Genomic DNA, 144,179 nt, shown 5'->3' on the forward strand with positions numbered 1-144,179 from the left:
ATGGTGAACATGCTTTCTTCGCAAGAGCTTGAGGATGTTAGTTGGCAGATGGTCACTGTTGTTAAGCAGATTCTTTTCTTCTCTTCCTCTTTTCAGTTCATTAGGTTCATGTATATTCCTCGTGAATGGAATAGAACTGCTGATTGTTTAGCCAAATGGGCTTCTAGTCATGATCCGGGTTGGAATATTAGGGATAGGGGGCAACTGTCCTTTGAGATGGTGCAAGAATTTGATGATCTTGTTGCTCAAGATCGAGCTCCTTGTTGAGCTCTCCTTGTTGTATTCCTTTCTGTCTTAATAAATTTTTACCCCTCTTTTTGCAAAAAAAAAAAACCTTGATAAATACACTAACTAACATCATAAAGAACCATATATATATATGGTCAAAATACCATTAACAACATGATCAAACACATGGGTCAACACTACTATGGAAACCAAATCAGATATAGTAGTCCAAAGCATCACACATTACAACCATTATTCATATCTTAATGGTCCTCACATAATTACATACCAATCCAATTAACTATTGGAACATACCTCAATGAAACCATCAAATACATCACAAGTCTCATAAATATAGCATAAAATATAACCAGTCTATTGATACATCATCATAAATAAAATCACCCCAAGGGTGTAGACCACTCATCAGTCACAACATGATCACTCAAAAAGAAAGAACATCAAGGGCACATGTATCAAGATGACATACAAAAATCAAATGGAAGAAGCACTATAAATTGTGAATTAGTTGGAACACCTATGGTTGTAGGATGTAAGTTAACTACTATAGATTATCTCATTAGCACTATTTAGACAAGATATAGATCTATAATTGGTGGATTGCAATATTTAACTCATGCTAGACCTGACATAGAAAGTGTGGTTGGTATTGTGGCAAGATATTAAGAACCTAAAGAATCACACTTAGCAATAATAAAAGAATATTTTTAGATATTTGAAAGGAACTTTGGACTTTGGTTTATGGTATTATAGATCTAATGATTTCACATTATATGATTATATTGATGTAGATTTCAAAAGAAATATTGATGGCAATAAGAGTACTAGTTGAGGTGCATTTTTCCTTGGAGGAAGACTAGTTTCATGGTTAAGCAAGAAGAAAGATTGCATGTCACAACCTGATGTGGAAGTAGAATATGTAGTAGTAGCAATTAATTGTAATCACTTGATGTAGATGAAATAGAGATTGAAAGATATTGGTATAAAAAGAATTGAACCTATCATCATGCATTGTGATAATACAAGTACACTTAATATGTCAAAATGTCCACTATTGCATTCAAAACATATTGCTATAAAGTATCATTTTCTAAGAGTGAAAGTCATTGAGGTAAAGACCGTATTGGAATATGTAAGCACTAAAGAGTGGGTAGAAAATATCTTTACTAAACCTTTGGCTAAGGAAACCTTTGAGAATTTCATAGGTGTTCTTGTGGTGATGGCCCCACTTTATGAAGATTAATTGATGTAGGAGTCCAGTATATTTAGAGCACATTCAATAACCTAGATGTGATTCTTGGTGTTGCTTCTTAGGGGAAGTTTTTTCAAGGTGCAATGATAACTATAGATCTCTTATGTGATGATTTTTATATAATGGTGTTTGTTAGCACTTGGCATTATTTTTTGGTTGTAGATTGGCTTGATCTGATACAAGTACTTTGAAGAGTTTACTAGCAAAGGGGCATATTACTTCTTAAGAGGAAGATATATATATATATATATATATATATATATATATATATATATAATAATGATAGAATGATGTACAACCATGAAGTTTATACTGAGAACACAGAGAAGAAACCTTCCTTACTAAGATTGTACTTGCAAATACCATGACCATAGAGTCAGAATGGTATGGCAAGACTCAAGAGCCAATACCCTCAAACAATAGACTACCATATATGAGAAAGGACAATGATATATTGCAAAGAATATAAAACATTAACAATATTAACACAACGGGCCCAAAAATTGGAATCATAAACAACCTCTACTTAAATGTAATAAACTGTAGGAACCCAAAATACTAAACACCCGATGAGGGAAACCAGGTCGGATGTTGTCACCATGTCCATGTCTGCAACAACCAGAATGATTTCAATGGCCAGAAGTAGAGTGTCCATGATGAAAAGCTCGCTAATGAGAGGTAGTTGGGAGGTCCACTTCATTTGAGTGTCAACAAGCCTTGGTCGAAGAAGCCTTAGAATGCTCATGCTTCAAAAGAAGAAATTAGGCACTCACAATAGCATGAATCTTCTTAAAAAACTCCTATCCAATCTTGTATGCATATTCACACAACACATTATTAATGAATCTTAAATCCATATTTTAAAGTGTCTCTTTGACTAAATCATAGATAAGGTCATGAGGCTAACTAGAGCATCACCAGTCTACAAACTATAATTCTCCAACCTTGTTTGAAGTACACAATCCAAGAGAACACCATGTCATAAAAATTTCAAAGCCAATATGATGAGATTATCCTCCAACTGTAACAAATGAAAAGCATTTGAGAGAAAAATAGAAACAACTTGGTTGGCATAGATAAGTCATCAATTCAGAGGAGACAAGGTGTGTTCACCAAGAACAACGTGAATGTTTATGCTACACACGGCACAATCCATGCAAAATCTAGCATTTAGGGCATCATTGGAAAGCTTTCCATAGATTTTGTATTGGGTGAACAAAGAACTTGAAGTTTGAAGATGTATAATCCATGGTTTTTTGCATATAGCGAGAATAAGTGTGGGCAATGTTGTAGGCATAAAAAAGAATGTGGAGCATGCAAAATTGGAATGAGAGATAATGAGATGAAGTGGGTGAAATGATATATTCAAATAAAAGAGGGGTGAAAATTTATTCAAACAAAATGAAATACAGAGAAAGGGCATCAAATAGCCCTATCAAGATCCACCAAATGTTCTAATTGATGGGACAAACTCAGACGAAGATGAGTCTTATCAATAATGCTCCAATTCTGCATATGATCAGAAGCCCACTTTGCCAAATAATTTACAACACTATTAATGAAAAATGAGCGGACACATACAATGAAGAGAAAATTGTGTCATTTCCAAAATAAAATTAATGTACAACAAAATGTGGAAAGGTCAATTAAATAAAATCTCACTTGTGAAGGACAAGCAAAGACATCAAATCTCCTAGTTAAATAGAAAAAGATTGTGGGAATGGTGGAAAGAGATTATATTTGGCAGAAGGAAATTAAACGGAGGCAGGAGTATGAAATTTGAATTAGAGAGAAATTAAAGGAATGTATGATTCGGTACATGTAAAATTGAAGGTGGACGAATCAAAATCCAACATGCAAGAAATGCTTATAAGATACACTTCAAAGTGGCAGATATGACATGTAATTAGTATAGGAAGCACATGCATTTAAATGTTTCATATGTAATAAACTATAGGAAAGGTGTGATTGACATGTGGGAAACAACGAGGGGTCTTATTTTTCACTCATTGAGAAGCTATGAAATGAATGTGACCCACATCCCCCTCAAATATTAAGTGATCAATAAATTTCCAAAATGGCAAGATGTGGTAAATACTAGTGATATTTTTTCCTCAAATTACATACTCATGAAAAAATAATAGTGAATATTGATAGCCTATGAACCCAACAACAATTATGAAGTGCATAAACATTGATAAGAGTAAATAATTTAAGTAAAGAGGGGGTGATTAGACTTTAGGAAATTTATGATATCATGATACTCTGCAAATTCAGGTGATGAATTCATGAACTTCTAAGTTTATCACATCTGCTTCTATGTTAGAAAACACATTTGCTAGAAAGTTACCATCATGATAAACATGAGTGATTGTCACTTGATCAAAATTTTGAAGTGATTGTCAATCCCAATGCATTATGTAACTAATTTTCCAATTAGGGTATCTCAATACTTTGGCAACATGGATAATTACGACAAAGTCCCCTTCAATTTTGAGGTATGAATAACCTTTGTGAAATGTCACACAAAGACCAAATAACAATGCCAATGCTTCTTCCTAATTCTTTGTGGTGTTTGGGATAGGAGTGGAGGACAAGAGCAAATATCCCCTACTATCTTGAATGGAAACATCAACAAATGAAGTCCTTGGATTACCACATGAAGCTCCATTAAAGTTTAATTTGACAAATGGAGTATTTGGAGGATTCCAATGCATTTTTTTTCATTCAAGAGATGGAGGAACTATGGATGGATTTGCATCCAATTTAATCATATCAATGCATCCCAAGATTAAAAAATTTACTATTTTTTAATAGCTCTGGAAAACATGCATATTCATTATTCCCACAATAGAATGTTCCAAATTAATAATGAATGTATCATATGAAGTTGCCTCTTGTCTACAAATCTTGCGATTATGTTCCCATCAGACGACACAAATAGTATTAGCCAAAATAATCTCCCATAAAGGTGCAAAGAATGTTGAATGAAATAACATTGGCCAAGAGTCAAATAGATACCACATGGTGTTTGGAAGTGAAAATGAAACATTTAGTTTTATGGGAAAATGAGACCAACATTGGCTTGCAAATGGGCATTGAAGGAAGATGTGATCAACATACTCAATGTGAGATTTACAAAAGACACATAAGAAAGAATTAGCAATGTTAAATCTTGACAACTTATCACTTGTAACCATATATTTCTTTAAATCTATCCATGTAAAACTTCCATAATTTGGGAGTTAAATGGACTCCAATAGAATTTGAAAGGTTTTTGCATAGAGCTATTATTTTGAATGTGAATTGTCACTTCATATCCACCCTTCACTAAAAAATCACTTGTGTTTGAAGGAGCCCATTTGATAACATCTTTGTTACCTAACAGAAATAGATATTGTTGAGACAAAACTTCTACAAGAAATGTTTGATGAGAAAATATAATTGGAAGAGCAGTAAAATCGTTCCAAATCACCCTATTGCTTGTAAGTTCAACCACATCTTTGCATACTTTTCTAACCCAAATCCTAGATAGTATATCAGAAATAATATTAAGGACCTAATATGAAGACAACAAGGGGTATCCAACCCAAGAATTTGTCCAAAAGTTTGCATCTTCACCATAATTAGTTTCCCATGTGTAATAGTCTATAAGGATGTCTCATGATTGAGAAATGAAATTCCACATAGTTGAACCTGAAGGTAGGTTTGCAATTGCAAAAATTTAATTACTATTTTGGGAGTCTAAATATTTTGTCTACATAATACAGACCCATAAGGAGTTAGGGAAAGTGTACATTCGTCAAGCTAGCTTTGCACCAAAAGCAATATTTCTCAAGTGAAGATCATGTAGGTCTACACAACCATCCATTTTATCAATATCATGACTACTAACCTTAAGGGAAACTAATGAAATATTTTTCCTATTAGACATGTTATCTCTCCATATGAATCTTGAGATAATTATCTCCTTTTCCTTGATGATTTTGGTTGGTGCCTTGAGGACCTAGGTGAAGAAATTGAGAATTGTAGCCACACATGTCTTAACTAGTAACAACCTCCTAGCAAGTGACAACCATCTAGCATTCCAAGTACATGTCTTTTTCTTAAGCCTGTCAATAAATAAAAGCTAGTAGCTACATTTATTTACACCCATAAAAACAAGAATTCCAAGGTAAGAGTTGGGTAATGATTCTTCCTTGAAGCTAAAAATAGAGATAAGTGTGGTCTTCAATGCATGCTTTGTGTTGAAGACAAAAATAGTTGACTTTTTCTGATTAATATTTTTACTAGAAGTGACTTCATATTTGTGTAGGAGATTTTACTTTGTTGGATTTCAAGGACTACAGACAAACCAAAAAGAAGCATATCATCTACAAAGAGTGAATGAGTGACATAGATATTTGAATTTAGGATATGAATACCTTGTCAAGTGCCATTATCATAGGTTGTTGATATGGATCTGCTAAGATCCTCAACCAAAATGATGAAGATAAATGGGGACAAACGGTCCCCTTGATGGATTCCTTGTATACTATTAAACATACCCACTAAATTACCATTTAATGTTCACTTAGAAAATAATACCTTAAATGCATGTTAGGAGCCATTCACACCATTTATGTTAAGAACAAAATGCCAATAAGACCTTATGTAAGAAATCCCATTGAACTCTAGCATATCCAACTTAATGACACATGTTTGAATATAATTGCGCTTAATAATATGTAGAACTGCATGGGCTACAATGGTACCTTACACAGTCTCTCTTCCAAGCACAAAGCCACTTCTTTAGGAAGCGACAATCCTGGGGATTGAACATTGGAGTCTAAAGTAGATTTCCTTAGTGAAGATTTTAGAAATATTGTTACAAAGAGAAATTGGTCGGAAGTCCACAAATGTATGTGGTTGATTAGCCTTTGGAAAAATAGCTTAGCATAACCTCATTCTTCCTTGATTCTTGAAATAGAGAGTAGAAGATCAAACCCCATGACATCCCAAGCTTCTTGAAAGAAAACAATTGTGAAACCATCTAGGCCAGGTGCATTATTCAGATGGATGGAAAAGATCACATCTCTAAGTCCAGGAAGGGTGAAAGGTTTGAGAAAATAGCAATTATTTGCTTGACTGACAAGGGGCAGTAGAGATTTTAGAATGTCATCAATTACTTTGTTATGGGTAGCTTGAGGTGGATGGGAGTGGAGCCAATAAGTCCATGTAAAACCTAAGACCTTCTTGAGAGATATCATGAGTATTATGAATATGTTCATTATAAATGGTATGATGGATAGATAACATTTTATTATCAAACTTTTTGATCTTTGCTACACTATGGAAGAAAGTTGTTTTCTTATCTTCATCTTTGAGCTAGGTTTCTTGTAATTTTTTATTGCTAATATATTTCCCCATGACTCTACAATTATTTCCATTCACTTTGAAGTAGTTTTTCTTTAGCAACTAACTTTGCTGAAAGCCCTTGTAGGATCACTAGCTCATGCAAATCCTTCGATTATTTCTCAATCACTTCATTTTGCTAAAAAATATTCTTTTAGGATTTTTTGTTCCATTTCACAATATGCATCTTGAGATGTTTTAGTTTCATATGTAGTTGATACATGTATGTGCCTTGTACAAAAGGTGTTATGATCCACCATTGTTTGGTGTGCTATAAAAAGTTGGGATGCCTAAACCACATTTTTTCAAACTTGAAAACTGAATTCTTTAATGGTGGATGTAACGGATCATGGACTAAAAGGGAGATTGCATAATGGTTTGAATATAACAAAGGAAATATCTTAGATCATAATTTATAGTTTGGATCAAACAATGGCCTAGTTTGGATCAAACAATGACCCAAGACAAGAAATCTATCTAGTCTCTCGGTGATTTCATAAAATCATTTTCTTTTGTTTGTCCATGCAAACTTCCTTTTTTGATGGATGAACATCAATTAATGCATTATCTTGGATGAAGTCAAAAAAATCATCCATGATTGCTTGTGGAGGGCATATTCCTTCATGCTTTTCATAACCAGTTAAATGCCATTATAATCCCCACCCAGAATATAACTCTGAGGGGGGAGATAAAAGATAGAGTTTGCGAGAGCCTCCGAAATTTTGGATTTTTTGAATGTAGATAAAGGTATGTGGATATTGTAAAGCATGAATTGAAAAAATTTATATCTACTTTGAGTAATTGCCAATTAAAATGTGAAGAAATCCTAATAGCTCATACCCCTTTAGGTTTCCATAAAACACTTAAGCGTCCTCAGTTTCCTTGACTTGATTAAATTTTTTTTTAAACTCCATTTTTTCCATTTGGATAATATCTCAGTAGCACCAAAATCTGACAATTTGGTTTCTTTAAGGATGACTATATTCGCTCCATTGCATCAAATTATCTTTTGATACAAGCCCTTTTGTTAGAGGCAATAATGCCTCTAATGTTTCGAAAAACAAACCTCATGCTTCTTGAAGAGAACACATGGCACTCCTCATTCTTTTGCATATGGACATTTCTAATAGATCTAAATTGTTGATGGCAGGTGTCAATTGATTTTTCCTATAATTTTGTTTTCTCTTCTTTTTTTCCTGGCTAGCCAAAATGTCTATTATAGAGTTGGATGTAAGTTGAGAAACTTATTTCTTTCTCCCTCTCTTTTTTTGGGGATCAAAGTAAGGTGATTGTTGCATAGACAATATTGTTGAGAAATTAAATCAATTATGAAGGGTAGAAGTTGTAGTTGATGATTTTTTTTGGATAACTGAAGCAATATATGATGATGGAGATGATGGAGGCAACACCCATAGATGAGATACAACATTATTTTGGTCTGAATGCAGTGACTTAGATGACTCGTGAAAGTACTCTTCAAGCCTATTAGAAGGTTGTGGTAAAAGAAAAACCAGAGGAGGATCTATTTGAGGTTGAAGCACATATTCTGGAGCAAGTTCCATGCCAGTTTGAATAAGAAAAGCCCCATGAGTTCTTTTAACGCTTGCAAGATGAAATAACCTACTAGAAGTAATGCCCATAGTTTGAGGCCAATCAATGTCCACATATTTAAAAATTTTCCAATTTGTAACTTCAATCAAAATGTTGATATTCTCAACCAAATGTCCAGGCATAGAAGATGGTTCCTTTATTATGATCGAATCAGTGTGATTACTTGGAACAAGGGCATTTTGCACTATCAGATTTTATTTCCTTAATGATCCTAGAGGCTCCTACTTGATCCAAAGAAGCTTGGAACACTCATATAAAAGGGGTAAATAGCAAACATGACATATATTGATTGGGGGTTTAGCATAAACTTCTCACTCCCAAGTGCCCACTGGGGAAGTGAGTTAAATCATTGAAGGTAGGGTTTTAGAAGTATTGATGAGAGCACATATCTTAGGAGCCCTATTGAGGTTAGGAAATTATTGAGGATCATTCTTGATGAATATCCCCAATTTATTTTCCATGCATTGCAATATTTCATGTTCCTTATAATCAAGTGACAATTTGGGAAATTGGAGCTAGAATGTAACAAGTGTGATTCAAATTGCCAGGAATCAAAATAGGTGTCCATGCTTGCATAAAGAGACCAAAACCCTCAAGTACCCAAGCCTTGTTTCTAAAAACCAAATTTATAAATTTAGAAGTAGGAAAGGATACCAAGAAGATGTCATTGTTGTCATCTATATAAGATACATTGGAAACCCCTTCCCAATCAGAAAAAATAGATCTTGTAGATGATCTAAACAAAATATTTTGTTCCAAAACTTACATAAAAGGCCTTGTTATCGCAAATCTTGGATTGAGGAAGAGATTTGTATTTGTGAGAATGTGATGTTGGTCATTCAACCACGAAGAAGAATTGATTCTTCCTATAGGGTAGTATTATGCTCATGACATGATAGGTTTCTCTTTTTACCCAAATGTGTTTTTCCTTCAATGTTTCTAATGGAAATGGCTTTTGATTTGGATTAAAGGAAGCTCCTTTCGAGACATGATGTTTTTCTTTCTTGGAATATTCTCCATGTTCAAATATGGGAATAACATCTTTTCAAGGGAGATCATTGGAATAGAGAAAGGATCTACCTTGGGATGGTGAAGGCCCTAAAATATCTTTCCATTGCCTTGACACAACAGGAACAGATTTCCTCATAATTACCCTCTGAACAATGGGTTCAAAGAAAAAAATTAATGAAAGGATATGTTTATTGAAAAAACTATCCGATCTGAATTATGTATTCTTGTACAATTTGGTGCTTGCGGTATTATTTGAATCCTCTCCACAAATGTCAAAAACTAGTCGAGAGGTAGGGTAACGTTTTGTGATTTTCCTTATTGGTTGTATATGGGGTTTCGTGCAAAGACCTTTGCAAATAATAATTATTGATGAACCAAAGAACGTGTTATAGAGCCTCCATACCCCCTAGGAGCAATATTTTCAAAAAAAAATCCCGCCCAAGGTTGCTCATGCGATCCAAAGCTCCTCATCTTTCTAAAACAATTGTATCTTATAAGCAAAGGTAACTAATCATTTGTCAAGGGTATAAAGGAAATATATTTGGAATATAATGAAATATATGCATCACATGTGTAGTGTGTCTAGACACATATGATGTGAGCCTTGATGTTGGATTATCAAATAGAGAAGAGGAGGTGGTTGGATGATTAAGCGGACTTCAAAGGAATTATTTTGACAAGTAAGTTGCAGACCATTTAGTTCATGTTTATTTGATATCGGTGGGTCTACTTTCTAAGGATTGTTGTACTAAATGAATTGTATTTGACTCCTAATGAGGTCACATCCTTCACAAGGAGCTTATATTAGTACACAATCTTGTGGGTATCACCCCCACTAGAGTTTTCCCTCTGATCCAATACTTCCCTAGTCAACAAAATCATTGTGCTATGGTGTGTGGTTTTTTAATGTTGTACATAACTTTTCTAACTATTTGAAATTAGTTTAATAAGTTTGGATTTAATTGTATATTCTCACAACTGATTCACCTCCCCCCACCACATAAAAGAACTTGTATACATTGTGTATTCTTGAATCATCCTATGGTGTTTCTTCTATCTGCAAATTCCTTTCCAAATAGTTCCTTTGAAGTCCACTAAAATCATCCAAATAAATTCTCTTCTCTACACTGATAATTTAGCATCTAGGCACACATCATATGTATCTAGACATATTGTACATATCATTCATTACATCCCAAATAAAGATAACATATTTCCTTTATAACTTTTATAAATAATTAATTAGGTCAGTCTAAGAAATTACATAGAACTATGCTAAGGCATACATGTCTTCATAAGGATCTATTCAATCATTACATTTTGTTTGTCATGCAATACAATAAGAGTATAACATTTGCCAATGATAAACCACATACTACAACAACACAACCAACTTCTAGTAAAATACATTGCACATTACACACAAATGACCTTACCAATAATTCCAATGAATCACAAATCTAAGCATGCACATGCAAACAAGTGTTCTACTATCTTACATGCTCGCCAGCATTGATTCCAACTCACCATTAAGATATAGCAAAAACTATGCAAATGGCTCTATCATATTTTTCTACACATGGGTCTACTAATAGTCTTCATAACACAATCCATTACTCATCTAGAATATCACATAGAGTACAACAAACATAGACATGATGTCTACACTCATTTTTCTGCATAAATGTAAGTTTGCATATCCAAATTTGTCAATCATTATTTGCATTTATCTGTTAAGTAGCCCACAATTTACAAAAATTGAGTTTGTCAAGAACCAAAGAACATGTGTTGACATCAATGACAAAACTTTCCATTAATACACCATCTCTACAACACTTCCAAATGCCAAGAGCATTCTTGATTTCTAAAAATCTCACATTCTGGAATTAATGACAACATATGGTGAAAACCTATCAATCCAAAGGTAAACAATATATAAATTTGTCAAACTCTATATGCATATACCTTCCCAAATTAAAGGTTTTAGACTATTTTTCTCCCCCTTTGGCATCAATGGAAAAGGATCCAACATGTCAAACATCAAACTCTTCTAGAAATATTTATTTTAACAAGTTCTCTTCCCCTTTAAAGAAGTTTTCTTCCCCGTCGATAATAAACTCTTCAATCTACAACCAAAAATAATGTGAAGTGCCAACAAACACTATTATATAAAGATCATCACATAAGAGCTCAAGAGTTTTCTCTACACTATGCGACCGCTCCCCCTAATGAGTAGTACAAGCATCACATCCAGGGTATTGAATATGCTTTGAATATACTGGATTGATGCATTCCTACATCTATTAGTCTTTAGATGGTGGGGCTATCACCCTTAGTATATTACTAAGATACTCAAATGTATCCTTAGACAAAGGTCTAGCAAATATATGTTCCCTATTCTTTTGTACATACATAATCCAATCTGATTTCCATCTCATAGACTCTCTCTTAGAAAATGATACATTATAGCAATATATTTAGTTTTTGAATGCAATATTTAATTTTTTTACATTTTAATCGTACTTCTATTATCACAATGCATAATGATAGGTTTACAGAATGTTATACCAATATATTTCAGCATCTATTTATTAAATGCATGCTTGGGGATGGGAGCTTTGGGAGCTTTGTGCTAGAGGGTAACCATTTATCTCTTGAAGTGTAACAAAGAGTTAATATCAAATGTTTGATTGGTTTTTATGCATTCAAAATGGAGAAGCAAAGAGGAAGCACACGATGCTTAACAAAGTTGTTTCTATAACTATTTGATTATGTGATCTCGTGTTTGAGGCAAAACTATTTGATCATATGGCTAGAATATTTCAAGAGGACACACCCACAGAGAAAAAGCACCCACAAATCCTAGAACTATGAAATAACTGATATGAGGAATAATGAAACATGATGGTTTATGCACTCACGACAGTATATCTGTTACCTTAATGGATAAGCTCCTAATGGTTCTACAAATAGCCAAGTTGCTTCTAAAGATTTTTCTATGAGAGGTCTTTTAAATGAAAGCTTCTCACATGAATCATTTTCGCTTCTTTGATATGAATTTCAAATGTCACTTCTAGAAAAATGATTGGCTACCTAACCTTGTAGGAACTCTATACATTTCACCTCTTTGTAATGAATACACTCCAAAATTAAATAGTGATGATAAAAAATCTAGTTTTTTCAACGAGATCACTTAAATGCACCACTGGTAGTAGATGACAAGCAAAAAACAATAGTTTATTTTGTTTATATTCTTCATTCATAAATATTATTTGCTCATGTATACAATAAAAATAAATAAATCAATTAGAAAATATTCCATGCACTACAAAAGAATCAAATTAATAAAATATTACCCTCTCCTCAAAGCATTGATCAAGCTTTCAGAATCCACTCAACTCAGAGTGATCATGATATTTAAACACAAACATATGGTACTATGATAGTGCTTAGACAAAAGAAGGCAACTAAAATAGAATTTATCTATTTGTGATTGCGACTCCATCCTCCACAATCATAAGATAACTATACATTGTTTTTTAATTTTTTTTTAAAATGAAGATATTGCTATCCCAAAATGTCTAATGCATGACTGTTACATCTTACCATCTTCTTTCACAACGTGAATGCATCTCTAGTTTTGGTTTCTCATGGTCATGCATTTGTAACTCCGCTTTCTATTGATTTTATATTAAATATTTTCAATCATTGGCCAGTTCTTCCATTATCAAGCCAACTCAATACAAAACCTAAATGACCTTCAATTTTTTTTTAAGTAGAAAAAGTTTACATTGAACTATTATGCCACTGTAGAAAGCCACTTGACTTAATAATGATGAGAAGAAAGTACACACTTGAATCTAAGAGCTTTAAATCTACAACGGCAAGTTATTGGTGCATAGAAATAGATAAGATATTGTACAACATAAAAAATGAAAACATTAAGCTTGCATAGTTTAGAATTCTCTCTTACTTATTACTAATTATTGTTGAATAGCATACAAGTTCAAAAGACCAGAAGACCCCAAAAAATGTCCTTTAAATCTTTTAGTTGAAATTATATTTCAAGTATTTATGATTTATGTGTTCAACATATCTTGAAATGAGAAAAAGAGGCATGAAGACTTAAAATCAAAGGTGATCAAATCTACAAGTTTACCATATGTAAGAACTATGACCTACACAAAAGTGTCACATCAACAATTTCCATAAGATGCAAAAAAAAATCTACAAGAGTCAAGGTCAATATGCACATTGACCAGTCAACAAAAGAAGACAAACCAACAATATCTTAATTTACAAATGCCACTTTTAATAAAACTCATCGACTAAGAAACATAAATATCAATCCAAAATACCATTAGGTCAGTTAAAAAGAATACCATAATGTTTTGACTTGAGGACCTTCTTAACAGGAGCTTTAAATGCCTACTCAAACAAAGACAAAAGGACAATAATATTGTAAAGTGTTTTTCCACCTTATCTCGAAGCGGTTAAGCTTCCCCAAAATCTTTTGTGACATGAAAGATATCCAACCCAACGTCAAGAAAATCTAAACAATCAAAACTAAGAAGATCACTGGAATTGTGTAGCTTATGATGCACATACCTCCAAAATATGAATACATTGAAAATATATTTGAAATAAATATGAAAGATTCTCTATTTCTAACAGCTCGTATTAGAAGTATATTCTACTCTCTATTTCCAATGTTGATGATAGAAGCATCCTCTAATGTCATTGCCATGAATATATGGCAATAGGATTCACATGCTAGTTTGACAATAAATACATCAAAGCCAACAAAAATAACTCCAACAACATTTAACTAATAGAAATTCATCCATATCTTTGAACTAGAGTATGCTTGATAGAAATTATTTCTGCCTCTACTGCTAAGATAGTAAATAGAACACACCAATTTAAATCATCTCACTAACAGAAAAACAATTTAAAGAATATCTGGGCTGTGAGATGCCCCCTCAAGAAGGCGACAGGGAGAGAAAGTGAGGCTCGACAACTTCTTAAAAGTACAAGAATCCAAGATGAGCAAGGAGACTCAGATTGGCTTAAGAGAAGAGGTTTAGTTAGCTCAAACTCTCACTACAAGAGAATGATAAAGGGAGAATCAGAGGCACAAGAGGAAGCAAGCTTAAGATCTCAGGGATTGTAGAGGATGAAGGAGCATAGCGCTATAAAAAGGAATCCAGGATAGGGAAATGGATGATGGGATGATAAAGCTGATGCAATAGGATTTTAAAGAGTCAGATTGGTAGAAGATGGGTTTCGAAGATCCCTAGGACTAGGATTTTGGAGCTCGAAAGATGAGGCTTGGTGGATTGATTGGATTGGTGGATCCCTAAGACTAGGATTGTGGATCCCTAAAGCTAAAAGTGAAGATTGATTCAAAGAGATACTAATGCATAAGCTGGGGTAGGAGAGACAGATGCTGGATATGGATGGGGGATAATGGAGATGAAGGGAAACCATTGAAGCTTTTTTGAGTAGGCGGATACTTCAAAGAGAAGTACCACCATGTAGTTGAGCACTAGATTTTCTATAGGACTGTTGGTTAATTGCCAAGGTTACCAAGAACATCAAGGCCTTTTCACCAACTATTTAGAGGACTGACGGACTGACTCAAAAAAAACACGCAAGGATTGCCCCAGCATCACACATGATTCTCGAAGGAAGCAGCATGGAACCAACACTGGGTAACCCACAAGCAGAAAAGAAAAACAAATAAAAGACCTGATCAAAACCTTATGCTTAGATTGCCCCATTCATAGTATACCATGATATGGAAGATCGTGGCAACCTTGAGGAGGGAACAAGGAGATTGCTTGGAAAAGATACTTCAAGACCCAAAAGGGAAGATTCCAAAACAAAAGAAAGTGAAAATCCAAAAGAGAACCGTTTGCCAATGAGATGGGTAGGACGAGGTACTAACGGACCAAGATCAGACATGAGAAAAGCTATATCCTACAAGGATCTATCGGAGAGCACCTACATTGATGGATCTGGATGAGGAATGCATCTGGCAAGCTGAACTAAGAAGGAGAACACTTTGGTGATAGGAGATCTAGCTAAAGGATGCATTGGAATAGCTAACCAAGGGTTGTGCGATGTGTGCAAGATGCTAATCAAAGAGAAACTAACATGAAGTTGGATAGATACAATGGTACTAAGCTAAAGAGGATGTACAAGCTGACAGACCAAGATATGTTACAAATGTACAAGGTTGTTCATGTTGTGATTTTTGTGAGATGGAAATGTTTGTGAAGGGTGGGATGTCTATAATAGTTGATAGGTGGATAGGTAGATGGTTTGCGAAAAGCTTAAGTGAAAATGGGATTCTTTGTGTGCATGTGATAGGATACAAGCTAGGATACAAGATTTGGCATATAATACAAGTTGGAATATGGTACAAGCTTTGGACAAGATTACAAGCTTTGGACAAGATTTGGATATACAAGCTATGATACAAGAGATGATACAAGATTTACAAGGTATAATACAAGCTCTGATACAAGATTTACAAGTTGAGGTACAAGATTTACAAGCTGTACAAGGAAGTATTTACAAGCTTCATTGGATTTTGGATATTTGGTTGGAACACCAAGGGAACAAGCAGGTGTTTTATGGGATGGTGGGTGGATGGGTGAGGGATAGGATAGTGATAGATAATGGATTAGTCTTAGTACACAAGGTGCCTGAATTACCAAGTTTTCACCAAGGTACCTATCCAAGGCGCTTGAATTGCCAAGTTTTCACCATTGAACGCTTATTTCTCTTTACTATTTTTTTTGTATTTTTCAAAAGCTGGGTATACCAAGAATCTTCAAGCATAGAACTTCTTGAGATGAATGACGTTAGTAGGATCATTCAAGAGTTCTCCTTCCAGTGTAGATAGCTGATAGGCTCCGGAGCCAAAGGATGCAGTGACAACATAAGGACCAAGCCATGTAGGTTCAAACTTGCCTTTCTTTTCTCGATCGGCTTGGACTTCCATATTCTCTTTGAGGACCATGTTGCCTGGCTGAAAGTGTCATGGGAGCACCTTCTTGTTGAAATTCCTTTTGAGACGAGTTTGATAGACTGTGAGATGATCATAGGCTTGTTGTCACTTCTCGTCTAAGAGATCTACTTGGGTGAGTCTGGCTACTCTGTATTCTTCATCTGATATTTTCCCTTGCAAAGATATGCGCAAGGAGGGAAGTTCAACCTCTATGGGTAGTACCGCTTCGGCACCATAGACTAAGGAGTATGGAGTTGTCCCTGTGGATGTACAAAAGGAAGTTTGATAGGCCCATAGGGTTGGATTTATTTGTAGGTGCCAATCATGGCCGAAATCATTGACAACTTTCTTTAGGATTTTGAGGAGGATTTTGTTAGTTGCCTCTGCCTGGTCGTTACCTTGTGGGAAATATGGGCTAGAAAAGTGGTGATGGATGCGAAGGGAAGTGCATAATTCTTCCATGTTGAGATTTTCAAAGTTACCTCCGTGGTCGGTGAAGATGGTGGATGGGATGCCGAAGCGGCAAACAATGTGGTACAAGATGAACTTGGAGACCTGAACTCTTGTAGCTAAGACTAGGGGGACTGCTTCCACCCACTTAGTGAAATAGTCTGTAACTGTTATTATCCATTTATGTCCATCAGATGAGAGGTGTGATAGTTCCAACTAGATCAAGGCCCCAACAAGTGAAAGGCCAAGGTGGTGCAGTAGGTTGTAGATCCTGTGCTGGAGCGTGCACGAGATTTGCGTGCTGCTGACATGGGAGACACTTTCTGACAAAGTCATAGGAGTCTTCTTCAATGGTAGGCCAATAGTAGCCTACTATAAGGATTTGTCGTACTAGGACAATACCACTTGTGTGAGCACCACAAAGTTCAGAGTGTACTTCTTTTAACGCCATCGCGGCCTCATTTTTATCTAAACATCAAGAGAGTATCGTGATAACCCCGACGATATAGGGTATTGGCTATGATAACATAGCGGGATGATTTTTAGATGAGTTTTTGGCGTTGGGTACGTGTGAGGTGAGGGGATATGATACCATCGTTAAGGTAAACATGAATCTCATGGTACTAAGGGGATTGGGGACCAACCAAGATACAAACACGGTTTGAATCCTCATTCGCATAGGTGGGTGTGAGGAGCTGCTTGACTAAAAACTCATACTGTGTAGCTGCTTGGGAAATTTTCAAGAGTGAGCCGATAATAGCCATAGCATCTGCTGCTTTGTTTTGCATTCAAGGTACTTGTGCAAACTGAAGCTTTGTAAAATGCTGGGTTAGCTGATCAACTAGCTCTTTGTAGGGTAATAGCTTTTCATCTTTGGTTTGATATTCATTTAGGGCTTGCTTGATGATGAGCTAAGAATCGTCAAAGATTTGTAACTCAGTGATGTTCCATTCTGCAACTATCTTTAATCCTGCTATGAGAGCCTCATATTCAGCTATATTGTTGGTGCTAGGGAATTGTAGCTTGAAGGCTTTTGGAATGTAATCTCCTTGAGGTGTGACCAACAATATTCCTGCCCCTGATCCATGAGATGTGTATGAGCCATCAAAATAAAGCTTCCATGGGGGTTGTTCTTCAATTAGATAGATATGCTCATTTGGAAATTCTGTGATTAAAGGATATGTATCTACTAGAGGCGCATCAGTTAGGTGATCTGTTATAGCTTGCCCTTTGATTACCTTTCTGTCCACATAATGGATGTCAAATTCACTAAGGAGCATAACCCATTTGGCCAAACGGCCTGTAAGTGCTGTTCTGGAGAGCATATACTTGAGAGGGTCAATCTTGGAGACTAGTTGGATGGTATGACTTAGCATGTAATGACAAAGTTTTTGAGTTGAGAAAACAACTGCCAAACAAGCTTTTTCCATAGGAGTATAATTGAGTTCATAACCAACTAGGGTTCTACTGATGTAGTAGATGGCTCTTTCTCTGTTGTAGTCATTGAGTTGTGCTAGAAGTGCCCCTAGAGCAGTAGGCGTTGCTGATATGTACAAGATCAAGGGACGACCAAGAACTAGTGGAACCAAGATAGGGGGATTGGTGAGATATTGCTTGAGCTGATCAAAGCTACGTTGACATAAAGGATCCCACTTGAAGTTTTCATCCTTCTTTAGTAAATGTGCAAATGGCGTACACTTATCTGCAAACTAGGAGATGAAGCGCCGGACGGATTGAAGCTTTCCTTGAAGAGAGCGAAGCTGCCGCAGTGTCTGGGGAGGAGGCATGTCTAAGATAGCCTTGACCTTCTTGGCGTCGATCTCTATACCTCATTTAGAAATTATAAAGCCTAGAAGCTTGCCAAATGTGACCCCAAAGACACACTTCTTGGGATTCAGCATGAGATGATATTTGGCTAACCTATCAAAGACTTTCTCCAGGTCAACAAGATGATCCATGAAGGTGTGAGATTTAACCAAGATATCATCCACATAATCCTCCAAAATGCTATGGATGAGATCATGAAAAATGGCTGTCATAGCTCTTTGATAGGTAGCCCCCTCATTCTTTAGGCCAAAAGGCATCATGTTGTAGCAAAAGGTTCCCCAAGGGGTAGTGAATGATGTCTTCTGTTGATCCTCTTCTACAATCTTGATTTGATTATACCCAAAAAATCCATCCATGAGGGACAAAATTTCATGTCCAGCTATAAGATCTTCAATAATATCTGTGTTGGGCAAGGGAAAATCATCTTTTGGACAAGCTTTGTTAAGATCTCTGAAATCAGTGCAGATTCTGATGTCACCGAAAGGTTTAGTGATGGGGACCATGTTGGAGATCCACTATGAGTAGTCGATAGGTCGGATAACCTTAGCAACTAACATTCTTTCTAATTCAACTTTGAACAGTAAAGCCACCTTGGGGTGCATTTTTCTAAGCTTTTGTCTGACGGGCTTGATCTTTGGATCGACTGCAAGATGATGAACTACAAGCTTTGGATCCAGCCCTGGCATGTTTTGACATGACCATGCAAATCGACCAATGTTCTCTCTTAAGACCTCAAAGAGGAGATCAGCTTGGTCTTGTGATAAGGATGCAACAATGTGAACAAGTCTAGGGATCTCTGAAGAACCGATCTTGACTTCTCTAGTATCCTCAATTAGAATAGAAGACACCTTTGGTAGATTATCTTGAGGAGGCAATGCTAAATCCTCATGTTCTGCTTGTGACTTTGGATTTTCTTGCTGAGGGGCTCTCTTCACTACCTTAGCTAGTCCCAAATTCACCTTTGTTCCAATTTTGGGTGTATCGGAACTAGGTTGGGGATTTTCTCCAAAATACCCCTTGGGATCTAGCTTATAGATATAGGCAGAATTTGGCTTTGTTTTCTTGTGAGGAGTTTCAGCTCCCATGAATCTTAGAAGTGCTTCCTCTAATGTGAACTCATCAATGTGTATGATGCTTGGTTGGTCCCAATCTATGAGTTGTGGATGGGCGACTGGTAGGTCAATAAAATGGATGGATAGTTCTTGGAGAATAGAGTCTCCTGGGGAGATTTGGTTTGGGATATCGTCATAGGCTCTCTTTTCAACTTCCTCAGGAATGTCTTTGATTTCGACAAAGTCATGGTGAATGTTTGAAAAAGCATGACCGTTCTCATTGGTGCCCCTAGTTGTGGGTATGCCAAAGCCAAGACCTGACTTCAATTCCCACTTGTGTGCGTCGATGGGGCACTGCATGCCTCTTTCTTCTGGTCCTAGACCACCACCTTGATAGTTCCATTTGTCAGTGATGAGCTTATGTTCTTGGGGATACTTTTGGCTGAAGTGGTCAAGGCATGCTTAATTTCTTGGAGGTGTATCCTAATGTAACCAATTGTTGATATCTGGAGTGAGCTCCTCCTGAAGAGGGATTTTCAAGGATACAACGGTTGTTGGGCCAAACTGTTTGTAACAAGGAGGTGGAATCTCCTTAGCTTTGTGATATGTCAGTCATCCATGGGCGTGTGGATCAAGTGGGAGTGCCCTGACAGCAAATGCATCTGACAGACTATACTCTCCACAGCCTTTGTTATTGATCTTCACAATAGATAGGGTGGAGGTGAGGATGGTTTCTGGGTCATTACAAGTGTGGGATGAGCTGGCGATGGCTATGCTGATATCAATTCCAGGGCAATGGTTTGCATATGAAGCTTCAACCGCATTGCAGTAAGCAAAGGGTTCTGGATCAGCATGGATGGTTACCTCAGTGCCCTGATGCGAAAATTTGACGCACTGATTGTAAGTGGATGGAACAGCTTTCATGACATGAATCCATGGGCAACCAAGGAGGATGTTAAATGGTAGGTCTAGATCAATAACATGGCAAAGTGTTTCTTGGATGACTGGCCCAACCTTGATTGGCAGCAAAATAGTTCCTTATGTGGTTCTTTCCAAGTTGTCATAAGCTTTGATGGTGATAACCTCACTGATGATATCTGCCTCAGTGTACCCAGCTTGTTTTATGAATTTTAGGGTACAAATATTCAAGGCTGATCCATTATGTATCATTACTCTTTTTACAGCAAAATTGGATACCATAATGGCTATGCGGAGCAGAAGGGTGTGATCTGGCTTGACCACGGGTATGTCGGTGGGTTTGAATGATAGGGCACATGAGGAGGATAGGTGTCCAATGAGATTACAAAAATTAGTAGTGTTGATATCTGAAGGGACACGGGATTCTATGAGAGCACTGTCAAGGATGTTTTTGTACACAGGACTAGCACGAAGAAGGTCTAAAATGGAGATTTGGGCTGGCATGTTCCCAAGGTGTTCCAAGATATTGTACTAGCTTTTTGATGGAGTTGATGGTGCTGGTGAAACGGGTGGGCCTGCGATGTTAAATCGTGCTCTTCGAGTGGTGACTGCACACTCATTGTTTGGTCCTTGGATATTGATAACATTGACAGAAGGCTCTTTCTCAGATATACAACCTATGAGGCTACCATAGTCTATATAGGATGACGTGTGGTCATTGTTCTTCCCATGCTGTTGGTTTGGTTGGCAGTTGTTGGCGTTGTTGTTGGTTTGGATAGGTGCTTTTCCAAGATTTTGGTTGTTGTGAGGAGGAAAAGCATTTTGATAGATCTGTAAGCCTGCATTGGGAGAGGTTTGGGCACCAATGGTGATTTCTTTCCGATCAATGAGGTCCTACACATAATCTTTCAGTTTCATGCATCTGAGGGTAGTGTGATCTTTTACCCTATGAAATTTGCAATACTCATTATCTTTGTACCATGCAGCTTTGGATTGGCTTGGGTCAATTTGCTGGGTAGAAGGAAATTTTATGAGGTTTACCTTAGTTAATTTCTCAAAAATGACATCCAATGGCTCACCAAAGGGTGTATAGTTTCTAAGTGCAGGTTGGAATCTGGGCTTTTTCCCTGCAACTACATTGATGGCATTAGCTTGATTACTAGACCCTTGGAAGTTGGGTCTTGGAGTGTGGTTTTGATAGCTTTGGTTATTCTACTGTTGGTAGTTGATAGCTTGTTGATTGTTTGGTTGATATGGTGGGTTGGACTGGTTTTGAGAAGGACCAACAATATTCACATGTCTGGTGTCAATGACGCCATCTGTTGCAACGTGCTTGTTTTTGTTCCAATACCTAGACTTGTCATTGGAATGTGTTTGATTTTGGTTGGCTTCCTTATAAATCTTGACCACACCATCTTTAATGAGTCCTTGCTCAAGGATCATTCCTTTTTCTTTGATATCTTTGTAGGTCTGCAAACAGTTCATGGTCATGTGGTGAGCCAAGCTGGGATGGGCATTATCAATAAACATTTTCACCAAATGGCGCTCTAGCAAGGTGCAAGATATGCGGATGGTAAGGGTTTGCCATCTTTGCAGATATTTGGGAAGGCTTTCTCCACCTTTTTGCTTAGTGTGGACAAGATCAACTACTGATAGCTCTGTTTCAACAAGATGGGCATATCGGGCTACAAATGCCTCAGACAATTTAGCAAAATTTTTAATTGTGCCATATGGGATTCTATAAAACCATTCAAGAACTAGTCCGACCAAGCTTTTGGGAAAGAGATGCAAGAGGAAGATATCATCGTATGCCACTTCTTGGCAATGCATGTAAAATTCTTTGATATGTGTGATAGGGTCTCCTTTTCCTTTGAATTTGTCAAACTTGGGTGTCTCAAAATGCTTGGGGAATGGAGTCATAGTAATGGCTCTGTCAAATGGGTAAGGACACACATTCTCAAATTTGAAATTTTTTGGATCATTTCCCTCCTGGATGTTCTTCAAAGCTATCTTCATGGCTTCCCATTCTGAATTAATGGGTGATGGCTGGGGTGCCCCCAATGTAGGAGTGCTTTGAGGTAGGTATGTGCTAGATGGGGCAATGGAATATGGATGGCTTTGAGGTATGGGCTGGTAGGGATTGTACATGGCTTGGGCAATTGAATGGTGGATGATGGGTTGTTGTGGAGGAGGTGGCACATATTGCTGCATGTGTTGTGAGGCTTGCTGTTGATATTGGATTTGAGGTTGGGATTGAGGAACATAAGCTGGCTGTGGGATAAATGGATTGCTTTGTGGAGGTAAGGTATAAGATGGTTGTGAAGCTTGAGGAAAGGATCGGGGAGCTTGTGGAATTTGACTTTGGATTTGAGGAGTTTGACCAATATATGTGGGTTGTGCCCCCATTTGGGAAGGTATTTGCATGGAAAAAGAGGCCAAGTAATTGGTAGTTGGTGGTGGTGGATTTCCTCCTAAAGGTGGCATAGAAAAATAGTTGGTAATAGGAGGTAATGGATTAGTTGGTGGTGGAGGTGGTGGGAATTGAAAGCTTGGGAATGGAACTGATGGGGTTTGATAGCTTGGTGGCTGGATTTGAAAGCTTGGTAGAGTGGTGGAAGGAGCTTGGGTCACTTGAGAGCTTGGTAGAACATTGGTAGTAGCTTGTGGGGTTTGATAGCTTTGTGGAGTGAGGGTAGTAGCTTGTGGATTTGTGGCTGATGGCATTGAGCTCCAAGGACCTAGTGGAAATGATGGAATTGTATTCTGAGCTGAGGTAAACAAGCTGGGGGTGATGAAGGGTTGATTACTTGGTCCCATGGGTGGCATCCCTGTTGTATATTGCTGAGATTGGCCAAAGATACTAGCACTGATTTGGGAGATGGGTGGATTTCAAAGGCTGGGTTGGGGAGCAACAACAACAATAGTGAAGGGAGTTAATGATGAGGTGTTTTGGGCGAAGGGGGTTTGGGATGGAGTGGTATGGACCAATGGTGGAGTGGTGGTGGCTGGATTGGTTTGCGGAAGGGAGATTTCAACTTGAGTGGAGGCTGGTATGTTTGGGTCTGTTGGATCATATGGGGTGGGTTGAGGCTCTTCTTTTGGTTCATATTGAGGATAATTTGAATCATAAGAGCCTATTGGGAGTGGTAGTTGCCCAAACAATGGGTGAGATGGTTCTGATAAGGGAGGAGGTCTTCCAAAGTCGAAGACTCCTATGTTGTCCCTTCGAAAGTTAGCCATGATTGTTTCTTTGTTTTTGTCTATAATGGCGTTCACCAATACTGCATTTCCTGGTTGGTTCATGAAAGCTTTAATGTTAGTAGGTGATGGTATAGTGTTCTCTGGCCTGAAGGATGGTTGACTGCTCAAAGGGAGCGACGCTGTTTGATCCAAATGATAGGGCTCCATTGTTTCCTTCTTCTTCTTGCCTAAGCGAGTGATGGGTGGCATGAAAATGTAGAATGTTTCCTAGGGATGAGATGCAACAATGCTGATGGATGCAAAAGAGGAAGGCTTTTCTACGCAAATGATTTCCTAGGTTGAGGCAGAGCTATATGACAAAACCTAAGGAGGATTGGGTTGGGGATTCTAACTCCAAAGATATGTTGCCAAATTATGAAAGGTCTGATTTCCTATGTGCAAGCTTGGTGGTGATTATGTCAACTTAAGGATAGACTGTTGATCCTTTAGGAAGAACACGAGATTGACCACTTGTGGATCCCAACCTTTAGCTCAAGGTGATGAGGGATAACAAGTGACAAAGATAGATTACCCTAGACAAAGCTCTGTCAAAGGGATAACCTAGGTGAGATTGGTGGATTTGGAAGATGTTAGGAATGGCAAACTTTTGGCAAGGTGACAACAATTTTGAAGGCTTTGATGTGAAGTTTTTGGATTGTTGGCTAGATGGTTTGGTTCTAAATGAGATGGATGAGCTAAAATTCTTAAGGGGATGACTAAGGATGGCTGGCTTACCTACATGGATGATTCTAAAGTGAAGCTTATGCAAGAAGATGTGGAGAAACAAGGGGGTCTAATCATAGAAATCATGCCTAGTTGGTAAGGCATAAGCAGGGTTAACTCCTGGATGTTGGTTAAGTTGGATGGTGCGATCTAACCAAGCATCTTGAAAGACTTTGTCGGTAGCTTTGTCCTCTACTTTGTGGAGTTTGGCAATTCGAAGGCTTGGTGTTAGTTCATTTCTCTTGGCTGAAAGTTCTTGGTATGCTTGAGATGGCTTGAGTTTGGCTTTGTGAAACTTTTGTTTGGGTTTGGGTTGTTCTGACATGAATTCCTGAATCTGATTGGCTTTGAGAGATCTCGGTTGTTTTGCTTCGACTTGTTCAACTTCTGGAATAGGCAATGACTACACTAAGTATGCCCTAAGCTAGCATTGACCAAGTTTGGCAAACATTCATTCAACAAATAACAAATCAAGCAATACATAAGAACAACCAGATAGAAGTTTTTTGATTCTTAGAATGTGATACTTGCGCCAAGGAGTGTGTATGTTTTACAAATGTTTCGATCAGTCACTTCAAACACATTAACACCCTAGATGGTTGTCTACAAGGCTGACAATTGGTTTAGCTAGGGAGTCCTCGATATACCCAAGATACATGAGGCCCAAATCTGTAGATGAAAACAAAAAGATGTCACACAACCGAGAGGAGCGGTAACCCACTTCTCCTCTTTCACTTCTCAAGGGTATAAAGTTCCTTGAGGCTTAGCCTGAGTGACAAAATCTTGATTCCAAGAGAGGTGTCTTTGGATTCACCTCCCGATCTTTATACTCTGCCAGAACACTGGAGTTGAGGTCATCCAAGGGGTGATGAAATCCCCAAGCAGGCCTCCTAAAAAGAGAAACAAGGTTTTGGATCCTAGTCTTATGCACCCAAGATAGCCTTGAAAGACGACAAGGGGAGAGAAGATTTGGATGACCTTGGGCTAAAAGACAAAGTTCTTTTCCAACTGACGCTTAAGTTTTTTGATCGAGACCTTGCAAACACACACGTTTAGGATGCAAATGTTCAATTCCAACTTAGAGTGTTAACAAAAGTAAAATCGATCGAAGAATGCAAACAAGAAGAGTTATGGTCAACAAGAAAGTAAACCTGTGCGCTCGGAGGCCCTCCATATCAAGTATCGATTAATTTCCTTTAAGGCATTCAAGATTGAGTGTGAGTTTATTTTAAGCCCAAAAAGAAAGATGTGTAAAACTCGGTTTCAAGCGTGCACCCAAAGGCCCTCCACGTCAAGAGTTGTTCAATTTTAATGTCCAAATGAAGTGTTAGCGAGCCTAATGTGCATTCAAGGAATTTTCTGAGTTAGAAAAACTAATAAAAACACAAGTAAGTGAAGTTTGATCTTTGTGGAGCACTTAACACCCTCTTAGATGGACCCATCCCCATAGATGGCGCTGAGATTGCAACCAATGGTTAAATTGATGGGTGATTAAAGAGGGTGAGTCCAACTACAAACTCACTTAAAGCGTCTTTATTTGGTTTTTATAATTTAGGAAGTTCCTAGAATGTAGATTCTTTTTATGCCCCAAAAATTGAAGTGTGAGATATTGCAATGGTTAGTTGATCTTTTGCATTCAAGATTGAGTTTGTTTGTTTTAAGCATGCATTCCAAGAAAGATTGATTTTAATCCATGGCATTTAAGATTATGTTTGAGCAAAATTCATTCAAAAAAAAAATGTTTAAACATTCAAGTTCATTTTAGCAACATGTGTTCAAAGACAAGTGTTTAAACATTCAAGTTTTTTTCCTTTGAGCATTCAAGATTGAGATTTTGTGTGTTGTTTTAAGAACTTTGAAGTGCTTTGTTTTAACCTTAGATCATTCAAGATTGTTTTGGACTCAAAAGTGAAAATGACTCTTTGGACTTTGGTTTTCATTCAAGATTTTGTGTTCTAGTTTGCATGTTTTAAGCCCAAAAATGATATTCTTAGATTGTTTTGATGCATGAAAAACCTAAGAAACATTCAAGATTTTGCAACAAGACATTTGTTTGGAACAAATAACAAAGCTTTTAGGACAATTTTGGCAACCATTTAGGACTCTTAGTTTTCATGAGATTTTTAAAAGAACTTTAAAATATTTGCAAATGAGGTTCATTTTATCCTTGATTGATGCTTTGAGTTTGATTTAGATTTTAGTGTGCACTTAGTGTTGATTTTGAACCTTTTGAAATAGAAACTTGAAGTTCTTTTTAAATTCTCAAAAATGAAGTGTTCCTAACTTTGCATGAATGCATCTAAAACCTTGATGTTGCAAGGATGCAAATGATTGGATTGGTTTAGTTTCACTTGTTAAATTTTTATTTTTATTTTTTGCAAATTTTTAGTTTTTAATGGATTTAAGTATGATTTGGGGGTTCATTTTAAGCACTAAAAAGAAGTGTGTATGATTTTGCTTCCTTAAAAAAAATGGCCAAGATCTCCCACAAGAAGAAGAAGAAGAAGTAGATGGAATAAGAAGAATATAGACAAGAAGAGGAAGAAGAATTCCAAGTGCTTTGTCCACCTATAAGCTTGAAAAATCTGCAAACACTATGAGATAGACTATGAGTTCCTTTGTCTTCTTCATGCTCATGTGGACCTACAAAACCAATTTATACAATCCTAACAAGAAAAATTAGCCAAAATTAGCAAATGACATACAAAACTTGACTAAAAAAGCTAATGAAGATGACCCATGCGAAGTCCCACCAGGCGTGCCAAAATGTATATGAGCAATGTTAGTATGCTAATAGAAACCAAATTTAAATAAAGCTTCTACAAGCTAAACAAAATTCATAAACTTCAAGATAGACTAAGATGAACTCTCAATTGAGAATATGAGCCATTAATGGGCTCTCTCAATGAGAAGCTCTCTTGTTGAGTGGCTTTGTCTAAATAGATAGGATGTATGCTCAAGTTTATGCTTCAAAAAAGGGCTTTAAATGGAGTTGGAATTTGGGTGTGAGTGTATGATTTTGATGTAAAATGGCTTCTTAAAATGACATTATGACTTTACTTCATGGATTGTGTTGTTTTGCAAAGGGAAAGGATCCAATTTATAGGCAAGAGGCTTGAGGGATTGAGGGCTAAGATGCAAGGATGGGGAAAAGCTTATGGAGGGCTCAGATTGCATGAGAGGAGAGCACATGGGTTGTGCTTCCTTACAACCAATCAGGGAGTGACACATCACAGGGTGAGAGGATGGAGGAAAGGGAAAGGATGAGTCAACAAAGGAGGCTCAAGGGATAAAATTTTCATAAAGACCCTCATAATGGCTTGTAAGAGCAATGAAAGGGCTTTGGAAGAGTCATTTATGGCCTAGTGGGCTTCATAAAGTTTTATGGGTGGGATATTTTGATGGAGATGAGAGGAATTTCGACTTGGGCTTGATTAGGAAGGTTTTAAGCTTGCTTAGGATTGTGCAAATGATTAGAGGATGGATTAGGATGGTTTAAGATTAGCTTAGGGATAGGCAAGTGGATGACATTTAATGAGGGTGGGTGAAGGAGGAGATATTTGTTAACTTTGGCTTGGGTTAGTAAGTCTTAACCCATGTTTAGGGAATGTGACAAGGTTAGGAGGGGATTAGGATTAAGTTTAAAGACATCTTCTAAAAGAGTCTAGACTTTGGATGAGGATAAAGACTTTCTAGAATAGTCTAGAACTTCCTAGGATGAGGATGAAGACTTTCTAGAAGAGTCTACAACTTCTTAGAATGAGGATAAATTAGATTTTTAGGAAATAAATAAAGTTTTATTTATTTCAAGGGTTTGGGTTGAGGAGATATTTATTAAAACTTTCTTAATAAACATGAGGATTACTATTTAATCTTAATTAAATATTTTGAGTTGGGATTAGGGGTAAGAAATTATGGGATTAGCCTTTAATCAAAATTAAAGAAGGATTAGAAGATTTTGGAAGAGTTTAGTGGTCTTAAGGAAATTGGCCAAGTTTTGGGCAAAAAATAATTTTTTTATTTGTTTTGGGTTTTTTGGTCGATTTATTAATTAAATAATTGATAAATAAGGAAATAATGTTTAAATAAGATTTAAACATTTTTGGGAGGGATTCCTTAATTAAATATTTTTAATTAAGATAAAGGGATTTAATGGCATAAAAATAAATAAATAAATAAAATAATTAATTAATTAATAAATGATGATGTCATCAAAATTTTTTTTCAGAAAATAAAAATATTTTATTTTCTAAAGGATTTTAGGTGTCTACAACATGCAATGAAATATGGGCTCATTGTTTCATCATACAACTCAACCTTCTTAAGGTGCGATTAAACTACTATATTTCCTACAAGATACTAATCAATCCAAATGTGTAAAGTAAACCTCTACTATAGGGAGTACAAATTGCATGCATCTCAAGGAATGAACACTCAATAACATCAATTACTTCTAACATACTAATCCATAAGATACATCTCTAATCCAAAGCAACCAAACACAACATCATGACATACATATGCATCAAGAAAAAATATAAACCACAAGAAACATACTTCAGATACACCAAAGAATTGAAGTGAGCATCGAGCTCTAATCCCAAAGTTGGAAGAAGAGCATCTCTGTACTTCAATCCCCATAGGTAGCAGTGCCTCCTAACCACATGGAACCCTTAGGCCCACACCTATCATGCTCATAGAGATAGCAATTTCACCATAGTCACATAAGACAAAGCACACAAGGCTTACAAATGCACCAATAAGTGTATGACAATAACACAATGATCATGAAGATAATGCAATACAACAAGTCACTAGCTAAACATGCTATAGGATAACTATGTAGGGACTCGAGTGAAGTATAATTCACTCGACATCAACAAGTCAAAGCTATATATGGCATGGTAACACACTCCTCAAGAGGGTCAATACCTGGTGCAATACTCAACTTCAATAAGAGGTCATCACATTGTGTCCTCTCACCAACTTTTGTAGAAGACTAAAGACATAGAAACACCACACCCTTGAGATGGCTCCCTCTAAACGCTCGAACATGTACATGTGTTTTCTTATCTTATCATTAAGTTTTATCATCCCATTCGTTTAATTTTGCTTATCACTATTTAGAACCTCTTCACATTATCTTTTCAACCACTTTGAGGCCGAGGTACACGAGAGAAGCCAGTCCACATATCCACCCTAAATACTCATGCTCATCGCACAACAAGTGCTTGTAGGCAAATGCAAATTTTCAACCTAACCCCCAAATGAACAATTACTCAATTGGCCTAAATATGGGAGTTTGTGTCTCGCAAGATCTTTTCATATGCTTGCACATGTGCTTGTGGGCAGACACAACCAACTCCATAACATAATCAATAAAACATCGATGCAAGGGTTGGATATGAGAAATGCAACAAATCACACAAGTGTAAATATCTCACTCAACCAAGCATCTTGTCAGGAGTATGAATTTGACACAAATCTTAATAACCACAAAGTAAAACCTTAAAAAGAATAAAAACCTAACATACATTCCAAATCCAAACAAAATACATGCTACAAAATTGCCACAAAATCTGGGTGGCACATAAAATGGGGTGACAAGAAAAATGACAAAAAATAAAAAATATTAAAATTTGAAGAAATCGAAAATCCACTTCCAAAATGAGACCAAACATCTAAATATCAAATATAAATTGAGCTGCAAGCTCACATGCAAATTCTGACGCCATAATACCATGAAAACTTTTAAATTAAAATTATATTAAGATTCAAATGTTTGTTCCTATCCAACCGCGGCTAATTTAAACATGAAAGCAGAGGGGAGCATTAATTCTCAACCTTCAAGCAATAAGGAAAAAAATGGGAAGTGAAATAAATTGATTATGAAGAAATGAGAAAGCCCTATCTTACACCAAAATGCTCAAATATGGGGATTGTAACCACAAAATGAGAAATCCACCAAATGCAATGAAACACTTGACAAATTAGAAGACCCCCATTGTGATTCCAACAAGACCAACCTCATGATGACCCGACCAACCAATCTCACTTAACGCGCAAAAAAAGAAATCACCTAAAGAGAGTTTGAGGAGTTTTTCTCTAAAAACATAAAATTGCAAGTGTAAAAGTGAGAAATAAAGTTCTCTTTTGCCAATATAAGCATTTTAGCCAAAGTGACGTATAAATTAGGTTATTAAATAACTTAATAATCTAATTGGCCTCTTTTCCAATTAAATTAGACAATTCCAAGTAATTGGAATTCAACTATGACAAATTAGCTAGTAAATAAAATAGAAATAAAATTTCTTCCGAATCAATTAAATTAGTATTTTAAATAATATTTCTTTGCGACAACTGTGGAATCCTAAATGCACAAACAAGTTGATGGGTCTAATCACATAATGCATCATGAATCTGGATTTACCAATTAACAAAGGGTTAGAATAACAATTAGACAGATATGTCGCACATATAGGGATGACATTGACTCAACATGTATGGTCAAAGTTACTGCCTTTTGGTGCCACTGTCAGGTATATAGGCACACACTTTGATCCTGAACTCATGGTGAGTGTACTTGGTACTTGTTTAGTAAAAAACAAATATGAAGTGTAGATTCTCAATATATCATTGCCGCAACACAAAAAGACAAATAATCACGTCAAGGAGAACAAGACACCGTGTAGATCTTGCAAACAAGTGACTATGATTTTGTTCGTACTTCATACTGGTACCAACGAGCAATCCACACATAATAGTGGTGCAATACAAGGTAACAACAAATAATTATATAATAAAGTATTCAATTCAAATCATTTTAAAAAATCATTTTCATCATTAAGCATATATTTAGTGAAGGTAAAAGACATATATCTACAACATAAAACACACTTCAATGAATACAATAATATTTATCTATAACTTAGAAATCATACTAAATGTCCAATACAAAACAAACTAGACATTATGTCACATAACTAGCATCATCATGTGATCACATTGAATATTGAATAGTAACACATCAAAATTCTAACAATTATAATGGTGATAATCAAAATAATATAAAATTATCGAAACATTTCAATATGTAAATACACATGGAAACGAATCAAAATATCATTGGAATCAAAATAAACCGTAGAACACATTATGAAGTAAGCAAGTCCAAGACACTCGTGAAATCAATGAAATAATAATGAATATCAACCTTTAAATAATTGACTAATACAATACTTTAAAAAAATACAATGATAAATATACCTGTATTAGATAATAGAATAATTAATTAAAATAACAGCCGCCGGCCTATATAATTGCTCGGAAGCTTGTCGCATGCCGGGAAAACAATTTTCAGGCAGCTATTAAAGCATGATTGGCCTCAGGACTCACTAACGCGCAAACAATATTTTCGTTTAAAAGGCTGCAAATTTCTCGTCTCGAATTTAAAAGAATCTTTTCAGCCAAAAAAACCCCGGTAATTCCAGATCGTAGCAGCAGCGACAGGGAGATTGTATTTGTTTCGTCTCTAATAAAAATACAGGGTTTCATAATAATTTTCTTGCAAGCTCTGTCCATTTTTTATGATCGGCACTCTGGGCAGCACGACTGAATTTGTGCAATTTTGAGGTAAGTCACTTGCCGTGGTTTCAATGAGATTTTCTATGCCAGCGATTGGATCAATTTTTGTTACGTTTTACTTTGTTCTGAAACAGTTCCGTTGTTATCTGTTAAATTAAGGCATTGTCTCTGTAGTTGTGTTTGTGGCTGTTCTCATATTGGATATTTATTGTAATACTATTGTTATATCTCTGTCTGTTTGTTTACGGAGATATAATTAGAACCGTGAAATGAATTTTACATTTGTTTTATAGTTTTAATTTTTTGTTTATTCTGTTTTCCTTGTTCTTAAGATACTAGCTACTGCTAATGCTGTAAATGCAATGATTGTCTGAGCTATCTTCAAATAGAGTGATTAGTAGAGGTCGGATCATCTTTATATGCTAAAGTTGCAAGTGCTAGTATCTAAAGTCCATAAAAAGCCTCCAATCTTAACAAGAACGTATAAATTACTAAAGTCCCTTACTCAGTGTTATTCAAATCCTTCATTTATTCATTGAAACATAAAACAGATACGCCAAAAGAGGTCGCTTGACTTTGACGCAACACAGCCAACAAGGGGAAAAGTTAAAAAAAAGTAACAGCCAAGGGATGTAATCTTTCCCCCCTCGAAACAGGCATTGTCTCTGTGGTTTTATTTGTGGCTGTTCTCATATTGGATACTTATTGTAATACTATTGTCATATCTCTGTTTGTTTGTTTACGTAGATATAATTAGAACCGTGAAATGAATGTTACATTTGTTTTATAGCTTTAATTTTTTGTTTATTCTGTTTTCCTTGTTCTTAAGATACTAGCTACTGTTAATGCTGTAAATGCAATGATTGTCTGAGCTACCTTCAAATAGAGTGATTAGTAGAGGTCGGACCATCTTTATATGCTAAAGTTGCAAGTGCTAGTATCTAAAGTCCATAAAAAAACACCAATTTTAACAAGAACGTATAAATTACTGAAGTCCCTTGCTCAGTGTTATTCAAATCCTTAATTTGTTCATTGAAACATAAAACAGACACGCCAAAAGAGGTCGCTTGACTATGATGCAACACAGCCAACAAGGGGAAACGTTAAAAAAAAGTAACAGCCAAGGGATGTAATCTTTCCCCCCTCGAAACAGACAGCTCATGAAGAAAAGGGAACTGGTAGTAGCTATTTGGAAGGGTAAACTAAACATTAAATATCTGGAGCACGAATGGAAAAGTTTCTTTCCAATTTTATATTTTCTCTTGTTTGCTTGATCGAAAAGACTTTCATCTCAGGGTGTGCTTCATTTCTGGTGCATTTCGCTGAATAGTTTCATCATCAGCTCCTCAGCTTTCATTTTTCCAATGATTATATGAGCATTCTCCAAAGGGTTCTTATTGTATTGATTTTCATCCATATTTCCATTCAAGGATTGCCTTTTCATCTCTTTTCTTCTATTATGTCACTCGGCAGCGTGGTTAGAGGTGTGGATTGCCACTAGTTGTCAAGACTCAAAACCTCTAAAACTGTAGTCAATCTGCAGCTTGTTAATATTTCTGGAGCTAAATTTACTGGATATTTTGGGTTGGGTATAGAATCTTGGCCGAAGAAGGGTTAATGTGAAGGCAATAACTAACCAGAGCGGGCTTACACTTTAAAATACACCCGAACAACATTGCCACATCATACAGAGGGTTCATCTTAGGGTTTCAAGAGTTACTGCAAGAGCAGGTTTGGGAATGTAGACCTAGTTTAAGATTTTTGCAATTATTATTTAACTCCAGTGTGTAGTCTTCACAAATATTGCATATGGAAGTGGGGCATGTAAAAGCCTTTTGGATGGATTTAAGTTTGTTTTTATGGTAGGATTATATATTTTTGGATTGGTAGTCGCATTTCACTGGAGCTATGAACCAGTGGGGTCACATCTTTTGGGGACCCCATCCCTGTGGAGATGTAATTTAATCAATTTTCTCATCACTTTATATTTGAGAACGGATCAACCTTGAGAACAACTGTGAATCTCATGCCTACTCCAGAAAAAACATTATCATAGCTCTCCAATATTTCAGCTTATCTTGCCATTTCAGATCTTATAACTCCTGTCACCTTATCACTCCAATTCAAATCTCCTTATAACTCCAGTCACCTTATCGCTCCAAATCAAATCTCCTGCATTGACATATGCATCTGAATTGGCATGTGGGGTGTGTGGATCCGTATCACCAAGGTAATCATCCATCCAGCAAGGCACATTATCTAATTGTCACCATCTGACCATTCACTCAGCAGCATGTGCGGGGGCCTTTGACTATTGGAAGTGTGGGGTTCTATTACCAATGTGCAGGGGCCGACAGCAATGCCTTTGACTATCAAAAGTGTGGGGAACTATTACCAATGTGCAGGGGCCGACAGCAACAGATTGTCATGCCCAAAAAATCGGGGCAAAAACACACCATATTTTATTATTATTTAAAGGTAATAATAACTATGTTTAATACATACAATCTATCGAAAATAGTGCGGATATATGACAACATGATAAAGTTAGTTTTCGAGTCACAAGGTCTAGGCTGAAAAAAAGAGTTTAGGTTACATCTCATGATGATGCAAAGTCAGTATCCCAACTCACTTCATGGGTTTGAAACCCTAAGTCTTATTGCTACGTGAACGCTTGGGTTGATTATGTCGGTTGATTAAACTATAGTTTTATGTTTAATAAAGTGTGATATCATATTCGAGGAACATCTGATTAGTAACATAAATTATGTTAGGTTTGATTTGATACTTTTACACTAATTCATTATACTAGTTCAATCCCCTATGTGTACTAATCTGCACTTGTAGGTTAACCTATCAACATACTAGTATCGAGTTCTAATTAAAACCTAAATCTATGAGAATTCAAATAACATTTATTATTATGCATTAGGTCAATGACGGAATTAAAATCAACTCCTAACAACAACCCTAAACAATTACCATGTCGCCTATGCAATACTCCCTCAATAACCCTTCAATCCTTTAACATTAGAAATTCTGAATTAATTAAAAAATATCTTTACAATTAATTGATATGACTACAATACATTATTAAAATAATTCCCTTAATAAAATAACATAAAATTTCAATAATATTTGTCGATTAAAACAATCTCTAAATGCAACCTTTACTTCTAACTAAGATATCCCAAATAAAAAACATACTATTGTTAAGACACATTACTAAAATACTTTCCTTAATAAGACGATATAATTTTCCCAAATATTCTGTCACAAAATCTAAATCTAAACACATAATCCCTCTCTAGCAACCATAACTAGTTACTAACTATATACTCTTTATTAACACCAATGAATCTTTAAACATAATAAATTTTTAAAAAAGAGTCAACTTACTCATCATAATATCCTTCATGATACTAATCCCTCTTATTTAAATCCTAACCACAATTTAAACATAAAACAATACTACTTAATACCAAAATATCAATATAAATATTTAATAATTCTAAGTTAACATTCCTAAACTACTTACTAACTAACTTTATTAACCATACTAAACTTTTTACTAAAAAAAGCAACTTAATTAAAAATAACCTACATATATTCCTATACATTATGAACCCCTAAATCTTACCTACCACCTAAACTAGGCCACTTGGCCACTACACAACCCATCTCCCAAGCATTGTGTGCGATTGTCCAAGTCTGACCACACTTGCACAAGGACTGACATGTCCTTTAAAATGGGGCAGCTTGGAGTATGCATGAAACAAGGAGTGGCCTTTTCAAAAAGGTGATTTTAATGACAAAGGTAAATGGGTAAGTTTGAAGGTAAATGTTTTGTTTTCAATTTATTGTTTTGTTGACCTTTTTTTTTGCAATTCATAAACCAATGTGGGTTTTGGATGGAGGGAGGGTGATGGGTGGTGTGGGACCCACTCATCCCCTCCAACTTGTTTTTGAGAAATATATATATTTATTTAGTTGTCTTAAAGGCATTGGATTTGAATATTGACTAAAAGGAGATGTATGCCCAAGTTTATTTTATTCACTTTTCTAATATATTATATTTTGTTAGGAGGGAATATCCCAGGGAATATTCTGTGGTTACACTTTTTGAAGACAAAATATTTGCCCATACATTTTGCAGAGAGCAATTGTGCTCTCCTAGGAAATGTATGGGTAACATGCATTTTGAGGGGATTTCTTATTTCCTTCCCTAGGAAGCATTACATGATTTATATTTATATTTATTAGGCAAGTATTGAGAAAACATAAGGATAGCATAATTTTGATATGCAAAATTAAATTTTCAAGGGCTTAGAAAATCAATTTATCAACTTAGAAAATTCATGGATTAAATGTATTAGTTATTCTAAGTCTTCTTTCTCTTAGAGACTTATTAAGTGGCTCTGTTCATCCAAATTTAAAATGAACAATGAAATAGATGTATTAAATTGAGTATTGAAGTAATCATGAACCTTAGGATCCTATCTTTATTTGGTTTTAATACCGTAATGCACAAATCATGAGCTTACTAATGTCAAACTTCCATTTTCATTGTAGTGATTCAAAATTACAAGGGAATGAATTTTCAATATGATACAAATCAGTATTTAACAACTACATCTGTTATTTCCATTTACTAACAATAATCACAATGGGAGAGCTATCGAAACATTATAATAATTCAATGAAACTTTTCTCGTATAAGGAACTATCATTTTATTAAAAACCTAATTCAAAGACTCAATCGGGAAAGAATTAGGGAAGAAAATCCGATATTGTCGTCGTTTAAAAAATAAGGTTAACAATTAATTTTAAATCAGGATCATTATCCTGAGGAGGAGCCTCCAAAACATTTGAACCAAAACACCAAAACTCTGAATCCAATTTGGTTCCATATCAGGGTAGCAACTATGAAATCTGCAAATTACATCAAGGTAACCATGGAGAACGGAAACTGACCAGGAGACAATCATATTCAACACAAAGACACATTCAACCAATTACTCCCATCCCAAGTTTGCACAACAGGTTCATTATCGAACCAAGACTAGGGAGAAGGGGGATTTTTTTAGGGTAGGAGAAGTCAATCACAACACAAAACAGATGCCTCTTTCAAGGCTAATAATCACAAGAACTTCCATTCTTTTACTTCTTAATTCCCCAAACACAAAACGGTTTGTATTGATGAGTAGGGGCCCATATCACCCTACTCTCTCCCTCTCCTCATCATGAGGGGAGAGACTCTGCATTGACCGGAAATCCAACTGAGACCCTCCTCTCGTACATGACCACTTTTGCCCTATCCGAGGGTGAGTAATGTCAACACAACCCTTATAGTTTCCCTTACAAATCAAAATGTAAAACACAAAAGGAAAACAATTAAGAAACCCATAACAATCTCATCCCTTACATGTTTCATCATACATACGAACACACACACATGCAAAAAAGCCTACTTAAGCAATTGAAAACACAGCATGAAGAACAAGACCATGAAGAATTCCTACCTTCACAAATGGTTATGAAAAACTGAAATTTGAGAAGAGCTAATCTTTCTTCTTCCTTCAATCCTGACTTTACTCTCTCTAAATGTAGAGATTGGGTGAACACTCTTCAACTCTCAAATTTGCAACTAAATAGGCTTCTAACTCACCCACCTAAAAATTGCAATAACTCCAAACTTGACTAAGGCCTTCCAAGGTTTTCCAACTTGATCCTATCATTAAGACAACCTTTATGGCGGAGTGTAAACTTGTCAAACTCATGGTGAAGTTCAATTTTCGTACTAAAGGAAAAATGAGATATTTGGCTGGTCATAAAAGTCAACAAAAGGGTCTAGAGGGGTGGAAAATGCCCCCAACCCATACATATACCACATAGACACTTGGTTTTCATTAATTTTGGCCTCTAGGACCATTTTAGGACCTATTAATTGGCTTGAAATATTTGAACTTTCTAAAAACCCTAGGCAAGCAAACTTACCCTTAATTAGGGTAATTAATCTAAGTTACCTACTAATTAGTCTTAAGTTGCTAACTTAATACATCTCAGATTATTAGGTTACTTGGCTAACCCTAATTATCATGTTGATACGCATATATGAATTACGAGTGTCAAATGACACCATAAGATTCACTGTTATATAACATTAAACACTTGACAATTGTAGAATGATGCACACATTCGGATTATGATACAAATAAAATACAAAACAACGAGGTTTGCATCTTTCATTAGACTCAACCTTGGGTTTTCACAAATTGTACATAGGGTCGATTACCGGTTCTCTATTAGATTTCCTGGCTAATAATCCTGCACACTGAATTCACACATCAGTAGCTCAAGAAAAATCACATGTATATAATTAAAACTCATGTGGATAATCACATTATTCAAAATATCAATCTTTCATTTAAATAATTGTTATCTCATTTCTGCTCATATATTTAACCATTAAAAATTGCATAATCAATATAACAACCTATTCTTCAATTCGAATTAAAATACTAGAACAATCCTCATTAAACATGCATATACCTAAACATCATAAACATCATCAATAGGGCATACTGAACTATCTGAATGCATATAACCTAATAATCAAGGTACCATAATTAACATCGTCATCATAAAGTGAAACACCTCATATCATCATTAGTGCAAATTAATGTTTAAACAGTCGAAATAATGTAGTAGTTTTTGAATCACGGAGTATCTAAAACATGAACATATCAACTAATCTCAATTTCCATTAGGACATCTAAACCATAAAACATTACTTCATATCCATTCCAATCTTCTATAACGGATTTAACAGAGAAATTCATATTTAATAAGTACATGCGAGGAGGGACCTTACACAGGTACACTTTTTCTCCACGCGGTCAGCGAGGGGCAAGCTGTAATCACAACAATTTGAAGGGGTGGGCAAGAGGTTCAAACATCAGACCTCACATTAATGAGGTTCGTGATATAAGCGTCACGCTGCAGGGTCATCCCTTTTATGGTAGGATTATTGATCCTAATTTTACTCCTTAATGTTTTGTGGACTTTATTTTATTTTTACAAGGGGAAAAACACTACTTACTTAATGATACATTTATATAATGTAATCATCAATTAAATTAATAAAGCAATAATTAACCTGGATAAATGAGGAGGGACTGAGATTTGAAGTTACTGAATCCAGCTTGGAATTTGATGATGGAATTTAACGGTTTGATCTGTGATTGTTTTGGAAGCCATAAAGTGATCGTATGTTGCTTTGTTTAAGATTTGCAAGTGTGGAAATGATTTGAATTTGCAGAAAGTGGACTGTTGGAGTTTTCTCACTTTAAGAACATACCCTCTTTTGAATTTCTTCTAAGATTTAAAGCTCTGTAAGAAATAGTAGTCTTCAGGAACAACTTTGAGAATCCGAATTGTGAGGAGTTAGACCCCTAGGTGGATTGATTCAATGGTAATGAGTCAAGATGAAGGACAACAAGTAGTTGTTCAACAATGATGTGCCAATTTAGTGCTACTGGAATGCTCTTATAATGCTTTATGACAATGGTCTTAGAATTCTTCATAGACCTTTTTAAATAAATAATTGAATGCCCATAAATACAATAGTATATCCTCAAAACAATACAAACATGTGCTAGGTTGGGTTGACTGAGGTGGTGAAATTTTCAACGACGACTTGCATTAAATTTTAAATTTTAGAGGTTTCAGGGTTCAGATGTGTGATTGTGGAAGTGAGTTGGGATCAAGTTTGCAATTGTGGATTTGATCCATGGTGGCAAATGAGAGATTAAGGGACCAAGAACAATTTTCTCTTTTGATCAATGATAATGGGATCAAGATATGGTATTGACTCAAGTTGAATTCATGCAATAATATTCCACTTAGCAGTTGGGGTCAGGCATCATCAAGTTACACAAGAAAAGGGGTGAAATGCAGAAATCAGTGTGTAAGGTAATCTGTCCCATAGGCCATCTTTAGCCTCATGGATGTTAAAAATAACTTCATTCTTTCTTTCTTAAATTTGTTCTTGCATTAAGGATACTTTAATCAAAGCTGACCCAAAACATAAGAGAAATGGGCACAGGTGTGCACTTTGTCCCCAATTTGATGTGCATGTGAACTACTAGGCAAAAGAATGTCAAGTAAAACAAGCAAATAACATGTAAATCAAGTGTTATTCTGAATTCAGATGCTCAGAAGTTCAGAATTATACAACTGTGCATAAATTATACAGATCATTCTTGAATTCTTCTTGCAATGGACCACTGAAAATCTATAAAACAAAACAATTTTCTGTGAATAACATCTATACATATAACTAGTACTTGCTTTGATAAAGGAACACCCTCAAAATAGTAAAAGCAAAGGAGAGAAGGGTCAGTGATTTTGCTGATAGAGAAAGTGGTAAACTTTAGCTAAGCATTGATGTAAAAAGACTTTGATCAAGTGGGTGATATTATAATGTTCCTCTAAACATTGGAATGACAATGAGAATATCACTGCAAATCATAACTTCCAAAAGGATTTGTAAGTGAGATATATGCCTCCTTCCAATTGGTTGCATACAAAGAATTCAAGGAATTGGAGGAGAGGAGTGAAACGTATAATCATGATAAGGTACACAAATATGATAAAGGATAGAATCATAATATGATAGGCATGTAAGGATATAGGCAATATGTTATCATGAAAGCACATGTAATAAAGGGAAGACAAGAATCTACCCTATGTGATGTAAAACGAGGACAAATGATGAGGTAAGTGCAATCATAAATGCTGGATAAGGATCATGTAAGCACAAACAAGATATAAATATTGTGAGCATGTGTAATGCCCCCAGTTTATGAGCACCCAATTTTTTGCCCTAGGTTACAATATTTAATTAAAGCAAGTAGGGTTTAGAGATACCTCTTTACTTCGGTTGAGACCCTGCAAACAAGTTAGGAATCATTTATAATCATAATTCAAAATTAGACCTCTTAAGTTAGAAATAAAGATCAAATCATTAGATTGCTTGAATCAATTTTAAGATGTCTCAACCATAAAAGTGATAAAGTAGGGTGACTTGCTCAGGTGACTTCATGACCCCTACACTAGGCCTGAGAGCAGATATACAATCTCTCGCAACCTCATGTGGCCCGTGACCTCCATATGAGGTGGAGTACCTAATGTGGCGTCCTATCATCATTTTCTTCAATCTTGCCACTTCTATCTTATTTCCAATGATTGAAAATCCTTGTGCATTTGTTTACTGTGATAGAGGTCAGGTGAGGAATATTCACAACAAGGTACCCACATTGTCCATCCTTCGTAAGCTTAAAGTCCTGTTTGTTCCTCTTTGGTTTTCCTAATTGTAATCCCTCACTGCAGTTAGAATTCAGACATAGTATTTCACACATAAATCCCATTTTAAATATGAAAGATGCCAACTAGGGTTTCACTGGAAAGATCTGATTTTGTTTGACAATCTAGCTTTGACCAGCGAATAGAAAGTTTTTTGGGGATTTTATAATATTCTATTTTTTTGTTGTTTTGTGATTTTTCCCAAGTATTTTGGGTTTCTGAATAGTTTTGAACAAAATGGAAAGTTGACAACTACAATTACAAAAATTCTGAGACACTCAACTGCAACTAAGGATTACAAATCTGAGAGCACTTATTTATTGAATATTCATTTTTTGATACCAGTATGCTCAAGAAACCATACCAGGCAGAGGGGAAAACCAACTCTGGAAATTCTGAAACATACAATTATGAAAAATTATTAAATTGCACCACTCTAGCCAACAATATGCTGATTCAATTCATAATTTTTACACTGCTCCAGCTAATGATATGCTCAGAAGGTGAACTCATCATAGTTTTCCCACTTCTAATGCCTCACTGCAGTCAGAAATCATACATAGTATTTCACACATAAATCCCATGTTAAATATGAAAGATGCCAACTAGGGTTTGACTGGAAAATTCTGATTTTGTTTAACAATCTAGCTTTGACCAATGAATAGGAAGTTGTTTTGGGATTTTATAATATTCTGATTTTTTTGTTGTTTTGTGATTTTTGCCAATTTTTTTTGGTTTTCTGAATAGTTTTGACAAAATAGAAAGTTGACAACTACAAATTTTTTTTTTCTGAACACTCAACTGCATTACAAATCTGAAAGTTCTTGTTATTGAATATTCAATGTCTGATACCAGTGTGCTTAAGAAATCATACCAGGCAGAGAGGGAAAACAACTCTGGAAATTCTGATACATACAGTACTGAAAATTTATTAAATTGCACTGCTCCAGCCAACAATATGCTGATTTGAGTCATAATGAATGTGTACTACAATTGCTCCCCAGAATATTACAAATTACCCTGGTACTGCTTCTACAAGCTGACAAGATTGCTGTTGACAAATTGCAGGCCGGGTGGGTGTGTATGAGAACCTTTTAAATCTGTTTTCTTGCTAGGGGATTATTTCCAATCTTCAGTCATGCACTCTATAGCTGCTATCTGTAATTTGGATGTTGTAAAACCTAGTACAACAAAAAAACTTGCCCAAACACCCTCCTTCAAAGGCTGACATCAGCTCTTGGAGGCTGTACAGCTGGTCTCGGGAGCTTGAAACCTTGCAAATTCTCTGATCTATATGAAATATGGTGAGTTTCTGGTCCCTCTTGCACTAAAATGAATTTTCAAAATCTTTTCTCACATCCAATCACAAAAAGTCCAATGAAATTCCAGCTCTAGAGGAATGACCACACTGAGGAATTCAAGGGATTTTGACTTTGAATTTCGGAAAATGCCGAGAACCCTCAAGTTGTAGCTTCTTACATATTTGTATGTGTTTCAATCATAGATATGCAAAATAAGCTCCCAAACACCTTTTATTTTCATCCCAACCCCTAATTTAAAGTTGGGTTTAATTTGCCTCTTTATTAATCACATGACTTTATATTTTTTGCCTCCTTATGAAAATCCAACCACATGGGGCAAATTATTATTAGTTTAAGTGCTCCCCTTTTATTATAACAATATGTGATATCACCGAGGTAAGAGGGCCGAGAAATTGTTATAATTTATTTTATTAAGTGATTATACTATCACTTTATTATTATTTTGCTAGAAGTCATAACTTAGGAGATATTAATTAATTAATAAAATGAGATTCGAGGCTTCGATCTGGATTCCTTTTGAAGTGCTGTGGTCATTGCTACTGTCTGAAACCCTGCAGGCTAACTGGCAGTTCCTCCTAAAATTTAGGGTCATGTCTTAAAAAAAATAGGAACCTCGCTCAAGATATTGGAAACTCCTCCAGAGGTCCCTGCTCTACTATGTTGTCCCTTGGGTAATGCTCCTGTCAACAGTCAGTTCTATCTAAAAAGTAGGAGATCGCCCTAAAATGTAGGAACTGTTGTGAAAATGCTCAGAAGGACTCACAAGGGCCCTACAACACTCTCTGGACTTCCAAATGAGTCCCCTAACCATATTGTTGGCCTATCAGAACATAGGTGATAGGCCAACCTGCTACTCATTTCTAGTCACCTGGAAAGGGGACATTACAGTCCTCCCTTCCTGGAGATTGCTTGCCCACAAGCAATGCTTATCCCTAACAAACCAAATACAAAGCATTGATTGCTCCCGTCCACTCTGATCTAATCACCATGTAGCCTCAAGTCCCAAAATAACCCCATCAAGATCCCACATTAATGTATAACCCCTACTGTATGGGATGTAGGAGAAGTAGACCACATCATCACAATAGAATATCCATCCATAAATGCAGAGCATTCGTATATCATGAGGATGAATGCTCCCGTGCTTTGAGAAGTCCACGCAAACAACCACCCTACCAAGTTGTCATATCTTGGGCCAACAACTAAAATGATATCCAACATGTCATCTATCTAGTGCCGATCAAAGGGAAATACCTTATATTCAGTCTTCCATGAGTGAGCCAAGCATATTGACATCCTTGGTTAAAGATGGATTCGTAGATTTGCAGTATGTTCCTATAGTGGGCTAGACTGCTAATATTCTCACCAAGTTCCTACTTCTAGAGAAGTTTGTTTAGCGGGCTTCTTGGTGTCGTAGACAAAATTGACCATTAAGGGAGGGTATTAGAATAAATATCCTTAATATCTTTTTTATTATTATTTTAATGGTCAATATTGTAAATCTTGTAAATACTAGAATGTTTCTAATATTGTAATTATTCTTTTGTTATTAGAATGTTTCTAATGACAACAATTGTTTCGTAATAGAAACATTATTTTTGTAAAACTATTGAGCTTCTTGCTTATTCATTAATCTATTAAATGTTTTACCTAACTAATACTAATTAGGATTGGGTCTTTCTCAAGGGCATTAATTATGATCCACAAATTTCCTACCCCCAACTTAGTCATATTTTGTGCTTTAGCTGCTCTTGAACTTGCAAGCATTACCTTCCATTCTACTTTGTTAGTGGCTGTGCTTCCAAGGACGAGTGAGCACCATACAAATACTCTCCAAATTAATTAACTAAAAATCACATCTTCTCTAGCCACACCTAGGTTTACTTTTGATGCACCATCAAAATTCTTTTCTACAAATCCTTCAAAAGGGGACATCAATGTGTGCTTGTTTCATCCTTTCTTTCCTATTCATTTTGAGGTTGCATGTTTCCTAGAACAAAGGCAACTCAATATACAATTACTTATTTTCAAAGTTGTTCTAGAACTTGCATAAGATTTCAGTTTTAAGTTAATAGCATCCAAGAATTTTTTGGTATGTACATAAATTGATTTGTAGGATTAATAAAAATGCTCTCAATAACATTTAAAATGTATGCCACCATTCACATATGATGGGATGTGATAATAGATTTGTAATTATTTTGTCATTTTCAAATATAATCAATTAAATAGCATGAGAAAATAATTTGTCTCCAAAATGTATTGTCTGACAAACAATATCCATATGTAATTTTTCTTGTGATTCGTTATAAAAGTCAGCAATGCAATCTATATTAACATATGTATGTGCCACCGTAGAAGAATCTTGTATATGAAATGATTTGATATTGGTAGCATGATTTGGAAATAGTTGTGTCTGGGGTTGTGGCATGAAAGGTTGCCTTCATCGACACTATATGAATCACACTATTATCAATTAAATCTTGCAACCTATGTTTTCAAGCCATTAAACCTTGAGTGCAATGCCCATTAACACCATGGAAGTTGCAAAACTCATTCTAATCATAGTTCTTAAGTAGCCATCTAGTTGGGTTTATCTATGAGTAGGTGGAAATCTAATCAAATTAGAGTTAAAAAACTGTTAAGTCAGTTTCTTAGGGCTCTTATAACTTCAGAAATTTCCTAAATAAGGCTTGAGGATGGCATTCTTAGAAGTATTTTACACATGCACATAGCTCTTTGCTTGTGTAGAACCATTAGCTTTTGAAAAAATATTAGAATTTTGGAATTCTTCAAGGGCAAGAAAACGTGGAGGAACCATGAAAAGGTGATGCATGCTCATTGTATTGGATGCAAGAAATTTTATTTCACAATTTATTGTATGAGTACACGTCTATAACAGAATAAAAGCTATTCAGTTAATTTCATTTTTAATAGGAAGAAGGTGTTCTCCAGGAAATATGGTTTTTAAGTCTATTCGATTTTTAACACCGCTTAAAAGTTTGGAAGTGAATAACAGAACCTTCATAAGCTCATAATTATTGGGCATTGAATCAGTCAGTCAATTGTTTTCAGCACTTGTTAACACTGAAATGTTGTAGAAAAGCTATAGCTAGCTCATCAAAGGAGCCGATATAACTTGGAAGTAAATAACAGACCATTTAATAGCATGATACCTCAATGTTTTTGGAGATAACTTAGTCAAAAAATTATCCTAATATGTGAAATCCAAACATACAACATTGGAAGCTTATAAATGAGCATTAGGATCTCCTTTCTTTGGGTATAAGTCAAATATAGGTCCACAAAACCAATAGGAAATGGATAGGTAACAATCTCAAATACAATGATGTGTGATGTGGAGGGTTGTGTGCAATAGAACCTCTGTTAGTATGAATACCATCACCTTTATTCTTAAGTTGAAAAAATTTCTTAAATGGTATCCAAGGAGGTGGTGGTAGTTGTGCTCTGAAGCTCAGGGTAAACAATAGATGAAGTTGAAGGGTGAGGAATAAAGGGTAATGCAATGGTAGTGGCAAGAGGAGACACACTAAAAGGAGGAGTGGTATGTGGAAGGATGAGAGACAAGTGAAATGTATTGGAGAGAAAGGTGGTGGTAATTGGTAGCACTAGAGATATGAGTGAGAGAGGAAGGGTTTACACAAGTATTAACAACATGGATAGGAGATGCCATGTAAGTGGTAATCGCGGGAAGAAGCATAAGGATTGGAAGAGGATGAAGTTGTAGTGAGTTGATAAGAAGGCACATTATTGGAAGAAATCATGAGAGTGCTCCTACTATGAAGAATATATGTATAATGAAGAGCACTTGCTGATGCCTCGGCCAAAACCATGGCTAATTGTTGAGGAGAATTTTGAGTTAGTGCATCAGTAGGTAATTGTCTTGATCTTGCTTAGATACATATGCATCATGATCCTCAAAATTGTTTTCAAGACTAGTGGTGGAGGCAGTGCAGAAGAAGTTGTTGTTGTGAAGTTTTAAAAACTTGGCCATGAAATTCATATTCTACTGAAAACAAATGTTAATTTCTTTTGGATTGAATTATGTAGTAGCCTTCAACATTGTTGGATAATGTGAAAATAAAGTCTGATTCTGAACAATTCCTAACAAACCTTTGATGGCTTTCGTCATGATGCAAAGAAGTAACAGATTTTTCTTTAGGATTCCCTATTCAGTCCTTGCGTTTTACTGTTGCATCCTCTTTGTTTCATGCTGGAGGCAGTGCATAAGAAGTTGTTATTAGTTAAGTTTCAAGGCCACTATGAAATTCATAAGCTACTGAAATTAAATATTAATTGTCTTGATAGACAAAAGTTTTTAAAACCAGAGTGCAAAATTCAACATTGTTTTGGGTCCACAGTGATATGTACTGGTAATATTTAAATCTTTCATATGTTTACTTAAGCCAAATTTTGGGAATTAGTCTGGAAGCAACATTTTGCAGTAGTAGATCTGTCTTCAAAACCATTTTTTTGCATATTTGAAAGTTTCTCCAGGCTAGGTATATTTTCATCTAAAGCACAGAAGTTATTCTCATCAAATATAGTCCTATGCTGACAAACTTTTCAGGTAAAATTATGGAGGAGCCTTTAACATATTTGTATGAATATGTGCCAATAACATCTGGACAATGCATAATAAGATCACTATGGATGACTATAGTCATGGCCTGAGACACTAAAAAAGTTTCCCCTTGCATTTTAGTACCCTATCCTCTGTGTTAAGGTGGAGGCATACAAAAGCATAGTAGCTAGAAACTCCACCATCCCACCTTGGGTGCACATATAACTGCATCCAATTTGGAAACTTATCTGATTTAGAATATTGGAACCTGTGTGCCCAAAAGATCTTGATTTTCCAACTGTTCCAAATGCTGTGTGATACGATTTTTTAAAAATTTGATGTAAATCTTCCCAAAATTATTTTAAAAAAACTTCATTTATGCAATTTTTTAAAAATATTGGTCTAAACAAAAACTACACCAAATGCGAAAGACAAAAGAAACGTTTTTCTACTTCACTGACCCATTCTTTGGGCTGTCTTCCAATGCAACTCTACTTTTTTGGCATATTGTTAAGCGTTAAATTAACTTATAATTATTTGTGGCACTTATGTGTTTATAACTTTATATTGATTTTCAAGTAATGAAAATCTCCTCTAATAACATAGAAATTGAGTTAAATATACGAGTGTGTTTTTTATTAATGTCATATTCAGCTGTATCCATATTGGAGGTATTAAAAAATGGTCTTCTCTGATACTATATCCATATTTGTATCTGTATTTGTATCCATACAACTTTGTACAGTAGAAATCATGGACTGATTTGATTTGCTCTTAATGCACAAAAGAATATACTGGGCTGCTATTCTCATTCCACTCTGCTTTCTTGCAGTGCTGCTTTTTTGTTATCTTTTTCTAGAAAAACTCAAGAGCTAAGATCAGAGAGCTGAAATTTTGCTAAATGATTTGGTTTAATAAAATGTTTGAATCATACCCACAATTAGTGTCAATGATGGAGCGGGGAAATAATTCTCTCAAAAATTTGAGATTTGCGTCATCTTTAAACTCTTTGTTTTACTTAATCATAATTTGGTCGGATTGACTTCATAAGGTTAGAGATTTCTCTTGCGTTCTCTTGTCTTTTAGTATAATCCTTTTGAAGATACGACCTTGCCAATTCCACATCCACAATTATCTTCAGATCAATTTAGAGTAGAAACTCTGAAATACCATGGGGTTCCAGTTCATGCTTGATTATGCATATTCATTAATGTGTTCAATCAGTCCCTATACATGGATGATTCAGTGTTCTACTTTTGGTTTGGAATTTCATGAGTTACAATTGTAAATATAGTATGCATTTGCATTGCAGAGGTACATTTATTGATCCCATTTACAGTAAACCTCAATTATCTCATTTGATTGTATTTTTTGGAGAACTTATTGCCAATGTTTCTGATGGCATCTTTTTTTGGTGGTCCAGGTTAGCTTCTTTTTTTTTGAATGGCAGGGGATGGGAAGGAAAAGATAATGATGAATAGAGAAGAAACTTTGACAGAGCAGAAAAAGGATTCAACGGAAAATGAAAATAGTAGTATATACAAGTCTGTAGAGACCAAGGCTGTAGAGAAAAAGAGGTGGGGAGATGAAGAGTTGGATGATGATAAGGCTTCTGATGCAGTAGATGTAATAAATTCTATAAATATCAATGAGGCAGCTACTGTAGATAAACCTGAAATTGTTCTGAAAAGTGATAAACTTATTGAGCCAGCTGACTCAGATGAGTCACATATCAAAGCGGTATGAAATTCTCAGCATCCCCTGCTTTGCATTTTCTTTATTCTCCACTGACATTCCCAACGTGGGACATTTGAGTAATTGTCCATTTGGATCGAGCTAATCCTTCTGCTAATTATGTAGAAGTGACATTCTTGGGATTTTCATTTTACCTTTTCATAGGCGAGAAAACTATTTTAATGTGGTGGCCTCTGTTCTCATTTTTGGCTGGAGAATTCTCTGCTTTGGTGGAACTGCCTTTATTTTGGATGGCTGTTTTAATAGCACATGTAGGTATGGTTATGTGCTGTGAGCTCAGCGAGTTTCCTTTAGTGACTAGAATTTTAACCTGGATGAGTGTAATTAGTGAGTGCAAGAGGTTGAGGCCTGAACAGGTCTAGCTCAAAATCATCAAGACATTTGAGTCTCAGTTTTGCAGAAGCCTGTATAGTGGCTGATTTTGGTCAGTTGAATGGTCTTCTTTGTCTCCCTTCGCATGTCTAGCTAAAATAGCATTTGCTTGTTGGGTTTGGCATAAAGCAAGTAGAATTGATATCCTAGAATTAGATCTTTAGGTTTTTCTTGAGCATCCACTGTATTGTGTACAGGCTGATAATGAAGGAAAGATCTACTTCCATTTCCATTTCATGCTTTTCTTTCTGCAACCAATTCGTTAACAATGTTGTAGGAATATTTGTAAGCATTATCCACATTTCATGGCTTTTCAATTATTTATGATGTTTAGTGTGATGCTGTTCTTTTTATTTAATAGTGAAATTTTCTTTAAATGATCAAATTCGTGTGCGGACATCCTGTTGGAAATCATTTTTCTTGATACATAAGCAGAGTGGAGTAGATTGATCAGAAGATCAAGACTGCAGAATGTCGGGGCCCTAGAAACATCAATGTTGAACACGATCCAGGCCATATGATCCCAACCTTCAGACCTAAGGGGCTGTGCAGGGCCATAAGCCAAATAGGTTCTTAAAACCTCCAAAACTAATTAGTATGACCACATGGTCGATTAGGATACTGTTCAAATCAAACCAAACCCCACAAAAAATAATGCTAGGTCAAACAGAGAATACCAAAACTTGGGTTCCTTAATTTTTTTCTCTTTTGAAGCCCTGTCCCTTTGAAGTTTGGAGTGCTGTCAAAAAAGTGCTCACCTATGCTGCATCACCCTGTCACAACTTGCTTGACAAAGTTGGTTGAAGAAACTCCCAATCCAATCCAGGTGATCAATAAGCGCCAGAAAATGCAGTCTCTTAAGCAATTTGCAACCCCTTCGGCTCTTTATCTGTGTTAATCTAGGTCATGCCCAAAAAAATCCTTCATGAACGGGAGTCTGTCTACCTCAGTTCTTGGTAAAAGCTACTCTTGGAGCTCCCTAGTAGAGGAATGCCAACCCTTGGTTGAGCCAAGATGATTACATCCTCCATTCCGACTGGGCATTCATTCCTTATCTAGATTCTCGTCAATGGAGAAAATATTGCTTTTGGTTCATTCAGATCCAACTAACCAACAAAACGAGAGGCAAGGTTGTAGCCCTATAATGGCCATTAGGTGCAAAACTCTCATCCTAGAATTATTGTAATGGCTAATGTTTCCAATCTGCCGGACACCCATTATATAGACTTGTGAGGATTTTACATCATTATACCATTGCAAATGGAGATCCCTCTTTTTTGCTTTTAGCACTAGTAATTGTCTTAGGTAGTCATGGGTAGCTTTAGTGGTAGCAATCGAGGAAGGGATTTTGAGCAATTTTGGCCTATTGGGAAGTCAAGTTTGTCAGGAATATGTGCAAAAGCTAGGCTAAGCTTGTCAGGGAGATGGAGTTGAGATCAAATGATTTGTGATGAAACAAGCTAAAACCTTGTGATAACCCTCGTTCCAGCTTCAATTTAACTTTGAAAGCTACGATAGGTTGTGGGAGGTAACACTGTTAAAGGCCGTTTAACCAAAAAATTTGGCTTTCTGGAACTTTTTGAAAACCCCCAAAATCATTATAACCTCTATGAAACTGTAACCTATCACAAACATCCTGAATAGTATATATATAAATCCTCCATCCCTTTGAGTTGGAAAAATGACTAAGTGTTGAATTGGGGAGTTAACGTGCATGCAAAATTCCCAACACTAGGTCAGAATCCAACCAAGTCTTTGGAAAAATCCCAACACCCCCAAAATTCTGTTCCTGTTAGTGACAAGTTTCAAGTGCAATTATAGGAGAGAAGCGAAGGGAAAGTGCAAAATGATGGTTTTTGATGAAAATTAGCTTAGATTTAAAATTTGTCCCAAGGACATGGTGCAATCCGCATGTCCCTGGGAAAAATCCCTAGGACATGGTTCAAAATCCCAATAGAGGCCAAATTTATACCTTGGCTAAATGATGCAATCTTCCAACTCCAGAGTTGTCTAGTTTCATTTGCAACCAAATTTGCTGAAGGGTGGTCTAATCAATAAGGTCTTGGCAAGGAAAATGTAAGTGTTGAAAATACCCCAAGGACTAGAGGGAATTTGCTTGTCTCTTGGGAAAATTCCTAGTGAGGCAGAGGAATCTGTGTGTCTCTCAGGAGAAATCATATTGGGACCCTGATTTTCGTCCCCCTCTTTTGGTCTGAAAATCCTAGCTCAATTACAAAATTCACGCAAATGGAGATGTCTCAAAATGATAGGAGATGATTTGATATAGTTTGAAAACTGGATTCAAGTGAGAAAACTGAAAATCAAATTGAAAAATGCATGCAAATGAAATTTGTCGTGGAAACCAAAATGCAAGTGTTGATTGGGGCGAGTAAGGTTGAAATTGAAACAAAGTGATGATGGAATAATAAAGTGGAAAAAGTTTCCAATAAAGCAGCAAAATCCACCAATCACTTGGGAAATAACCCAAGAACAAGAGGGAACCCACCCATCTATTGATAAAATTCCCAAAAGAGGTCTAATTTACGCCCTTCATTTTCTTGACAACCAAAGGCCTAATTGGAAATGTTAAGAGGGGGAAAGGTGATTGAAGGTTGAAAGTGACAATTTGAAGCTCATAAATAGACAAATTTTGACTTAGGCATGGAGATTCAAAGTTTGGTAGTGAGCAAATAAACTCCTAGGATTGACTGCTCAATTGGAAAATCCCAAGAACCATGAGATTTTTGCCCTATGTTGCGAATCAAAACATTAAGGCATGGATGTAATGAAGGTGATGATTGCAAAGGGCATGATCAATTGAACTAGAGGGTGAGGAAATATGTGAGTTTGCAAGGGTGAAATTGATGCAATCAAGTGACAATAAAATTATCCAAAGAAGAGGGTGGATTCCGTCCTCTGCTTAGGATTCCAATCCCTTTAGAGCTATGAATTCTGCCCTTACATAGAAGGCAAAAGCCCAACACATGGGTGATTTCGGCCATGGATTGGAGGAGTTTAGAAACATGTCCTTGGCTTCTAATTAGAGATAAGGAGGTTGAGAAAAAATAAAATTTGGGCATGATATAACATAAAACTTGTTTATTTTTCAGATTTTAAAATGATTTCATTTCAAAATTTGCAAGAAGGATCTTAGACTTGAAAATCCATTTTTACCTCCTTGTTTGATGTTTATGCAATGTAGTTTCATGAAAATGCTAAGATTTCTGATGTTCCATCATTTCATGAACTTAATGCATTTTTTCCCATTATTTTGCAAGGTAAATTTGGAGCAAGGAGAGACTTAGAAAATGAAGGATGGATGCTACAAGCTCAAACTCAAAGACTTTAAATAAGTAGATGCAAAGTCAAGTTTTTTGGAATCATTGTTGCCGTTACACCAAAAGCTCGAGCTGTCAATGAATGTTACAATAGCTAGAGACAAGGATCCATGGGAGGCAGTTAAGCACATGTCACAAATCTGTCGGTCTATGTTGGACAAAAGCATCAACCTAGAGGGGATGGAGGCATCGACCTCCCAACAATCGCCCCCTCAGCATGACCTAGGGGATTTGAACTCGTAACCCAACACTCTGATACCACTTATTGGAATCATTGTTGCTGTTACAAAAAAAGCTCGAGCTGTCAATGAACGTGACAATAGCCAGAGACAAGGATCCATGGGAGGCAGTTAAGCACATGTCACAAATCCGTTGGTCTATGCTGGACAAAGGCACCGACCTCCCAACAAAGTTATCAAAGGAAAATATAAGATCAATAGCAAGAACAATAATAAGAAAAAAAATCAAAATCAAAATTTGTAGAAATTTAATTAACATGAATTTTCTTTGGAAATCCAAGGCTGCTTTGAAGGAATCCAAGTGCATGAAAACTTCACCTCTTCAAGAGGTTCAAGATGCAAGGTCAAATCATGACAATGACAAAATTCGAGAAGATGAAGCAATTTGGGAATATGCCATCACCATTGAATGCTTGGGAATGTTGAGTATCAAGAGACTTTTTCCCATCATAAAGAGGTTGATCAAGTCTACAAGATGAGGATTATGAGGTGACACCTAGTTGTCTTTAGCTCATAAAAAAATCCCAATTACAAGCACACTCAATCATATCACACCTAGTGTACCATTTTCTCATTAGTTCTCGAAAACATTGTGATTTTCTTATTGGCCCACAAGGTGGTGCTTTTAGGTAATTGGTTGATATTATATAATTTCTAATTAGGGCTTGTGGGAATTTGTATTACATGAAATGTTACTAAAAAACTCAACCTACAATCTTAAAAACTAACAAAAAAAGTTAAAAAACACATTAGAAGGTTAGTTTGATCAGTGAAGTGGGTCCCACTGGGTGTGCCAAAATCTATTGCATAAAATGTAACTAAAAGAACAAACATAAGCAACTAAGCGTATTCCTACATATTCAAGCAAACCACAAAAGATATCAAAACACCTACATGTAAACATGATGAAATGAAATGAGAAACAACTTAATTTACTTCTACATCAGACATGCGATGCGAACCTCAAGAATAATTAAGTGTTGTTGATGTTGCAAGGTAGGTGCATGGTTGCTCAAAAAAACTGGTAGCATAACAATGAAATAAGATTGCTTATGGAATTAATAGAAGAGCTCTCAATTTATAGGATTTTGAGATCAAATAACAATGAAATAAGATTGCTTATGGAATTAGGAGGAGAGCTCTCAATTTATAGGATTTTGAGAGCAGTTGACAATTGAGATTCAAAGTTGGATGAAGGGCTGGGATTGCATAGGATAAATGATGTGGATGCCATGCAGAGGCTAAGTGGATTGCAATTTGACTATTCAAAGGGTCAAAGTTGCTCACACATGTGTGAGCAACTTGTGATAGTGATGAGTCAATCACAATATCTAAGAGAGTGAGAGGACAAAGGTTGCTCACACGTGTCAGCAACTTTGGAAAATGATGGCTCAATGACAAGTGACATACAAATGTGTAAGGGTATATAAGATGTGTAAGGCGTTATAAGATAGTTTGCAAGATTCACACGTAGCTTGGATTTTCTAATCCCTTGTTTAAGGTTGTGCAAATGATTAGGGAGTGATTAGGTTTGTTGAGCGTGGAAAATATTTTCCATGAGTTAGTTGACTTGAGATTTGTTTAAGGGGCTCTATTTTTTGGCTTGGTTTGCTTTTGATAGTCAATTTCTAGGTTTTTCTTGAGTCATTTGACACAAGTGGTTTGCTTTGTCATTTGGTTTGCTTTTGTTTAGGTATCTACTTGGTTAGTTTAGTTTGAAGGATCTCAATTTGTGAGAAGGGCAAGGTATTATACAACACACTCTGGTGTTCTTTCGAGTAGACTTGTTTTCTTTATTTGATGGAAATCTCTATGTGGGGTTCTCATGAATTGGAGATTGATTTTCTAATAAGCCTTATCTTTTTGAAAACTGTTTGTCCTAAAGTTGGATGGGGTCATAGTTGAACTTTGAGTACCTGAGTCTTTCGATTACAACATTTTACTCACACTTAATTGCTCTGTAGTGAAAATCATACACCTTAAGCGCAATTGTGTTTTTCCAAACCCTCTACAAACTTCACTATATGTAAGCCAAAACAAAAGATTGAAAGAAAAGAAAAGCAATATTAAAAGAAAGAAAACAAAAAATGAGAACAGTAAAGAAAAGTGAGGCGATTTGGCTCTTGGTGTGCAAATATCTTTGCTGGTGCTACTCAATAAGAATTACTAAAGGTAAAGCAATGTTCGTAGTTGACCACATTGATAACCTTGTTGGGGCTATGGACGTTTGACTGGCAACGAGGCTCTTTCTAGGATGCTTTTGGAGTAAGGATACCTAAATAGCTAAGCCTAATGGATCTAAGAAGCTTTCTAGGTTTTTGTTGAGCGAGGAATGAATACAATTGCACATGATGGGTAATTGAGGATGAAATTTCTTAGCTCAATTTGTGGTTTCTTCCATTTTGAGTGCATTTCCTAGTTGTTTGATGGGTGGAAATCAAAGGCTCTTAGTTCCAAACAAGTTTTATCCTTGAAATGTTTAGGAATATTTCTTCGAGTGGGTGTTAGATGTTGTGAGGATTTTACACCATCGACCCATTGCAAGTGGGCCCCCCTCTTTTTGCTTTAGTAGTAGGAGTAGATGTCTTAGGTGGTATTGGATAGCTTTAGTTGGTAGCAATTTTTAGGACTCTAAGTTGAGTAAGTAATTTGAGCAATTTTGGTCTATTGGGAAGTCCAATTTGTCATAGATGCACAAAAGCTAGGCTAAGCTAGTTAGGAAGACGGAGTTGAGATTATGTAATTTGTGATAAAACAAGTAAAAACCTTTTGAAAATCCTTGCTTCAACTTCAATTTGACCTTAGAAAGCTAGGATAGGTTGTGGGAGGTAACATTGCTAAAGGTGTGCTAAATCTTGAAATTTGGCTATTTGGATTTTTTTTAAAATCCCAAAATCTAAAATCTTTATTATAACTCCTATGAAGTTGTAACTTGTCTCAAACATCTTGACATTATCTATACAAATATAACTTAAAGTAGGTCTTTAGGGTGGAGGCAGAGGCAGGTGCTCTTGGATGCAGATTTTGGCATAGGTGTGTTTGGATGTTGATTGGAAACCACTCCTAGTCGGTTGGATTCACATAGTAACCACATAATGACTTACACATACATGTGGATGGTTGGGAGTGGCTTCCAACCAACATCCAGACACCTCTAGGAGCCTCCGCTACAATCCAAACGTCCAGAAGCACTGAAAAGAGGTTTTTGGACTTTTTTTTCACCTCAGGGAAAATGCATATTTTAATCTAATTTTTGCTTCTAAACCCTAAAATGACCCTAAAGAGGCCATTCAACCACTTTGTCACATTTTGTTTGCATCTGTACTCTTTTCTCATGTGCTCTCTATTTTGGCATTTTGAAGGCAAGGTGATTATTTTCAAAGAGGATTGTTCGTAGGGCAAGAGATGGCTTCCACAAATGAGTTTTAAGCATCTAAGATAAGCATTTGATCCCATTCTTGAGTTCTTTAATGCATGTTTTTGAGATTTGGAATATTTCTTTCAAGTTTGTGAAGAAAGTTTTCAAGTTTATAATTTTTCTTTTGATAAAAAGGAAAAAAGCAAGAAGTTTAGCTATCCATTTTAGTAGTTTTCTATTATTTTTCTGCACTTATAATATTCATAGTTTTTTTTTCTAATTTAAATTTATTTAATTTCTTATTATAGGCATATTAAGAAATTATATTGTATTGTGGAAGAATGACCGCCTCCGATAATTTTGAAATTGATGTAGCATTTCCTTTATGGAGACATACTGGAAGAATGGCACAGGTTTTCGAAGGTGGGTCACATCTTTGAAAGTGTAATTTTTGTCAAAGTAATAATGGCAAACCATTCAATAGCTCTTTTGCTTGGGTCAAACTTCATTATGGGGCTTGTTGGTAAAATATTTTTAATGTGCAAAGGCATAAATGGGAGGGGGCTATCTAATGCACAAATAGTTTATTTGTAAAAGAACAAGAAGCTGCTGATAAATTGATAAAAAGATCAAAACATAGTTTTTATTAACCTCCATTCTCAAGGAAAACAATGTAATTACCTATGAAGCCAGTTGTATCCTCCAAACACCTATTCTCGCAAGTACCTATACCAGGAGTAGAAGAGGAAGAAATAGAAACTATTGCCTGCAAAAGAGGTCCATTGGACACCGCATTTAAAATAGAGGCAAGAGAGCCTGCTGCTCAAGCCATTGCACGTTGTCTCTATGCCAACTATTTTCCTTTCAATTTGGGGAGATCACCATATTCGAAGGAAATTGTGGCAGTCATAAATAAAGCAAAATGTGTGTACTGTTTTATTGCAAAAGAGGGGTTGTGTAGAAAGAGCTATTCAACCAATTAGAAATTCATGGAAAACTTTGAGTGTTTCTATTGTTTCGGATGGATGGAAACATAGAAGAAACTGACCATTGATTAATGTGATTGCAGTGCCACCCAAAGGGGCAATGTTTTCGAAGGCAGTTAATTCTGAAGGGGAAGTGAAAGATTTACAATTTATTCCCAAGATTCTCATTGAGGCCATAGAGATGGTGGGTAGTGAGAATGTAGTTTAAGTGATTACAGATAATGCAAAACATTACAAGGGTGCATGTGCTTTGGTTGAGGGCTGGTATAACCATATTTTTTGGGCACTATACACTCCCTAAACTTGGTCTTGCAACAAATTGACACCCAAAAAGATTGGGTGAAGCAAATATACCAAGAGGAAGAGGAGATACAAATGTTTGTAATGAACCATGACATGTCACAATTCATATTCAGATCATTCTCCGATTTGGAGTTGCTAAAGGTAAATTGTAATTATTAAATCTCATTTATTTTTTAAATTTGATTATATTTTGTCATGTTCAATTATCAAGATTCAAATTGTATCTAACTTTGCTTAATATTTATTGACATATTGTTATGATTAACTTACTTAGGTGACTAAAACCCAATTTGCATCTCATACTATTATTAGTAGACAACTTGTCAAGGTGCAAGGGGCACTAAGCCAAATGATTATTTCTAGCTAGTGGGGTATATGGAAGGCTTTGAATTTAGAGAGGGCACAAAAGGTCAAGGGAATGATCTTGGATGACAGTTGGTGGGCTCGTGTGCAATTTGTATTAGATTTCATGGACTCTATCATGACTATGCTTCGCTTAGTTGATTCAAATCAGCCTTGTTTGGGGTGTGTCTATGATGGTATGGATACAATGGTAGAGAAGGTAACACTTTCTATAAAAGCACATGAGGATGACCCCGCAAAATGTGAAACCTTATGCAATAAACTTGAATCAATCATTCATCATCGTTGGTAAAAGATGACTACACCATTGCACCTCCTTGCATATGCCTCGTCTCCAAGGTGCTATAATGAGGTAGTACTGGGCATGCTAGACAGAGTAGCACCATGTGTGGATGAAGAAGTTGCTAGCGGGTGCTATAAAGCTTTTGCAAGATTCTTCCTAGATGATGATACTCACAAAAAGGTCAGGATTGAATGTTGGTTAGTTCCTTCAGGAGCAAGACATTAGTTCTTTTGCAATAAAGGACCAATGTGACATGGTTTGGTACCTCTATGGTCAACCGTTTAAGCATCTACAGCCTTTTGCAATCAAAATTCTCTCACAAGTAAGTTTTATTTGTTTTTTGTTTACCACATGTATTCTACAATTCTTAAAATTGGTTTTCATTTTTATGTTTTACCTTAATTAATTTTGTAATTGTGGACAATGTCTAGGTTGCAAGTTCTTTTGCTGCTGAACGGAATTGGAGTACATACTCCTTTATCCACTTAGTGAAACCTAACCGGTTGGGCTTTAAAAAAGAGGATCACTATAAGGAAGGTGCAGCCAAGCTTTGGGATGTAGAACTTGAGTGAGCAAACATGGATGCAACAATTCAAGATCTTACTACAATCATGGATGATGATATTGATAACATCATGACACTTGGTGTACCTAGCGCAAGTGGAACCGCTTTCAATTCAAATGATCTTGAACTTGCAGCAGTTGGAGGAGTTGGAGATGAGGAATTTTTTGCAAATCCAAATGATTCAGATGCAGATTGATAAACATTGAATGATGAACTACATTTTGATTTTGTAATTGTGATCATTTGCTGATTTGCACTGGAATCATGAACATAGATGTATATGATATCATTGATATGGTTTATAATCTTATTGAATATTTGAATATGTATTGGTGGTTACAAGCTATCAAATGTTTTAATTTTGTATTTTTTTCATTTCTTATTTTACATATATATATATATATATATATATATGTGCATTTGTACCCCCCCTTTAAAAAAAAAAATCTCCCATTTGCATCTAAATCGATAACTTACCTTGAATGTTATATATATATAAATCCTTCTAGCCTTTGAGTTGAGCAAATGATCATGTTGAATTGGGGAGTTAACTTGCAAGTGAAATTCTTGACACTAGGTTGGAATCCGACAATGTTTTGGGAAAAATTTCAATACTCACCATAATTTTGTGACCCTTAATGACAAGTTTCAGGTGCAATATGAGGAGAAAAGCAAAGGACAAGTGCAAAATGATGTTTTCTGATGAAAATTGGCTAAGGTTTAAAATTTGTCCATAGGACAGCAAAATCCGTATCTCTTTGGAACAATCCTAAGGGTTGTTGATGTTTGATGGCTTCAGTCGGATAATCCTGTATATATAATTACATATGAGATATAATTTATATATATTTGTGTGTTCTTTATATTTGAGATATAAGGTTATTGTTATATGAGGGATATTATATAATATATGTGTGTGTTTGTGTGTGTGTGAGATTAAATTTGTTATTATATTAATTATTTGATTAATGATTAGACATGTCCCTCAATGGGACATGTCTATTCATGGCCTATGCTCAATATAAATAAGAGGATGCTGCATTTGAAAAACACATACCACAAATAGGCAGTGCTATTACATCTGCAATCGATCCTTAGAAAAATATGGTATTAGAGCAGGTTCAATGTAATAATATGGCATGAAAATCAAAGCTTCTTCTCTGTGAATACAAATGGTCTAAAAATCCCCATAGACAATTAAGTGCACAAAATCAAGATCTATGATGATGCACAGTGTTCTCGTAGAGCCTTTGCTATGCAGGGATCAAGCTGAGTTATGAGCCCAAACTAAATACAGGGTTTATATAATGCTCGTGTCTGACTCATTCCCAAATTGGCTGTTGTTGATGCAAAAATAAATTGTAAGTCGCGGTCTGTTAAACAACCATAGTGAAAAAGTATGGTCGAGATTCCACATAGAGACTTTGAGTGTTTGGGATTTGCGTCCACTATGACATTACAAAAATAATGCCACCCATAGTAATTGAAACTGTGCCAAGAAAAATGTTTGAGGAGCCGCCGACTGTTGGTTGGATATGTTGAATACAGGAGATGAGTTTATTTATAAATGAAATTTCCACGGATTTATGCTCATGATTAAAGTGGAGTTGATATTTCATAAAATATTTACTTCAGTTCGTAGATTGTAAATAGATCATACAAATAAAATACAAATTTGCTTACCATGTTTTCATGAGCTTGCTGAAATTCCATGCATAACGACATGCTAAATATTAGTAATGTTCTAATGGAGAAAATTTATCTGATTTTTTTGTCTGCCTTAATTGTGAAAGCTCTATATTTTTCACTTGTTCGACCTCCAAATGTCTTCAAAAGTGGTTGACACTTCCGAGAAGAGATGGCACTCTTTCTCGCCTCCATCTTTTAACAACGATCCAGTGCTATAGACGTCAAAGATTTTCTTAATGTCCTCACTTCCAATGTTATTGGACAAATGACGTTCAGCATGAGAATGTTTGATGACAATAACGCAGAGGCTGCTCATTTCAGGTTGTGCTAATAGAGGAGTTCTTAGCAGAAAGTGGTTGTTTTAGGATTAGGGATTTTGTTCCTTTGTTAGACTAGACTGGGTTGGGCGGTCTCTTCATAATGCAAAGAGCTTGAAGAAGAGTTTTTGGTGAGGAAGATGGAACAACAAAAGCACCTCCTTTTGTCTAGAGATGACAATGACCGAAAGGACTTCTTGCAAATTCTGTATGAACTCAAATCTTTTATTGGCAAAGAGGGATCTTACTTACCATGGTTGCAGCAGGAACCGACATGGCTACTCGCATGATAGAATGGGTGACCTTTGAGCTCATTCGCCTCCTCATCCGATGAACAAAATCAACTTCTTCATATTGGAATCGCTTTTGCGCATTAGACAAACTCAATCTGATTATATTAATTAAATTTGCAATCCTACGTGGGCATCCCTGAAGATAATGAAGAGTTGGAAATAGTCAATATTTCACTAGGGCACTGACATGACTGTCACTATCAGGTTTATAGGAAATTGAAGACTGGTCACAGATAATGAAAGCCTTAGATCGTGATGATAGTCTCATAGGAATGAAAGGAATATGAAAGGCTGTGAAGATCATCATGCACAAAGCGGGTCATGTAGGAATTTGGCCCACTAGAAACAAAGGTGTATAGGAAATGAAGGAAGGGCGACCACAAGTCATACACATAGGTCAACAAACAAGAATGTAATTAATCATGTATCTATGAGCTTGGAGGTTGGAGCATTCATCTATCAGTAGTGCTCAAGTGAATCAAATATTGTCTAAAGGGCATTATCTTTTGACTACAAGAGGTAAGTATTTTCTGATTATGATATCTTGAAAGCTACCTTTGTATTTCTAATACCTACTATAAGAGCTATTTGCTGCGATCTTTTCTGAGAATGTTCTTGGAGGAAAAAGAGGAGGATTAGAATTCAGAGGGAGACTATCATTTCATTAGAGGGAACCTTGAAAGAGAGGGAGCAAATAGAGGATATGATCCAATCAACCTTCGGTGATCTTGGTCATATTGATTCAGAGGGAGTAAATTATGTTGAGATGGATTCTTCAGTGATCAATAAATTGTAGCAGTCAAGAGGACTGTGATTCATGAATATACCTCGTGATTATGTGATGTTAATGGGCCTACCCCCTTTGTACATCATGAGGAAGTGACGACTTCCAAATGATGTCACTTGTATTTGCAAAAGTTACTAAAACGTGACGATCTTACAATAACTTAATTTTTTATTATGACAGATATCTTATGATATCTATGCAGATCATGATAGATCATACTTTGCACGTTGGATGTTTATATGGTAAGCATTATGAGAATGTGTGTGCACATATCATATAAACATTTTTTTTAGTACATGGTGAATGGTATGCAAATTGATGTTTTGGAGGGCCATTACATAGAGTACTTGGTGAATATCACATGACTTGATGTTTTGGAAGGCCATTACTCATAGTACTTGGTGAATATCTTGCATCTCAACAATTTGCAAGGCTATTACTTAGAGTATTTGGTGAATACCATTGATATTCTGGGAGACCAATACTCATGATATAAGATGTAATATTAAAACTTTTTGAGTACTTGGCGAATATCGAATGTCGATATTCTGGGAGACCAATACTCATGATATTAGATGTGATATCAAATCTTATTTGAGTATTTGGTGAATATAATGTGTTGATATTTTGGAAGACCAATACTCTTGATATCAAATGTGAAGTCAAAATGGTAGCTATCTTCTGATCAAAGATATTCTTAAAATTTGTCATTCCTAATATTACCAATGGTGTAATATTTGTCATGTTTATCCTCCCTAGCTAAGAGGGAGTGCTGATGTTTCATAGCTTCAGTCAAATAATCTTGTATATATGTGTGTGTGTGTGTGTGTGTGTATGTGCTCTTTATATTTGAGATATAAGCTTATTGTTAAATGAGAGAAATTATATAATATTTGTGTGTGATTAAACTTGTCATTATATTAATTATCTGATTATCAAATAGACATGTCTCATGAAGGGACGTGTCTATTCATGGCCTATGCCCAATATAAATAAGAGGATGCTGCATTTGAAAAACGCATACCATAAACAGGCAGTGCTATTACATCTGCAATTGATCCTTAGAAAAACAACAAGGACATGGCAAAATCTGCCCGTTTCTTGGGAAAAATGCCAATAGAGGCCAATTTTTCACCCTTGCTAAATGAGACAGTCATCCAACTTCAGTCATGCCCAATTTCATTTGCAATCAAATTAGGTGGGGGGAGGTCTAATCAATGAGGTTTTGACAAGAAAGTGATTAAGTGTTGAAAAAAATCTCAAGAACAAGAGGGAGTCTGCATGTCTCTTGGGAAAATTCCCAGCAGTATCCTGATTTCTGCCCCCTCTCTTGGCCCAAAAATCCCATCTCAATGTCAAAATTCGCCCAAACGGAGATGTCTCAAAATGATAGGAGATGATTTGACATAGTTTGGAAATTGGATTCCAAGTGAAAAAACTGAAAATTAGATTGAAAAATGCTTGTGTACATGAAAAGTTAGACCTTATCACGAACAGAGCAGATTAGTTTAGGCATGAAATTTGCCCTTGAAACCAAATTGAAAGCATTGATTGGGGTGAGTGAGTTTGATACAAAGTGATGATGGAATAATTAAGTGGAAGGAGTTGCCAATGATGGGGCAAAATGCAGCGGTCTCTTCGGCAAAACAATAGGGAATCTCTCCCATCTATTGGGAAAATTCCCAACAGAGGTCTAATTTTATCCCAAGAACAATAGGGAATCTCTCTCATCTATTGGGAAAATTCCCAACGGAGGTCTGATTTCTGCCCTACATTTTCATGGCAATCAAAGGCCTAATTTGAAGTGTTGAGAGAGAGAAAAGTGATTGAAGGTTGAAATCAAGGATCTGAAGCACACTAATGGACAAATTTTGAACTAGGCTTGGAGAGTTGATGTTTGGTAGTGAGCAAAGAAATTCCTAGGGTCTAATACTATATTGGGAAAAATCCCAAGAATCATAGGATTTGAACTAGGCATGGAGAGTTGATATTTGAGCAAAGAAATTCCCAGGATCCACTGCTCTACTGTAAGAAATCCCAAGAATCATGAGATTTCCCGTTTCCGCTCAATTTTGGGATAAACATCAAGGTGCAGATGTAATGAAGGTGATTATTGCAAAGGTCATGACCAATCGAACCAGAGGTGAGGAAATACGTGAACTCTCAAGGCTGGAATTGATGTAATGAGGTGAAAAAAAAAATTGTCCCAAGAAGCAGGCAGATTCCACCCTTTGCTTGGGATTCCAATCCCTTGAGAGGTATGAATTTTTCCCTTACTCAAAAGGCAAAATCCCAACACATGGGTTATTTCCACCATGGATTGGAGGTGTTAGAAACATGTCCTTGGCTTCTAATCAGAGATATGGAGGTTGAGAAAAAAAAATCTGGGCATGATATATTAGAGAACTTGCTTGTTTTTCCAGATTTTAATATGATTTCATTTCAAAATTTGTAAGAAGGATCTTGAACTTGAGAAAATCTATTTTTACCTCCTTATTCGATGTTAATGAATTGTAATTTCATGAAAATGTTCAGGTTTCTGATATTCCATCATTTCATGACCTTAATGCATTTTGTTCCTTTATTTTGCAACATAAATATGGAGCAAGGAGAGATTTGGAAAGCTAAGGATGGATGCCACAAGTGCAAGCTCAAAGACTTTAAATGAGGAGATGCAAAATCAAGTTATCAAAGGAAAATTCAAGATTGAGCTCAAGAACAATAAGAAGAAAGAATAATCAAAATCTACAAGTGGAAGAAATTTTATCAGCTGAATTTCCTCCGGAAATCCAAGTTTTCTTTGAAGAATCCAAGCGCATGAAGACTTTATGTCATCAAGAAGCTGAAGATGCAAGGTTAAGTCATGATAATGAGAAAATTTCCAAGATCACTATTGAAGGCTTGGCAATGTTGAGTACCAAGAGATATTTTCCCATCATTTAGAGGTTGATTAAGTCTACAAGATGAGGATGATTAGATGGCACCTAGTTGTCTTTTTCCATTTAGAAAATTCTAGTTGCAAGGAGAAAAGATAAAACCTGATCATTTATTGAAAGTGAAGTTTGAAACTCATGTCATTGACCCATTTTGTTCTTTCGATTAAGCTGAACGTATTTACCTACCCTATGTAAGTTTGGGTACAAGGACTAAACATTTAATCATATCACACAAAATATACCATTTTCTCATTGGTTCTCAAAAACATTTTAATTTCCTTATTGGCCCATAGGGTGGTGTCTTAAGAAAATTGGTTGATATAATGGAAACCCTAATTAGGGTTTGTATGGATTAATTGTGGCCCTTGATCTTGAATCGATCTTGGCCCTTCATTGTAATTGAGCAACTATAAAAGGCCAACGCCTTCTCATTGTCCCTTCATTGTAATTGAGCAACTATAAAAGGCCAACGCCTTCTCATTTATAAAGAGTGAGTGAGTGAGTTTGAAGCTAGAGAAGCGTAGGAGACTAGAGTAGGCTAGCTAAGCGATAGACTTGATCAAATATCTGGTATGATGCTATCAAAGTAATTGATAATTCATTGTTGGTCTCTAACGACAAATTACTAAATGTTGCTTTGAAGTGTTCATTGGTTTCCTCAATCTTTCACTTGGAGTAGATTTCTTTTCATGTTGAAGTACTTTAGTTGAATGAAAGTAATTGTGGATGTTTACATGCTTGTCTCCAACAAATCCAGGCCACTAGCCTCTTGTTGATGGTATGAGTGCATTGTGTGATTAGCAAATGAAAGCAATTAACCTCAATTGATATTAAATCTTTAGTTTGCATCCATTCGATGGGATTGAGGAGGATATTTTGATTTGAAAACCATTTGTGTATTCCTTGGAATCTTGCATTAGGTGGGTGGACTCAATAATTAACTACATCTAGTAGAGTCCAAGTCCATCTATGATTCTTTGCATTCCTAGATGAGAAGTAGAAGCAGGACTTTAAGTTTAGGTGGAAGTTGGAAAATCAGTAGTTATACTTTGCACACTGTGAAGCTAAATCTTGAGAAGTGCAAGAGTTGCTATCCGTTGAATGAAAGCTCAAGTACCCTAAGTGATTATCACCCAATCACATCATTCATCCACAGATTGAAGGATCCTTGAAGTCATTTCATGATCTTAGTTTGGAAGGTTAGCATGAGAAGTGACCTTACTCAAGAAAGGACTGAGTATTTAGTGTTTCACCTCGAAGCATTGAGTGTTTGATTCTGCATGTTGTAGCGGAATAAAACTGACATCAACATGACTAAAGCTGTATTTGGAAATCCTACCCTGAAATGCCATTTTCTCTCTCGTGCATTCACAAGTCAGCCTAATAACATCTCCACCAACTAGAGCCTTGATTTAATTAACTAGGTACTGCAACTGAGAAGCCCTTATTACTTAAAATGATGAGATTAGGCCACATTTTAAGAAAATACTTTTAATTCATGCTTTTTGCGATAAAGAGGTGTTTGCTGAAATTTATTTCTAGCATTGCCCTTGCCATCAAAATCTTTAAAGCTTTTAATTGAAATTAGAATCCAAACACTGCAAAATTGCCTCCAGGAAAAAAAAAACTGATACAGGCTGAATGCCAAAAATAAAATTCACTATTTGAGCTTAGATTGGGCTACCTTTGCCCTTTGAAATGTTGTGTGCAGATTAAACAGAAAATCCAGCTGAACTAGTGATAATGTGATACTAACTTATATTGTAGGGTCTCCGGGTATCGGAGACACATCAAGGAAGATCGCTAGATTTTCCTTGAATTTTCACATCAATGTTCCCTAAGCACCGACCTAGGGACTCACCAGCATCATTTCTGTATTCTCTATCGGGCTAGCAAAGAACTTACCCTGTGCCATTTCTTTCACCAATCAATGAACAACATTCAAAGCTATCCACAACTTAATTGCAAGACTGCCTGCTTCCACGTTGGCTTCCCTGAAGACATGGTCTGCAGAAAAGGGATCAAAATAGTAAATACTGAGATATTTCGAAGGCTTCTTCTAAGAGGGTCTGCAGCTTCAGATCAGTGATCCATCCTTTTCTTACCACATTGATAATTATGGAAGCATACCCTTCTGCTAACACTATTTTTATCTCCAATTCTCTGCACTTTTTCAACCTTATAATGACCACCTTAAACTCTTCTTCATTATTGGATCCTTTGAGAAGATTTGGCTTTTATGTATCTAAATGCTTTGTTGATTATAATTTGTATGTTTATACCCATTTTTCTAGGATGCAGAAATATCAAAATTTGCATGGCTTTGGCATGTTGGTTAAATGGTTTCCAATCTCTATGTGTTTTAAGGTATTTTTCTATTGGTGGTTGTTTGTGAGCTTTCCTAAAGCTTTAGCTTGCGTAAGGTAATCTTATTTACTAGTAGACTTCAGTAAATAGTTGAAGGTGCCAACATCTTAAAGATGCTTCAAAAAATCGTGCCTGCTGCCTCTTTGAGAATCTTTGGGATGAGTATGTTTATTTAACTTGATTAGCTGGTCCACAGTGCTGTTCCTGACTTTAGGTTTAACTTCCAAAAATATTGTTGTGCTATTGTGATAAGGGAAGGCATTTGCTCTGTTAGGTACTGTTGTACGTAAGTAATAGAAAAGGCAATTTTTCTTCTTGTTCTTAGTTGTCTTATTTTCTGCATTTTCATTATAAGACTTGAGGTCAGCCTCGAGGGAATGACACTTAAGACTAAATTTGGCGTAAACTGAAGTATTTAAATATCAATTTTTGATTGAGGCAAATGACCGATCCATGCAGCTTGAAAAGAGGGTTTTCCTATCCAACCTATCAGAGTTCATACTTTAAATAAGTTTTGAATTGGTTCTTATAGCTTTCCCTAGCAACCATATGTCTCTTATTAGTCTCCCCTTTTTCCTTCCTTTCCAGGTCTTTTTAAAACACAAAATTATAATGTATGTTTTTTATTTTTTACGTTCTTTTTGTGTTGTTTACAGTCCAGATTGCTTTATTTTCCATCTGTAGAGCAATACTGTCCTTTACCTTTTCAAGGATTTGGTACTGCAATATGGAGTCTCTTCTTTGTAAGCAAGGACCAAAGGATTCTTGAATGATTTTCCATACTAAGATAAGAAATGTTTAACTCAACAGCATCATCAAGACTATATTAATTTCTCTGTCTTCAGTGGAATTATGAGTCTACATTACCAAACTTGGCTGAAGCAGAAGCAATGTTTTCTTTGCCAATTCCTAAGTATCCTCTTTAGAGGTTTCAATTGCATTCAATTGATTGCAGTCTAGACAGTGGTGGGATGACCAGCTCATGCTTTTGCTGTTATTATTTTAATTGGCTACTCCATGATTAGGAGAAAATATAAACTATAATCAATTTGAAATTAAGGTTTTTTATCACTCAAATTGTTATTTGCTCAGACTGTCAGACATGACAAGTCACTGCGAAGATGTTATTTTGCCTTCTGTATGTACAAGTGATTACATCATAGCCAAGGTTCAAGCTTGCTTTGAAAATTCAGATTTTTAAATTTTTGATGCCATTCCAAACCTTTATCAAAACAATGAAGAACATGTGAAAGACTAGATGGTAAGACTTCCATATCTGATGGGTTACGTATGAAGCCTTCATATTACTGATAAATATTAAATAGTAATACATATTATGAACTATTAAGCTGCCTTTAACAAAATAGCAGAGGCTATCTTCTATTCATTCAGAAGATGATCATTGAGAGCTTTCCAGTGCATGCATCTTGACAACTTTTATCTGAACGTATAAATGACTTTTGCTAGATGAAATGTTAATGCAGGTTACTGCTGGGGACACTCCTTATACTTCAGCAAAAACATTTGAGGACTTGGACCTTTCATCTGAACTACTCAGGGGTCTCTATTCAGAGATGGGATTTGAGAAGCCTAGCAAAATCCAAGCAATAACTCTTCCAATGATTATTAGATCACCTCATCAAAATTTAATTGCTCAGGCTCACAATGGGTCTGGAAAGACTACTTGTTTTGTTCTGGGTATGTTGAGCAGAGTTGATCCAAAGATCAATGCACCACAGGCACTTTGTGTATGCCCAACAAGAGAGTTGGCAATGCAGGTTGTTATTGTTTCTGTCTAGATTTTGTTTCACAGTAATTTGATGTGTCATCCTGTGATTGGCTTTTTTTGTCATACAATCCTCATTTCAAACAATTTTTATACAGAATGAAGAAGTTCTCTTAAAAATGGGCAAGCATACATCTATAACTTCAGCATGTGCTGTGCCTACTGATGCTGCGAGTTACGTCAAAAGGCGTGAACCTTTTACTGAGCATGTTATAATTGGTACACCTGGTACACTTAAAAAGTGGATGACAGCAAAAGTTTTGAGCATGAGATACATCAGTATACTTGTCTTTGATGAAGCAGATCATATGCTGGCTCAGGTAACAATGTTTTTGACAGATAATTGTCTTGTTCTCCTTGAAGCTATTTTTATTTTATATGATTCAAGGAGGTGGTGTTTGATGAAGCTCAGTAAATTGATATACAAGAAAATGCAGTTGGTCACTCCTTTTTCCTATTACAGTTGTTAGAGATGATGTAAACAGAAACACTATGTTATTGTAGATATACACTTTCTTACTTGTTTCATTGAGGTATAGATAACATGATGCATCAATGAGAATGTTGTATAAGTTAGCATATATATACACTATATGTTTAAAATGTTGCTTTAGGCTTACAGATGTAAGTTGTAAAAGGGGTTTATTTTTTATTTAGATTTCTAGATAATGGTTCCTTGTACCTCACAAAATTTGGATGGACATGTTAACTGCTAGGGTTTCTGTTATACCAAAAGATCGACCTGTTAATACCCAATACAACTACTAAACTTAAAGAAGACACAATAGGCGGTAAGCCATGTCGCGAATCCCACAAAGGATGCTAGCCCACCGCCAACAATTCCCCTCCCAGCTTCGCTGCAGCCTGCGTGGATTTGAACATGCGACCAAGCTCTAAAGACTAGGACCAATTGTTAGTAACCAAAGTTGACATCTCACAACCGGGGGGGGGGGGGGGTGGGGGGGGTTGGGGGTGTGAATTAGTTGAGTAATAACTATGAAATTCAGACTTCTTATACTTATCACCAATCGACAATAGACCAATGCACAACAACAAGAAAGCCAACACCATACAAAGATTTTTGTTCTCAAGGAAAACCTTGTTAAGGGAAAAGCCCTGGTGGGGACGATACCCACAAGATCATGCACTAATAAATAAATATCCTTGTTAGAGGATTTGACCCTGTTAGGAGTCAATACAATGCATTTAGTACATCTGTCCTTGTTACCCCTATTAAAAGGTTCACAACCCTGCTATGAGTTGATGAGAACAAAGGACTCACTGCCCGAGCACATTGCCCAAAGGAGAAGATTAAAACTTAAACCAACATTCAAGAGGCTCATTGTCTGACATGGTAAAGGTTAAATCCACCTTTGTTGAACTGACTGATCGACAACTCAATTGCCTTTACAGTTCCATTGAAGTTCACTAGTAATGATAATAGATTCCACTCATACTTCTTCTCAAAGCATTTGACAATCCTTCATCTTTGCTCCAATATTTAGGATCAAGGCTTGTACATATAACAATCATTCCATTCCCATACATTACAAATGAGGAAATTACTTTCCTTTATACAAGTTATGAGCAAGCAATTAGGTTGGCCTGTTAGGACCTTCTCCTTCCCAATGCGCAAATAAATGAATAAATCCATTCTAAGGCATACACACCTCCTTAAGCAAATATACAACAATTACAATTCATGATACACATGCCAAGATCCATAAATAATGCTTGCCACATTAATTAACATGCTACATCATCCCGTCAGCTACCAAAATGATATTACACATGCCAAACACTAGCAATCAATCCAGCATGAACCAAATGAGCAACAAATCCAAAGATATATGCATGACCAAGTCTTCTACCATCCTCTAAGGCCACAAACCCAAAGTCCATCTTGCAATCATGTTATACAGAGTCAGATCCTTTAACATGGATATTTATATATCAGTAAATGATCTTGTATCACCCCCACTGGGGTTTTTCCCTTAACAGGGTTTTCCTAGAGAACAAAAATCTTTGTGTTATGGTGTTGGCTTTCTTGTTGTTATGCATTGTTATACTGTTGATTGGTGATCAGTTTAAGAAGTTTGAATTTCATAGTTATTACTTACAAGTTGTGAGGTGTGAACTTTGGTTACTAACAGGACAAAAGCTTATTTTGATCTAAAACTGGGTGTTCATGGCGTTTTATTGCTGCATCACAGTGGACTTGGCATGGTGCTGGTATAATCCCAAATTAAGATGTCTATCACATATTGCTTATTTCATTTGTCCAAGCACATTGTTAAAAATGTCTCACGTATCTCTCCAAACTAGAATGGGTTGTATTAACATATTTAATAACATCTTCAACAGGGGTGATGAAGTAAACATGTTTGCAACAAATCTTTTAAAAAATAATAGCAAGACACAGATGACAAGGAGAATGCTAATACACAAATGAATAAGATTATCATGTACAAACATTGAGTAATTCATAATTTAGTAAAAAACATCAACCTTCTTTTAGCCTCATTGTGGACAACACCTGTCATTAAGGGTCTCTTGTTTGACATTTTTCCTTAAGTAGTGTTTGAATGATGCCATTTACTCCATTTCGGATTAAGCAGGAAATTGGGAGGCGATGTTTTTCCTCAGTCCCTGCATGGTCAGAACGTGCCAGGTACATGTAATGATGAAAAAACTCCAGGGAATCTGATACAACAAGCTTTATAACTTTTGATCTGATAAATATGCTTTTGTCCAATAAAATAATATTGTGGCATAAGCACCGGTCAAAAAAAATATATTGTGGCATAAGCAGATAATGCCAATAGATGGTAGAAATTATGTTTTTCATACTACTTTTCAGTAAATTAGTTGTGATGTCCAGGGGTAAAGTAAAAAGCTGTCATTGTAATTCACTAAGATGACAAGATTATTAAAATTTTGCAAGGGTACTGACATATAGAGGAGATTGATTTTGTAAGTTTTTGTGAACATAGCTTGCATCTTCAAGAAGATTCTTATGCATTCTTGGCAGAGCCTGTATTTTAATTAGTCTCACATTAATGTATGCTATACAAAGTTGAATTTTGATTGCCCAATTTGTGTACATTTTTAATTGTTCCTTATGAAAACTCTCTTTCTTTAGATTCGGAGATGTGTTTGTGTTTCTCGGGCATGTAACTTAAGTGACTGATATTTCTTACATTTGTAAATCAGGATGGATTTAGAGATGACTCAATGAGAATTATAAAGGACATCCAGAAAAATCGAGGTGATCTTCAGGTATGGAAAATTTCCATCTCCTTCTGGACAAGCACTAAACTTGTTCTGCTGGTAAAATTGTGAGTAGGCACCCTGGTTCTCTCTGATGCCATCAGGAGGGACCTGTAAGTGAATTCAATTTTATGGTTTCCTATTTTGTATGAATAAATTGTATTTATAATACTTGATTTGCATTAAACCCATTTTCCATATATAGATCTTGAAATATATGATATGAAGACTGCAAGAAAATGCTGATATTGTCATTTTTTTAAAAGAAAGGTAAGGGAGTTCTTGTCAATAGTATAATATATTTTATTTTTTATCTGTTCACACAAGAAATATTCTTCTAAGGAAAAGTATTTTTTGTGTGATGCAGGCTTGAAGTCTTCTGTAGGTTTTCTTGATTCTTGCACCTGCTGTTGTTTTTCTTCCTTAAAACCTTTTATTCAAATTTTTCTATTGTCCATCCTTCTTGGGCTAGCCTGGAATGGATTTTCTAGCATTTCCCGTAGGCTTGTTTGTCTGGTTTTTGCCTTAGGTCTGCATGAGCTTCCATCTATCCAATGTAGTTAGAATCGTCCTTTGCCTGCTTGGCATCCGATTCAGACTGCCCGGTTGACATTGAACTTGGACTTCCTTGCTGGTTTTTTCCTTGGGCCACCTGTCAGGTTTTCCCTTTTTCTTCCTTAAAACCTTTTATTCAAATTTTTCTATTGTCCATCCTTCTTGGGCTAGCCTGGAATAGATTTTCTAGCATTTCCCGTAGGCTTGTTTGTCTGGTTTTTGCCTTAGGTCTGCATGAGCTTCCATCTATCCAATGTAGTTAGAATCGTCCTTTGCCTGCTTGGCATCCGATTCAGACTGCCCGGTTGACATTGAACTTGGACTTCCTTGCTGGTTTTTTCCTTGGGCCACCTGTCAGGTTTTCCCTTTTTGTTGAGCTGGTTTTTGCCTTAAGCTGTCAGCCTGATGTTTGCCTTAAGCTGTCTGTGTGCTATCCATCACGGGCTTGCCTGTGCTGCCTTCTTAGCGTTATGCTGCTTTTATTATAGAGTATGCTTGCCAGCCTTGAAACTAGGCCATTGGAGTAATAAATGATCCCACTTACTACAAATTAAGGGAAACGGTCACATGTGAGATGCAGGCAAGGAAATCTAACTATGATTATCAGACTTATTGAAAATTTTGTTTAATGTTCTTTGAGTTTCAGTTTGTGTAAACCGATCAGCATTTAAATTATTGAGTGACCATGTATTGTCCTTGTATAACGTACCAGTTTTTTGACAAGCACGAGAAAACTAAATCTTTAATTAATTATTTTATCATGTTGTTTAAAGTTAAATTTGGCAAATAATATTTTATTAATAATTTTTTAATCCAAAGTGATTTTTGAGTTAAATTGAATGTCAAATAAAATCACTTTATGGGCAGTTAGAAATTTGAAAGGAAGCTCGTCTCAGGAATTGTCGGGGTGAAGGCCCTTGGTGATTTGGTCAAATGGATGGAAATCCAACTTGAGTCTTGAGGTGGGTTTGTGACAGAATTCATAGCTGGGAAAATATTTTCAAGTCTCCTGTTGGAGACAAATTTGCAGATGATAAATTGTATTGGTCTTCTGACAGATGTGAACAGCTTGGTTGCCTGGCTTAGTTCATAATAAGATGCTTCTTGGTTGCCTAGTTGGGTCTATAATTATATGGAATGTAATGAATTCCTATGAATATCCTTGGGACAACTTAATATACTAACTATTGTTTTCTATTTCTTTGGGAAATGCGGCATTTTTAATTTATTTTTGCAACTTTTTTGTTGCCAAAAAATCTAAGACTTTTGATAGCGTGAGATAAGTGCATATCACAATGGGAAATTTGGCGTATCTTTCAGCCGCTGGTCGAATCGGTATGTTAATGCCTTGTGATACCTGTGGTTTGTTTTGTATTCTGAGTCAATACCAAGAGATATTATGGAGGTGCACTTATATGCCTTCCTATTGTGGATGGGCATTGCTGAGTGTGGATGGCTTCCTCAGAGATGCATGGGGTGCCGAGTACTGACCCAGTGAAGTCTCTTCTTTAATGTTGCATATTCATTGTGTGAGTTCTGGGAAAAGACTTTGAAGGGGTCATGCGTTGTGGAGAATTTTTCTACACTACCATGGTATTTATGATAGTGGCCATTCAATGCTTAAGTATAAATGATTTCATCTGCTAGCTGGTTACTGTAGCAGGCTGGACTATGTTTTACTCTTCACTACCACATGCCCATTCAATGCTTAAGCATAAATGATTTCATTGGCTAGTTGGTTACTTGAGCAGGCTGGACTATATAGGCTGGATCTTTCTTCACCATCATGTCATTCCTACATATTTCTTGCTGGTGTTAATCCTTTGAATTGGCAAAATCTGCAAGGTTTTAATTGTTATTTAACACACATGGAGAGAGCTAGACATATTGTAATGCTGCAATATCAAATTTTAAGTTTGTTATAAGAGGTTGGAACTTCTTTTCTGGAGTATTTGATTTGTGCTATTATATGTTCTATTGCCATTCTATTGTATTTGAACCAAAAAGCATTCCTATATTTCCTGTAAACACATTAAACAAACCAAAGCCATCATTTCCACGATTTGCTATGTATCTGAATAACAATACCCAAATTGATGCATAATAATTGAGTTTAATTCTGGATTTCAGAATTATGCTACAAGGGGCCCTTACAACCCACACAAGCTGACACAGTTCCTGCCGGAGAGACCTCAAAGAGATCAGTCCAATCGTCCAGCAAGAGTAGACATAACGGAAACAAGTATTCAAAGAGAACCAAGCGAGATCAGCATTCATTAACAGAAAATCAGATGTACATAGTTTCGGCAATGCCAGACTCATACATGCCTGCATGCTTACAATCTTCAGTCAGATACCTTAGATCTAATTCTAATGACTAATATCTTTCTAATGATCATCCACTTCTTCAATAGATAAATTACATCACAATATGTAGGCGTCACAACATGCAGGTCAACCTCAAGATCCAAAACATTCCCCAAGAATAGGAAACATATTACAACAAATAGGTCTGGTCCCAAATCATAAGGAACAAATGACACATGTTTGAGGCTTGCAGTTCCAGATTTAAGTCCTCATATGATCCAAGAACATAGCGAAATATGCCACCCAAAGATCCATGATCGTAGATTTCCGGCAAGATCCAAATCCACCCATGGTCATGAAATTGACAAGAAAATGCTACTTGAGAGACTGAAAAGTGCACAAAAAGACAACCACCAATAGTGGGAGCACCAAACGGTGTTTGTGGAAAGAACAAGATAAGAAGACAAGAGAGAAAGAACCAAAGGAACCAAAGGCAGGCACAACAACTACTCACAGGTGAAAAGTAGTCAAGAACAGAAGGGTACAGCCTCGGGTGAGAAAGAGTCCTGGGCCTCAAGGAGCCCTTGGAAGTGGGGTGAGTCTACCCCCTTCGAGGTCTCACGGATCTGGTGTGATCCAAGGAGTAGTAAAGGGGCCACTTCTTCCCTCGGGTCGGGGACCCAGGAGTGAAGAAAGAGGTGATTAGCTGGTCCGACGCCTGCACCAAAGGTAGCTAAGGTTGCAGGCTATGATCGCAAAGCTGCAAGGCTGCCTGAAGGTAAATCATCACTTGAGCAACAAAAGGTGAATTGTAACTCAAGCAACAAAAAACCAAATGAGCTACGAACCTAGGAATAAGAACTAGACTAGGTCTAGATCATATTTCAAACATCGCAAGTGCTGACTCTATCAAAACAAGGATTACTGAAATGATCAACAAATTGGAAAACTGACAAAATTGGAAAACTTAATACGAAATTAATTTGGTTGATGCAAGTTTTCTCTAAACCCGAGATGCTCTTGCATCAGACACCTTGGTTTGATAAGAAAGTGAGTCTCTCACTTTGATGTTTGAGAAGTATCCAGAAGATCCAACTCAGCCTGAGAAATCTATGAAGTATCCTCCACTAGTTTGTCCTTCCATTTGGTTAGACACTCCTTGCATCCCTTATCTCCTGTACTCCTTCCAACTCTGCTCCTCAATATCTTTTCTATATTGTCCAATTGCTTCTTAGGATGCTATTGCTTGATATCTGCTTTATCATCTGAACTTCCTATAACCTCATGATACTCATACAAATTTGAAATATTGAAAATAAGTGAAATATCCACATCCTTAGGTAATTCCACTTCATAAGCATTCTTGTAATTGTTGATGTTTAGCATCAGAAGAAGCAAACATGAATGCTACCACTGTTTACTTTGCATCACAGAGATATAAACATCTGCATTCTGGTACTGATATCTGCTTTACATTACAGAGAGATAAGCATCAAATTTACCTGTCTGATATGTATCACAGAGATATGTGCATACATATATATATTCATACTTACATATGCATACATATGTGTATGCATATACCTCTGTCATACATATGAATTGTTGACAGCAAGGTAAGATTACTGTGGATCAATTTATATTGATCGGGCTGCATATTATCAGCACCTCATTACTTGTGTCGGGTTTCATACCTGTGTTTTGTCTTGCTTGGTATTAAGCTTTGTTTGACCCTGTGATTATTATCGGGCACGACTTATATAATTTGCTGGGCAGTTACATTAACTAAACATGCCTCCGAAGAGGCATGTCCCTACGTGGCTTTTGGGCCACGTAGAGACATGACTCTTCGGAGTCATGTCTCTTCACTCATATATATATACTTGCCTCTACCGCTGGGAAAAGTATCGATCAAAGGCATACTGAGTACCTGCGGAATAATATCACCATTGTTTATTGTTTATTGTTATCATTCTCATTCTGTTATACAGCGATCAGGAGTCTCTGCCATTACTGAAGAAGGAAGGCTAATCAAAGGTTACTGCAAGTCACAGTTTAGATAAGTTATTATATTCTGCATAGTTTGATTTATAATTTATCTACAAGCATTTGTAATTGTTTATCTATCAGCGATCCTCTATTCTTAACATGGTATCAGAGCAGTACTGATAAGAAAACTATTACATAATATTAATTCTAAATCTGAGAGAGAGTTAAAAGAAAGAAAAGTTTTTGTTAAGCATTAAAATGGTGAATCACTTAAGAATTGAAGATAGACTAGATGGAGCATCTAATTTTTCATCTTGAAAAACCAGGCTATTAATAATTCTAAGAGAGATGGAATTAGAAAATCACATTGAAACAAATTTACCCATGTCTGAAAATGAATCTGAGAAAGCAACATGGAAAAGGCATAATAATAAGGCAATGAAAATAATCATAGATTCAGTAAAAGATCATATACTTCCTTCCATAGCCAATCTTAAAACTGCATTTGATATGTTCTCCACTATTCAAAATACATTTGAAATTAATAATACAAGTAGATTGCTAACTCTAAAACAAAATCTACTTTACATAAAAATGAAAAATGGAGAATCCATTACCTCTTACTTCCCTAGAATTACTGAGTTAAAGGATCAACTTGCTACCATGCAAAGTCAATTGGATGATAAGGAACTAAGCATGATTGCTCTTAGAGGTCTTCCTCTATCATGGGAAACCTTCATACAAGGTTTAAGCTCACGTCCTGAACTTCCAAAATTTGATCAACTAAAGAATGAATGTACTCAAGAGGAGTCTAGGTTAGCCTCCAGAGGTCTAATTCCAAATCAAGATGGTGACATCCAAGCATTGTACTCTAAATTAAATAAGAAAAGAAAGTTCAAACATAACAGAAGGGACAACAACAAAAATCACAAATCTCACAAACAACGTGATTGGTCCAAAGTAAGATGTTTTAAATGTGATAAGCTTGGTCATTCCTACTATGTATGCCCTGAAAAACAGAAAATTCAAGCAGCTTTAGCAGAAGTTAAAGAAGAAAATAATGAGAAAATAGATAAGGAAAATTATGCATTTATAGCAGCTCTCTCAAGTGAGTTAAGCACTAATCACAACACCTGGATTATAGATAGTGGAGCTTCTTGTCATATCACCAGATTCAAGGATAAGTTTGAAACCCTCTCAAATCATGAATCAGAAGAAGTAACTATTGGAGATAATTCCTCTCACCCTATTAAAGGAATTGGTACTTGTTCTATTCAACTAAATTCTGAAATCACTCTTCAACTCAAGAATGTCCTATATGTGCCAGGGATTAAAAGAAATCTTGTCTCCATCTTCAGACTTGCTGATTAAGGGTACAGAATTGCATTTCAAGGAGATAGAGTTCTATCTTGGACTAAGAACTCATCTATTAAGAAAGCCATCTCCATTGGAGTTAGGGATGGAAGTCTTTATAAGCTTTGTAATAATCAAAATCCTAAGTTAAACTTAACCCTTAGTAATGATAAGTCAAATTCCACTAAAATTTGGCATAGAAGACTAGGTCACCTTAACTTTCGAGCCTTATCATCTATAGGTAAAATTGTGAAAGGTCTACCAAATCTAAAATCAGATCATTCTAGCATTTGTAAGGGGTGTGCTTTAGGAAAAAATACTAAACATTCCTTTCCCAAAAGTGATCATAAATCTAAAAACATTCTTGAATTGATTCAAATAGATCTTTGTGGTCCTATGTCAGTCCCCTCCCTTAATGGATGTCATTTCTATGTAATTTTCATTGATGATTACTCTAGGAGAACATGGATTTATTTTCTAAAACAAAAGGAGTCATTTGAGGTCTTATCCAAATTTAAAGAATTTAAAGCCTTAGTTGAAAATCAATTAGGACAAAAGATCAAAACTCTAAGGTCTGACAATGCGGGAGAGTTCACATCTGATATCTTTAAAAACTTATGTATTTCTATTGGGATTAAGAGGGAGTGTTTTGTACCTTATAATCCTCAACAGAATGGAATAGCTGAAAGAAAAAATAGATCTATTGTTGAATCAGCTAGGGCTATGTTACATGATCAAAATCTTCATTACTCATTTTCGGTTGAAGCATCCAATATTGCTGTTTACATTCAAAATCGTTGCCCTCACTCTATATTAGAAAACACTACTCCAGAAGAAGTATTTACTGGTGTTAAACTTGACTTAAGTCACCTAAGAATTTTCGGATGTCCGGTCTCTATTCACATACCAAAAGAAAAGAGAACCAAATTGGAGCCTTCTGAGAAAAAGGGAATATTCATTGGCTATAGTGAAACTTCAAAAGGGTATAGGATCTACATTCCTGGACAAAGAACAATTGAGATTAGCAGAGATGTTATATTTGAAGAAAACACTGCCTTCAAAATTTTTAATAATAGTGATGAATCCATTTTAGAAGAAGATCAAGCTACAAAAATTGAGAGGGAGGATAATTCTAACATCTCTTCCATGTCAAATCATACAGAATCAGAAAACAACCATACCAATAAGAAGAGACCCCTTTGGGCTAAGAAAATGTTAGCTGAAAATCAAGTTGAACCAGATGATGTAATTTAGGAAAGTAAAAGAACTAGGAATCAATCTTATTATGTTGCACTGCTATCTGAACTCATAAAATCTGAACCCACCAATGTTAGAGAAGCACTTTCACATCAATCTTGGAAGGAAGCTATGATTGAGGAATATAACTCTATCTTGAAAAATGATGTATGGGACATTGTACCAAGACCCAAAAACAAATTAGTTGTTTCTTCTAAATGGTTGTTCAAGATTAAACATGTTGTAGATGGCAGAATCGAAAAATACAAGGCAAGATTTGTAGCTCGAGGTTTCTCACAAAAGGAAGGTATTGATTATGATGAGACTTTTGCCCCTGTCGCCAGGTATACTTCAGTCAGAACACTCCTAGCTATTGTTGCATCTAAAGGATGGAAAGTACATCAAATGAATGTCAAAACAACATTTCTCAATGGTAAGATTGAAGAAGAAGTTTATGTTGAACAACTAGAGGGTTCAATACCTTTGATTGCAAGACACATGTTTGTAAATTGAAGAAAGCACTTTATGGTCTTAAACAGGCTCCCAGAGCTTGGTATGAAAGAATAGATAATCACCTACTGAAATTGGGATATGCCAAAAATGAAGCCGATCCTAATCTATACTTCAAATCTGAAGGTAATGATATGGTTATCTTTGTATTATATGTTGATGATTTGCTAATCACAGGTGATGAACATCTTATAGAGAAATGTAAGCAAGATCTCTCAGCTGAATTTGAAATGAAGGACCTAGGGTTACTTCACTATTTCTTAGGATTAAAAATTTGGCAGTTGGACAACTGCATTATACTAAATCAAGGAAAATATACAATTGATATATTAACCAAGTTTGGAATGATGGAATGTAAACCGGCTGCTACACCTATGGAAATAAATCTACACAAATTAAAGGATGAATCTAAGGATGTGGATCCTACTTACTACAGACCAATTATTGGATCACTGATGTATTCGGTTAATACTCGTCTTGACATATGCTATGCAACTCATACCTTGAGTCAGTTTATGTGTGCACCTAAGAAGATTCATTTGCATGCAGCTAAATACATCTTGAGGTATCTGAAGGGAACTATTGGAATGGGAATCAAATACGGCAAAGTCAATCTTGAACTAATTGGATACTCAGATTCTGATTGGGCTGGGAGTTCTATTGAGAGAAAGAGCACTTCAGGATATTGTTTCAGTCTTGGATCTAGTATGATTTACTGGACTAGTCGGAAACAAACTTCAGTAGCTTTAAGTTCTACCGAAGCCGAGTACATTGCGTCTTCCTTGGGTGCTAGAGAAGCAGTATGGCTACGAAAGTTGCTTTTAGATCTCTTCAAAAGACCTTTGAAGCCCATCGTAATTTATTGTGATAATCAAAGTTGTATCAAGCTTTCTTCTAATCCCGTGTTTCACAATCGCTCTAAACACATTGAAATTCCATTTCATTACATCAGAGATATGGTTAATCGAGGAGTCATTCAATTGGAATATATATGTACTAATGATATCCTTACCAAACCTCTTGCTAAAGTGAAATTGAAATACTTCAGAGAAAAACTTGGTATGATTATTTGTAATGGAAAATTTTGAAATAAAAGAGTTGTTTCATTTGAGATTTTGTTTCCATTGGTTACTTAATAGTATTTGATATGTAATGAAAGGTGACGATCTTTCATGACCATATGCAAGTGTAAATTAATTATTTATAAGGTGACGATCTTGTAAATAATAAGATTATTTTGGGCTTCTCTAGACATTGCTTAAGTGCAAGTAGAGATTATTTTGGGCTTCTCTAGACATCGCTTAAGTGCAAGGAGAGATTATATAAGCTATCTCTAGACATTGCTTAAGTGCAAGTAGAGATTATTTTCGGGCTTCTCTAGACATTGCTTAAGTGCAAGTAGAGATTATATGAGCTGTCTCTAGATATTGCTTAAGTGCAAGTAGAGACTACGTGTGCCATCTCTAGACATTGCTTAAGTGCAAGTAGAGACCATTTACTGTTCATATGATGTTGCTTATATGATGACTCTGATTTAATTGATGTTTTGCTTCTCCCTAGCTAAAGAAGGAGTGTTGATGTTTAGCGTTAGAAGAAGCAAACATGAATGCTACCACTGTTTACTTTGCATCACAGAGATATAAAAATCTGCATTTTGGTACTGATATCTGCTTTACATTACAGCGAGATAAGCATCAAATTTACCCTTGTCTAATATGTATCACAGAGATATGTGTATACGTATATATATTCATACTTACATATGCATACATATATGTATGCATATACCTCTGTCATACATACAAATTGTTGACAGCAAGGTAAGATTACTGTGGATCAATTTATATTGATCGGGCTGCATATTATCAGCGCCTCATTACTTGTGTCGGGTTTCATACCCATGTTTTGTCTTGCTTGGTATTAAGCTTTGTTTGACCCTTTGATTATTATCGGGCGTGACTTATATAATTTGTTGGGCAGTTACATTAACTAAATATGCCTCCGAAGAGGCATGTCCCTAGAGACATGACTCTTCGGAGTCATGTCTCTTCACTCATATATATATACTTGCCTCTGCCACTGGGAAAAGTATCGATCAAAGGCATACTGAGTACTTGCGGAATAATATCACCATTGTTTATTGTTTATTGTTATCATTCTCATTTTGTTATACACGATCAGGAGTCTCTGCCATTACTGAAGAAGGAAGGCTAATCAAAGGTTATTGCAAGTCACAGTTTAGATAAGTTATTATATTCTGCACAGTTTGATTTAGAATTTATCTACAGGCATTTGTAATTGTTTATCTATCAATGATCCTCTATTCTTAACAGTAATCAAATCTTGTTAGAATCCTACAAGGTACTTCCTCATCTTCAATTTGTTATAAGTTCTGATTGGAAATTTTCCTTTCTTAATGAACCATAACTTTATCTCCTACTAAGAAATCATAATGTCTCCTTGTCCTATCAGCCTTCTCCTTATATTTTTGATTCATGCTCTCCAAATGATGCTTGACCTCCTTATGCAATGTCTTTATATAATTGACAAATTCCTTTGCTTCATCACTCCTTTTATTCTCTAGCTTAAGATCACTTAACTCCGAAACTCCCTTAAGACTCATACCAATAGCTACTTCAAATGGTGTTCTCCCTGTGCTTCTAATCATCAAATTGTTGTATGCAAACTCAGCTTGTGCCAAAACTAAATCCCAATTACCACACTTGTCTCTAATCAAATTCCTCAACAAATTAACCCAAATTCCTGTGCACTACATCCATTTGTCCATCAGTTTGTGGATGAAAAATAGAACTGAACTTTAAATCAGTATCCAGGTTCTTCCAAAGTGTCCTCCAAAAATAACCATCAAACTTGATTTTCCTGTCCGAAACTATACTCCTTGGTAATCCATGCAATCTTATGATTTTCTTAAAGAAAGTCTACTACATGTATTGATTAGATGTCTTCTTAGAAGCAATGAAATGTGACACTTTAGAGAATCTATACACCTCCACAAATATAGAATCATTACCTCTTTGTGTCTTCGATAATCCCAAAGAAAATTCCATGCGAATATCTTCCCAAGGCCCTAGGTACGGGAAATGGTGTATACAATCCCACATTTTGACTGCTACCTTTAGCAACTTGACAAATTTTGCAACTCTAAACAAATTTCCTGACATCCTTACCAATCTATGGCCAATAATATCTTTCACTTATCCAGTAAGGCCAAAACTGGTCCTGTTCACCACATCTGTTTGCCCATCAATTCGTGGATGAAAAATAAAATTAAACTTTAAATCAATATCCAACTTCCTCCAAAGAGTCCTCCAAAAATAACCAACAAACTTGCTATCCGTGTCTGAAATTATACTCCTGGGCAATCCGTGCAATCGTAGGATTTTTTTCAAGAAAATCCACTACATGTATTGCATCAGATGTCTTCTTACAAGGAATGAAATGTGACATTTTAGAGAATCTCTACACCTTCACAAATATAGAATCATTACCTCTTTGCGTCTTTGGTAGTCCCAAAAAGAACTCCATGCGAAAATCTTCCCAAGACCTACTAGGTACAAGAAATGGTGTATACAATCCCATATTTTGACTACTACCTTTATTAACTTGACAAATTTTGCAACTTTGAATAAATTTCTCGACATCCTTATGAATCTGTGGCTAATAATATCTTTCACTTATCAAACTTATTGTCTTGTCAAGACCGAAGTGCTCGACAAGTACTCTACCTTATTGACTTAACACAACTCCATTTGAATTTCCACTTGCATCACAATCCACTTGAAATACTTTATTGAAATCCAGTAAGACCAAAACTAGTTGTTCAACTACTTTCTGCTTCGATAACTCAAAACTCCAATCAGCTCCATGCATCCGTCTAAAATTCTTCGAATCACCTCTTATTGTCTCTATCGTAGGGTTACAAATTGAGCTGAATTTGGTGATAAACTTTCGGTAAAAACTAGCCAAGTCATGCAATCATCTAACTTTGCCAACATTATCTGATGTATGCCATTCCAAAATTACTTTAACCTTCTCAGGATCTATCTACAAACCTTCAGCTGGAATCACAATTCCTAGATACAATATCTCTTTCCTCATAAACTAACATTTCTTGATATTGATCAACAATTTTTCTTCTTTCAATCTTGGTAAACTTGTCTCAGATGCAAAAAATATTCTTCGTTACTCTTATTGAAAATCAAAATATCATCTAGGTATACAGTCATAAAATTACCCAATAACTTCTTCAATAGTTCATTCATCAAACTCATGAAAGTACTATATGGGTGTTAGTTAAATCAAAAGGCATAACCAATCATTCATACAAACCTTCATTAATCTTAGATTCTTAAATGCAGTCTTCCATTCATCACCTTTTCTAATTTCGATCGGATGATAATTGCTCTTCAAATCAATCTTTGTAAAATGCTTTGCTCCACTCAAACAATTCATCATGTTATCCTTCCTAGGCAAAGGAAATCTATACTTCACTGTGATCTTGTCGATAGCTCTGGAATCAATACACTTTTGCCATTCTCCATTTTTCTTAGGCACCAATACCATAGGTATTGCACAAGGACTCAAACTTTCTCTGATTAGACCTTTACTTAACAATTCTTGCCCTTGTTTATTCAAATTTTCATTCTTTGCTGGTGTGATCCAGTTTGGTGTGGTGCTTTTGTTGGTAAACTTGCTCCTCGAAGTAGGCCAATACAGTGAGTCAAATTTCTAATAGGAAGTAATCCATTCGAGACATTATCAAAGATAACATCTTCAAATTCTATTAGTAACCCTGTTATTTCCTCAGGATGTCATTATGTCTTCCCCAAATCAGGTTTATTTTGAATCAATGCATAACCCATACTTTCTTTATACCATCAAAGAAGTTGCTACCTTAAAACCAAACAAATCCTCACTGTGGTGCAATTTTAATTCTTAGGGTCTCTAATCAAAGGTAACAATACTTGCTTCATCCCACATGCTACTATAGTATATCTATTCAATCTACCATCATGTATAGCTTGTCTATCATATTGCCAAGGTCTACTCAACAAAATATGACAACAATCCAGCAACATAATATCACAAAGAACTTCTTCATGATAAGATCCAATCATAAATTTCACAACACATTGCTCACTTACTAGTATCTTATGATCATCCCCTATCCATGCAATCTGATATGGCTTTAGATGCTTCATCCATGATAACTGCAACTTATCTAAACTCCCACTTTCAATGATGACCATGTGATATTTTCCTACAACATCACATCTGGTTTTAAACAAAATTTTCCTCGGTACTAGTTCTTGATTAGGTACCTCATTACACAATGCTCCTCTAATCATCACGTTTTCTCCATCTTTTGGTTGATTCAAGGATTCTGGTGACTCTTTCTCTACAAAAACATTATGCTACTACTACTAGTCTTTTGTCTTGAACTTCCTTGTACTTCCTTGTGTACACTCAAATGCTCTATATCCTTCCTCTCCACATTAAAAACAAATGCCTTCGAACAAACTCCTATATTCTCTTTTATAACCATAACCTCTAGGGTAACCTCCTCTTCCTCAGTATGAGTTCTCTTCTTACCATTTTGATTTGCCTTCAGTTGGATCTGAATGAGATCTTAAATGTTCCACCTCTTTGAAATCTGCCACCTCTTCCTCTTTATCTATGTTCTTGTCTTTTGTTCAAATTGTCCATAGCCTTTAGGGAAAAATATTAAACTTGATACTTTCCATATCAAACAAACTAATCTCATTTTGAATAGATGTCCTCAAGTCATTAAGATATCTTGCAATCCTTTCCACTTCATCATCCATAAATTCTGGATGCAATATCCAACCTATAGAATTCTTCATTATACTCCATAGAAGATTCCTTTTTCTTCAAGTGTTGCATTTTTCCTCAACAAACTAACCCAATAATTACCAAACAAAAAACTTTCCTTTCAAACTGTTCACCATCTTATCCTAAGACTCGATCTTTGCTTTTCCTCTCCTTTGTCTATCGGTTAGCAAATGTTCCCATCATAATGATGCACGCCCTTTCAATTTTGTGCTAGTAATTTTCACCTTCTTATTTGCATTTGTACTTTCATATATGAAATACTTTTCCATCTCACTAATCCAATCAAGCTATTCATCAAAATTTGGTTTACCATCATAATCCGGTAATTGAAATGTGGTCTTGCATTAACTCTAGCCAAGCCTCTTAGAAATCTTTCATCCCCTTATTTAGGTTAGATTCAACATCTCCTGTAATATTTTCCTTAGTGATTCTCATGACACATCATCGATAGGCCTTCATCTTCTTTGGGAAGTCTCTACTACTTCAAGTCTAGCTGAAATTTGTCTCACCATATCCTTTACTATTGGATCCACATCTCTTCTTCCACGAACCATCCTTGCGACCCTCTGCAATTGTAGGTCAGATCTCAACTCTACCACCCTACAATCAAACTCAATTAGGGCTCCGCAACACAAGTTCAAAAGGAACACAAGCTTCGCTCTGATACCACTTGACGTAGTCCCCAATCGAAGACTCCTCAAAGAGATCAGTCCAATTGTGCAACAAGAGTAAACATAATGGAAATCACAAGTATTCAGAGAGAGCCAAGCAGGATCAACATTCATTAATAGAAAATCAGTTGTACATAGGTTCGACAATTTCTAGATTCGTACAAGTTGTTTTCTTACAATCTTCGGTTAGAGACCTTAAATCTAATTCTAATGAGTAATATCTTTCTAATGATAATTCACTTCCTCAGGACTTATATTACATCACAATGTATAGGCATTGTGACGCGCAGTTCAGCCTCAAGATCCAAAACATTTTCAAGAGCATGAAACGTATTACAACAAATATTTCCAGTCCCAAATCATAAGGAACAAATGACACAGCATGTTTGAAGGTTTTTGGTTCTCAATTTATGTCCTCACATGATGTAACAACATAGCCTAATGTGCTGCCAAAAATCCACAATAGTAGATTTTCATTGCAAGATCAAAATCCACCCATGGTCATGAAACTGGCAAGAATATGCTACCCGAAAGAAGGCAAACCATGACTTGATCAACAAAGAACCAAATGAGCTGCAAACCTAGGAATAAGAACTAGACTAGGTCTAGATCATACTCCGAACATTGAAAGTGCCAACTCGATCAAAACAAGGATCGCTGAAACAATGGACATACTATAAAACTGAACACAGAATATTTTTGGTTGATGCAAGATTGCTCCGAACCCAAGATGGTCCTACATCACAAGCTTTAGGCTGAGACATCCCAACCCACCATGCTCCATTGGGCTCAACCTCAAGACATGGACTTTGATACCAAGCAGCACAATCACTATGCCAAAAGGCTGAACTGATGGTGTATGGTGCCCATCAGAATTAAGAGTGGTTTCCATCCCACTATAGTGTTAGTGCAGGCCATCCCCCTCATGAAGGCATGGCTGGGTGGGTCCCAGCCCTGGATACACGATCCGCACCACCACAACATTTAGGTCAAGACATCACACCTTTGCGATAACTTCACTTTCAATCTAGCAGTTAATTAATTACTTAATACGCACTCTTTATTTCTTTTTGTAGGGAAACTAGTACTTGTTTATTTATTGTAGAGAGATGATTTTGGATTTGGAGGTCGTTTTCTTTCAGATTGAGACACCTTAACAATACAAAGATAGGTTGACCTACGTGTTCTCATATCTCAACTATACCTCACATGGTCTCATATGGGCTTATGCACACACATATGATAATGGTCTCTCATTTTATCGTTACAAAGAGTGCTACAATGTAGTCCTAAGACAATTATCCCAAGGTTATCACAACATGTCAATAAGGCCCTAAATCAATATCCCAAAAAATATCGTAAGTCTATAAGGGAACTAATGCAGTGGTAATGCTCAAGTGTGCTACTTACATTAGCATCTCTCTTTAAATCACAACTTGAGAGATCAAAAAAGATTGCAGTGGCAAGTATTCTTCTATTATATCCAGTACTATTCTTCTATTATATCCACATTGTCACTAGCTTCATCTTCATGCTGAGAGATGCCAATGTTCTGGTCTGCGAGAACACTAATCTGTTGATGGTTGACTGCTTCACGAATTCCTGTCTTCTTCTTCATTTTCGGCTGTCTCTTGCCTGTGAGGTGAACTGAGATTGTCCCCCACAAAGTTTGTAGCCGCAACATGAAGAGGTGGATCATTAAGGTCTTGAAATTTTGGTTGGTTGTGGTGAGGCGAGGAATTGTGAGGTAGGATAAGATTGACATGGTTATGGCCTAAAATGACAAGTAGGGCCTTAACTTTCAGGTGAATCTTCTCAACAAGGTCGTCCGCCAACACTTTGTGATGCTTTGCAATTGCATGATTGGCATATTGAGGGCTTCGCATTTCCAAGTAGTGCTTAATATTATCATAAATTTAGACATATATATATAATCGTTAAGTAGGAAATGGTGTGGGAACAAACCCCCTATGTGTGCTTGGCCTTTCCATAAATCATAATGTTGCAAAGCATGTAAAAGCTTATTATCTTGCAAGAAATTCTGTTTTACAATCCTATTTGCAATTATCTGGAGCATTGACAATGAATGAACCAAATCCCTGGCATCTGAGAAGAAAATAGAAACAGGTTGTGAGGGGAATATTGCTCGTAAATCCTGAAGAAAAAGGATTTCGTCACCAGTAATCTGTTTCACATTCTTTCAGTATTGAATACAATGGGTGTAAAGACTTCTTGCAGGAGATCATCGGTGATGTGGTCATTGAATGGCATTTCTCAGTCATTGACAGGTATCCACACACTGTAATTTCTGGAAATGTACTCCCTGTGCCTTTGTCTGCAATGTTGACAAAGCTGAAAACAACTAATTCCCCCTTCTTCGCTTGAAAGTGAGAAGTGCTGCATTACTGAATTGAAAGCTCTTTGAGGCGACAAACCACAAATTCTTCCTTGAATTTTTTTATATTAACACCTTACATGCATGGGTAGGAAGGCATGCGTCATCATATCATGTGCATTGGTATTTGCTGAGTACTATGGTACACCCTTTGTCTTTCACAGGCAAACCACCAATGAAAGAAAATGCCTGCAAAACAGAAGATTAATAGTTAATGTAAAAGTCGATTCTGTATCATGCTTGAGATAGGTGATCATCCAGATTCATATGTGCCAATTTCTTTAAGGCATGTAAAATAAATGAATGCAATGACCACAATGTCCTTAATTTTGAGTAACGGCATCAGATTGGATAAAATTTGTGTTGAAGGTAGTACCATATATCACAATGATTGTATCATTGCAAAATAGTTATTTCCTCTAAATTTTTATTTTGCCACTATTTATGCCTTCATTTTATCGAGCTTATTTATAAAAGTTCTGGGAAGTTGACAATATCATTGTAACCATCCCCAAACTCAAGTTTGTGTTTTTGGCAGCCTAAGTTTGCAAGTGCATTGGCAATCTGATTGCCCTTTCTGAATGTATGTGAAATATTATATGTTTCCAAGGAGTCAAGAAGATCCTACACCCTGTACAGCATGTATTTAATGTGCTAATTATGACAATTCCTAACTTTACAAGCATGAACAATCAGCTTTGAATCACCTTCAGTATGTACCTTATCAAATCTCAGCTTTTGACAAGCAACGAGCCATGTAACAAAGCCAATGATTCCACAATACTGTTTGTTCTAGGAAGAAGAGCAATCATGAAGTGGAGGCAACCACTTGACTTCTATCTATATTTATTTGGGCCTAATATACTGCCTTTGAAGTGTAAGACAATGCTGTTCCAATTCTTCATAATGTCATTGCCCCAATTAGTGAAAATAGCTGGTCCTAAATGCTGATGAATCTGAACATATACGTTCACTGCCTCTGAGATTGATTTGTCAATTACCTCCTGTACTTGTTGGGTTGGGGAAGAGACATTGTGGAAGATTCTTTTGTTCCTTTCCCACCAAATAGACCAGACTACCATGGTTGGTATCATATGCCAGATGCATGCAAAGAGAGAACTTCTGAATTGTATTGGCCAGGATTGAAATAAGTCCCATAATGTATTTGACAATGGTGTGGAAAACCCCATCTTTAGGAGCATAAATTTCCAATATTGTTGTGAGAGGATGCATTGGATGAAAAGATGGTCAACATTTTTAAATTACTCCTCACATAGGACACACTTGAAGCAGGCTGCAATTTGAAGTTTTGCTAATCTGTCACTTGTTAGGATCCTATATCTAAGAGCCAAACATTTAAAACTCCCCGCCTTTGGCAAAATCATATTGTTTCAACAAAAGGAATAGGTTCGTTGTGCTTGACACTGATTTTCTGTGTTGAGGAGCCAAGTAACCTTGTTTTACTGATTATTGACCATCTTTTAATGGGGCCCAAATGATTTTGTCAGGATTTCTTGAAAGCAAGACTGATCTTTGTGCTGGGAGTTGGTGTAACAACTTTTGGTCCTCATTCATATGTTGACTGTGAAATCTTTCCATATGAGTTTACCTGATTCCCACTTCACCTGCTTTGATGTAGTGTATTAGTTGGGTGCCCCACTTGCGGGCCAAGATTGGGATAGCAGTCTGAAGATCTGTTATATCCTTAAGTGGGGGACGACCATTCCATGAGTCATCCCAGTGGATGTCATTTCCATCATTCACCTGCCATGTTAGGTATGACATAACAATATGTCTGGAGGACAACATGAAATTCCACATTGCTGAACCCGTCATTGGGTTTGAAATGGTGAATATTCTTGTTGGGTTTATGTATCCAAGTATTTTGAGTGCATGAATTGGCACCTTCTAAATTCTTATTTTGATTACATGCGCCAAACTAATTTGCCACCAAAAACCAGATTTCTCTTGGAGATGTAGCCATATTATCTAAAGAAAACTAATGGAATTTTCTTGTAAGTAGAGAGATACCCTTCCCACAAGAAATTTCTTACGGTCTTCTCAATTTGAATGATCACTAATTTAGTTGCTTTCAGTACAATAATATAATAATTAGGAATGACAGGTAGCACTGATTTACTAAGAAGCATATGACCTGAGAAAGATAAAAATGGCTTTCCAGTTTGAAATTCTTGATTTTAATGACTATAACTTTGCTCCAGTAGGATCCCTTATTTGCACCCATAAAAATGGGGATACCTAGATAAGTGCAAGGTAACACATCCAGCTGAAAACCCAATGTGTTAATGATCTTTCTTTTCACAGCTGCTTTGACATTGAATACATAAAGCTTTGATTTCTGTGCTTTAATTTTCTGACCTGATGCAACTGCATAATCATCTAGCATGTTTTTAATTTGTTTAAATTTAGCAATGTTGGCTTTCCCATAAATTAGGAAATCATCTGCAAATAATGTGTGAGTGACAGAGATATTGGTATTAGGTGTAGTAATGCCTTGCTAAAGGCCCAATTCATTTTTCTGATCAATAGATCTATTAAATGTCTCCGCTGTAACAATGAAGAGGAAAGGGTACAGTGGGTCTACTTCTCTCACCTGTTGAGTGGCTGTGAAAAAGCCTGATGGTGTCCTAATAATAATGATTGAGAAATCTTCCACAGAGATACAGGAGAGAATCAGTTTACACCATTTTTTAGAGAATCCAAATTTGTGCAAAGACCTTAAACAGGAAATCACAATTCATGTCAGGGGCCTTGATCATGTCAAGTTTGATGACAAAGGAAGGTAAGTGAGTCGTGTGTGAACTGAATGAAGAACCTCGTCTGCAACTATAGCTTCCTCAGCTGTTTCTCTTCCTGGGACAAAATCTCCTTGTTTTATAGATATAATCTTTGGGATAAAATGTTGCAATGTAAATGGCTTTTGTCAATATTTTGCATATAGTATTGCATAGAGAGATTGGTCTGAAATCTGCAAAAGTTTTAGGATCTCTCACCTTTGGAAGAAGTGTTATCTTTGTGACATTAAATTTCTTAAGAACATTGCTACTTCTCCTCGACTCTTCAAGGGTGGAAAAAAGATCAAAGCCAACTATATCACAGCATTATTTGGAAGAATAAAGCTGTAAAACTGTTTGGTCCTGGAGCCTTGTCTGGAGGGAGGGAGGGAAGGCAGGAGAGAGATTTGAATTTGTGACCTCTCTTCCAAGAGCACAAGATCTCGACCTCTAGGCCAACTTAAGTTGTGCAAAATAAAAATCACTGTGTAATTTATTAATGTAACAGTATTTTATTATAATGGGGATTGTTGGTCTTTTCTTTTTCCTTTATTATTTAATAACCCCTGAGATGTATTTGGCAACTTATGCATTTATAACCTAGGGACGTCTCTAAAATGAGAGAAACGTTGTTCCCGTAATGATGAGTAAAGTAGCTGCATCAACAGAGTATAAAGTTTAGTATACAGGGTTGAATGTTGATTTTTATCAGAATATTATAATGTTTCTTTAATGGTCACCTTAGTTAGTCTTTAGTTTATTATGTAGTTTCTATTCTCATCTTTAGTTCACGATTGTTTCTTTTAGAACATCATCTTTGTAAATCTATATAAGGAGCTTTCTTCTCCTCTGTTTAATACAGCTACAACAACATCGATTTACCATAATAATTATAGCAATTTCTCAATGCTAACCTACACTTTTCATTGTGGCGCAGATCCTTCTTTTTTCAGCAACTTTTGATGAAAATGTGAAGCAATTTGCAACAAGAGTGATTTCAAATCCAAATCAGGTGTTCGTCAAGAAAGAAGAGTTGTCTTTAGATGTCATTAAACAGTATTGTGTGAAATGCCCGGATAAACTTGCCAAAGTTCAAGTATTGAAGGATAAAATTTTTCCGCTTGCCGAAAAGCTTGGGCAGTCAATAATTTTTGTTCGCACAAGAGAAAGTGCAAGCATGTTGCATAGTCAATTAGAAGCAGAGGGTTACAAGTGTACTTCTATCCAAGGAGGTCTTAAGATGGAGGACAGGGATCTTGTAATCAAGGAATTCAGAATGGGACTGACAAAGATCCTTATTGCAACTGATGTGCTAGCACGGGGTTTTGATCAAGCACAGGTTTTTCTGTTGTTCTTGTTTGTACCTCCATTTTGCAATCTTCTCAGATAGATGCATTTTTTGAATTAACACAGGTAGTAAAGTAATCACTATTTTAATGATGCACATGTTATGACAGGTAACATTGGTTGTCAATTTTGATCTCCCTACCAAACATACTCCACCACATGACCCTGATTATGAAGTGTACTTGCACCGCATTGGACGGAGTGGGCGTTTTGGTCGCAAGGGTGGGTCTCTCTCTCTCTCTGACCCTCCTCACACCAAGTACTTTCCACATTAATGGATGCATTCTTAGAGATTGAATATAAATGTTTTCAGTCTTATCATATTCCCACAAATGTACTATTTCTCTTTTGCAGGAGCTGCTTTTAATTTCCTCACTGATGCAAGAGACGAGCAAACAATGAGAAAGATTGAGAGGCATTTCCAGCGAGAGGTGCCTGAGGTAATTTTAGTAACATTGTTGTTCCTTCTCCTTTAGGGGCAGGTTGAATTCAGTCCCTGGTTTTAAGTTCTTCTATAATACATTGGGGAGTCATCCGTTATTGATGTATTGATCACAAACTGGTTGGATGTTTCCTGCTATGCATTTATTATGTTGCTATTATTACTGTGCAGGTGCCTTGGGATGATGAGGAAGCTTTTGAAACTGTGTTGAAAGATGCAGGGCTTGCATAAAAAACAATTTTTTCTATAGCAATAGCAGAATTAAAAGTATATTATTTTCCAGCTTCTAAGAACAATTTTGGCATGTATTCAAGTCTGAATTGATAGTTTCAAATACAATTATATTCTAGTCAATTTGCAATGTACTGATCTGTAATTACTGAATGATTAAACAATTCTGGTTTTCTTGTATGATATATCCCTTCGCATGCTATTCCATCATGTTGGGCATTGATTTATGCAATTGTACCTGTTGACATTTTTGCCACATTGGTCTAATCTCTGTTGCAAGAGATGTTAGAACTGTTTTTTCTTCAAATCATGTTTTCTAAGACAGACAAAGGCTTGATAAAAGCTTTGAGGAAAGAAAAAAGGGAAAAGAGTAAATTTTTAATTTTTGCATATGTTCAATGCATGACAAAAGGAAGAGGGAAAAATGATTTATTTTTGTTTCTTTTGAAAGTTCTATCCATGTAAAAACAAGTTTAGGATCTTCCTTTCAGTTTGCAAGCAAGAAGCCTTCATTTTGGGCATGAAACCAGCAACTGTTTGTTCCAGTTTTACCCATGTTGCGAAAAAATATTGAATCAGTAAAAGGCTTCAAGAATCCTTTTATCCCTTATCAGGGCGCAAGGAGGTTCTTATGTGTTGAATCAGTTTTTCAAGGGAATAACACATTGCAAAAGTTATGGATAAGAGTCACTACACTGCAGAAAAAGCTCAAATATCGTAAGGCATGTCAATGGTATGCAGGTGATCCATTTCTATGTGATTGAAGATAGAAAATGTATTGAGGTATGTAGCCTCTAAATACTCATGGAATACTGTATTAATCATAAATCTATGGAACATTATTGTGAGAGGCCCTTTACCTTTATAAATGTAGGTCAGCCGATATAAATGTATGTCAACATTTTTGTCACATTGCTGTTCTAATAGATGTTAGTGATGGAATAATTGTCATTGATGTCAAAGGTACAATAAGATTGTTGGAAGTTTTATCATTGATGTCAAAAGCACAATAGATATGATTGACAAAAGGTATGATTCTATAGTACAAAGACACATAAAACAGAGGACTGAGAATGATATAAAGATGAAATAATGTATTTATTACAGCTATGATTATACTCTATGACATATCTTTGTAAAGAAAGATATGACTAGCCAGAACAATTGATACAAGGTTTGAAATCTTTATCAACATACCTTATATATGGAAAGCAAACGAAGTCAAGGAATAAGATGGTGAATATAGAGCATACAAAGTGAAGGAATAAGGTGGTGCATGATACCGATAGGAATACAAAGTTCTATTACATATGATATATCATCTGATAATGATCACATGGGATAATGATTTGATGTGGAGAGTTCACTTTCACGAAGTCACAGAGATAAATAATCTGATATACTCAACAGCTAGACTTGATGGAGTGAATAAGTTATAACGACACCATGAAAATGTCTGCAAATAGACTAAGAGAGTCGTTTGAGGAAGCCAGCGAGAGTTCTCACTTGAAGTGAAGGAAATAGCGTTCACAACGATAAGGCATGGCAGAGATTCAGGTCATATACTTAATAGAGATGGCATTGGGAGTATTCAGAATAAAAATACAACCAGTCCATTGAGGAAGAAGAAAACAGTGATATATGCGTGAGAAGAAGAATGGCGGTTGATGAAAAGCACTTATCTTTGGAATACCTATCAGATGTTGATAACAAAACATATTCAAAATGCAGTGAACTAAAATGACGATGCGTAGAAGAATTTTTAACATTTCAAAATTAGTGATAGTATACGATGAAATTCAGTTAAGCATTATTAAGTTTTAGAAGTCAAGAAAATATGAAACCTGTCAAAAGCGGATCAATAGGGACAGGCAGCGTGTGTAGATGGGGCACCTTGAATCACAACATTCGTCATTGATGTCACCATCCTACGTTAATAGATACTTAGGGATCATTGCTCGACACTCCCTTTGATCAGATACAAGTCTTCTCGCATTGAAGATCTGTTACATCCCAATTTTTGCCCGAAAATTTTAAACTGATTATAGCCGTTGAACCAAATTAATTCTTCATGTTCATGTGAAATTGAGATAGTACATTATAGCTGTTGTTATAACATGTTAGTTATAGCCGTTACTTATTTCTTCATGTTCATGTGAAATTGAATCAATTAATTTTAGCCGTTGCATCGATCTAATTATCATATGAAATTGAGTCAGTTAAATCTAGCCGTTGTGTTAATTTATTTATGATCATGTGAAATGGAGTTGGTTAATTTTAGTTGTTGTATATACATGATGAATAAGTTAGTTATTATGATGAAATTTCTAACGATCACTTGATGATTTTATTTAACAAATTATGAATCTTGAATTGATGTTTTGGCGAGAATGTTGTTTTAAATGTTTACAGGTGAAGACCGGAGAGAGAGGGGAAGCATTACAAAATGAGATCATCGGAAGGGGATGGTCATAAGGTTCAGTAATTAGAAGTGACAGGTTTGACCTAAAGACCGCCCTGGCAAGGTTATTAGGACTTAACAATATATTTTATGGTGGAACCGCATGAGCTATAAGTACAAACAATATAAATATTAAAAATAAACAAAGTTCTTACCTTTAAGAAATAATCAAATAATAATATTATTTAAATATTATTTTATTCTCTTGACTATGATCATAGATAAATAATTATAAAGTGGCATCATTACATTAATTCATTAATCCAATTATGCCACCTTACAATTACGTACCTAACAACTTAATCAAGAAAATAAGATAATATAAATAATATTAATTATTTAAATAAACTCTTCATCTTTTTTTCTTCTCATTTTATTTTCCCTCCTCTCTTTATTTTTCTTTTCACCCAATTGATTAAAGAATTCGAGTATGATCTTGTAACGGTAGGGAAGGCGTAAGGTCGGCTCAAAATAATATATGCAAGCTTTGTCGTGTATCAACACCCATTCATGTATCCGGCCTTCTCTCGTTAACAACTTTCACATTCGAAATTCCTTTGCTCTGTTACGGTGTTAACAACACCCGATACTTTATTATTTGCATCCAAAACAGTTGCAGTCACCGTGGGATTTTGAACAGGAAGCAATTTAGAGTCAAGTGAAAGCCTTTTCAAACTGCAGAATAGTGTGTCACGTAAGGAGGTGTTTTATATTTCTTTCCTTTTTATTTACCTTGCTTAAGCAGAGTCGACAGTGAGTATATTCATTTAAGAGTTCCATGTTTGCAAACTTTATTTCAAGCATGTCGTCTTCATTATGTTATAGACCATACGAACTTTCTTTTAAAGTCTGCCTTTACATATATGTGTACTGTAGTAAGGCAAGTTCCATAGTCAGATATAATCCTTCTTGTCCAATGTAATACTTTTAATTCAATCGAATATCTTAAAGTAATAGTTTACATTCAAGCTTGCCAATCTTTGGTATTTGAACGAATAACCTCTGAAGTTCTTCATAAAACTTTACTTCTATTTATTTGAAAATATCAAAGTAACGTGAATCGGAATCGGATCGAAATCAGCAAGGCCGAATCGAATCGTGAATCGGCAATGAATTGGCAAATTTGAAAAAACCCTTTAAATTTAAAGATTTTAACAATTTAAAACTTATTTCATGCACCCTTTATTGAATATAACTTAAACACACTATAACATCATCAAATAGAAGTTAAAACTTAACATACATAAACATGGAAGTTTGGAACATAAAATCCATCACATACGCAACTATGTTATCTAAAATGTAAATTGTAGGCTAGCTGAAGTAAATAGAAATCAAATGATCATAATGATTTAAATCATAAAATGTATGTAAGATGATCCATAAGACATCAAATCATAAATGTATGTAAGAATCTAAGATAAAGATCCATGAAAGTTTGAAACATATGTCTATCAATGATTCAGTATCAATATCTGTAAACAAAATATAAAAACAAGGCTCCAGCGCAAGCCTCATGCTCATAGTCATCATCATCCTCAACATCATCCTCAAGCTCGGCTGCAGCCTCAGCCTCAGCCTCAGCCTCTGAGTATCCAGTTTGCCTAGTAGCAAGGCGTCTAATGTAGGTCCTAGAGGACTGCCGAGCCATATCTCCCGCATGTAAGATGGGCTCACGAACGTCGCTAGGGCCTGTGCCTGTGCGTGCATGTGCGCGTCTACCAATGCCTGAAGAACGTGCCCTAGCTACCTCAGCCTCTATATCCACCTGGTCAATCCACGCAAGGTCTTCCTCAGTGAAGACTGGATCCACAACCTCTGTGAGCCACTCTGATTCTGGATCAATCTCCTCCAGAATGATCGGAGAGGAGTTAGTGCCCAAAATCTGTCTGATCCTAAGACGGAGGTTGTAATGAACAAAGACAAGATCATTCAACTTTTGCACTGTCAACCTGTTTCTCCTCTTTGAATGGATGTGCTCAAACATGGACCTACTGCGCTCACATCCAGAAGCGCTGCTTGGCTGACTCAGAATACGGATGGCAATTTTTTGAAGTTTTGGGATTGTCGCCCCAAACATTTGCCACCATCTATCTGAAATAAGGGAAAATAGAAACAATTAGTCTCATTTATAAATTACAAGTTAACTCTAAAATTGCATAATCAACTTTAAGTTTAGAATCTAGATTCATGAACGTTGTATATATTATTTAATTTTTACCTGGCTGTAGTGTTGTCTGAGCATTTATGGCCATCCTACCAGAGAAAAGTGGCCCCTCTTTATTGTTGAACTGGTCTAGCTCAACAATCGCAGCAGTGCTATCTTCATCGCTACTCAACCTCTGAATCACTGTGTATAAGCCAGTGAGAACCTCTGCATCCGCCTTGAACTCAGGATGGAAACGAAATGCCGGATTCAGATAGTAAACTGTTGCATAGATGGGTCGATGGAGCTGATTCTGCCATCTCCTATCGATGATGTCCCAAATAGGGCCATACCTCTCTTGCAGTCTTGCATATTGGGCTTTGATGGCCTCCTTGGCCCTATCCATGCCCTCATAAATGTAGCCCATAGAGGGCTTCTCCCCATCAGCAGTTCGTAGCAAAGCTACAAGGGGCTCAGTGACCTACATATAAAGTAAAACAAAAAATTTGAGTCAAAACTTAAATATAAAATAATATAATTTAAAGTAAAAGTAAAATACTAAATGTTAAATTGCAATAAATTTACCTTAAGGATTACTCTAGCGGGTTTCCAAAAACCATCTTCATCAAATATGCAATTTGCCACATCTATCCCTACAATAGTCGTAGCATAGGAAGAGGAAATCCACTCCCGCCCAACAAACATGCTCCTCAATTCATCCCTTGATGTCAACAAGGACTGCAGGGTGATGAAATTCGAGGCAAACCTCGTGATACCTGGGCGAGCTAACTCCTTGCTTTCTGTGTACTTCCTCATTGTGCTAAGGACAAATGAATGATTATAAATGAATTTGCATATGTTTTTTGCCCTTTCCACACATGACTTGACAAACTCAAGTTTGCCAATTTCCTCCAACATGAGGTCAATGTAGTGTGCTGCTCAAGGGGACCAAAATATGGTGGGGTGCCTCTCCATCGAAAGTTTACCTACAACAATTTTAAGTCAATTAGAAATTCAAATTTCAAAATGCAAATAAATTTATTTTCAAAACTTGAAAAGTTAAAAGTTTACTTGCAGCAACATAACTTGCTGCATTATCCGTCACCACCTGGATCACATTTTGTTCCCCCACCTCTGCTATGACTTCCTCAATAGCCTCACATGAGTATGTGGCATTTTTTACATGTGCGGAAGCGTCAATGGATTTGATGAACATGGTATATCCTACAAGTAACAAAACAACGAATTATAATATTAAATGGATCATCAACAAATTAGCATTCAACAAATCAAAATTTACAATTATGTATGTAGGAAAGTAGAATGATCAATCACCTCCACAGGATACAAGAAAATTGAGGAGTGTTCTATTCCTCCTATCTGTCCAACCATCAGTCATGATGGTGCAACCTTTTGCAATCCACTCCTTTCGGTTCTCCTCGAGCTCAGCCATCATGTCCTCTACCATCTCATCCAAGAGGTATCTGCTCAACTCAGCCTCAGTTGGGGCTTTAAACCCCGGACCACAAATAGCAACTGCGTCTATCATGTTCTGCCAATAAGGAGCCCTGTCACAAATAAAAATTTAGATGTCAAAGACTCAAATTATAAAACAAGTAGATATAATTAAAGTTTTACTTTTACTTCTAATTTTAACTTTAAAGAAAACAAAGAAAAAAGAATCAATTACCTGGCTGCAATAAATGGAATGTTGCAAAAGTACCAAAATTTGCATATCTCCTTTCTGGCAGCATCATGAATCTCCTTGTTCAAACCCATGCCCTCAAGCGTGGGTTGGGAACCAGGAGTAGTGCGGAGCACAAAGTAACTATTCATTTTGTTTTTCCGCACTATAGGCTGTAATAGGTTGGTGTGGGACTCTGTCTCAGTATGTGACTAACTAGCACTAGCACCAGCACGAGCAGAAGCACTAGGATAAAAAGGAAGCCTAGAAGAACCCTCTCCGACACAACCTATGGATGCGAAAGCTGATGCAGATGCAGATGTGGATGCGGCTGCGGATGGGGGAACATGGGAGCCAATACCCCTTAACCTTTCAAGTTGCATTTTCCTATTTGCTTTGTCTTTTATAATTTTTTCTAGTGCCATTAAGCAAGTGCGTTTTGCCTCAGGAGTTTGTTGAGTGCAAACTATAACATCGTGTCTAGGTATAGCAGCAATGTGGTATTCCAATCTATAAATACCTCTGGAAGTTATTTTTTCTTTACAAAACATACATTTTGTTTGATATTTGGTTCTTCCAGGAAACTCTTCGTTATATTTCCAACATTCATCTTTTTTACCCATTGCAAATTTGTGAAAAATGAGAGCAAAGGCTGCTGCAATAATTTTTTTTATGTTAAATATCAAAGTTTGAAGCTAATAAAAGCTACAAAACAACAAACCCTAGTTTGCAACTTAGTAAAAATAAATAACATTCAAGAGTTAAACTAATAATCTTGAAAACCATAAAAATTTAACAAAAAATGCATAATACACTAAAAATTTAACAAACAATGCATAATACACTAACATGCAAAAAAAAAATGAGCACTTACCTCTTGCAAATGAGTTGAGGAGTGTTGATATTGGCTCCTTAGTGCTCCCAATGCAATTGATGGGCTCCCCAAATGGCTTGCTGATCTCTTTGGTGCTCTTCCCTCTTGCCGGTTAGAAACTTATGGCTTTTCTTTTCTCTTCTTCTCTCTCACTTTTCCTCTCTTCTACTCATGCTTAACAAATAGAAGGCCCTTTAGGGTTATAACAAAGAGAATAGGTCAAAAAGAAAGTAAAAAAAAGAAGTTATTTTTTAAAAATTTCCAACTCCATACTTTTCTGGCCGCGGGCGATTTCTTGCCGATTTTTTGGCACCGATTCATGCGATTCACCACAAAAAATCGGCTATGGCAATTTCCAATTCCAAAAAAATCACCCCTAATGAATCTGATTGCTGAATCGCCGAGTCACACGATTTTTGAGCCATTCTCGTTACTATGGAAAATATGATATAAAGTCTGATAACTGAAATGAGAGCACCAAGGAGATCACCCGGCTAAATGCCAGAATGAGGTGATGAAGGTGCAAATTATACAAATAAAGTTAATTTGAAGGCATTAAGGAATCACTGGCTGATTGGCCTGTTTATGGTGAGGAGGTGTAGATGAATCTGTTAACAGAAAATATAAGAATGATATTAAAAAACTATACAATAAATAATAAATTAATGCATTAGCTCATGCAAGTTCCACTTTTGAAATAAGTTGTCAAGCTGAGTGGTGGAGATCTAGTATAAACCCACATTTCAAAATCCTTGGCCAGGGTGGAAATAGGCAAGACTTGCCAGAACAAATTGATCTTGTTGTTGTCCAAATGCTTCAGTTATTCCGTCGGATAACTGTTGGGACTTCAACTCACCTGAATGCTCTGATGGCTGGATGAATGAACATCCCAAGCCCGACCTCGAGGTAGGTAGGGCCGTTCTATTAAATTAGAACCTGTGGGGTTAAGTAAAAGGTTTGCGGTTGGGAGGTTAAGCCTATGTTAATGCTTCTCCTCTCACCAAAGCCAGAGTTTGGACAACTGATTAAGGAAGATTTACAAATAAGTTTGTATGTTCTTTTTAACCTATAAGATTAGTATTTCTTTTCAAGTTAAAAAAATCATTTACTTTAAAATTAGATATTTCTTTAAAATAGCTAGATGATCATACGTATTTAGCTCTATATTTCCTTTTTCGGTTGAACTATAAATAGTTAAGTATTTATTTTCATCTGAGCATGTAAATTATCAGTTATTGTTATTGTTGTAATACATGATAAAATTGAAAAGTAATGTAGATTTAATTTTCAGTTTGAACCGTTATTGGGAAACTTTGTCATGTGAATAAGAAACAGAAATTAGTTAGTTAAATGATGAAATTTAGTTAGTAAGAAACCAATTGTTACATATGGTATCAGAGCGCTGGGTTCGACACTGAACCTAGGGCACATCACCTTCTTTAAATCTAATAAAATTGAAAACTGAATACAGGATGTTAGTATGTAGAACACCTCGCAAGAAAATTCGACATCCTATTTTTCCTTACCTCATTAAGAAAATGACTAAGTATGATTATTCTTGCTGTTCCGAACCTCAAGATAATGAAACATTGAGCCAAGCTATTCAACGAATGAAGGAGAGAATCCGATGGACTCCTGCCAAGAAGGCAGAATACAGGAACAAATTGATACAAAACTGGAACGCTCAGCAGAGCAGCCTCCTCCTCCATTTTCATGAATCATGGATGGTACGACACATGTACCAGACAGAACTAGATGTTGCAAAACAAGAATAAAGATATTCTATGGATGTAGACTACCTCAATAAAGGAATTTTGTAAATAAAGATTGTTTAGTCGAGCAATGGAAATGAATTTTTCTTTGTCGAGCAATGGATATAATTTTGTAACTAAAGATTTGCTTAATTGAGCAATGGAAATGAATTTTTCTTAGTCGAGCAATGGAAATGAATTTTGCTTAGTTGAGCAATATAAATGAAAATTTGTAATTAAGAATTGCTTAGTTGAGCAATGAAAATAAATCTTGTTATTGAAAATGTTTTTGGCAAACAATGAGAAATTTTGAACAATAGAAATGAAATTTTCTTTTGCTTAGTTGAGCAATGAAAACTAAACTATAAACTTAACTGTGTAAACTAACAGGTGAAAGACCTGAAATACAACATGAGTAACAACAAGAATGTAGAAAATTGAGAGATAGTTCGTGAGAACCATCAATCCTCCAATGAACTGTTACTTCAAATTTTACAAGGAACACAACTAAAACTAGAAACTATGGAAAGAAGAATGAGCGAGATGGCAGCCCAGATGGGGCAACATCGCGAGGAAGTGCAAGACACACCCAAGGCCGAGACAGAAATCTTAGGACATAATAAACCCCCCTCCCCTAAACAAGCTGATAAACAAAAGAAGGAAATCGTGGCTGATTTATCAGTAGATATTAAGAAAATTAAACCCCCTAAGTTCTTTGGTATTGAGTTCGGAGAAGAAGCTGAAGCATGGCTGACAGAGATGGAACAATACTTCGAGATCCAAAACTTTTTAGAGACCTCAAAGGCAGTTTGGGGCATATACCAATTCATCGGGGAAGCAACAACTTGGTGGGGCAACACCAAGGTGGAACTAAACATTAGATCTATTGACATTACATGGAAAAAGTTCGTAGACATACTTAGGACGTGGTGGCTGCTTCAAACTTTCTATGATCAGAAACTTAAGGAATTTTAGAACTTGAAACAGGGGGATTTGTCAGTTCATAAATACTGGAAGAAATTCACCAGATTGCTTAAATATGTACCACCATACCAACAAGATACCAACCTAAAGGTAAGAAAGTTTATCATGGGACTGAATAACAGGATAGGGCTAGCCGTAGATGTACTTGCACCACGAACCATGGAAGAGGCTTTGGAAAAAGCTATTCGACAAGAACATAAGGTTAAAAAGGATGATTCTATTCAGGACAATAAGAGAAAGACCATTTGAAATCCAAAAGGCATTGAATCTGGACCACCAAGAAAATAGTTTAGGGACTATAAGAACAACAAACCTGAGAGCAAAAGTAGTGGAACTAGAGACATCAAAGGAAATTTTCATATGAACAAAAGTGACAGAAATAATGAGAAAAGAAGACCACCAGGGGGTTGTTATATTTATGGTGGGAACCACTATAAGAAACAGTACCCTAACTTCAATCAGCCACAACGCCCATCTTTGCCACAACAACAACAGGGTTTTCAATAGAGAATTCATGCAGCCTTAGATATCAGACAAGCGGAGCAGTAGATAGGTCCCATCGAAACACCGGGTAAGATTTACGGAAACCCTGTGTCTATGCTCATTGATACTGGAGCAACTGAATGTTTTATATCACTTAGACTGTTAAGTAGATTCCCAAAAAGATCTGGTTTTATGGCAAAACCATGGACAGTCGAATATGCAAACCAGTCCAGGGCCAAGGTAGAGCAATGCTTGTTTGAAGCTCAAGTTGATTTTTCGAACTTCTCCACAAAACTAAATTTATTTGTAGCTTTGCTAGGATCTTATGACATTATCATTGGAATTAATTGGCTTAGTGAACATAAGGCTAAGGTAGATTGCCTTGCTAAAACTGTCAATTGTGTGGATGATAGAGGTAGACCCACAAGTATTTCAGGGATCAAGCATGAAATTAGAGCCCAACAGATTTCAGCAATGCAACTTAAGCGATATGGAAGGAAAGGCTGTAAAATATTTGCAGTAGGAGTTGAAGATACAAGAGAAACCACATATGGGGATGATTATATTTATGAAGATGGAGAAACTAAGCAGAAATTAAAGGAATCATTCGAAGAAAAATATCCCTATTTGAAGAACTATCAAGATGTATTTCTTGAGGAACTTCCTGGATTACCCCGTTCCCGGATATTTGATTTTACCATAGACTTAGTACCAGGAGCAGAACCTATATTCGAGTCCCATACAAGATGACCACCACGGAACTTATGGAATTGTAGATTCAACTGCAGGATATGTTGGATAAGAAGGTGATTCGACCTAGTGTCTCACCATGGGGAGCCCCTGTGTTATTTGTAAGAAAGAAGGATGGAACCATGAGGTTATGTATGGACTACAGGATGCTTAATAAAGTCACCATAAAAAATCGGTACCCATTACCCAAGATAGATGATCTCTTTGACCAAATGAAGGGTGCGACTATGTTTTCAAAAATTGATTTAAGATCAGGATATCATCAGTTACGAATTAAGGATGAGGACATACACAAAATTGCTTTCAGGACTAGATATGGACATTATGAGTTTACGGTGCTACTGTTTGGATTAACTAATGCCCTTGCGACTTTCATGAACTTAATGAACAATATATTTCAGGATTGTTTGGACAAATTTGTATTGGTTTTTATGGATGATATTCTAATATATTCCAAGAATGAAGAAGAACATCAGAGACACTTAGAGATAGTATTACAAAGACTTAGAGAATATAAGTTATACGAGAAATTATCAAAGTGTGCTTTTTACCAAAAAGAAATTGAGTACTTAGGGCATATAATTTCGGCACAGGGCATAGCAGTAGATCCATCTAAGATTAAGGCAATTAAAGAATGGCCCATACCTAGAAACCTATTTGAAGTCAGGAGCTTCATGGGATTAGCTGGATTTTACAGAAAATTTGTCAGGAACTTCTCAAGGATAGCCTATCCAATCACATTACTTTAGAGGAAGGGAAAGAAATTTGTTTGGACAGAAAAATGTCAATCAGCTTTTGTGTTTCTGAAAGAAAAATTGACTACTGCACCTATTTTAAGGGTACCCAATCCGTAGAAACCATTTGTGGTAATCACTGATGCTTCAGGTGAAGGTTTAGGGGGTGTATTAATGTAAGAAGAACAAGTCATTGCTTATGAGTCTAGAAAGCTGAAAAATTACGAACAAAATTATGCACGTCATGATCTGGAATTAGTAGCCATAGTACATGCTTTACAGATGTGGAGGCATTGTTTAATTGGGAAACCTTTTGAGCTCTGATCCGACCATCAAAGTTTAAAATATATTTTCACTCAACAAAACTTGAATGCTAGACAAAGGAGATGGTTAGAATTTTTAGTAGATTATGAGTTCGACATAAGCTACATTAAAGGAAAAGAAAATAAGGTGGCTGATGCCTTAAGTCGAAGAAGACATATATCAGCCAGCTATGACTAAGGTAAAATTCCAATTGAGGGAACAAATTTTACAACATTTGGAGCATGACGAGTTTTATGCAGAAATCAGCCTGGCACTTATTAGAGATCCGCAGGACCCCAAGTATTCAGATTTTAACTTAGAAGAAGAGGGATTGTTGAGATATCACCACAAAATTTATGTACCCAATCATCCTGAGCTACAAAGATTAATTTTAGGTATCACTCAGCCCCATATTCAGGACACTCGGGAGTAACGAAAATGTTATCTAATATAAAACACTTATACTTTTGGAAGGGAATGAAAAGAGAGATAATTGAGTTTGTAGCAAGTTGTTTAGAGTGTTAGAGAGTGAAAGCGGAACATTGATACCCAGCAGGATTGTTGCACCCAAATGAGGTACCTGAATGGAAGTGGCAAGTAATAGCCATGGATTTTGTACAAGGGTTGCCTATGACCCGGAATTGACACAACACTATTTTGGTCATAGTTGATAGAGTGACTAAGGTTGCACATTTTATTCCAAGGAATTTATCCGATGGAGCACCTGAGATAGCCCATAAGTTCATAAAATAAATTTTCAGATTACACGGGATTCGAGAGAAAATTATTTCAGATAGGGATACTAGGATAACTTCCAGATTTTGGCAAACATTGTTTTCAGCCTTGGGCACTAAATTAAATATAAGTTCAGCCTATCATCCTAAGACAGATGGTCAGACAGGGCGAGTAAATCATGTTTTAGAGGACCTCCTAAGGGTTTATTGCATGGATCGACAATATCAATGGGAAACGTACTTACCTTTGGTCGAATTTGCATATAATAACTCATACTAGTCTTCAATTAAGATGGCTCCTTTTGAGGCCTTGTATGGCCGTAAATGCAGAACCCCAGTAAGTTGGAATCGATTAGAAGACAAGGTCATTGTCAGGTTGGAAATGCTTCAAGAGATGGAAGAGCAAGTACTTCAGATCCGTGAGAGGTTGAAGGAAGCAAATGACAGGCAGAAAAGTTATGCTGATGCTAAAAGAACACCCAGAGAATTCACAGTAGGGGACAAGGTGTTACTGAGAGTTAAGCCTCAGAAGAGTACTATTAAGTTTGGCAAGAATGCTAAATTGGCCCCTAGATATGTAGGACCTTTCGAAGTTTTGGAGGTTGTTAGCCCAATGGCCTACAGGATGGCTTTATCACCAGCCCTTGCCAGGATGCATAACGTCTTCCATGTGTCTTACCTTAAGAAGTTTGTTAGTCACCATGAGCACATGATTGATTGGAAATTGTTGCAGGTGTGAGAGCTAGGAGTGGTAGAGGTAAAACCGCTCAGAATACTTGAGGTACGTAAGCTGCGCTTAGGAAATCGAGAGGTAACTTAGTGCAAGGTCCAGTGAGACCAGTATACAGAAGATAATGCCACATGGGAAGATTATCATGATATTTTTTAGAAATATCCCTATCTTTTCGCAGAAATTGAAAACTAAACATTTCATATCCTTTATTTTAATCCGTTAAATACAATTTGATATTATTTCATCGTGGACAATGAAAAACCTAAGGGGGTGGGTATGTTATATCCCTATTCTTGCCCTAAAATTTTAAATTGATTATAGCCATTGAATCAAATTAATTCTTCATGTTCATGTGAAATTGAGATAGTTCATTATAGCTGTTGTTATAACATGTTAGTTATAGCCGTTACTTATTTCTTCATGTTCATGTGAAATTGAATTAGTTAATTTTAGTTGTTGCATCGATCTAATTATCATATGAAATTGAGTCAGTTAAATCTAGCCGTTGTGTTAATTTATTTATGATGATGTGAAATGGAGTCAGTTAATTTTAGCCGTTGTATATACATGATGAATAAGTTAGTTATTATGATGAAATTCCTAACGGTCACTTGATGATTTTATTTAACAAATTATGAATCTTGAATTGATGTTTTGGCGAGAATGTTGTTTTAAATGTTTACAGGATGAAGACCGGAGAGAAACGGGAAGCATTACGAAATGAGGTCATCAGAAGGGGATGGTCATAAGGTTTAGTCATCAGAAGTGACAGTTTTGACCTAAAAACCGCCCTGGCAAGGTTATTAGGACTTGACAATATATTTCATGGTGGAACCGCATGAGCTATAAGTAAAAATAATAAAAATATTAAAAATAAACAAAGTTCTTACCTTTAAGAAATTATCAAATAATAATATCATTTAAATATTATTTTATTCTCTTGACTATGATCATAGATAAATAATTATAAAGTGGCATCATTACATTAATTCATTAATCCAATTATGCCACATTACAATTACCTACCTAAAAACTTAATCAAGAAAATAAGATAATATAAATAATATTAATTATTTAAATAAACTCTTCATCTTCTTTTCTTTTTATTTTATTTTCCCTCTTCTCTTTATTTTTCGTTTCACCCGATTGATTAAAGAATTCAAGTATGATCTTGTAACGGTAGAGAAGCCATAAGGTCGGCTCAAAATAATATATGCAAGCTTTGTCGTGTATCGGCACCCATTCATGTATCCAGCCTTCTCTCATTAACAACTTTCACATTCGAAATTCCTTTGCTCTGTTACGGTGTTAACAACACCCGATACTTTATTATTTACATCCAAAACAATTGAAGTCATCGTGGGGTTCTGAATAGGGAGCGATTTAGAGTCAAGTGAAAGCCTTTTCAAACTGTAGAACAGTGTGTCATGTAAGGAGGTGTTTTATATTTCTTTCCTTTTTATTTACCTTGCTTAAGCAGAGTCGGCTGTGAGCATATTCATTTAAGAGTTCCATGTTTCCAAACTTTATTTCAAGCATGTCGTCTTCATTATGTTATAGACCATACGAACTTTCTTTTAAAGTTTGCCTTTACATATATGTGTATTGTAGTAAGGCAAGTTCCATAGTCGGATATAATCCTTCTTGTCCAATGTAATACTTTTGATTCAGTCGAATATCTTAAAGTAATAGTTTACATTCAAGCTTGCCAATCTTTGGTATTTGAACGAATAACCTCTGAAGTTCTTCATAAAACTTTACTTCTATTTATTTGAAAATATGATATAAAGTCTGATAACTGAAATGAGAGCACCAAGGAGATCATCCGGCTAAATGCCAAAATGAGGTGATGAAGGTGCGAATTATACAAATAAAGTTAATCTGAAGGCACCAAGGAATCACCGGCTGATTGGCCTGTTTATGGTGAGGAGGTGTAGATGAATCTGTTAATAGATAATATAAGAATGATATCAGCAAACTATACAATAAATAATAAATTAATGCATTAGCTCATGCAAGTTCCACTTCTGAAATAAGTTGTCAAGTTGAGTGGTGGAGATCGGGTTATAAACCCACATTTCGAAATCCTTGGCCAGGGTGGAAATAGGCAGACTTGCCAGAACAAATTGATCTTGTTGTTGTCCAGACGCTTCAGTTATTCCGTTTGATAACTGCTGGGACCTCAATCCACCTAAATACTCTGATGGCTGGATCAATGAACATCCCAAGCTTGACCTTGGGGTAGGGAGGGCCGTTCTATTAAATTAGAACCTATGGGGATAAGTAAAAGGTCCGTGGCTGGGAGGTTAAGCCTATGTTAATGCTTCTCCTCTCACTAAAGCCAGAGTGTGGACAACTGATTAAGGAAGATTTACAAATAAATCTTTATGTTCTTTTTAACCTGTAAGATTAGTATTTCTTTTCAAGTTTTTTAAAATCATTTACTTTAAAGTTAGATATTTCTTTAAAATAGCTAGATGATCATACGTATTTAGCTCTGTATTTCCTTTTTCGGTTGAACTATAAATAGTTAAGTATTTATTTTCATCTGAGCATGTAAATTATCAGTTATCGTTGTAATACGTGATAAAATTGAAAAGCAATGTAGATTTAATTTTCAGTTTAAACCGTTATTGGAAAACTTTGTCAACCGTTATTGGAAAATTTTGTCATGTGAATAAGAAACAAAAATTAGTTAGTTAAATGATGAAATTTAGTTAGTAAGAAACCAGTTGTTACAAGATCATTTAATGGTAACTTTGGTACAACATTGGAATTGTCCAACACCCCCGTTGATTTCATTGAATACATTGAAGCCTCTTGTCAATATGTAATGTGTATAAAAGTTCTCAAACATCAGAATTTTAGAATGTACTATAGAAAACATCTTTTTGACTGGAATTGTTGTGTGAAAGGAAAGTCAAATATATGCCTATGCAGTGAATACATCATAGCAGGTGGATACGATTTGCTTGGCCCAGTCAGTATAAAACAAACCAAGCTAGTAACGAGATGTGCCTGGAGATGCCATCAGAAACTTCTATATATATATATAAAATAAAATGATTATATAATATCCACAATGAACAGCGGTGAAGTCGATATGTATGATGGCAACAATGATGATTGAAAGACTTAGAACATCGGTATTGACTTATTTAACAAGCATAACAAAAAGGAGTGACTTTTGTGTTACAGAAACACCAGTAGGCTGCAAATATTTAAATTGAATTGAATTGAATAAAGGTAAGACGGGAGGATTATTCAGTGATTCTAATTTACAGAGCTTGCATAGAAAAGACAAATAAATTTTATATTTCCAGAATTGATGATATAATATCCAGTCAGCAATGAATCTTGGACTGTACAAAAGCAGTATGTCAGCAGCCACGTAATACAAGGAATGCAGAACACTTAGGCAAGTAAAGATCGTTTGTGGACTTTCAGTTGAAAATTAGAAATAACAAAAGAAGTAAAGAGATTATAGCAGATGTTGTTTAGAGTCTTCACTATAAACAAGTTTTGACATTAGTATAATTAATAAATTGAGTGCAGATTAATTAAAGAAGAGACACATTCTTTCTGAATAGTCACGTTCCAAGATATAAATGTGTATGAGAAGTGTGCTGTGGAGATGAAGTAAGAGGCTGTGAGTAGAAGAGAAGAAGGATTAAAGAGCAGACCGATAGAAATAAGAAGGAATAGAATATATTCAGATTGACTAAAATCTGAAATATATATGTGTCTGTGTGTTTTGTAAAATACTTAAAAAGATAAATAGAGAAGGTTGCTGCTCCATTAACAGAAAGGAGGATATCTGCAAATGCAAAGCATATAGATTGAAGAAAAAGAATGTGTAAAGTATACGTGAAGGCATGTATATTTATATCACGTAAATCTGAGATATTTGTATTAGAATAAGATTATTTCAGATATAAAAGGATATTCACATGCAGATATACAAGAGGCATATATACAGATATAAAAAGAATTTGTGCAGATATAAATGTGACATATATGCTAGTAATGAAGAGTATGCAGATGCAACTTAAGATAAATATAAAGAAACAAATAAAAGAGTATTTTAAATTATCCATCATCAGTTGAGTAAGCAACATAATCCAGGTGGAAGAATAGTTTGAGTGCAGTGGGTTGGTGCTCATGAAGACAGAGGTAGGGTGTTGGAGCTTCCAATGGGTCGGAGCTTGCAAAGTGTGGGAGTTGGAGCTTCCAGTGAGTCAGTGCTCGTAAACATAGGGGTTGGAGCCTCTAGTAGGTTGTAGCCTACAAATCTTTGTAAAAGAACTAGTTTATATAAAGTAGTTATTTTCTGTGGTTTTCTCCCACATTGAGTTTCCACGTAAATCTTTGTGTCATTGTGTTCATTTGCATAATTATTGATTTCAGCATTTGAAGTTAATTGTTTGGATAAAAGTTCTCAATTGGCTAAGTTATTATACTGATTCCTCCCCCCTCCCCAGTATAATTGTGTGCTCTTTAGTTAGAACTATTTTTTCGTCAGATCATGTTTTCTAAGACACACAGGCTTGATAAAAGCCTTGAGGAAAGAAAAGAGGGAAAAGAGTAAATATTTAATTTTTCTTATGTTTGAATGCATGAGAAAAGGAAGAGGGAAAAACAATTTATTTTTGTTTCTTTTGAGAGTTTTATCCATGTAAAAACAGTTTAGGATCTTCCTTTTGGTTTGCAAGCAAGAAGCCTTCATTTCGGGCATGAAACTAGCAACTGTTTGTTCCAGTTTTATCCATGTTGCGAAAAAATATTGAAGCAGTAAAAGGCTTCAAGAATCCTTTTACCACTGATCAGGGCACAAGGAGGTTCTTACGTGTTAGATCAGTTTTTCAAGAGAATAACACATTGCAAAAGTTATGGATAAGAGTCACTACATTGTAAAAAAAGCTCAAATATTGTAAGGCATGTCAATGGTATGCAAGTGATCCATTTCTATGTGAGACACGTTGAAGATAGTAAAGTATCGAGGTATGTAGCCTCTAAATACTCCTGGAATACCGTATAAATCAGAAATCTATAGGACATTATTGCGAGTGACTGTTTACCTTTATAAATGTATAATCAGCCACTAGAACAATGCAATACACATGAATCAATTGGAAAGTGTTTGGATCTGCTAGGGTAAGATAAAATGATTTGGGTGTGAGACTGGACTCTTTATGCCCCTATAAGTTTAAAACATTGCACAATAAATAACAAATCAATTGTTATTATGAGATCTTCAATTGCATATCCTCCATAGAGATAATCAATGTACGATGTTGGGCAACATGCATTGCTCACAGGAGGCTACTGAATGGCAGTAACACATAACAGAGTTTGAAGGGACAGTCAATACTGACAATGGCAATATCTTTGAAGGAAGCATGACCCAAAGTTAAAAGGGGATGATATTGGTAGTGCCCGAAGATCAAATCAGTGATAATAGAGAGTTTTCATGATACAAGGGATCCAAAGAGGCAGTAAGTGGTTTCCCTTGCTATCCTTTTTCTTTAGCTCCATTAAAAAGAGAATTGAACAGTTGAAATTGACAGGCATTAAACAAGTCAAAGATGATAGTCATCACAGTATCTTGTTTTGTTTCCAGGTTTTAAATGATACAAGCAATGAAACGATATTCCATGTGTCAAATGAAGAAATGCCTGCTTAGGACATGCTCCTTTTACGATCTACAGGGTTAGCAAGCAAAACAAGAAACAATAGTGACAAGACAAAGCAAAGGACAGTGATGACAGCTCATGGCTATTGCAAAGCTGAAAGACGAGAAACATTGCAGTTAGGTTAGTCTCACTGCCAAGAACAGTCCATTGACAGACAATGAGCTGAAAGTGTGAACATTTCAGTGATGGTAGACGGGGAAGATACAACAGAGATACATCCAGAGATCACACCATCTTTCTGCTCCAAGGTCACATAGCACAAGAGTTAGAAAATAGCACATATGCTAGGGGTACTACATATTGGTTACATTCCATCTTGTAGATATAAATGTATTGTAAGATACATTAACCAGTAGAAGGCAAACATATTGATTAGGAAGGTCCAAGAAGATAGAATATATGAAAGGCGATATATAATATGAATGCAGAAGATATATAAGGGTGCAATTGATATATTAAATGGATACAATAAATACAAATACTGTCTCATTTATATTTCCTCTGTATGCTCTTTATATTCTATCAACCAAGTAGTAAGTTGTCTGGATCTGATTCCATCCCTTCCTTAATGGGACTGAATCTGGGGTGTAAGACTACAACATCAGAAACTCACTGGTGCTCAGAATTCTGGTCTCTGTCTTCAGATTCCTTGCTAACATTGGTACTGTTGTGGGGAACTTGGTTAGATATTGTTGAGGATAGTGGGGATTTGAAAAAAAACTCAAACCATATACCTAACAAGAGCTCTCTTTGAGCACGAGTCCCTGCCTTCTGTGAAACATACAAGGTGGGAAATTATAAGAATGTTCTTTAAAAGATGAAAAGATGCAAGATTATTGTTAGATACTATGTAGTGTTTAACGTTGTGAGGTAAAAGCATAAGGTCCAAAATTACAATACATTTTTTTTTTCAAAGATTTTTTAGATTCAAATTACTATTTACTTGTTTGAATTTTATATCATAAATCTTATATGAAATATTCTAATGTATCACTTTAGACATCACATATGTCATAGTATTGGATATGTCATAGTATTGGATTCCGAAGTATTTCAAATTTTTGAAGTATTTGACTTGGATATTAAGTTACATATTGTTATAGATGTTGTATATGATATGTTTTAGCATTTGTAGTTTTTACTACTGTCTAATTTAATTCTAAATATTCTACTAATTTTGATCTATGCAATAGTTATAATTATTATGAACCTTAAAATATTTGTGAAAAGAGGACTAAAGCTAGCTTGAGCTCTTGTTATTGTAGGAAAGTTTAGCTTTAGAGGAGTGCATGGACATCCATCAGATCATGAATAGAAGTAGATTTATACAATGGATTTCTCATTCAGAAAGATTTATTTTAAATCTATTGAAAATATGAATGAAGTATAACAGTGGTGAGTTAATAAAAGGCGCTGGCTAATTTCCAGACACAATGCACCAAAGACAAAAAAAAATCAAACATGATTCTTTTTCAGATTCATGAAAACAAAGCAAAATTTTTTCAAAAATTTCGTGGTTTTCTATCACAAAATATATAGACCATGAAGATCAAGTGCTGAAAATTTCGAAAAATTCATTGTGTGTGTGTTTTAAAAAAAAAAAAAAATTTAGTCAATGGTGCAATTTGTAGGTAGGATAGTCACATCTTTAATAATATCACCCAAAGAGATGTATTTGCATCTTCTACGATAATTGTATGTTTTATTGTAGTATTCAACAAGAATGTTTTTACAATTTTGATCCAAGGGAAAATTTTAGTTGATTTCACGCCACATAGATTGCTCCCTAAGTCACTGTCTTCTTTTATTTCTTCCTTTATTTCTTCCTCAATCGTAACGAGTGATTCAGAGTAAGTGTTTTATATTTGATTAAATAGTTGCACAAAATTATAGGGCATACAATTTCGAAAATCAAGTGTAAAATACTCTAAACAATGGTCAATGTGAGCGCAACCAAATTGGGCGTCCTTGCCACAATGCAAAGAGAGAATTTTGATTCTCGTTCCTCAAAATTAAACAACTCCATGTGACCTTGCCCCTAAGGGAGCAAAAGACGATTGAAATGCAACTTTTTGGCCATCTTACGATCTATACACAGCCGCTTGCAATGTAAATAGAGGTCATTAGAAACGAAGATTCGTTCATCTCCACTCCCATGTGCTTTCCATTCTATGGCTGAGAAACCTTGTGGGAAGCAGTAAACAAATGGCCAGATTTGGTTGCTATCAACCTTAGTGCAATGAGAAGATAACACATAACTAGAAAGTTCTGCAAGATACTAATTAAAAATAGAAAGTTCTAGACAACCCAATCCTCGATCTCTTCTTTCGAGATAGGGTAAAAGTACTTGATAACGTTTCTGGTATACAGAGCAATGGCCGCAAAGACCAACAAAGACATAAAAGTGTCCACGATTAAATCAACTAGATGCGATTTATACTCTATCCCTAAAACTGGATCTGGAACTGAACTAGAACAAATGTTGTTGCAGGAGACTGGATCTTTGTCTATGGCTTTGTTTACTGTGTTGGGGGCATGGGCTAGTATGAAGCTTCCAGAACATTGAAACAATGATAGAAATCTGGAAGCTTTCAGATGTAAAGAATTATTATTATTATTTTTTCTTCAAAAATTAATAAAACCCCCAGCTAAAATGGGAATGACCAATAATAAAACAGAAATTAATGAGATAAATATATTTTAAAAATAAAACACTTTTAAACTTAAGCATTAGACTAATTTTAGATTGAGAAATTAATTAGAAAGAGGCAAGCGGAAACATTAGTTCTATATAGGCAGGGACTAATATAAGAGATAAAATGACGACAGAGAGAATATGGCAATCTACATTTCAACTTCTGACGTCTACTTGTGAGAGGGTTAGGTGCCAAAGGGACAGATTGTGGAAAGTGGGATGAGGTCTAGAAGGGGCCCATGAAGAGATGTGACTAATAAGAGCGAATACAACATAAGATTGCTTGGGAAGAAATGTTGGGTGATGAATTCTTTGATATCAAATTGGAATGAGATATGGGCAGAGAAGCAAAATCCTAGATATTTCAAAGCATTAAAAAGGATAAAAAACTGAGCTTGTAATACCCTCCCACATGACTTCGTCTTGCATATGTCTTGGGATCTTATCATGACCCTATTCTCATTTGATGGGGCATATTTATATTTTGCTTTGATAGCTTTAGATGATACATACACTGTTTATATATGTGCGTGATTCTAATTGATCTATAGCTATTATTATGATTACTTATATGATCATGGGTATAATTTTAGAAACTCTTTTGATTACGAGACTAACCTTGATCACATGATGTATAATGTTATTGATTTTGATCTAACCCATATTTTGTATCTGATTCATTATGTTTATATATTTGATTCATATATGCGTGTATTCGTGTTTGTAATCTATTTGCATGATTACATATGAAGTCGTAGTCACTCACCTGGTGAGATCTACACATTGTCTTGATTTTTGTCATTGTTTGCATTGTCTTCATATATATATATATATATATATATATATATATATATATTACTTGCTTTGTGATACAGGCTTGTAGGTATTGATCATCAACTCCACTTGGCTCTAGAGGGATGAGTGTGTCCTCAAAATCCACAATGCTTGTTGGTTACTAGAGATAGTACTAAGACCCTTATATAAGTCTTCCTCTGCCATTATTCGATTTGGTGGGAACATTGGGGTTCTTGCATAGTTAGCTAGTTGTCGAGGCAAAAAACCTTGGTCCACCTCACCTAATTGGGCATGGTTATTATCCTTTGTTATTGCTCTTATGATTTGACTAGTCATTATATGGTATTTATGTTTTACCCTTTTGCTTGATGGCTTTCAAGAGGTTCATGCTTGGTCAAGAGTTGCTAAAGTTGTCACGTTGGTTGCAATTGACTTCCTTTTTGTTATATAAATAATATCTCATCATGATATGACCTTTATATGTATTGCTTATAATAATCGAGTATAGGTGATAATATATATTAGTTGAGTTACTTTATTAAACTTTGATTTTGATTAATGTAAAAACAAGTTTTGAAGGCACTAGAAAAATTTGAGAGATACAACATGAAAGCTAACCAAAACAAAATGGGGGCAAGAATAAAACATAGGTTTTAAACAAAGGCTCCCACAACTTGGCACAAGACGTTGCATAGAATAGCCAACAAACAAACAAAAAACACTAGAGGACCACCCAAATACCCACAATGAAGGACCATAATGATTTAGCTTTAGCACTACCCTTAAGGGAATGAATTGTCATGTCAAAAGAGGTTGTAGATGTCTTAGATTTCTTTCCCTTCACAGTAATCCAACCCTCCAGCTTCGCTGCCTCATCTTGCCAAGAGAATGAGCCCAACTCAATATTACATCCTGAGAAGCAGAGGGAATACCCACCCAACAAAGAGGCATCAAAACCATTACCACCAACAAGAGAAACATCACCAAGGATGTCGCAAGGATTGATAGCCTCATCACTACCAAAGGAGGAAGACCCTGGGGCATAGACATGTGAACCCCAATTGTAGGAGGGGCAAGAGATGGTAATTTATCCTTAACATCCCCTATTAGCATGAATGTTGATGGTACTACTTTGGGGAAGTATCCTAAGCATTGGAGAGCATTGACATGTTGCATTCATGATTGTGTTTGTCATTGATGTCAACATAGCAGTAAACCTATGAAGATTGGTAGAATAGCAAACAAAGATCATACTTGTACAAACATAGTTTTGATATACAAGTGAAGTGTGTTAAGGACATGTTGTACCTTGTGTCTTGATGATGAGACTAAATGCACATAGTCTAAGTTGAAGATGTACGAAAGTTATAAGTGATTTGCAGAGAGCAGTGCTAAGACAGAGTGCATGGAAAGCAGTTTCCAATGATCCTATTATATCTTCTAGCAGAGATATAATCTGGTGCCGCGTAGTTAGCTAGGGATCGAGGACAATCTAATGGTGATGTCAACAAGTGCACAAGTCTTGAAGTCGCACCTGTGAAGTTTTGTATACACTGTGAGTTGACAATGCTATTGTAATTGAAAATTAATTAATTATCTTATTATAATTAATTGAGAAAGCCTCAAGGCCGACTCAAGGAATTTTTTTGAAGATAGGATATAAATAAAATATGTTTTCCTTATTTGCAATGTATGGAATGCAATTGAGCATGCAAAGTGATCAAGGAAGTGCAAAAATGAGCAGAGTGTTGTGGTGAATGTGAGTAAGCAATCTAATGGATTATTGGATGCAAAGTTTGTGATTTGGTATCAAGATAAGGAGCAGAGGTCTAGTTGGCAGGACAAAGAAAGGTGAAGGAAGTACAATTCAGTTCTATTAATCTACAATGAATAGTACAGAGATCATTTGGACAATGGGTTCATTGGTCTTGCCCTTGAAGTTGTTTGAACAATGGGCCCATCTGCTTTCCACAAGTCCTAATAGGGATTGATATGTATTGAATGTTGTATAGAATTATAACAGGGTCCATTCTCTAACAAGGAATATTTATATTAGTACATCATCTTGCGGGTACCATCCCCACCAGAGTTTTCCTTCTGATCAAGGGTTTCCCTAGTTAACATATCTGATGTTATTGTGCATAAGTATCTTGTTGTGGTTTCTCATTATGTTGTTCACATGGTTAAGTTTGTTTAAGGTTGATAATTGTGATATTAATTGGATAACTAATTCACCCCCCCTCTTAGTTATATTGGTACACTATATATTCTAACAATTGGTATCAGAGCATCAGGTCCTTGAAGAGAAAACAACTTTGGGAGATCAATGGTGAATCTTTTTAGAAAAGATAGTCCTAAATTTGATGGGGTCAACTATGACAGTTGGAAGGACACTCATCTGTTGTGTATGGGTCCAGGTTATTGGCTTTTGATGAAAAGCAACAAATCAATTGTAGAGGAAGAAAAGCTTGAGCAATGCAATGAAGCAGAAAGACATATTTATGTGTAATATGCGAGCTAGAGAAGCCTTACTATTAGCCCTTCTAGAGAATGAATACAGTCAGGTAAAGTCTCTATTAAATCTCATGAGATTTGGAAAACATTAGAATCTATTTTTGAAGGTGATAAGCATACAAAAATGATAAGATTATAGAGTCAGATATGTTCATTTCAAGATGTTAAAATGATGGAAGATGAATATGTAAGAAGTAATGTTGGTAGAATATTCAAGATTGTTGCAGGAATTAAATCTTATGGTGGATCTGTTGGTTATCAAAACCATTGATTAGAATCATACGAGCCTTGCCTGCTCGATGCTGAGATATCTAATCGGTTGTGGCCAACTTGATAGGGTTGATCAATTCGATCTAGATCCTTTTCCTTTTGGCTTCGCAAAACCAAGGCTTGTACACCTGATCCTGAATAACAAAACTTGGATCCAAGATGTTTTATAGCGAATAGATATAATGCAAAGACAATTTCCTTAAGTGGCAAGATTTTAAGGAAAACTTTTGGATTGCGATTGATGAATATTATTCTTCGGATTATGATTGCTTTAATAAGTTTGAGAACTCTATAATAAGATTAAAATTGAATTACTAAAAAAAATAAAATATTAAACCCTTAATAGAAAAGATCTGAATATTGCCAACAAATAGATAGAGAAAAAATGAGCGAGTTAAGGATCAGTGCCGAAATTTAAAAGGGCAATAGAGTCAAAACTATATTTTTTCACATACAATTTTGTGATATTACGAATATTAAATCTATGAACAACTCAATTATCAGGATGCGTCAAATTATTTCGTTTTATGCATATTTAAACCAGTCTATAATGTTTTAACCCTTATATGGACAAAATAGATACAAATAAAGAAAACAATAATATTTCAATGTATTTATATTTATCAGATTTAAATAACAGTGAATAATTTGATTTACTTATCTTGATAATAAATTGAAAATAAATAAAGAATAAAAAATGATCACAAAAGACGAACTATATAATATTTAACTCAAAAGCACATAGAAATCTCATTGATTATATTGCAGAAAATTTTTGTGCTGAAGACACCCACATGTTGATGCTGCACTCAACAAAATTTCTTATAGTATTTGAAATGTATGCCCCAATAATCTCACTATCCAGGAGTTTTGTTCAACTTCAATCTTTTCAGCAGAGAAATTTAATAGTATATATGCTTCAGGAAATGTCAAAAGCCCTTTTTTTGAAAGTATCTTCAATGGTGAATTGTTTGATTTTTCAAATCATATACTTATAAACAACCTAAGGGTTTCAGTTGCCTTGTTAAACATCGCACCCTTTCATAAATAAAACTAATCAATGTATATTAACGAAACCTTCAAACAGAATAGTTACCGGCTGGAATTTTTGTGCTTAAATATTTGGCAAGCCAGACAGAAGGATCCCTTTCTCAACATCAACATATGATTGATATGTTTGCTCAATCTATCTTCGCACATTTGGACTCCTGATATTCTTTAGAATCGCGGACCCCAGGCCTTGCTTCTCTCACAGTGACCCAAAGTATGAGACTTTCGTGAAATGCAAGGGATAAACTTCTGCATCTGAACGTGTACACCTGCCATAGAAATACAAAGCTAGAATGACTGAATATATAACTATATTTTTTATTTTGATATCCCCAATGATGGGAGCCATAACTGCGACCAATATTCGTATGAAATCTCCCGCAATCGTTCACTGTGACTCCTCCAACATAAATTTTTCTTGATTTGGATTCACATGTCTTCGTGACGATAACGTTGGATGCATGTGCCACCGGTTCTTAGTGATGCCATACTTTCTTAGCAATTCCTTTATATGACTAGGCAAGTCACGTGGCTTTCCACATACGCTTACATTTATACTTTGTAAGTGAAGGTGATACAACATCATACTTTTGGAACCTGCAATATAGATAATTCTTGAAATAAATATATATACCATACAAATCCTAGTACATATGCGATATAATCTTTCTTTATTATTGCTTTTAATGGTGTCTTTTCGTGTCAATGATTGGCTTTAAAAAATTGCCATCGCTAAGATGTATATTTTACTGACATCATTTTCTGCCATTGACCATTATATTCCATCCATTGTCTTCCATCGCTGGAGTGATCATATCTGTATATCCATGTGTAGTGTTCAATTCTGAAGTCAAACTATGGATTATTTTGCTGCCGAAAATACCAGTCTTCCATTCCCACACAGTTGTTTAATGAAAGACCTGAAATATCAAATAGACTCTTGTTAATTTCTAAAGTATTACATTAGAATTGAATTGCAAGTTCAAAACGATGAGATTATGTTTGTTGTTGCCAATTCTTGATATTGATTCAACACTGGACATTTATCGCTACCCCCTTGATGTCCACATTTTTCCTCTTGCCAGGTCTGTTTGCACACTGTATTGCTCTTGCCATCTCAAAACACAATTGGAGATTCTGAACGCATGAGTCAACAGGCTTCCATATCATCAATGCTGACATAATTCCTTTTCTTTTTGTCCATATTATAGCTGTAGATATTTCGATCCCAAACAATGTATTATGGCTTTAGCGTAACTCTCAATTTTTTGTGATTGCTAGCAATCTGCGTGTCCTTTGTTTTTGTGCAGCTGTGAATCATCTAGTCTTATATTTTTACTTTCAAAACTGCTGCACTTTAACATATATTTCCTTTCTTTTCAAACAGTCTAATCATCATGGCCTTTGTACTAAGTCTTGTGTAACGCTCCGCCAAGGGATCCAAAAGAATTAATCTGAAGTTTCACTAAGTTTGCTAAACATTTTTTTTTTTTTTAAAAGTAAGAAAGTATGACATACACATCAAACACATAGTAGCGGAAGCAATAACATGTAATCATCGACAAACATACATTGTAAGTTACATTTCTTAAAAATTTCAAGACGTTGAGTCACGTTTAAATTTAATTAAATCTAAGTCTAACAACTATCACATACATATGAAAGAATAATCAGAAAGTCTCATGTCCATAATATACATTTATTCCGAATGCCTCTCGGCAAATTAATTCGGAATGCTCAATCATCCACTGTACAAGTCACAGGGTATGAAAGGCTTAAAAGAATATACATATGTAAAGATCAAGATACAACATCCTCAAATCCATGATACAAAGTACAGTAAAAATATATGAAACTATTCCCATACATGATACATCAATACATCCATAATGATAAAATATCTATCATAAAATCTAACCATCCATCATAATAACCCAAGAACATAGTGAAGGTAAATGCCAATCACGAAAACTCCAGCCACGGTGACCACGGAACGGATCTCAATGGTAAGAGTAAAAGCACTACCACCCGACCGCATGGAACCTAAATGGTCCACTCCCACCGCGCTGAGGAGATAGTCTCAAGTCCCAAATAGGATAACAAAACCTATAATCATAAATACTCTCTAAGTTCAGGAAATCCTATAAGTATGCTAACTCAAGGGTTCCTAAAAAGATCGACATCTAAATCCCAGAGGTACCACAAGACACGTAGGAAACCTAATATGCAAGCGAGAAAGTGTCATCGCAAAAGTCATGTAGAAGTTACCCGAGCAATCCCTTAGGAATCTCGGGTCCCTACTGATCCTGCGGCCACTAGTATCCTCTCGTACTGATGAGGCCTACTATGGAATGCAAGGTCGTAACCAAGCGTCCTCTCTACCCCATCCTAGCCTGTACTAGCACTCAAGGCATGGAAGAGAACATACAATTATCTTGTTAGGTTCATTTTCTCTCATTTAGTGTAAATGTTTTCACTTATTAAAAATGACTTACAATGGGTTTCTCAAGGCAGCCTCTTAGAGTTCCGACCCCCATTGCAAGCCACTTCCCGACTCTACACATAGATAACCTACCCTAGCTCATGAACTCGTAAATCAAAGAATCATAATAAAACCACCTCAGTCCTATACAAGCAACTGAAAAACATCATAAAAAGATAATCCACAAAATTACATCAGTTCTTCATGAGCAACAGATAATATCAAATAGTAATCATGTAATCACGATAGTTCTCTATCAGCAACTGAAGGCATCAATGATAAGTCACAAAATCCAATGGTTCTCCAATGAGCAACCAGAAAGTAATACAAGTATAACTGATCGAGACTCAGAAATGGTTATCAAATATAACTGATCGAGACTCAAAAATGGTTAAGTTAGGTATTCTCAAATACATACACCTCAGCTTCACACAAGGAAACTGAAAAGCAATAATAAACAGTAAACACAATCATGTCATAGAGCACTTCATCACATTACCATGGTCGGGTTAAGAAAGATCGAGACCAATTCATCATGACATCACATTCACAACCCCCGAGCCTCTGGTAACAACCTAAACTGGTCAACGCTAAACCAACCCCAAAACATTCAAAGTACAAAGACAACATCAAAGTCTCAGAGATTGGATCTGAAAGTATATTATTTGAGTTAAGGTAAGGTTTATGTTTCAGTTTAATGTCGAATTTCAAGTAACAAAGTTTTCATATCTACCCCTTTTACAATTAACCCATTTCTATAATAACTTCCATTAAGTCAATCTTCCAAATCTACTATTTAATCAGATAATATTCATTATTAATTAACTTTAATTAAACTAATTTTAATTAAATTAATCAATAATCATTTGATTTAATTACTTATTTTAATCTATCCATTAATTGTTAATTTATTAATATTTAACCAATATTATCAATAAATTAATATTTACCAATTATGTGAAATACATTTAATATTTATTTATTAAGTATTAATAAAAATAAAACTTTTATTAAATAAAATATATTATAATTTTATTAATTAAAAATTTTAATTAATAATAAAATTGTTTTGTAAATAATATATTAAAAGAAAAACGAATTAACAAACTACATTTTTTTATAAAATAAAATAAAATAAAATAAAACTTTATTTAATATAACCGTCGGCTTATATAAGCCGATGGCCTGCCGCAATCCTGCGGTAGCAGGTACATCGTACCTGCTGTCGCAGTACCTGCGACGCAGGTCTTGTCGGCTATGCCGACCGTGGGGGGTGGGCACGGGGTAATTCCCTCCCCCCCCCCCCACAAACTTTATATAAATCATTTTTTTAATTTTATAAATGGAGTATAATTTGTATTTATCAATATATATATATATATATATATATATATATATATATATATATATATATATATATATATATATATTTAACTATATATATATATTAAAATAATTTCTTTTAATATATATATATATAAATAATGCATTGAAAGATTGTTTCCTTCTCTATCTTGATATAGAAAATATAGTCAATCATCCAAACGTTTAATCTAGAATCTCGGTATTAGATTCAACCCTTCCCATTTAAATTTCATGTATACAGAAGTTTATAAACAAGTATCTGATAAATACCAATATCGTAATGTTTAAGTATTCCTCACAGAGAATTTCAGATTTACAAACCCTAGACACGAAGAAGACAGGAAAGGATAATTGCGTAATAAATCTATAATCGAAAACACAAGACCCTACCTGATCCTGATGCTATTATGCAATCTCCAAGAACTGTAAAAGAATTCGCTCCTCTCAATAACCTTCCTCTGGAAAACTTTCTTGGTTTCAGCTTTCTGAAATTCGCTTCCGAAAATTGTCTCCCCCAAAAATTCTCGTCCAACTTCGTATCTCTCAAAAATGAACCCCCAAAGTTGTGATAAACAAATTTCTCCTCAAATCGGGGCACTAATTGTGCGTTTACCCGAGAAGACTTTTTGCACAACTCAGTTAACTCCAAATTAACCTTTATTATCTTTTCTTATTATTTTGCATTCAACTTTCATGCACATTAAGTTGAATTATTAAATAACTTTATTTAATATTCCACTTGACTTCTATTCTTAATTAATTTATTACTTTAATCTTATGTGCACTTTTAAGAAATTAAAATAACATTATTAATTTCTATAATTTAATCTTTTAATTTATTGTAGAACTTAATTGATAACATATTTAATTAATTTAAATAACAATAATATTTAGCATTTATTTAAAAATGAACTCCAAATATATTATTATTAAATTAAATAAATATTATCCTGTTCTAAATTTATCTTTGAATTTTAATCTCCAAATTTATTTCTTTTAATTAATTAATTAATTAATTAAATATAAAGATATCATAATAATTCTCTATTAAATTAAATCATTAATTAATCTTTTTAATTAGACTTAATTAATAGAAAATACACCAAGGACTCATAAAGCAACATACGAAAACCCATCATAGAAAAATGCATACCATATCAAACAAAAGGGTTATAATCACGAAATTACATCATTTGATGCATTCAGAGGGTACTTAACTCAGATACTTGTCCTAATTATCAATTAGGACAATTGGCTAAAGGGTTTAGGATTTGGACTTAAGAGTTTATCTCCCCTCTCTTACCATTGAGACAGTGCGATAGGGTACGCTCATCCTAACAATTCAGGGAAGTCGATGCTCGGTACCTGCAACCTGCATAAAATCCACGCATGTACAAACACAATATTCTAAGCTAAACAGACAATGGCAGGAAGTGGTGCATCGTGTAGATCCCGACTAGTAGGTGACTATGACTCCCTTCCTTAACCATATCAGAAACACCATACATAAATAAAACAACACGCACACCATACACATGTAGTATGGGGTAAGTATCCATAAGAAACACACGGAATAATAAACCATCTAACTAATCATCATCGATATCTGAAACCATTGAATAATCATCATACATGCATGAAATATAGAGTACCAAGTAATCTCATCATATAATAAACTGAGTGTAAACATCATCTGATAATCTCTAAAATAATAATACTAATCATCAAACATAAATTGGCCTAAAAGAGTTTGGCAATGATATCAGAAATGTAGCTCGAAAATGTAAACTAGGGGCAGGCACTACATCCACCCCCCCTAGACTTAGGCTTACTCCTGGAAGCCTATAAACAAATAGGGATATAAATCCCGTAATCTAGATGCATCCTCCCATGTAGCTGAAGAGTCATCAGTAGGGTCCCATTGGACCCTTACTTGCTCTATGGTTCGACCCCTAAGGGTCAACTCCCGCTGCTCTAGAATACGAATTGGCTCCAAAGTCAGCTGCCCGTCCTCTACCTGCAATGCATTCCAATCAAGAATGTGTACAACATCAGGGATATACTGTCTAAGTACTGAAACATGGAAAACATCATGAATGCGAGCAAGGCTGGGCGGTAAAGCAAGATGATAGGCAACTGGACCAATCCTCTCAAGAATATTGAATGGTCCCACAAAGCGAGGTGCTAGCTTTGAGCCCTTTCCATAACGGATCAGACTCTTCCACGGACGCACTCTCAAGAAAAGCTTCTCTCCCACAACAAACTGCTTATCTGACCTATGTGCATCAGCATACTTCTTCTGCCTATCCTGTGCCGTTGTCAAGTGCTCTCGGATACGCACCACCTGTTGCTCCATGTCACGAAGCATCTCTGGACCCAACAGGATGCGATCCTCAAGGCTATCCCAACTCAAAGGTGTATGACAAGGGTGTCCATATAAGGCTCGGAAAGGTGCCATGCCAATAGAACTGTGATACCCGTTGTTGTAAGCAAACTCCACTAGGTAGAGATAGTCCTCCCAATGAGTTTTCCTATCCATCACGTACATCCTCAACATATCTTCGAGAACTTGATTTACTCTCTCTGTTTGCCCATCTGTCTCTGGGTGATATGCTGAACTGAAGTTCAACTGCGCTCCAAGATCATGCTGTAGTGATGTCCAAAATGCGGAAGTGAAAACATGATCCCTATCCGAAATGATCTTTCGGGGAATACCATGTAGTCTCACAATGTCACGCATGAAGACATTAGCTACAGAAGCTGCAGTGTAGGAAGACCTGATTGGTGCAAAATGTGCCACCTTGGTCAACCGGTCAACGGTGACCATGATAGCATCATGACGACGAAGAGTCATAGGTAATCCTACTATGAAATCCATAGAGATGATGTCCCACTTCCATGAAGGAACGAGATTCGGTTGCAAAAGTCCTGCCGGATGTTGGTGTTCTGCCTTGACTCTCTGACACTCAAGACATCTAGCCACAAAATCCGCAATGTCGCGCTTCATCCCAGAACAATAGAATAAACGTCGCAAATCTGCATGCATCTTCTTGACACCTGGATGTGCCGAGTAAGGTGCACAATGGGCCTCTGATAGGATCAATATGCGAAGCTCATCCAATAGCAGCACATAGATCCTTCCTGAATGTCTCAAAAGGCCATCTAACTCTAGGACATAGCTTGAAAACTTACCCTCCAAGGGTCTCCCTGAATTGATCTCACTGCACACCTCCAGATACCATGAATCAGTGGGGAGTGCCTGAAGTATCTGACATCTCAAATCGACACTAAGAGTCATAGATGATATCACATGTTTCCTGTGACTCAAAGCATCAGCTACAACATTCTCCTTCCCCTGGATATACTTTACCTCAAAGTCATACTCGCACAAAAACTCCATCCAACGCCTTTGCCTAGCATTCAGATTAGGCTGCGTGAATATGTACTGAAGACTACGGTGATCGCTATGTAGTTCAAATCTGTGTCCCAACAAGAAATGTCTCCATCTCACTAAGGCATGAACTACTGTGGCTAACTCAAGGTCATGTGTAGGATAATTCAACTCATGATCCTTGAGTTTGCGTGATTCATATGCAATCACTCGACCATTCTGCATTAGAACTGCTCCAATACCCTCAAGGGAAGCATCTGTACACACCATGAAATCACCTTGTGGATCAGGTACTGCTAAGATCGGTGCACTGGTCAGAAGCTCTTTGAGTTTCTGAAATGCTTCTACACACTTTTCTGTCCAAAGAAACTTCTTTCCTTTCCTCTGAAGGGAGGTAATAGGGTGTGCTATTCTGGAGAAGTTTTGAACAAATCTGCGATAATACCCAGCTAGACCCATGAAACTACGAATCTCCGACACAGTAGTGGGTGCAAGCCAATCTACTATTGCCTGGATCTTCGCAGGGTCTACAGAGATACCTTCGCCTGAAATAACGTGTCCCAAATACTGTATCTCTGATTGAAAGAAATCACACTTTGCCGCATTGGCATAAAGTTGATTATCTCTCAAGCACTGCAAAACTAAACTCAAATGTTCCTCATGTTCCTTTTGGGACCTAGAATATATCAGAATATCATCGAGGAACACAAGAACAAATCTATCAAGATAGGAACGGAACACCCCATTCATTAAGCACATGAAAACTGATGGAGCGTTCGTCAGTCTAAAGGGTACCACTGTGAACTCATAATGCCCGTAGCGAGTTCGAAAGGTGGTCTTATGAATATCAGCCTCCTTGATGCGAAGTTGATGGTATCCTGACTTAAGATCAATCTTAGAGAACACTGTAGCCCCCTTGATCTGATCAAATAAATCATCAATCCTTGGTAAATGATACCTGTTCTTTATTGTCACCTTATTCAGCTGTCTGTAATCAATGCAAAGGCGCAAAGAACCATCCTTCTTCTTCACGAAGAGCACTGGAGCTCCCCATGGTGATACACTAGGTCGAATACTACCCTTGGCCAAAAGTTCCTCTAATTGCAAACGCAACTCACTTAGCTCTTGAGTGGTCATACGGTAAGGAGCTCTAGAGATAGGTTCCGCTCCTGGAGTAAGCTCAATGCTAAAATCAATGTCTCTCTTCGGAGGCATGCCTGGAATCTCACTCGGAAAGACATCAACATACTCCTGTAAAATAGGGTGATCTAGGGTCTTCCTCGTAGAGTCTTCCTCATCAAGCTCATTTACCATAACGACAAATACCTGACATCCCTTACGAAAGCTTCGCTTTAGTTGCATAGCAGAGATCATCCGTAGGGATATAGGCCTCGGTATCCCCACAATCTCAACATCCTTCCCTTGGTCATCCTCACACATAATGGTCTTCTTTCTGCAGTCTATACTAGCCCTATGAGAGCCAAGCCAATCCATACCTAAGACCACATCGTAGGAGCCAAGAGGAATAACTCAAAAATCGACTGAAGTCTCAAACCCTCCTATGCTAAGTCCACACTTATGAACTACAAAATCTGTGGAAACTTTAGCGCTTGAGGCTAGTTCCACTTGCCAACCATGATCTTGCTTAACCGACTCCAGCTTACACTTATCAACTAGAGATGGAGAAATGAAAGAATCTGTAGCACCTGAATCAAATAATACAGAGAGAGGTGTACCTCAGATAGCTCCTGTAGTCTCAACTACTGTCCCCTGATGGTCTGCCTGACGGTGATCCACCACTGCAAATACTCTATGAGATCCACTTGCATTTCCGACTGTAGGCTCAGATGCTGCTGGCCTGGGTCCTGAATACTAAGATGCTCATTCTGGGCAGTATGCTGCAATATGACCAATCTGTCCACACGAATAACATCCCGTGCCTCTACCAGATCCTCTCCCTATAGGTGGTGCATTCGACCGCTGGTGGCTACCCCTGCTAGCAAAAGACTGGTTGCTCTGTGCAGGCCGAGATTGCTGATTCTGTCTATTACGTTGAGCATTGTGATTGATCCTAGAGTTGGATCCACCACCACCACTCTGTGCCTGTGGGTAAAATCCCTTGTGCTGCTGAGGCTGCTGCTGAGAATGCTGCTGAGAATACTGATTCCTCCTAGGGAAGGGAGGCTTCCTGATTCCACCGAAATTGTGGTTGCCTTTAGATCCTGCTATAGTAGGCGCTCCCACAAAACCCCCTTGCCCAAAGTTGACACTCTGCTCTACCAGGATAGCTCGATGTACCGCATCCTTGAGGGTCTTAGGCTCAAATACCTTAACACCCCCAATAAAACGGTTGTTTAAGCCTCGAATGAAATGTTGTGCCAACTGCGCTGGGTTGTCACTGAATCCCGAAAAAGGCATGAGCTCATAGAACTTGCGCTCATACTCTACAACGGTCATAGTGAACTGTCTCAGGTTATGGAACTCATCTGCTCTATGTTGCTTCCATTCCTCTGGTAGGAATCACTCATAAAAACTCTCCAAGAAAATATCCCAAGTGACACTACCCATGTTAATGCCCAACTTCTTCTCCTCAATAGTCCACCAGGTGGCCCCAAATAACTCTAGATTGGTAATGGCAAACCTCGCTTTGACATTACTGTCAAAGTCCTGCATAGCAAAAATCCTGTCAAGGGCAATAAGCCACTGCTCAGCTACATACCTAGAACCTTGCCCATTAAAGGGCTTGATCTTGGACCTCTAAAGGTCCTTCATCTGAGAAGATACTATGGATCTATGTCGATCCCTCTGAGGACTCCTAGATCTATGTCTATGCTCATGTCCAACCTGGTGTGCTCTATCCTACTCAAGAACAGGAGGTAAGCGATCAATAAGGGTTCGCATCATTTGCCTCAGATCAACCTCCTCAGAGTCGGCATTTCCCTCTTCGTGGTTCTCTTCCTAATGTTCACTGACATGCTCTTCCCTATTCTCTTCCTGAATGGGGCTCTCGTGGATAGACTCATGAACACTAACATCTCTGCCTCGTCCACGGCCTCTGCCACGGCCAAGGCTACGGCCCCTAACGGAAGATCTCGTCCCAGATACCATCCTACAATAATATCCAAGACACAAGATGCTAAAATAACCATGAAACATACTACTGAAACACATAGATAGAAGACACATGTTTTGCAAACAAGATATTTTCAATTTTCAGTTTACCTATAATCTCAGTTTAAGTATAATTTCAGTTTTGAAGACTTAAGTGTTGAAGTATGAAAAAAAATAGGTAACTAATAGTTTTCATATTGTTTCAGTTCAACTAGTTTCAAGTTTCAGTTTAAGGTTTGCATTTTTATTCAACTAGTTAACACTAGTGGCATTCCAATATACCCAGAGCTCCCAATGTAGAAACTCGGACTCTGATACCAGATGTAACGCCCCGCCAAGAGATCCAAAAGAATTAATCTGAAGTTTCACTAAGTTTGCTAAACATTTTTTTTTTTTTTTTAAAGTAAGAAAGTATGACATACACATCAAACACATAGTAGCGGAAGCAATAACATGTAATCATCGACAAACATAAATTGTAAGTTACATTTCTTAAAAATCCCAAGACGTTGAGTCACGTTTAAATTTAATTAAATCTAAGTCTAACAACTATCACATACATATGAAAGAATAATCAGAAAGTCTCATGTCCATAATATACATTTATTCCGAATGCCTCTCGGCAAATTAATTCGGAATGCTCAATCATCCACTGTACAAGTCACAGGGTATGAAAGGCTTAAAAGAATATACATATGTAAAGATCAAGATACAACATCCTCAAATCCATGATACAAAGTACAGTAAAAATATATGAAACTATTCCCATACATGATACATCAATACATCCATAATGATAAAACATCTATCATAAAATCTAACCATCCATCATAATAACCCAAGAACATAGTGAAGGTAAATGCCAATCACGAAAACTCCAGCCACGGTGACCACGGAACGGATCTCAATGGTAAGAGTAAAAGCACTACCACCCGACCGCGTGGAACCTAAATGGTCCACTCCCACCGCGCTGAGGAGATAGTCTCAAGTCCCAAATAGGATAACAAAACCTATAATCATAAATACTCTCTAAGTCCAGGAAATCCTATAAGTATGCTAACTCAAGGGTTCCTAAAAAGATCGACATCTAAATCCCAGAGGTACCACAAGACACGTAGGAAACCTAATATGCAAGCGGGAAAGTGTCATCGCAAAAGTCATGTAGAAGTTACCCGAGCAATCCCTTAGGAATCCCGAGTCCCTACTGATCCTGCGGCCACTAGTATCCTCTCGTACTGATGAGGCCTACTATGGAATGCAAGGTCGTAATCAAGCGTCCTCTCTACCCCATCCTAGCCTGTACTAGCACTCAAGGCATGGGAGAGAACATACAATTATTTTGTTAGGTTCATTTTCTCTCATTTAGTGTAAATGTTTTCACTTATTAAAAATGACTTACAATGGGTTTCTCAAGGCAGCCTCTTAGGGCTCCGACCCCCATTGCAAGCCACTTCTCGACTCTACACATAGATAACCTACCCTAGCTCATGAACTCGTAAATCAAAGAATCATAATAAAACCACCTCAGTCCTATACAAGCAACTGAAAAACATCATAAAAAGACAATCCACAAAATTACATCAGTTCTTCATGAGCAACAGATAATATCAAATAGTAATCATGTAATCACGATAGTTCTCTATCAGCAACTGAAGGCATCAATGATAAGTCACAAAATCCAATGGTTCTCCAATGAGCAACTAGAAAGTAATACAAGTATAACTGGTCGAGACTCAGAAATGGTTATCAAATATAACTGATCGAGACTCAAAAATGGTTAAGTTAGGTATTCTCAAATACATACACCTCAGCTTCACACAAGGAAACTGGAAAGCAATAACAAACAGTAAACACAATCATGTCATAGAGCACTTTATCACATTACCATGGTCGGGTTAAGAAAGATCGAGACCAATTCATCATGACATCACATTCACAACCCTCGAGCCTCTGGTAACAACCTAAACTGGTCAACGCTAAACCAACCCCAAAACATTCAAAGTACAAAGACAACATCAAAGTCTCAGAGATTGGATCTGAAAGTATATTATTTGAGTTAAGGTAAGGTTTATGTTTTAGTTTAATGTCGAATTTCAAGTAACAAAGTTTTCATATCTACCCCCTTTACAATTAACCCATTTCTATAATAACTTCCATTAAGTCAATCTTCCAAATCTACTATTTAATCAGATAATATTCATTATTAATTAACTTTAATTAAACTAATTTTAATTAAATTAATCAATAATCATTTGATCTAATTACTTATTTTAATCTATCCATTAATTGTTAATTTATTAATATTTAACCAATATTATCAATAAATTAATATTTATCAATTATGTGAAATACATTTAATATTTATTTATTAAGTATTAATAAAAATAAAAATTTTATTAAATAAAATATATTATAATTTTATTAATTAAAAATTTTAATTAATAATAAAATCGTTTTGTAAATAATATATTAAAAGAAAAACGAATTAACAAACTACGTTTTTTTATAAAAATAAATAAAATAAAATAAAACTTTATTTAATATAACCGTTGGCTTATATAAGCCGATGGCCTGCCGCAGTCCTGCGGACGTAGGGCCTACGGCAGCAGGTACATTGTACCTGTTGTCGCAGTACCTGTGACGCAGGTCCTGTCGGCTATGCCGACTGTGGGGGGTGGGCACGGGGTAATTCCCTCCCCCCCCACAAACTTTATATAAATCATTTTTTTTTTAATATAAATGGAGTATAATTTGTATTTATCAATATATATATATATATATTTTTAACTATATATATATTAAAATAATTTCTTTTAATATATATATATATATATATATATATATATATAAATAATGCATTGAAAGATTGTTTCCTTCTCTATCTTGATATAGAAAATATAGTCAATCATCCAAACGTTTAATCTAGAATCTCGGTATTAGATTCAACCCTTCCCATTTAAATCTCATGTATACAGAAGTTTATAAACAAGTATCTGATAAATACCAATATCGTAATGTTTAAGTATTCCTCACAGAGAATTTCAAATTTACAAACCCTAGACACGAAGAAGACAGGAAAGGATAATTGCGTGATAAATCGATAATCGAAAACACAAGACCCTACCTGATCCTGATGCTATTATGCAATCTCCAGGAACTGTAAAAGAATTCGCTCCTCTCAATAACCTTCCTCTGGAAAACTTTCTTGGTTTCAACTTTCTGATATTCGCTTCCAAAAATTGTCTCCCCCAAAAATTTCCGTCCAACTTCGTATCTCTCAAAAATGAACCCCCAAAGTTGTGATAAGCAAATTTCTTCTCAAATCGGGGCACTAATTGTGCGTTTACCCGAGAAGACTCTTTGCACAACTCAGTTAACTCCAAATTAACTTTTATTATCTTTTCTTATTCTTTTGCATTCAACTTTCATGCACATTAAGTTGAATTATTAAATAACTTTATTTAATATTGCACTTGACTTCTATTCTTAATTAATTTATTACTTTAATCTTATGTGCACTTTTAAGAAATTAAAATAACATTATTAATTTCTATAATTTAATCTTTTAATTTATTTTAGAACTTAATTGATAACATATTTAATTAATTTAAATAACAATAATATTTAGCATTTATTTAAAAATGAACTCCAAATATATTATTATTAAATTAAATAAATATTATCCTGTTCTAAATTTATCTTTGAATTTTAATCTCCAAATTTAATTCTTTTAATTAATTAATTAATTAATTAAATATAAAGATATCATAATAATTCTCTATTAAATTAAATCATTAATTAATCTTTTTAATTAGACTTAATTAATAGAAAATACACCAAGGACTCATAAAGCAACATACGAAAACCCATCATAGAAAAATACATACCATATCAAACAAAAGGGTTATAATCACGAAATTACATCATTTGATGCATCCGGAGGGTACTTAACTCAGATACTTGTCCTAATTATCAATTAGGACAATTGGCTAAAGGGTTTAGGATTTGGACTTAAGAGTTTATCTCCCCTCTCTTACCATTGAGACAGTGCGATAGGGTACGTTCATCCTGACAATTCAGGGAAGTCGATACCCAGTACCTGCAACCTGCATAAAATCCACAAATGTACAAACACAATATTCTAAGCTAAACAGACAATGGTAGGAAGTGGTGCATCGTGTAGATCCCAACTAGCAGGTGACTACAACTCCCTTCCTTAACCATATCAGAAACACCATACATAAATAAAACAACACGCACACCATACACATGCAGTATGGGGTAAGTATCCATAAGAAGCACATGGAATAATAAACCATCTAACTAATCATCATCGATATCTGAAACCATTGAATAATCATCATACATGCATGAAATATAGAGTACCAAGTAATCTCATCATATAATAAACTGAGTGTAAACATCATTTGATAATCTCTAAAATAATAATACTAATCATCAAACATAAATTGGCCTAAAAGAGTTTGGCAATGATATCAGAAATGTAGCTCGAAAATGTAAACTAGGGGCAGGCACTACATCTTGCATATTCAATGGCACATTCACTTTGTCTTTCATACAACAATATATCTGCACTTGTTATTTATGTATTTTGACACTACTGTTTAAATAATAAGTCTTCAATGATAAATCATTGTTCTTAAATGCACATTGCTATCATTTACTGTGTAGGTCTCAATGGTGGAACTATTGGTTCTGTTCTTATGAACATACTCCTTATCTGAACCTTGCAATGATGTTTGGTACCAAATAAGCCTCATAAGTAATAAGATTTTTGTTTCTCTCACAAACATGTAATCTCATAACATTAATCTGATACTTTTCAACGACTATCTAAATATATAAATGCCACACGTAGTTAAGAACAAGGAGAAACTACACACATATAATATTAGCAACCTGATTAGGTAATTAAAAGAGAAAATATGACTAAAATGAGGCATTAATTAGGTAGACCAAATTTGGAAATAATAGAAGTTAAAGTCGCAAAAACTTAAAGCTTGATCCTATGCCATAAAATTAGAATGGAGACTCAAGAATTTTGGCTCCATCAGTATCTAATGAAGAAGATGAGGTAGTGTGGAAGATCTTGAAAACCTTGACACCACCATTCAAGCAAGCAACCTAGATGATTGAACTTATGATACCCTACACTGAGAAGTTTACCAGAGAAATCTTGCTTGGAAGATTGGAATCAACAGAAGCAAGTTTGAGATAGTCTGGAGAATTGACTAGAGTTGAAACATCATTCAACACCTTAAGTGCTCGACCTAATTTGTCTAGAAGTGTGAGTACACATGGAGATTTTTCTAGAGAAGTAGAACTAGATTTGATGAAGATGGAAAGATTGAAGGAGTTGCCCTTTTTGTAAGAAGAGAACAAGTCGGTAAGAATATCTTTAAATGATGGAGTTGTAATGAATTTTTTCATTATGCATCTAAATGTCCTAAAAGAGAAAAAGTATAAGGGAAATTTTAAGCCTAGAACCCCTAGAAATTGTTTGTATACAAATGAAGATGAGGAATCAAATGAACAAGTTTAGAGTGAAAGTGATGATAAGCTAGAATACATAGTTATTAAGGAAGATGATCTTGACAATGAAATTAGAGAGTAAAAAGATATAGTTTCCCTAGTTAAAAAGAAGTTTGATTGGATAATAGACAATGGATATTCACATCACATGGCTAGTGATATGAATAAGTTTGTTAAATTCAGGAATCATGATGGAGGTATTGTTAGAGTTGGTAACAATGCAACCTGTCATATCACATGGATAGGATCTATTACTCTTGATGGAAAGACTAACACTGATGATGTTTACTTTTTTGATGGGTTAAAGCATAACTTGTTGAGTGTTGGACAGTTGGTAGACAAAGGTTATCTGGTGCAATTCATAGAGAAGACTTGCATTATCAAAGACAAAGATGGTAAACTATTTGGAACTGGAACAAGGTCAAGAGGTAATGCATTTCACTTGAATCCTACTAAAATAACATGTTTGTTTGCTAAAGTGGATAACAGTTGGCTATGACATAAGAAGTTTTGTCATATAAATTTTGATAACATTGTGAAGGTTAGTAGCACATTTGCAGTTAGAGATCTGCCTAAAATAATAAAGCCTATTAATGTTATTTGCAAAGAATGTATCTTGGCTAAGCAAAAGAAGGTATCTTTTCCCAACTATAAGTTCAGTACTATAGAGAATCTCGGGATTGTTCACATAGACTTGAGTGCTCCCTTAAGGACATGAGGATTCTATGGAGAAAGGTATTTAATGATTTTCATTGATGATTTTACTAGAATGATGTGGGTAGTATTCCTTAAAATAAAATCTGAAGCATTTGAGAAGTTTAAGATTTTTAAGAATAGAGTTGAGAATGAATCCGATGCTAAGATAAAATGTTTGAGATCTGATAGAGGAAGATAATTTACCTCTAGAGAGTTTAACATGTTTTATGAAGAGAACGGAATCAAAAGACAATTGTCTTCACCTAAGACACCTAAGCAGAATGAGATTGCTGAAAGAAGAAGCATATCAGTAGTAGAGGCAACAAGAACATTGATGTTTGAAAATGATGTATCAAAGACATTTTGGAGAGAAGTGGTCAATACAACAATTTATACTATGAACAAGTACATATTAAAAAAGGTATGGATAAGACTCTTTATGAATTATGGTTTGGTCATTCACCATCAGTTATGTATTTCAAAATCTTTGGGAGCAAATGTTATATAAAGAGAGATGATGATATTGGCAAGTTTGATCCAAGAAGTGATGAAGGTATGTTTCTAGGTTATTTATTGAAAAGTAAAGCTTACATATGTTTTAACCATAGCACTGAGACTATAGTTGAATGCACAAATGTAAAAGTTGATGAAAGGTTTGGAGTTAAGCAAAAGATGATGGATTACAATTTTGATGAAGAAGAGGATAATATTGGAATTGTTAGATATAATGTAGAAGTTTTCTTTGAGACTAACAATGATTTGTAGAATGATGTGCAAATTTTTGAGCAAAGAGGAGAAAGATCCGAATGAAGAGAAGAGATAATAGTTGAGTTCGCAACTCCTACCTCTAAGAGGAATATGATAAAGAATCACCCTCTAGAGCAGATAATTGGAAGTAAGACATAGGAGTGATGATATGAAACAAAGTTATTGGAGAAATATGTTTAATTTCTCAGGCTGAGCCTAAAAGTGCAAATGGAGCCTGTAAAGATGATCATTGGATTCAAACAATGGAGGAAGAATTAGATCAAATTGTAAAGAATGAAACATGGGAATTAGTTTCTAGACCTAATGACAAGAATGTTATTGGAACCAAATGGGTATTCAGAACCAAGATAAATGAACAAGGTGAAGTTTTAAGGAACAAGGCCCGACTTGGGTGCAAAGGATATTCACAGCAAGAAGAATCAACTATGAGGAAACATATGCCCTTGTAGCCAAGATGGAAGTAGTAAGAATGTTCTTGGCATATTCGACAAACAAAAAATTTAAAGTGTATCAGATGGATGTAAAATCAACCTTCATGAATGAAGAACTTGAAGAAGAGGTATACATTGAGCAACTTGAAGGATTCCCTCTGATAGAAGAAAAATATATGGTATGCAAATTGATGAAATCTCTATATGGTCTAAAGCAAGCACCTAGAACTTGGTATGCAAGGTTGGACAACTATTTGACAAAGCTTGGATTTTATTAATTACGATAGACAATAACTTTTATTTGAAAGAAATAGAGAATGGTTTGTTGATAATAGTAATATTTGTTGATGACATAATATTTGGAGGTAATGATGAAACAAGTGATAAGTTTGCTGAAGAAATGAAGAATGAGTTTGAGATGAGTATGATAGGAGAAATAAAGTTTTTCCTAGTTTTGTAGATTGTACAAAAAAATGATGGTATTTTTATTTCACAAGCTAAGTATTTGAAAGACTTGTTGAAGAGATTTGGCTTGGAAAGTTGTAAGCCTGTTGGTAGACCAACGATAGCTTGATGTAGAGCATCCTAGGGAAGTCAACAATCTTGTATGGAGGTGATTTATGATTGGATTCATGGAGTTATTATTTGTATATTTGAGGATTGGTTCAAGGCATATTGGGGAACCTTATCTTAGGAGCACATTGAGATTGGATAGATCATATTGAAGTTATAGCTATTTTACCCCGCAGATGGAGATGTGTTTTCTAGTTTTCGTAGGCTACTTACAAAGGGTGTAACTATTTATCCTTAATAAACGAGAGGTTGCACATTTCAAGGATTGAAGAGGGCCTAGAGTACTACCTTCTGTCAAAGAATCATGTCCTAATTCATTAGGAGTTGGGAGATATGGCCATTTTCCTAACGTATCAATTTTTTTCCAATTTTTGCATAAGGTTTCTGCGTGTGAATTTTGTGATGAATGCATAGTTATTCTTAATGAATCAGACTTTACACACTTAAGGGGTTGCAAAGGACCTAAATTAATACCTTCATTTAAGAGCACAAGTCTTGATTCAATTGGAGTGACAAGATATCACTATTTTCCTCAAGTATCAATTTTCGGGCAGGTTTTGCAGATACATGTAGAGTTTTCATCTTACGCAATTTCGTATGAGGAAATGGGATCTTGTTAAGATAGGGACATTTTATTGGGTCATGTTTGAACCTAAATATAAGTTTTCGTTTAGTTTGGTTCATGTTTGTTATAGTTTTGGTTTACTCTTCCAAGGTGGACCTATATTGTAATTAAATGCTAAACTAGCCGACATGTGGCTTAGTTGGCTATATAAGGAGCTTGTGTCAATGTAGAAATAATTAGTGTGGATGATTATGAAATTATTGTGGATCATGATTTGGAGGATTCAATATCATCAGTAGAAGAGTATCCGAGATAGCAAATTTGGAGTAAAGCTAGTGGCTGTGGTTTAGAAACAAGGAGGTTGCTTGGTGGCTAGCGAGCACAAGTTGAGATCTTGGAGGTTTCTACCAGATTTCTATTGTGTTACAAATTTGGGATAGCTAGGACTTGAGTTGGATCTTGGAGAACTATTGTAATTTCTTTTCCTTTTTCCATAATGGGGAAGGCCTTACAACTTGACACATTGACTATAATTAGTTGTTTTTATGAATAAAGAGTTGCTAATTGATATTAGATCTTGTGTTTTTGTTAATATTTCATTGTGTGGCTATTTTTTGGAGGTTAGAATATCTCCATTGGGGATTCTCCTATCTTGTACTACATTAGGTGGTATCAGAGCGAGGTTGGATCTGGTTGGATGAATATTATTAGAGCGAGGATTGATCTGGTTGGCTGAATATTATTAGAGCAAAGGTAAGATTTGGTTGATTATTGCAAAGGGTTTGCGAATATCTTGGAAGATGCCTCCGAGAAGATTGGACCATAGGACGATTGATGATCTTAGTGATGTTATAGAAGAAAATATATTAGAGAAGGTTAAAGCATATTTTACATCTGAAATGGAGGAGGTTAAGGTTAGTTTCAGATCTCAGATGACATTGATGGAGAGTGATATGATTGCTGAAATCGTGAGTGCTTTAGGTGGCGTACCTAGGGATGTGGGTATTGAAGGTAGTTATGAGGAAGTTGCTAAAGACTTTGAAGTTGTTGGATTGAGTGGTGAGGACATAACTAATCATGTGGAGCAACCTATTGAAATTAGGGTTGGTCAGTTTGCCAAGCCTGGATCTCAATTGAAGTTGAAGCATAAGATGGAAGTTTCTAATTTCTTAGGTACTTTGAATCCTAAAGACTTGATTGATTGGATTGGTGAATTGGAAGACTACTTTGAGCTTGAGGATATTGAGTACCACTCAGAGTAAGGTTGGCACATACTAAGTTGAAAGGACATGCTGCTCTTTGGTGGAAAGAATTGCAACAGGATCGAGAATAAGAAGGTGAATTGAATATCACTAGATGGAGATTGATGGTGACTAAGTTGAAGAATAAGTTCATTCCTACTGATTATGAACTTGAGTTATTTAAGAAATTTTAGAATCTAAAGCAGAAGGATATGACTATGAAAGATTATACAGAGGAGTTCTACAAGTTGACTATTCAGTCTAGACATAGAGAATTGTCTAAGGAGAAGATGGCTAGATATATTAATGGTTTGAGATTTAATATTCAGAATGAGGTTGGTATGCTGAATATTTTTTCAGTTGAGGATGGTTATCAGTATGCTTTGAGGGCAGAAGAGAAGCTGAAGAGGAAACATCAAGGTAATCCTTGAAGAAAAGAGAAGCAAGATCACTTGGTGAAGACCAAACAAATTGTTGCATATAAACCAAAACTTGTTGAACAAAGGAAGAGATTAGACAAAGGTGCATTTAAGGGTACTTGCTACAAATTTCATGAAGAAGGACATAGAGCTTATGAATGTCCTAAGGTTGGTGACTAAAGAATTGTTGTGGTACAAGAAACTGAAGTTTCTGTAAATGAATCTGAGAAGGATGGGGATAACTTGCTAATTCCAAGAGTGTAAATTGGAAAAAGAACAATGAAACCTTGTCAAAGAAGGAACTTTTCAGGACTCCTTGTAACTTTGGTGGTAAGGTTTGTAATGTTATTGTAGATGGTGGTAGTACTGATAACCTGGTTGCTGAAGAGATGGTTCAGAAACTTGGTTTGAAGAGAGTAAGACATCTTTGTCCTTATAAGATTGGCTAGTTACAAGATGAACATGCTTTGGAAGTGAGGGAGAAATGTCTTGTTGATTTCCAGATTGGGCATTATAAGGATCAAGTGTTGTGTGATATTATGGACATGGATAGTTGTCACATATTACTTGGTAGACCTTGGCAATATGATTGTAGAGCTTTGCATGATTGTGTCAAGAATGTGTTTATGGTTGAGAAGGGTGGCATGAAGCATTCACTGATTGCTTTGCAGAATGGAGAATTTAATAGGAACTTGAGTATTGGTAGCTGAGTTGAGTTGAAGGATTTTGAAAGGGTTAGAGATCATCATGGAAAGAAAACCTGTTGTACACCAAACACAGATGTAAAAATGATAGTTGCAAAAAAGAAGTTGCAGAAGAAGAATAAAGGAAAGAGTGTACAAGTTGATGAGGTGGAGGACATGTATGTGAAGAACTAGTTTGGGGTTTATGTGTTGAACCCTGAAAGATGTTCTTCCAGGTATTAAGAACATCTTTTCTTCTCACCTAGGGTGTCTAATGTAGGAACATCCTAGGGAAGTCAACAATCCTGTATGAAGGGGATTTATTATTGGATTCATGGAGTTATTATTTTTGTATTTGAGGATTGGTTCAAGGCATATTGGGGAACCTTATCTTAGGAGCACATTGGGATTGGATAGATCATGTTGAAGTTAGAGCTATTTTACCTCATGGATGGAACTGTATTTTCTAGTTTCCATAGGCTACTTGTGGGGGGTGTAACTAATTATCTTTAATGGATGAGAGGATTCAAATTTCAAGGACCAAATAGAGCCTAGAGTACTACCTTTTATCAAAGTTTCAAGTCCTAATTCATTAGGAGTTGGGAGATATGTCCATTTTCCTAACACATCAATTTTTTGTCAATTTTCACGTCAAGTTTCTGTGTGTGACTTTCGTGATGAATGAAAAGTTATCCTTAATGAATCAGCCTTTGCAAACTTAAGGTGTTGTAGAGGACCTAAATTAATACCTTCAATTAAGATAAAAAGTCTTTATTTAACCAAAGTGAGGAGATATCGTTGTTTTCCTCGGGTATCAATTTTTGGGTAGTTTTCGCAGAAATGTGTGCAGTTTTCATCTTGCACAATTTTGTACGAGGAAATGGTATCTTGTTAAGATAGGGAGATGTTATTGGGTCATGTATGGACCTAAATATAACTTGTCATTTATTTTTTTTCATGTTTTTTTTATAGTTTTGTTTTACTCTTCCAAGGTGGACCTATATTGTAATTAAGTGCTAGACTAGTCGACTTGTGGCTTAGTTGGCTATATAAGGAGCTTGTGTTGATGTAGAAATAATTAGTGTGGATGATTATGGGATTATTTTGGATCATGATTTGGAGGATTCGATATCATCAATAGAGGAGTATCTGAGATAATGAATTTGGAGAAGAGCTAGAGGTTGCGATTTAGAAACAAGGAGGTTGCCTGGTGGCTTGCAAGCACAAGTTGAGATCTTGGAGGTTTCTACTAGATTGTTGTTGTGTTATAGATCTGGGATAGCTAGGATTTGAGTTGGATTTTGAGGGATCTTGGAGAACTATTGTAATTTCTTTGTATTTGGCCATAACCGGGAAGGCCTTACAACCTGACACATTGATTGTAATAAGTTGTTTTTATGAATAAAGAGTTGCAAATTGGTATCAGATCTCGTGTTTTTGTTTATATTCCATTGTGTGGTTATTTGCTGGGGGTCAGGACATCTCCATTGGAGATTCTCCTACCTTGTACTACATCATAATGGTCACAATTTATCTAGCAAAGACAAGATACCTACAATTGAGCAGAAGTATAGATCCATAATTGGAGGTTTGCAATATCTGACTCACACTAGGCAAGATATAGAAAATGTAGTTGTGATTGTAGCTATATTTTAACATGATCCTAAGGAGTATCATTATGTAGCAGTAAAAAGGATATTCATATATTTGAAGGGAACATTTGATTATGGAATATAGTATGACAGATCAAGTGATTTCACTCTATGTGCTTATACTGATGCAGATTGGGCAGGCATTATGGATGACATAAAGAGAACTAGTGATGGAGCATTCTTTCTTGGAGGAAGATTGGTTTCTTGGCTAAGAAAGAAACAAGATTGTATCTCGTAGAGTACAACTAAGATAGAGTATGTAGTACCAAAAAATAATTATA

General features: G+C 35.8%; 1 protein-coding gene across 1 annotated transcript; it reads left to right on the forward strand.

Annotated features, from left to right (window-relative positions):
* Positions 1 to 32,141: 32,141 nt before the first annotated feature.
* On the forward strand, positions 32,142 to 94,499 carry LOC149568183 (DEAD-box ATP-dependent RNA helicase 38-like). The gene is made up of 9 exons (XM_089821182.1): positions 32,142 to 32,377; positions 49,026 to 49,342; positions 69,038 to 69,331; positions 69,438 to 69,659; positions 72,553 to 72,618; positions 93,232 to 93,633; positions 93,752 to 93,863; positions 93,996 to 94,081; positions 94,255 to 94,499. Exons 2-9 carry the CDS (start codon positions 49,046 to 49,048, stop codon positions 94,312 to 94,314), a joined length of 1,539 nt encoding a protein of 512 aa, XP_089677308.1. The 5' UTR covers positions 32,142 to 32,377; positions 49,026 to 49,045; the 3' UTR covers positions 94,315 to 94,499.
* Positions 94,500 to 144,179: the final 49,680 nt, after the last annotated feature.

This window comes from Cupressus sempervirens, chromosome 3, assembly GCF_028749045.1.
Source record: "Cupressus sempervirens isolate cs-2001-9-10 chromosome 3, ASM2874904v1, whole genome shotgun sequence".
Lineage (NCBI taxonomy): Eukaryota > Viridiplantae > Streptophyta > Pinopsida > Cupressales > Cupressaceae > Cupressus > Cupressus sempervirens.

Coding starts and splice junctions, on each gene's coding strand:
- LOC149568183 (XM_089821182.1), top strand. CDS start 49,046: ATGGCAGGGGATGGGAAGGAAAAGATAATGATGAATAGAGAAGAAACT. Junction 93,864..93,995: donor TGGGCGTTTTGGTCGCAAGG/GTGGGTCTCTCT, acceptor TCTCTTTTGCAG/GAGCTGCTTTTAATTTCCTC. Junction 94,082..94,254: donor TCCAGCGAGAGGTGCCTGAG/GTAATTTTAGTA, acceptor ATTACTGTGCAG/GTGCCTTGGGATGATGAGGA.